Here is a 104,319-nt window from a genome sequence, read left to right as displayed (position 1 = left end):
TATATATATATATATATATATATATTAATTTTAGATTGTGTTATGGATTGCATTTTGCAAATTAGAGTTTCAAAAAATTATTTGCAAGTTTTGTTCATTTAAGAACTTTTTGTTAGATGGGATGTTTTTGATTGCTTAAAAAAATTGAAAGAACAACTACAAAACGATGAAATAAAAATTTTGGTGACGTTAGATATTGAATAAGGCTGAATTTGGTACAGGATTGCAAGCGTTTTGAATCAAGAGAGGCAAAAAGGTCATTTTAGATATTTCATAAAAAATTAACAGATACAATTAACAGTATTTAACAAAAAGACCTAATAGTTATATTTTGAAATTATAAGAAATATTTTAATTAGAGTTTTAAATTATAAGAACCAATGATTAATTTCACTAAAATTCAGGGATTCTATAATAATTCTTTTCATCATATAACTATTTTTTTAAAATCCAATCTAAAAAGAAAGACCACACAACCTATATAAAAAAAAATCCTAATCAGGTAACTCTAACACCAAATCAGACTCACAAAAACTATATAAATATTTTTTTCTTAGAGCATCGTTCATTTTCTCGCTGATTATCTTGTTTTTTCTTTTTTGTATGTGCAAAACTCTTTTTTTCATTTTATTAAGAAAAACAATAAAAATATAATAATAATAAAAAATTAGACACAAATGTAAAAGGATGTGGAATCTATGAGAAAATAACTATAAAAACATTATTGGACAAAAGTTAAAATAGCTTGATGAGAAAACTACAGAACTTTTCGTCTTTTCAATTTCATATAGGCTTAAGAACTAAGAGTCCAAAATCAATGTCCATCTAAATGCCTACTGAAACTCCTTTAATAAATGAAAAAACTCAACCGGCAAAGATTTTTTCTCTTATAAAAGTCAGACCGGCGAGACAATATCAAAACAAAAACAAAAAAATTATATTTACAATCAAACCAGACATAGAAAAGAGAAATCTATAATCGGGTGAGAGACAAAGGAAGCGTCTCCTGTCCAAGTCCAACGGTAAATAAAGGTTTGAAATTTTAAACTCAAAAAACTAAAAGTATGAAGAAAAAAAAATCGCTCTTCACGAGAGAGCCTTGATAGCCCTCGATGAACGCGGCCAGATCACACTAGAAAGGGAAGTCTCAAATTTGAAAATTCCTGATATATTATTTTAAGATATTTATTTTTATAATAAAAAAAGCAACCCACCTCTCATCATATAACCCAATAATTATCAGTTTAACTATTTTATCTCTTTTAAATAAATAGTTAAATTTTCACTGAATTTTAAATTTTTATCAATTTGATTTATTATAAATTTAAAAATATAAACATGCAGAACTTATATACACCCAAAACCATAGAGGGTTTCCTCTTTCATTGCTCAATTTCATAATGGTAAGAATTAAAAGATCAAGTATATCAATGGTAATTATAGGATTCTATCCCATCTATTAATTATCACAATTTACATCCAGTTCTAATTCTTTTGAGAGAACAGGCAATCAAATTAAATTTGTTTAAAAATGAACAATTCATTTGGTATGTTGAAACAAATAGATATATATTTTACGCTAAATAATTAAAAAAATATATTACAATCGGCAAAAAAAAAAAAAAAAAAAAAAACAATTTATAGCAATAGCACTTGATATGTCTCATCTTAGTTTCAACACCTGTGTCAAAAAGCAATTCTTTTTAGGAAGAGGTGAAAAAAAGAACTAATATAGTGATAATCATATGAAAAAAATAATTTTTTTTATCTCATAATTTTTATTATTTTATTTTTTTATATATATTAAGAGATAATTCTTTTATTAATTTTATAATTATATTATTTTAAAAATTATATATATATATATATATATATATAAACACCTATTGCCAAGTCGATCCCTCGATCAGCCCTAATTATTTGATCGGAGTGAAAAGTATTGGACTTAAAATCCACTGATTATCCCCAGTTTCTAGTGAACCAAATAGCCTAAGTCAATCTTGTAGTTGAATCTCCTTTCACACATAAAAAGTAGTAGAAAAAACAAGATCAGTAAATTCATAGAAAAAGTGCGCAGTGCAGAAACCCTATTCCTTTCATTTCATGATTCGTTTGAGTACATCAATTGAGCAAAGCATTACAACGAGCACAACAACTGCAAACAAAGTAGAAATAGCAACAGCATACCCCTCAACCCTAGAATTTCTCATGTTATTTATCTGCTCTTTAATGTCAGGCCACATCACATATGCAAGAAACCCATACCCTATTATCACAATCAGATTTAGAATCAGAGGACGCCTATTCTCCTCCTTCTTTATCTTGTCCCCCATCGTTCTCTCCGATTCGCTGCTCGAAAATAGAATCATCAACGCAAATCGAACGGAAATCAGCAAAACAGAGTTCAACGAAATCAGAAATATCAAGATTTATGGAGATTTTTGAGTAATGAAGGATCAATTTTATGAAATACTCAATATTTAAGCTCACCTATGGGAAGAATCGAAGAAATATAGTCAGAAGTCGCTCTCTCTTTTCAGCCTTCAACGGAATCGATCAACATGGAAGCTTCTTGCAGACTTCCGCTCCTCTACGCACCCTTTATTTATATAGGGGTTTTTATTCGGTCTTTACAATATAAATAAACTTATTTAATTCTAAAAAATATATTAAAATATTCTTCAATTTTAAATGTTTATTAATGAATAAAAAATTAATCTTTTATTAATTTTATTATTCATTTTATTCATTAAATGGCGTGAAAATTTTAAAATATAATATAAATTAATTAATTAGGAGATAAATTTATAAAATTAAGGGATTAATATTAAAATTTTTTTATATTATATGAATTAAATAATAAAAATTAATTTAACAATTAATTAATACTAAAGTTTTGAAATCTCAAAAATATTGTCATGCAATTTTAAAATTTGAGATTCACTCAAGTTTTTTTTATATCAAAGAGTGTATTTTCAAGTCCAATTATACCCTATAAAAAATATTTTCAAGTTTTTCTAACTTGCATATTCTCAAATTAATTTATACACTAAAATTATTTCAAAAGATTTTGTGGTATTAAATGACATTCAAGATTTATAAATAATTTTAGAGATTTTTTTAATGAAATTAAATAATAGTTAGTAATTTTTTTTATTAACTGGAATAATTTTATTGAAGTGTAACATTTCCTGATATTTGAATTTTAGCAAAACTCAATTTTAATTCATCAGATAATTGTAGTAAATTTACAATTATCATATTTCATGAAAAGGGTATCTTCATTCTTCATATTTCTAATAGGATAACTTATAAGTATATTTAATTTAAAAGTTATACTAGTAGCTTAGGCAAATGCATTTATTTCCCTCTTATCATTTTAATACTCCTTATTAATCTTCTGATAATTCCCCTTTTTGCAGGATGGTAGGGAAGAAAGATGATTCCTCTACCTTACCAAATATCAATACATGAAGCCCTAAACCATGCACCATCTCATCCATGCAAATGTACATCAGAGACCAAAATGTTCATGTCTACTTAATTAAAACCAGTTTTGTATGCATGCTGTTGTCTTGGGATCAGCATTTAGCTGAGGCACTAAAATGATGGTGTTCATCTTCTCCCCTCATCTTTCTTCTTATTTTTCTTTTTCTCTTAGGTCGCAATTCAAAGGGTTGAAAACCAGGAATCGAAACAAAAGATATCCATTGGCTCAGGTATTGATTTCGATTTGATCAAATCTAAATGTCAAATTTTATCCGAATTTTTTACTTCTTAAAATAAGTAAAAAATTCAGCTGACACAACTGAACTGCACTAGCTTTTTACTACTTGGGTCCAGTTTCAGTCAGATTTTAAGACGATTCTGATCAACTACGGGTTTAACTGGTCTACTTTAAGGCACGGGCTATTGGTGTCGCAACTCAGAAGCCCTAAACTAAATCACTAACTGGAACACTACAATAATAATAATTAACGTGAAACCCATTCCAACATCATGCCAAAAATGTTTGTTAATTCACAATTGTAGAGAATCAGTATGAGGGTGATGCTAAAGCCACAAGGCAATCTACAAGGAACACAACACAGCATGGAAAACAACACAGCAAGGAAAAAGGATAACATGTTAAAACGCTGCCTCAAATGTAAAAGAATAGGGAGTTCAGTGAACTCGTTCAGTCAGAGATACTTTGTTAATATTGAGAATAGGATTTATTCAGGTGGAACTCTGCTAAAAGGAAGAGCTCCCCTAGGATGAAAATCATAAAAATGATGGCGTCCAAACGAGGAAAATGTAGCATGTAAGAATGGTTCTCTCTTTGTTTAATGACTAAGAAGCTACAATTCGGCTTTGGTGGACTGTGTCTCGTCTCTCCCCATTGAGAAGAGCCAACGGAACAGTTGTGACAACTTACTGGTTTCAGGCTTCAGCTCTGGTTGTTCCAGCTTCTTAGCGCAGAGTGCGTTGTAGTCGTGCTTTAAGTGAGGAGCAACTATCATTTTCTGAAGAAACAAACAAAATGCATCTATACTGAGCATAAAAAAGTGATACTATTAAAACAATTCAATGACTATGAATAGGTATTCCATTTCTACCCCATTCCGTTCCATGAACCAAACAAGTCCTAAAGTTGGAAGAAGCTAATACCTTAAACTCTTCAAATGGACAGAAATCAGAATTATTGCAACCCTATTCACAAAAACACGCAACATTAATATGTAAAGAGGAATATATCAGAAATTAATAAAATAACAATCAGGTTAAACAAAAAAAAGCAATCAACCAAGTGGACCAGAAAAACATACCGGCATTGGAATGGGATGTTCATTGTGGAGTACTTGGATGAAGTACTTGCTTGATGGATTTGAAGGACAACTGTGCAAGACCAGAATGTTGTTGCCAGCAAAAGGCGCTACACTACTGCCCCACCAATTTCTACTGTGGGGAGGCCTTGGAGGAAGTTCCAAAGGCTGTTCCCTTTGTATTTGCTGGAATTCTGAAAGATTTCTTAGGTTACTACATAGGTATATAACCACGGATACGATTTTATATGTTGCACTGATACCGAGATACCGAGATGCGCATCATAACATGGGGATTCTACAGACAAATGCACTCACCTGATTGTTCAAGGAAAAGTCCAAGCAAACATGTAAAAGGAACCACAGTCTCTGCATGTGCAAACCTTAGTCTTGCCTTTTCATAACTTCCAGGTGCAAGTTGTTCTAAAAGAATAGAGTGCAGAAAAATTAACGCTTTAGATTAAGAGAACATTAGAAAGCAAAATTAACATTAATAGAGAAGGAAAAGGTTTATCATTGCTTTCCCCCTATCGCATTGCTAGCTACATAAAGACTTCCAATACTAGCTTTGCCTAATTCTTAGAAGACTTTTCACTACAAATGATCAAATCAATAACTAATCACATCCCTAATTATTGACAGTTGTGGAAGGTCAGTGTCAAACCAAGCCTGCTAGTTTCTGACCAATAGTTACTAAGACAAAATCAAATGGTTAAAGGAAAATCTAAAAATAACATAAATCATCATTTTCCTCATCCTCTATATTTACAAATCTTTATGAAAGTTCAAGGTTTCAAGCCTTCTCCATCCAGAAGGTGCAGAAGGAATCAGTTAAAAGGCAGGGGCAACATACAAGGGTGTCAAGGCATAAAAAAATAAATAAAAAATATTAAAAGAAAAAATACAGCTAATACTTTGATGACTTGTATAGTTGTATTACCTTCCTGTGCCTTAATAGCTTGCTCCATGGACTGAACAACATCTTCAAGCAGTGGGACTCCCATTCGATAGTTTATTGATTTACCATAACCCTTCAATATAAACACCTCCAAGTCATCTGTCCACTCCAGCAAAGCCACCTATGCGTTGAATGTTTTGCAAGTCAATATCCATACAAGAACGAAAACGAGTATAATTCTTTAACTTGAATTTTCTGAATAGTATTCTTGTCTTCCCTAATAAATTATCTATCACAAACTACCAAATATCTCATTTCTTTAAGCTCATCAACAATCATTTAACCTTTTTTTTTCCATCCAGTATAAAGCGCCAAAATTATGAAGGAATAAACTGATCATACTCAACAAAATTTCCTGATTTATTGGCATGCACAGCGTATTGATAGATTAGTCATCAGAATCATGCATATATAAGAAGAAAAATTAGTAAATCACAAATAAGTTATATCTGATTGACCTCAGAAGGACTGAAAAGACCACAGGCTTGATCTGTTATATCCAACAAGGATGCTTCCTGCCAAATTGAAAAGTCAAGGAGACAGTGATGAGTGAGAGAGAGAGAGGAAAAGTCCACTTAAAAGTCATAACTAAATTAATCAAATCTGAAAACTGCTAAAAGAAAGGAATTTGTTTTACGAAGACAACTGCTAAAAGGAAGGAATTTGTTTCATGATGAGAACCGCAAATATTGCAAAATCAGTAAATTAATCACCTGCTTACAGAGAAACCACAGAGAAGCAGTGTCCTGTCTTGTAAAATTAAGCTCAAAACGGCTCACTAGCGCAGCTGTAATTTCATCTAAAATGGGCTCCTTGAGCTTATTAACGGCTGGCTCTTGGCTCCCCCTAAAAGCCTGCAACCATAGGTAAGCATTTAAAAGAAATCAAATGACAAAAGATTCATGCACCAGGGATGTAAATTGCCAAATTCCCCAATCTTTCCCACTTCAATAACTTAAAAAATGATTGGAAAAAATAAGAAGTAAATCTCAAAAGCATCTGTTAAAGGAAGAACCACTGCAAAGCAACTTCCTGAATAAAAAGAAAGTGTATCCCTTAGAATTCAGAACTACATTGCCCATCATCCTATATTTAGAAATATAAAATAAGCATGCATATCTAGTACCAGAAGATCATTGTGGTCATTCATTAAAGTGTTCAAGCACCCAAATTAAATGAGAATTTTTAAAGCTCATCATCTTAGGATCTAACAATTGCGTATTTGAATCCAAACACATTCAACCATGACAACTAAAAAGCAAAACCACACCATACCTTGTAGTTTTCACAAGAATCATAAAACCTAAGCATTATATCACTTGCACGGCTTTCACTGCTGACTGCAAAAGCTCGATGATGCCCTGGTCCAAGGCTTCCCTTCTCACTCAATAGCCCCATCCCAAATGCCACAGCACTGGCTGATGCTCGAGGAACCTATCAAATTGGAGCAAAGGGGAACAAATACTCAAAAGAAATAAAGAAAGAAAAAAAAAAAGACAGGAAACAAGATGCAGTCAGAATTAATGGGATTGATGTCTCAGAACCAGAAATAAAGATAAGATACTAATTGGATGCCCAATCCACGAAGTCAAACTCTAAATTCCAAAACAACTCACAAGTGATACAGACTACAGAAAGTAAGTTGTGATATAAATCTAAACAGAGAATCAAACTGTAAGACATCATTTGACTAGAACTGAAACAAAAACACAACTTAAGATAGAGATCACCTGTGTAGCTTTTATTGGATACACATCAGGGTGATATTCCTCCTTGAACAAATCTGGAAATCTTTCTCTAATCCTGATTCCAAGATCATATAATTCATCTTCTCCCTTGCTAATCAATTCTCCACCTTTCAATTTCCCTTTCCAAGGAGATTTCCAACCCTGTAACCAGATCGGAACTTTCTGCAAAGATAAGTTCTGCTCCTTTGCATCTCTTATAAGTTCTCCCAAATGAGATGCCAACCGGTCCAGCTCTCTCATCCGTTTTTTTGTTGGGGAACGAGTTCCATGTCTCGCCTGAAAAGGCAAAAGCAGATTAGCACACATCTTTGTTTCAATTTTAATAGCATGGTATTAACTCTTATTCTGCAAGTGAATAGTCCAGCAAAACCAAGCACAAGTAACCACCGTGTCCCAACACGCAAACCAAGGTAATGAAGAGAAATCAAATAACCAATCATACAGAATGTGACAGTGATAATACAAATGGTAAGCAATAATATAACAGATCACATTATCTCTCAAGAAAAGTAAAAACATCAAGCAAGTTCAAACACTAAATTTGTTCACCATATAATGCTGCTAGGCTGCTACAGTAAATAAAATCAATTTGATAGTTCATATCCATCTGCTTCATGCGTAACGGCAGGTTAATAATTTAAGTACACGCACTAAAGCTCAGGATCAGGATCAACAGTATGATCTCTCAGTAATCAGTAACAAAAAGTGGGAGGATCAGCTAATTTAGCTAAAGTAATTCAGATAATGCACTCCTCCCCCCCTCCCAAATAATAATAATAATAATAATAATAATAATTAGTAGTAGTAGAAAAAGAAGATGGAAAGAAAGAAAATAACAATAATAATAATAGTAAAATAATAAAATCCAATCATCAAAATGAAAATGCTAATCAGTAAAGCTACATCAAGCAAACAGTTCTGCTTTTCCCCAACAATGACAACTTAGACACTGTAGGATTAATAGCTTTAAATGAAGAAAATAATGGTGTAAACAATCCAAACATCACAAAAAAGAAACAATTACCACTAAGTTTAAGTGGATAGGAGTGCACCCTTCATAAATACTAGACTGTTCAAAGGAACCATAACCCACATCTTTCGCAGCACCATATCTGCACCCATGAAAAAATATCAGCTTTAATTAAACAATAACACACTGTTTATCCTTCAAAGTTAACACCGACAATCCTCCATCTTCAAGCTAACATTAAAAAAAAAAAACAAAATAGAGTTCTGAAGCTAAACAATTCAATATAAGGGATCAAAATAAGCAGAAAATTCCAAAACAATAGTTTCAGCTTCTTTTCTTTCCCTTCTATATAACGAATCTACTTCGAGTTCCAAAAAATAAAAAATAAAAAAGCAAATTCAGATGAGCATCAATCGATTTAGAATCAGGGAAATCGAGACGTAACAATAAAACGCAAATCTTAGAGCCGAATTAGAGAGAGTGAGAGAGACCTGGTTACAGTGGAGAGGTGTTGACGGACATCAAAGGCTTGATCGGCTATAGAATGACTGAGTATTGAAAACCAGAAAAGGACCAAAGAAAGGACAGCCATGGACGTCTTCATTTTCTATCTCTAGCAAAAGAGGTATTCGCTCATTCGCTTTTCTCCATGTGCTCTCATAGGATCACTGCAACCTGCAACCTCCACGCCCTTCAAGAAGAAGATTCAAGTCCAGTTACGGTGGCTATAACGCTGCCGTTTTGTGTTGTGATCTTAAATATAGGAAAAATTAGTACGAAGAAATCTATTAATTGGTCCCAAATTTGAAAAATATATTATATTTTAAAAAATTTACTCATTAATTTTAATTATTAAATATTTTATTATTTAATTTTTATAATTTTAAAAAATTATTAATTAATTTTTTATATTTTTAAAAAATATATTAATTAATTTATTTGTATTAAAAATATTTTAAATTTTTTTTATAATATTTAATAAATAAAATTAATAAAAAATTTAATTAATAAATTTTTTAAAATGTTTGAATATTTTAAAATATTTTTTAAAATAAATTAATTAAATAGTAATTTTTTCATATATACTGGTGGACTCTATTTTAAAATTAAAATTGAAATAAAAAAATGTATGTGGATAGTTTCTTGTATAGTTCTTAGAATTTAATAAAATTAATAATTTATAGTGTATATTTTTTGAAAATAAATAATTTAGTCTCTAATTTTTTTATTTTATTAAAATTACAATTAGTCGGGGGTAAATTAAGAAAATCAATTTAAATTAAAAAAATTAAATTATTATAAATATTAAAAATATAAAGATTAAATTGTTATAAATTATTAAAATTAAAGGAATTAAATTTTATAAAAAATAAATTATAAAATATTAAATTATTATAATTTAATATTAAAAATTAAAGTATTTTTTATTAAATTAAAGAAATAAAGTTATTAATTTTATTAAATTTTTTATGGGAAACACGAGAATGGAACCCAACATGTTTCTTGATATCTTAATTATTGAAGTATACCAAATTTGGCAACTTTAATATTACGTTGATAAAAGTTTAATTCCATTCCATATTTATATTTTTATACTTATAAAAATTTATAATTGTTAGATATAAATTTTAAAAATTGGATAAATTGAAATACACATGCAATGAATGATATGTCCATTTGTCAAAATCATTGATGGCACTTTGTGATTTCTACGGTGTGAAGGTGATTCTGCTGCGGCTTCCTTTTCACATCGATAAGATTATAAAAAATTAAAATTATATATAATAATTAATATAAAATTATTAAATAATTTAAATTAAATATAAAATAAATTTAAAAATTATTTAAATCAATTTAATTAAATTATTTTAATCGATAATAATGGTCACATTTAATTTAACAGTGGTTAGTCCGTAATTATTTTTATATTAGTTAAAAAAATTATTTACTTTTTTAATTTCTAAATATCAATATTTTTAGCAAACCTTCCATATACTTGCTGCTTATTGCTAATTACCCAAAGTATTTTTTAGATTGTTATTATATTTTAAGTATTTAACATATTAATCTTAAATAATATTTGATATCGCCAATATGTTTTTTTTTAAATTTATTGTTAAGATTTTTTACTAAGTTAATTTTAGTTAAAATTAAAGAAAAATATAAATAAAATACCTAATCAATAAAAAAATTAGAATTTCATATTATTATATGAATTTTTTTATTTTAAATTATAAATTTTTTTATTATAAATTATTTATAGGAGTCAATATTTGTAAATTCAATTTAAAATTGAATTAAATCGAATAAATTGAAAATTAAAATTTTAAAAGTAATAAAAAGTAATTTCAATAAATTTTAAATGAAAATTGATTTAAATTAAATTAATTTAATTCTACTTGAATTAATTTAATTGATTAAAATTTTTATTTTTTATATTTTATTTTTAATATTTTAAAATTTAATTAAAATATTTTAATTTTTATTATAGTATAATTTTTTTATATTATTAAAAAATAATATAATATTACCATTAATTTAATTTTATTAACTTTTTTAATTAAAATAAAACTATTCAAAATAATTAATTTTTTAAAATAAATATTAAACTAAAAAATTAAATTAAAATTTTAAATTAATTCTTCGATCAATTTTTTAATTTGCATTGAATAATAGTAGTCAAAATAATATTAAAGGAAAACCGAGTGGATGAAAGAATTTTTCACTCTTTAGATATTCGAGAGCGTACGATGCCACAGAAATCTAATAAGAAACGATAGTACTCATTTTTAATTAATTAAATTAAACATATTTTTATTATCATTATGAAATTCAATTCACCTCTAAATTTATATATGAGAAAATTTATTATTTTTATTTAATATTATTTAAAAATTAAATAATTATTATTTATTAAAATATTTACAAGTAAATAAAATTTAGTTATTTAGAGATAAAATGATAAAAACATATTTTCCCTTTAAAAAGGTAATTTAAATAAAAGAATTTTTGTATTTTTAAAAATTTCATTTAAAAAATACAAATTATATATAATTATATAAAATTTTAATTTATTTTTTTAATTTAAAATTGATTATTCCTAATTTTGTATATGAAACCGGCACAAAACCTTTTTTTTTTTTTTTTGTTTTATCTTTTTACTATTTCATAGAGATGAACTTATTTTAAAATTGAACTCACTTAAAAGCATATGGATTAAACTATTTACAATATGAAAACTACATAAATAAATAAGTGCTTTTTATGAAAAATTTTAAAAAAATATATTGCTTTTTTTTATAAATAAATAAATAATGATATTGAGTCAGGCATTTTCGTATAATTTAAACTAATTTTAACGTTAAAGAATTGTCAATATACTTATTTCCCTCAAAAATAAATTAAAGACTGAATTCATACAATCAGAAATTAAAATCAATATACTAAAAAGTAAACCAAATTTCTGAATTAAGTAATAAAATTTTTTTCTCCCATTTTGAACTAAATTTTGCATGCTCTTACCTTTCGTGGTGGCCATTTTGCTGTTATGGGAATTGACATAAAGCAATCACAGGAATGTTGATGTTTTGCATTCAAAACTTGTGGGAAGAGCCAATGAAAGGTCAGTTAGCACAATTAATATCCAAATTGACATGTCCTTTGAATTGTAATATTGTTGTGGCCTTGAAGTATTTAAATGTCTAAATAAAGTAATAAACCATGTCTTTTCTTGTAGCCTGAAAGAGAAATCCAGCCAATAGCCCACCTCCCACATTTCCAGTGGGGCAGCCCAAGCTTCTGGTTCAAGTTTTCTCCTCAACAGAAGGACCAGAAATCAACTTCTGTCTCCCATGGGGTCCAACACACTTGCAATTAAATGTAAGGATCTTGTTTAGCATTTGATGCATTTGAATATCGAAGAACATACACATCTTGCTAGAACAACTTTGATAAATTCTTGAGGCATGCTTCAAACCCCAGAAGAGGATAAAGCTAAATCAGCCAATTCACTTGAAAGAGAAGCAAAACTAGAAAGCAGATTTTTTGGGGGCAAGGCAAGCCAGCCATGTCATAGATCTACTCATTTTCGGTGGAGGGTTTAGATTGGAATTCAAAACTAAGCATACACATAGGAGCTAAGTTAGAAGCAAGCTGATCTGCACATTGCAGCCAGTAGCAGACATCTTTTGCTAGAAAGAATAACTGTGCATCACTAAAGAAAGATCATATAAATACACCTACGGATTGACCAAGGATACTCTACTTGGTATCTATTTAAGCACAAAGAATACTACAAATTTTCTCTTTGCAACAAACATGAAGAGCATCACCTAGGAAGAATATAGTGGACCAAACAGGAGAACGCTACTGTATCCCTTGAAGTGCTCAATAGAAAGGACACGAACTGGAAATAAGAATTGTTTGGACTCTAGCTATATCTGATGATTAGATACCATGCCATGGTCCAGGGATAGGAACCACGAGCCCACCAGTGAGATCGACTCGTTAGTCCACTGAAGAATAGCTAATAATTCTGCATAATCATACAATGAATCAAGTAGCAATATGCCATTGTCAATGATTTTGTGGTTGCAAAAAAGGAACCATGAAAATTAGAAAGAAACGACATCCATATATTTCAACTATTTTTAAACAGGATCACCATTATCAAGAAAGAGGACTAATGTATTTTTAATTGTCTGTCATCTATCAACATCATCTAATATTCTGAGCTAAACCATAAAAAATCTCTCGACAAAGAACTACTAACGCAAAAAGATAGCATGGAATAACCTTCAAAATGGTAACTAAGCAGCAAATATGATTTCTCCATCACTATGCAACAACAGTCTCTTCCTCATGAAGAAGCATCTGGTTGAAGTGCCATACTCCTGGTGGTCCACCAAAGCAAATTTAGAAACAGAAAGACACAAGAAAAGCTCATATATACAAAGGATGAGAATTTGTCCAAGGATGAATGATTGATGATGAGAGAACTTTGTTAGAGAAAAATAGCAATGAAAGAAGTAGCTATGAAGCAAGAGTTTGGACTCATACCATGTCCTTTGCCCACTCTTCTCAGCTGAGCAACATATTCAGAAATCTTTTTGATGGCTTCCACCTGCAAAGGAAATGATCAAAATGCTAAGTTTGAATGTCAACAATATACCAGTGTAGGTAAATCTAAAAGATATACCTGCTCTGCTAAAAATTCGCTTTCAATGAAATCTGTCAACTGCACATCGTGGTTCTGCTCAGCAACCTGTTGGTCAAAGTTAGGATCACTGTGATACCATGGCTACGAAATCTATCCAACAAATTCAAAACATTTCTAAATACCAAGGAAGCTTGAGGGATGATCCCATTTCATAGGTCACTGTGTTGCTTTAACTAAAATTTATTATGAATTGAAAAATGCATCTACTTCAAAATTGAGCAACAACATCAAGTAGTAGAAATGTCTTACACTGTGTAACTTTAGAAGCTTCTCATTTGTTAATTTTTCCAGAGACAAAGCAAGCTCCATTGCTGAACCAAGAAAATTAACAAGTTAGTGCAAATTGAATAGATATACAGCACTTAACGAGATAACAAAGCAAAACTGTAAAGTAATGTACTGGTTCAAAATATTTGCATCAAAAACAAAACAAATCACAACAAATCATAAGCTTGGAGAGTCATAAATAATGTCTAAATGCATATGCAGTGGATTTGAAGTGATAACAAATTTTTGTCTAGACATTTCAAATTTCGAATCCATACTCAATAAAGTTTTTCCGGCATTTATTAACCCGAGTTAAATCTCATGACCCTAATGAATTAGAGAAAAGCCGTACAAAATCAAATTCAAATCCCTCCATCCACAACCAAGGAAAAATCACAGAAAATCATTCCACCTGAAATTCACAAAATCACACCATGGTCCAAGTACTAAGTAGCAAAACCAACAAAAGCCATTGATTGCAGAACACGTCTACAAAGAAAACATAAGGCCCTATGAATAAAAATTCAATCGTCCTGGTGTAGCTTTGCTTCATTAAGCTTAGAGAAAAAAAAATAAAAATCCAAACTCACCATACAATGCATCTCCCTTCTCCACATGATCAAACTCGGAAAGGGGCATCACTATAGACTGCAGCTTAACTTTCCCACCCCTTTTGTTCTGAAAGATTAAAAGACGATTAATGATTCATTTCTATTACGAAAATGTTGTAATTTCAAGTGCCTAAAGAGAAAAAGAAAGCAAACGTTGTATAAAAACTAGAAATATCAAAGGTTAAAAAGACCTGGTATTCCATCAATTTCTCAGCATGCTCTCTTTCTTCAAGACTCGACTCCTTGAAAAACCTATTGCATAAAGCCCACAAGTAAGTTTTTAAACCCAAAAACAAGAACAACAAAGAAAATTTGGAGAGAAATTTACTTGGCGAGGCCCTTTAGCGCAACATTGTCCCTGTCAAAGTAAGCAAACATGGCATGATACACGTAGGAGACATTATACTCCACGCTGCCATTACCAGAAAAAAGAAGAAGAAGAAATTCATTAGAAAGAAGTATAAGCAGCTATAAACAAATTGTATTCGAAATAACAACAGAAAATCACAAACGAAAGACGTATGAGATACAAAATCTACACGAAAACATCAGTTCAAACTCAGAAGCAGATGAAAAACACACAATACAAGCAAAACGAGAAACGAATACTCGATTTTCATCCCCGTAATAAACCCATCATTTTTTTTTTTTGACAAACACAAAACAAACAGGATCGAGGAGACCCAAAATTCGAACGCTCACTTGATCTGTTCATTAAGCGCGATTTCGCACTCATCAGAATACTTCTGTCTAGCAAGAGAAACTTGAGGGGCAGTGGGGACTAGATTGAGCTCTTTCTTAACTTCTTCAAAGGGCTCAAAAACAACACCAGTTAACGGCTTATCAGTTGCACCCTTTGACGCACAGACAACAAACCCAGTGGAAACTTTTCCACGAAGAATCGAAAGAGAAAGGGTATTAGGCGACGAAGAAACAGAGGAAAACAGAGGACCCAGATTGTCGCCATGGGCGCTCAACAAAGCGAAAGCAGGAGAAGCCTTGAGCAACATATTCCTATCGAATTCTAGATGGAAAAAAAAGGGTTTTGAGAATTTTTTTGATTTTGAAGACGACGAGAGGATTTGAAAATGGAAATGGAAGAAATGGGCATGAAGTGTGCTCTTCTCCTGTGTGAGTGTGAGAATGTGTGTGGAAGAAATAGAAGGGATGGAAGAGAAATGTTGGTCGATAGATTGGTTAGACACGTGGAGGGTGAAGATTGAGAGATGGAGGTGGAGCGCGTGGCTTGCTCGTGGCTTGTGTGGAGAGAATTATGGGGAGTGGACCACTTGGAGCCAAGAGGCAAATATAATTTTATTTTTGTTATTTTATTTAAAAGAAAATAATAATAAGTTTTCACTTTCATTTTTTCTAAATGGAAGGGAAGGGGTATTTTTAAAAGTATGTATTAATTATATTTTTCACTTTAAGAAATTTAAATGATAAAGTTGTGATTTTATATTTATTTTAAAATAATTTAAATTTAATAGTATGAGAATTACTTTTAAATTCTGAAGTTTTAAAAAATAAAGTCTCAATCAAAATTAAATAAAGAGGAAAGGAAAATCAATCATTCATTTTCCCTTTTAAAATTCTGAAGAAAAAGTCAATAAACTTAATTATATATGCTAAATTTTGTTACATGGGGCCTTATTCACGGGATGATTAGTTGAAAAAATTAATGGGGTAGACAAGATATTTAATGAAGGTTTTTATTTTTATTTTTTTTTTTTTAAAATAGGGAGTGGGGAGTCGAACCTTTAACCTCACAAGGACCAAACTAAATCTCGGAGTGCATATTTAATGAAGGTTTATCAGTATGAAATTTATTTTATATATATATATAATTTTTCGAAGAGTCGGAGGGAAATCGAAACGTCGTTATCAGAAGAGAAGAAGATTCAAAATTTAAATGATTTTTTTAAAAATTTATATGCTTTTATTTTTTCAAAAAATAAAAAATTTATAAATTTTAAAAAATAAATTCTTTCATTCTACATAATAGATTTAATAAAAAATAATTAAATAAAATTAAATTTTTATAAAAATTTTGATTTTAAATAAGAGATTAGTGAAATTTTATAATGATATTTTTTAAGAGATATTCCTAATTATAAATATAAGAATTATTAGAAAATAAAAACCTAAAAATTAAAAAAGCTAAAAAAAAAAGATTGTTATTAGTGAAAATACTTATTGTAGCTATTAAAAAAATTTTACAAAATTATCCCAAAAAATAAAACCAACATGTAATAATTCAAATTAAATCTCTATGCAAGAAGACAATTTAATATAATAAAACAAATTCAATCATTATGCTGAAAATTACTAATTAGGATTAAAAAATTTCTTATTTTTTCAGAAATTAAATTTAGTTTTTGATAAAAAAAAATACACATCATGATTTTATAAATATGTTTTTTCAAAACAGGAATAGAATTACAAAATTAATAAATTGATTAATTTTTTTAACAAATGAATAAGTCATTTATTTGTATAAATATATGCCTTTCTAAAATATAAATTAACTAAAGTCCCTCCATCATAAGATTGCCTTTCTAACGGACATCCACCCAAAGGAAAAGGGCCTTTTGCACTTCTTGAAACAATAAGCAAGCTCAAGGTTCTTAAACTCTTAAGCTGGTTGGGCCTTTGGACCTAAACCTAGCCATTTCTTTTTGCCTCTCGATTCTCAAATCATTAAAAAGACCTTTTGTATAGAAATTTTCAATGGTGGGATGGGATACATCTTTTGATATATGGTGAAAAGTTTTTAAAAAGAATTTCAAACTTTTCAACTTTCATAATGCCATTAGTTAAAATTTTAATTTGATTCGATCAAATAATCAAATGTGATGGTGACATTAGAAGTATTTTATAACGTAAAATATGAATCATAACATTGAGATTATCAACATTTTAATTAAAAAAATAAATAAAATGCCTGAATTTTCTTTTAAGGACAATATGAAGATGATAGAAAAGAAAACCATGCATATCGAAAATGGAACTTTGATTACCATGCACGAAGCTCATTTAATGCAAAATGCATGGGAGAGATAGCTCATATATATTTTTATCTTAGATTAAGGTGGTGAACTGAAGATGTCTGTTTTTTCCTTTTAATTTATTTTGGTCTCAAACTTTTAAAAATTCCCACAATCGAAACAACCTTCTTTCTCTCTCAGTACCTTTGGTCCAACTCCATCTCATCTCCCTAGAGCTTAGGGTTTTGAAATCCATATATTTCTTAATTAATTATACGTCTAATCTTCTGGGGAACTTGGCATTGCAATTTGGGATGGGAATTCCATGTCATAGACAGAAGTAGGAGGTGGCCAAAGGAATCATGAATCATCCTATAAAGAACAAATTCAATGGTCAATATCTTGAAGAATTAATTAAATAATTAAAATGGGTTTTGTAAATCATTTAGTATAATTAAGAGAGACCAACATACAACGAAAGCAGAGCTGTTTTATTTTGGAAGACAAGAAAAGAAGCTTGGAATCATGTGAGCATCATTAAATGCATGTAACCAAAATTTAATTAGTACTACTTAGGGTTTTACAACTCTTTCAAACTCTCCTCTCTAGAAACTCATTTTTAATAATACCCTACACCTTCTCTAGAAACTTATCATATGGCCATGATTTTCCATCTCTCTCTCTAAATATAAAATCATGGGTCATGTGAGGATGAGTCCAAATTAATTAAGACCTAGCTAGCTAGCTAGCTAACTTCATTTTTTCTGCCAATTTAGATTCTTTTCTCATTATAAAACTGCTATAAAGGACTCTTGTTTTAGTACAAATTTTCATGTGGAGGCGGAGGTGACTCTTCTTGCCAGAAGGTATTTCCATGGCAGCTAAGCTTGGGTTGTACTTGTAAAATGGCAATGATGATATTCTTATGAGGATGCAAAGTTTCTTATTACAAGTATTCTTAATTATTAAGATATAATATAATTTTGATAATTGATCTGAGATCCATAGAATGAGTGAGTAAATTTAGCCTAAATAGTTTAGGTATTTCTCTTTTATTCCTCTTTGTTCTCTAATAACGCATAACTGTAATTTTATTATAATATTATCTGTCGCTCATTTAATTTTTTTTTTGGCGCTTGTACTGGTAGGGTCGTGGCATAATTGAATTTGCTCTCTTACTCCCATCACTGAGTCCCTATGATTTCGAGCTCCGATCAACTCGGCCTGTTCGATTGTGAATCGGGTTGCACACTAATAGGTCAGTTTGTGTAACGAGTCTAATGGGTTTTGAATCTGACTCTTATTAAAAAACTCAACTATGGCCGAGTGCCAATAATCCGGCGGTCATCAACAATTTGTACAATAAACTACTTAATATTATACATCTCTTACAAGTGTATCTTAATTTTCTTCGCAAGAAATAATTAAGTTCATAAGGGTAAATGCTTGAGTTTTATTCGTCAATAAAGTTTTTGGTATTTATTCAATTAAAATATTAGTATTTAAAAATTAAATAAGCAAAATTATGAAAAAATATTTGTTTATAATATTTAATTAATCATTATAAGAAATATAAGATAATTATTAATTATTAAAATAACTATCTTATTCATGTTTGGTTTTCCAAGGGGAATATAATCAAAGGGGAATTGGAGTTTCCAATATATGTTATTATTTAAACATAATTTTGAAAGAATATATATATCGACATATTTTGAAAAATGAAACAAATGAAATTTAAATATGAACACATGGGAGGATAAATTATAATATCATATTTATAAATACTCGTATGATTCAAAATAATTTGAAATTCATTTTATTTTATTCAAAATTCAAAAAATATAAACTAAAATCAAGTTTATTGATTAAGGCTCTTGAACGTTTTTTTTTTACAAGTTAATGAATTGTCTCATAAAAATACTTATTTATTTAAAATTGTTTACTATTAAATTTATTATCTTAAATTTAAAATTAACTAAAATTATTAATAAATAAATTTATTCATGATGTATTTGATATTTAATTTAATAAAATATAATTTCATTTAATTTATTAATTTGTAAATGACTCAATCTAAATCTATTTACATTCAATTCGAACTTAAAAAAGTCATTTAATTTAAATTTTAAAAAATTTTAAATAATTAAATAATCATAAGCTCTTCAAATTTAACTTAATTCATTACTACATGATAGGATTTAGACAATAATATATTTACATTTTGCACCCATTATGAAATTATTAACTTAATACGGTTAGAACAATAATTTATCAATAGTTTAAAACTGTTATAAATAGAATTTATATTATATAATAAAATTATAATTTTAATTGTATATTTTATCCGTTGCAAAAAATAATTAAATTAATATTTTATACGTAAGATAGAACCAGATGTAATAGTTTTTAAATTATTATTATTAATTTATAATTACAATAAAATTTATTTTTATATAATAATTTGATTCATCTTCATTTGTATTAATGCCATGGGGAAGAATGACTATTGATACAAAGTGATGTGGGTTATATGGACAGAGGAATTGTGAGGTCAATACATGCATGTTCACTTCTATTTATACAAATTAAAAATTTTTTTCTTAAATTATAAGAATCTATAATTTTGTAATTGAATACATAAATAATATTATTTAATAAAGTGTGATGCTGCCACAGTAACCTAGCCGTGACAGATAAACTTCCAAAATAGAATGGTCTTAACAAATTGTACTCGTTTTATTGGGAATTAATCCAAGTTGTGTTTTCCATGGATAGTGATTGAACAAGACTTTCTATAACTCATCACGAGACTAGTATTTGTGGTCGCCAACTAACAATAATTTCCCAATAAAAATTATAGATATTTAGCAAGAAGTTGACACCAACTTAATTTTATATTCCCAATTTCCTATTAACTTCTCATTAACTTTCTTCATACTTTGTATCTAAACAATAAACAACTAATCATAATGAAAATGGTATAATTTTATCTAATTCAAACAATAACTATGTACCGTTAATTCCTTTTAATAAGTTTATTTGACGTGAATGTGAATATGAATTATTTCGATATGTATGTGATGTTTGACGAATTTCTGATATTCAGATCATAATCGAGTTCTTATATAAAAATTTAGAGTCTATCGTGCAAACTATTTCATCATCACACAACTCAGATTACATCTGAGTAGGCCGGGCAGACCGAAATCCAAACTTATCAAAAAAGGATTCAATTCTCTAACTTGATAGGTTAATGGGGAACAAACCCAGCTATACTATAACCTTATTAATACGAGTCTCGGACGGGAATTAAATGACCGCCTGACGATGGTGAGAAAGCGGATATGTCCATTCGTACGACTCTGTATGATAGTGATAAATGTCACTGTAATAGAATGACTGTTATGTGTGATCATAGAATAAGGGAAAAATGGATAAAAAAGGAAAACGTGAACTATTTAAATCAAATTCACTTGCACATACTAAAATTCTATTTTTCTTTTTAAATCTCATATCATCCTAATGTATTGGATACCAAATGATTCATACAAGATAACAATAAGAACTAAAATTTAATCCTATATCTAAGTATTTAAAATATTGATATATGATTGAGTATTACATTATCAATTTAATTAACAATTTTTTAATTAAATAAGTGAATCTATTATAAATTCATTCTTATATAAAAGTGATTCATTTACTCTTATATATATATATATATATATATATATTCACATATAAATAAATAATATTACATGAAAGAGGATGTCATATTGCTATAAAATAAGGATGTTATTACCAAAAGAACCCATAATTTACTTGAATTATATATATCAATCTCATTATAAATATTTAATTTAAAATTCGTACGTAGTTGGACAAGAAAGAGCTTATAATAAGTTATATCTTATCAAGAATTAGAATATTTTGATTATTAATTAATTAATGTGGGTCTTTAAGTAATTAAGCAAAAATTTTGAAAGAGATGAAGAGGGATTTATTTTGTGTGTGAGGTTTCACGTGAATGTCTGTGTGTGTATATATATAAATACTCTAACAAACATTCACGTAGAACCTCCTCTCTTGGGAGTTTGGCTAACTAGGGTTCCACATATATATATGTATATACAATTATCATCTAGGGTTTACAACCTTATAAATCCAAACCCTAATTTCTTTCTTTTTGTTTTTCTTTTTTCCTTTTTATGTTATTTTCAACTTCAGAATTATAAGATGCAAAGAGACAAAACAGAACGTGGAAACCTTACCTTTACACAATCTTTGGCGGCGGTCAACCGGAGCCGTCGGTTCCTATTTGGTGTCTCCTTCTTCTCACAGGGGCTAGGGCTCTTTCTCTTCTTTATTATTATTATTTAAGGGCAATGATTATACTAAATGGTCCTTTACATAAACTTACAAAAATTATCTTACAATAAGATGAACATATAAAACTTGAAAGATTTGCTTTAGAAGGACAAATCTTGTCTTTTGTGACCATGGCTATTCCCTTGTTCTAGGGTTTTTTTTCTTTTTTTTTTTTATGTTCAAGATTTTTCTTTTTCTAGGGTTAAGTACTATGCTTTTGTAAAAGACTTTTTTTTTTTTTTTTTTTAAACTTTTGTAAAAGGTTTGATTTCAAGTAAATTGTTCGTCTGCGAAAGCTAGTTTAGTTGGTAAAAGGCATTAAGTTAGCCCTGTATGACTAGGATTCAATTTTTATCACCTCCCCTACTGTGATGTAAAAATATAATGCGAAAAAACTCTCTTTATTAAAAATTAATTTAATATGTTTTATTTATATTGAAAAAAATTAATTTAATAGGACAAATTAATGGGACCATTGAATACGCCAAAAGCTAATTCACATCAATAAACTTCAAACTATTATGCCTATTTGGTAACTAATGTAGATTATAGAGGCAAAAAAGTAATAAAGCCAGATTTTTTTGGGGGGTTTTTAAGTAATAAAGCAAGATTTTAATGCAAAGGATTTGAAAATAAAAAATAGATTCTCTTTCTATAGTAAATTATACAAAAAAACAGGACATGACAATAAAATAAAATAAAATAAAATAGATTAGAAGTATGCTTTGTTTAATTACTAAAATGGCCAAAAGGGTTCTTTATAATTGCTAATCAGTCATTAGCTTGATCTCTAAGACTCTAACGTGCTGCCTGCCAGTGCCACACGACTTTTTTTTTTCTTCGGATTGTGCAAGTACTACACTTTCTCATGTAATCTCATATGTGTGCATATGATCATTAATATTAAAATAAATAATTACCAAGTCAATTATTTTAATCATTAACTTCCCTCAACATTGTGTTCATATGATCTATTGTACACGTTCATTGCCATTATTATAAATATACACTCTTCTCATCTCATTCTCTCCCAAGTCTTCTACTCTTCTTCATATTCTCCGACTACTTTTCCTTCCTCTCCTTCCTTCTCCTCTCAGAGATCTTAAAAATCTTGCATACCCAAAACAGAAAATGGGTGGAAATTCTCCTTGTGCTTCCTGCAAGTTACTTCGACGTCGCTGCGCTAAGGACTGCATTTTTGCTCCTTACTTCCCCTCTGATGATCCTCACAAGTTTGCCATTGTCCACAAGGTTTTTGGTGCTAGTAATGTCAGCAAAATGTTGCAGGTATCTCCTCTCTTTCTCCTTCTTGATATATCCAAACTATACGCATAACATGTTCTGTATACATATATATGTGGGTGCACGCGCTTGTACGCACGTGTAGTCGAAGGCTTTCAATGGGATATTAAGCATTTGTTCTTTTTGGTCAAGCAGGAGCTACCAATTCATCAAAGGGCAGATGCAGTAAGCAGTTTAGTGTATGAAGCAAATGCAAGGGTGAGAGACCCAGTTTATGGATGTGTAGGAGCCATATCATATTTGCAAAACCAGGTTTCTCAGCTTCAAATGCAGCTGGCTGTAGCTCAAGCTGAGATTCTATGCATTCAGATGCAGAATGAGCCAGTAGTCATGATGCCTACCCCACAGATGGATGATCTAGATGATGCCAAGTCATCTTCATCTTTTGTTTTCCAAAATAATCATCCTCAGTATCTTAATTTTGCCTCTTCTAGCAATGTAATTCATGACTCTCTTAAGAGAGAGAGCATTTTTGGTGACATTATTTCTTAAGTAATATAATTTTTTTTTCTCTTGTCTCATTAATTAGTAATTACCATATACATGGATTTTAATATTTTGCTGGGTATTATATTATAATAGTAATAATAGGGTGTGGCTTAGAAAAATGGCGGTCAACTCTAGCATGTGAGAAGTGGAGTAAACTTTAATCTTCTTTTAATTAAGTAATTAATTAAGGCAGTCGGTGGCTTTCTCAAACAATCTCAGACATAAATTCTTTTTAACTAATTATTTACAGTGATATACAATACACAAGTTTCTTTTTTAAAGAAAAATCAAGGATATATATATATAAAGCTAGAGAAGAATTTGCAAAAACTACTTGAGTTCTGCAATTGGAGTGATTTTCTGAGCTTGAGGTATTAAAATTTGAATTCTTACTTTAGATTAGTGATATTATAGTAATTTTCGAGTTATGAGATTTTAAATTTAAATTTTAATAGTAACTCAAGTGAATAAAAAGAAAATAATGTGTTGAATTTTATATCGGTTTGAAATAGGAGTAATGTATCCGCCTGAAATACTCTTCTCTTTTAAGTTAGTTTTTGAATAAATTAATTGTTGAATCTCCCATAAATATGTTACGGGTGAATATGTTATATCGGTTTGAAATATAACCTTAAGTACTTTCCTTCTTGAGCTAACTTTTGGATGATTTTTTTTTTCAAAATAAATGATGTCAAATAAAGGATTAAAGTGAAACTGAGGTAATGATTATTATTTTTTGATTAAACACTTTGAGAGTGCACAAGTCTTTTTAGTAGTTATATGAACAGGGAGTAGATTTGTAATTATTAGAAGGTAAGAAAAAGTCTTATTTCCCTTCTTTTACTAATTCAAATCTTGTAATTAGTTTTAGAATTGAACAAAAAGCTAAAATTCCAATCTTAAAAATTGAAATTCTCAACATTCAAATGCAGCCAATGTGTCTTGGAAAATATCTCATTAGTAGATATCTAAGCATGTATTTTTTATTTTAATTTATTCAATTTCAATTAATAACATAACATATACAAACGATTTAATATTTAAATATAAAAATTCACAATTCTACATTAGATTTACGCCAGATAAGTTCATTAAAAAATAAAATATTTTTTCCCAAATTCTAAAAGATTTCATATGCAGAATTCGAACTCAATATTTCTAATTTAAAAGAAAATTACCAGTTTTTCGCGAATTTTTATTTAAGATTTGTAATTATTATACATTTTTTTATAAATCCATCTCTCTTTACAATTATATGTATATTTCTGTGTGAAAATAATATTTTATACAATGAAAAAAGAAAAAACAAAGGCAACAACTGACTAAAAAGATTCCTTGTTGGATTTGTTTATTTTAATTTGGAAGCATTTTTCTAAGTCAAGCTTCTATGCATATATTTTTTTATTATGCCTATAAAATTCACCTCTTTTTGTAGCATTGAATCCTATGGTTAAATAAATTATTGAAGAAGTAGCTTCTTGTCAAATTTGTATGATCAGTTCAAAGTTTCTACTGAGATTTCATTTCTGTCTTCATCTTTTGGCTTTCAACACATGTGCCACTACTACCATAACGTTATATTAACAGCTGCTATAAAATTATTATTTTAATATTATTAAAATAATAATTTTATAAAAATTTAAAATTTTTATAAAAAAAATTAATTTTTTTATATATAATGTTATATTTTAATGAATTACTTATTTTATATTTAATAAAATTATATTTTTAGTCATAGTTTTTTATTGGAAAAACGTAATTAAACGCTTAAAATTTAGCATCCTTTATTTAGGGTTACATACAAAATATACCATTCAAATCATCCATCTGCAATGGAACAAGAGGGTACTTCTGCAAAATTGTTATCACTTCAAAAAGGATACCGCAGCAAAATTGTGGTTATTGGGGTACTAAGTTGAATTAAGCTATTTGGAATGTTGCACTACCAAAGGGAAAGGAATAAGAGTAAAGAGACAAAGTTGAATTAAGCTATTTGGTATATTTTACATGATGATTATTTCTTTTTATTTTGCTCTGATTAATTCTCAAACTCAAAATCTCATAACTTTAAAATCTAAAAGAAGAAAAAAAAGCACTTTGTCATTTGAATTGTTAAAAATATTCAGAAAAATACCACAAATAACTTTTTGTTCAGCTGTTGCTATTGGCTGGTGGATCCAAAGGAGATATCTGGATTGTATGCATCATCTGTGAAAAATAAATCTCATCAATCACACAGGCTTTCTCGTATTGAAGTAAAGTGCCAACCCACAGAAAAAAGGGGGGCAAATTATAAATTTAGCGAAATTCAAGGGAGGGAAGAATAGAAGAAAGATGAAAAAATAACTATAAGATGGAATGATAATTGAAAACCAAACCAACTTTGCTTTTGCTTGCATTATCCTCTGGCCCTCAACAATCAACAGGGAGAAACAGACATAAGGGAGCAGCTGCCTTTGTCTTGTTATGCAACTTTCTGATTAATCTCTCTGTTTTTTTCTTGCTTATTTTCAACTTTGCTTTTAATATTTCTATATCCACCACATGAGTTACATGTATGAATCCTAATTATGTCAAGAATCTATCTGTATTTGGCAAGCGTGTAGTCGCTTTCAATCATTAAGTTTCAGAAATGTGATAATGCGCTAGCAATAAGAACAGTCAAGTATGTGCTAGATTATTCATCCACATTCAACTTGCATTCACATTACAACATTACTGATGATTTCTTTCAGCAATAAGAAGGTTCACTATTATCCATTAGTGCTAAGTAAAGAAGGTGGCAACAAGTTTGAAATGGAATCGAGTGTAGCACCTTCTATCTTTTCTATAATCCTTCTGGTTACTAACATTTTTGGATTACAAATGCTCTATTCTTGGTTACGCAATGTATGATGGGTCCTAGCAAGAATGGCTATGTGATGCTCTCAGAAGTCGAATGATTTCTCTAGATTCCCAACCCGTAATTTCTACCGAGGGAAATGTGACTCTTCTACGTGGGAATATTGTGCTTTAGTGCTTGCATATGTAAAGAATAAAGATTATGGCAGCATTTCCTACAGAGCTCACCAATTTTTCTAGTTGCAAAATGTGTTTATAATTACATCAACAATATCAAAATTTCAAAAATGATAGGCAAGAAAATCATTTTTTCTTGCCCTGCTTTACAGTGCAAGAAGATAAAGCACATTTGGTTCCATTCAGGAGTTCAGTAACAATTCCCTAAGTCATCTTTTGAGGCATATTAGCAGATAATAATTTATTGTCAAGGTACAGAACTTGCCAGATACAAGCAATGCTATCAGCAATTTCTCAAGAAAGAATAAATTCAAAGAATATAAGCAATGAGATTTACTGACCTTCAATATCGAGTTGAAAATATGGAGAATCATCCAGCTTTTGGCAAGCCCCATCAAAGTCACATGCTTGGATAATGAATTTGAGACTATAAGTATAAGAAGGTACAGAAAGATCAGAAACATAAAAAGCTGTAACTTGTGTCACTCCAAGATAATTGTAGGCGCCTTTTACTCTTCCGCCTGGGTTTTCTTCAACTTGTTTGGTCAGTTTCAGCACGTAGATATTGTACTTTGGAAACATGAAATCACTTCCATCTTTCAATTTCCAAATGATCTTTGCGCTAACTCTTTTGGATCCCTGAGAATCGGAGGTAAGTTTGATATTTTGACCTTCAACCAGCCATAAACTGGATGGAGGCATATAAGAGTTCCCTTTGGAATTTTTAATTGCAATGTGACCAAGCACTGAAAAAAACTTTGTAGGATCACCGTCTACTTTGTGCTCTGATCTCAGTTCACCATTCTCAGGCTTCAGCTTGTAGCATACAGCATGAATCTCTGTTAATATGTGTTCCTTCATTTCAATTTGACCCTCATACACAATCCATCCTGGATCAATTTCAGGTTTTCTAATTGGATGTGCCATAATCACTTTACTGAATTTGCTGGAGAATTTGTTCATATCCCATGATGCAATAAGTATTGATGTCCTCCCATTGGTGGTAGAAAAGAAATGAAGAGAGAGTCCCAGTTGCGAATCCCCATCTGATTTCACCTGCATTATTACAGGCGTCACAGTTGAACTACATTGAAGAAGAACGAGAAATAGAGAGTGAGATATGTTACATAATCACTTATCATTTACTGTTCTAGTAAACATGTGTTCACAGGTGGAACAAGCTCTAATTTTCAGTTCCTATAAACAGAGAAAGACTCCTCTTATAAGCATGACTAGCTTTATATTCGAAAGCTCCATTTAGCTGGTGACATTCAAGGACATGAATAATGGTATACCAGAGAAACACATTATACCTGTGACATATAACCTTATTCCATGGTTTTCTAACCCACTCTTGTTTCTATAGCAACTGTAAGTTCATTTTGTTTTTCCCTGGTGTGGACAAATTGCAATTAGCTAAACAGAAAGTTGCAAGTATTTAGGAAGGCCAGTGCTAAGTTGGATACTTTCAAATTCAAATTAACATGCCTATAACATCCATGATCTGAAATTTGTAAGATGACAATTGAATTCATTAAGAGGTGGATGATACAAAATGGGTGTATTGCCATCATATACTGGTATATATAAATTAGGTGTTCTGTATCTACTTCAGACCACAAAAGAAGTAGCTTACAGAATATGTAAGGTGGAGAGGTTGATTGCCCAGAGGTAGCTCTGCCGAAAAGAGCCTGGTAGTGAAGACAGCACTATCGTCAAGGAATCCTTTAAACGTGATGCTTCCTCCCCCAGTATAAGATGCTTCTTTGACGCTACCATTTGCAAATAAATGATTAAATCAGTGCAAATAAAAAGTGCAGTATCAATGCTATTTTGGCTACATATTCTATAGCAGCATATTAGATCCATAATGTCGATACATACTAACAGAATTCGAATATCAACATTTGAAACCTTACTCAACAAGCACTTGAATATTTTCAGGAGTTGGATCATCAACGAACTCGAGGAAAGGCTGCCAAAGAGATGGAAGTAAAAAGATAAGCAGGCAATTTGATGATTTGAGCACTCCAAGGAAGCATATTACCTTACATTTCGGTTAACATTTTACTCAATTATGTCTCTCCATCAGACACATGGTAAAGGAGAAAAAATATGAGGCATAAACATAAAAAGCTAAAATTCATAGGATGCAACTTGGAAGGATAGCTACATGGATGTCACAATACATTATTGAATGTAGCATTGTTACAAATTGCAAGCTGTAATTCAAAACTTCAGTCACCAATGTACATCTGTTTCATACCTCCTTGCTAATTTTTTTCATAATATAAAATAATATGATAATAACGGCCATGTAGTTTCCCTGCGAATGCATTAAAGCCTCCTATGCATTTAGAACTAGAGTAGGAACTAGGAATACAAATTCTGATTTCGTAATAATAAGAGGATTATACGGAGCATGCTAATAAGGTTAACTTCTCAACAAGCACAAAATATATACAAAACAAACTTCCATGGATTCACTTTTGAACGATAGGGATATCTCCAGAAAATAGTAATTTCGAAATCACAGAGAACTGCATTGTGAAAAGGCATCAGAAAGGGGTTTTTTTTTTCCTTCTCTTCTTCCACAATAGAAAACTAGCTAGAGCCCATAAGTTACAAAAATAGGAAAAGAAAACATAGAAGTAAATGTAGAAAAATGACAGTTCTTTTGGTGAAAACCTGAAACCCTTGGCAAGACATGTTGTTCCAAGAAGCTTCTGTTACTTGTTGTCCCTCAACTGAAATATGATATCCATGACCCTGAAGAACATCAAATCTGCTCAGTAATTGTACTGATACATGCAGGAAGCATAAGGACAAGTGGACAACTCAGCTACTTTCCTACAGCCTCCAATTATTTGACTGTTATCTACTTTTGACAATTTAAAAGGAAAAAAAAAAACTATCTTAAACTCCAATGGAGTAAACCAACTGTTGCTTAAATTAAGATCTGATAAGTGATTAGGTTCAAAGATTTAGGGAAAAAAAATCAAGTCTTGCTTTGACCAGATAAGTTCTCTCCAATCAGTCCAATGTAGCCTTGTAGGAAATAAAAAAGAGAGAGAAAATATTTATTATTTTCAATCAAAATAAATAAAAAAAAATCAAGAACAAACCTTTAAAATGAAGAAGAAAACATGATAAACCCAGAAAATTAAAAATAAACATGACACGTTCTCTAGAATTTTCCTCCATAAATAAAAAAGTACACATTCTCTAGAATATTCTTCCACAAATCCAAATGTAGAAGCAGCAGTGGATGGCAACGGCAGTGACATAAAGAAATTCTTGGTTGTTTGTCCTCTCAGGCTCTCACACGCTCACATCTCCAAATCGCCCCTCAAGCTCACATCTTGATAATCCTGCCTTATAATTCACTAGCCTTTGATTTGCCTTTATGCCTGCTTCACTTTCATCTTCATCCCCTCTCCAGATGTAGCATCACCTTGACGGTAGCTTAATCAATGGGTACTGGCTGTAGTGGCTAAAGGGTTTCAAACTTTGAATCACCAAACAGGTTTGCGCATCAGAAGTCTCCTTCTCATGCTCCACCGATCTTGCAGCCGAAGGAATTTGTAGCTCCTATCCAATGAAAATGGACGAGTGATGGCTTCTTTGATGAGCACTTCTGATATTTCTAGCTATGCTTGTGGATATGTTGTGATGAGTAGTTGTGTGTAAAAATCAGTTTTCATTTGCAAATTACATTCTCATTTCTTTGTTATTATGAGATTGTTTGTGTAGTTGCAGATTTGACTAGTTGCAAGTTGCAATTAGGGATTGAAATTGAGTTGAATTTTTTCTGGGTTTGTTATTGATGGTTTGATTGTGTGCAGTTGCCTACTGTTCTTATTTTAGTTGCAAACCACCTTCTTCAAATTTGGTAGATGTTCACGTTTTGTTCTTTTTTTTTTGGGTTGTCATGTTCTATTCTTAGTTTTCTTCTAGATTTTTTAATTTTGATTAAAAATAATGAATAATTTTAAGTATTTCAAAATATCAAAAATTAACATTCTAGTATTAAAAATAAGAGAATCTTTTTTTTTCAAAAATTGAGTAAATTTGGACATTTAGAGAAAGTTATGGGTAAATTGGGCCAATAACATAATTTTATGCAAAATTGGATATTACTGTAAAGTTTAGGGGAAAAAATAAGAATTAATCTGCACTATAAATATTCGGTTGATGTTATAGTCACAATTTCACATGAATTATAATTGAAATTCATATATTGGTCAGTCTCAGATATCAAATTGGTGAGGTCACTTGAAAACAGAAAAAATTTATTGGAAGAAACTAAATACCAACACCAGCTTTTTCTCACAGAAGGATAGTAGCCAACAAATAACATAAATTTCTTCCGCTAAGTTTGAAAGATGAATTCAAGAAAGCTTCTATAAGTTCTTTGGGAAAAGTGTAGCAAACTGGAAATACATCTCTTCATTTATCCATGTTGATTTCTGATACCTGATCAAAATTTGAATAAAATGGTAGTGTTTTGGGATAATTGTTAGCTATTCCCCATGATTTTTCTACAAGTGTCCACCAACTGCAAAAAATGAAGTACACGGCAAGAAAACTCAGTGAAGAAAACTCTCCAACTTTTATGGTACTACAGAAACCAAAAACAAAATCCACAAATAAGTACAATTCAAAACTTTGAAAGAAAATTGTCAAGTCTTTAAGCTTAACTGAAAAAGCTTTTACAAGTCAAGAAGGGAATTAACACTTCAAGGATTTTTAACGAATATATAGATAACCTAAAAGGCTTTTAATCTTAGTGCCACAGAGAAAAAAATGTGAAGTCATATAATTAGAAATCTTGGAAACAACATTATCACATCTGCAATAAATTATGCTTTGTTTACAGCCTCTTTATAACATAATTGACCATATCTCACAGAGACGGTGGTTCTACAGAGAGTAGGGGTACAGAGCATCTAGAAAGGGCACCTAGCCAAACAAAGCAGTAATTATAGCTGCTCTCCTATTCTATGGTAATGCAACCAAATCAGAGGCTGTCTCAAAACAATGAGCAGTAGAAAATTACAACAGTATCTGTTAATATTGAAAAAGGCATTGCCATTGAAGCAAAGGGAAACTTATGATATCCATGTAATAATAAAAAGTGACAGCTGAATTACCGATTTTGAGCAGTCTGAAAATCCGGCGGTTGTTTAGTCTGGTAGACCCACCCAGGAGCAAAGATGGCAGCTGACACATTATCATTCTTTAGCACCTCAAGTGCAACATTTGTCTGATGTCCAAACAGTTACTACAATTATTAAAAGGAGAAGGAAGAAAAGTTGTTCCATTGCTAGCATTTGAATATATGAATGTAACAAAGGTAAACAGTAAACTTTATCCATAATTTGGCACAAGAAGTGCTTAAATCAACAACAAAATGTCATGTCCCTAATGAGAAAGTACTTCTCGGTTATGAACTTCAAATATATTATTATTGTACAATATCATTGCTCACATCATTGCACAATATATTATGGTACAACAACAACAAAATGTCATGTCCCCTATTCATTACTCATAGCATTGTACAATATATTATTGCCATAATTGCTGTTGAAACAAAGGAATGAAGGCAAATTTGGCCCATGAACTATCTAGTGATGTTCAAGACTAAGTCAATCCAAAATTATAATTTGGGTAAACAAGTCTTCTAAATATGATGGTAAAAGGAGCCTTGAAGGTGATTGTGATGCAGGACCAATTGGCAACATTAATGCTTTCAAACTAAATTGGACATCACACAATAGTTAATGGCTATTTCGGCCTTTATTTTGTTCAAATATATGACACTAATGGTTCAACACAATAAAGAAGTGGTAATTTTGTCTTTATAGTGCATAGCAAGACCCTTGTCACCAGGGACCATATAGAATGAAAACTATTACCATTTATCACTGTAATTGTCAAAAGGTTGTGTACAAACTCCAAAAATACCATTAGTAAGCAGAATAAATTCCCATTGAAATGCCGAGGGTGTCACCAACTGTTTCAAAGGAAGATAAATGATACCAGGTCCCAGTGACCCCAATTGGTTGGGCTACACAGTATCCAAGGGAGGATGAAATAAATATTCTCACATAGCAGCCATCTTGAATTATGCCCTTCTCTGCATGTAGCATTCAACACCAACAGATGATCCTCAAGAATTTCTCAGCAACTGCCAGGTGGTTGCTTTACAAGGTGATTCAAAACGACCAGGGATTAGGAGAATGTTCAAAGAGTTCCCACTTCTGAGGGCTCGAAAAAAAATCAGGTTCTGCTGGAAAATCCGATGAAGGTCCTACTAGAAGCCTAATTTAAAGCCTCACCCTCGGCACTACTAAACACAGACAAAAAGTCATAGTACCCAGAAGAAATGAAGGAAGCACTATCCAGACAGCCCATGCAAGTGTAACACGACTAACACTACAGATCACACCCATTTCAGGAAATAACTATGTTTCAATTCCAAATTTCTATGTGCTAAAAAGTTTCGTGTCTTATAAGTTCTAATGTTTACGCCACTATAACACTCCTAATGCATATCGTTAAGTAACATATTTCCCCCAATTCTTCAGTGAGCAAACATAGATATGATGCCTGATGCAGTTTAGTTTGCCCCAAACGCAGAAATTACTTCTCAAGTGATGACCAGATTTTTGTTTCTTTATAAGAAGACATCATGAGCACTAGCATGCATCCTTTTGGGGGGTGGGCAGAGGCAAATTTGTGTTCAAAATTCTGATCAGGGTGATGAAAATCAACATGGACCTATTGATATAGAGCTTACAAGGTCACAACAATAAAGGTTAACAAAGCAAATATGTTTTTTTCTTTTTGGGTTTTGTGGGGGGTGGGGAGGGAGAGGTTATGCATGACAAATTTGTGCGCAAAATTGCGATCATGGTGACGAAAACTAACCAATACATATATAGCTCATAAGCTACAACAATAAAGACTAACAACCAAACATGACGCAAGAGACACATACATGCCATTGTCCACCGCCATAAGTATTCCTTCCAAATACATCTATTCCCATGTAGACATCAAACTTTCTGTCACCAGCAACAGCAGCTGAAAGTTTTGGATAGTTTTTCTGAACATAAATTTAATAGACTGGCTTATCTGAAGAAAAAAATCAACTTTTACATGGAAGAAAATTAAGAAAAAGAGAAGCCAGTACCTTCCATGTGTAGTTTAAAAATATGCCATCACATCTATCAAAGAAAGGTTTGTTTTTTTCATTTAGTTGGTCTTGCCACTTAAGCTTTCCATCTATTGTAATAGCATCATACCTACAAAGTGATAGTAATCGTGACAGTAATTATTCCAATATAATCTCAGTATGCAAAATTGTGGTACTTCAGACACTCACCAAATTACTAAAGATCCAGGCGATGAGCTATGCATAGTCTGGGTTAGATGATGGACAAATTCCTTTAGATTAGGAATTTGCTCAACTTCCAAATTAATCTCCATATTTATCTACAAAAAAAGGTGATTCCTTAAGCATGTGCAATAGATACCATACTTGCATAAACCACAGAAATAGAAAGAACACATCTCACATCCCTTTCCATGGATTTAAATCGCGGTTGTGGCTGAGTTCATGGTCACAGTCACAACATAAATAGGCCTGTAACGGCCCTAACGTAATAGTAACGGTCTATCGCTACATAAATTTTAAAAAAAAATTGCAAATCTCATGAAATGAAGAGATGTTTAAATATATGAGTAATAAACATTAATACATCAAATAAAGACATTCAATCCATCATCGTCAGACATCTTCCACAACAATTAATTTATAGCTAAAAATAACAAAATGGATAATAAAGATAGTAAAGAATAATTCTTCATACTCTAAATTTGACAAAAAAAAATTGGCATCCGACATTAATTTTCTTTAATAAATAAGTAGAAAATGCCAAAAACAAAGATAAATAACTCAAATTTTATAAGGTAAGATGCGTAGAATTAAAAAGATAGTTGATGATTTAAGCTTAAGAGAAAAGAAGCAAGACATTTATAGATAAAAATAGTTAGCTTTTGATGGAGATTTAAGAAAAGTGAGATACAAAAGTATAGAACTTCCCAATCTATATGAAACAAAATGAGTTGTTGCCCTATATGGCCTAGAAAAAGTTTAGGTAATAGACCATTACCATTATTTAATGGTAAATAGTCGCATGTAATATAATGGTCATAACGGCCATTACAAGAATAAAAATTTCTCATTTAAAGGAATAACAGTAAAGGGAGGGTTAAAAACCAATATTTAACATGTCCCTTCCACTTTTCCTCGGGAAAAGCTTGCAAGAGGCAGCCAGCCATAAATACTTATTCTATCATTTCTTCTTTTGCAATTATCAGTGTCAGAATTCAAAGGAAGTGAAACATTAATGTTGTCAAAGAAGGAAAAAAAAATAAAGTACTCAGTACCAATTGCCATTATTACCTTCTACAAAAGAATTTTTCTTTTTATTTAAATACATCTTCTTCTTCTTTCTTTCCTGTTATTATCTTAGCCATCTAATTGCTAAACATAAAGCATAATGCCACAAAAGCATACATGCAGCCAAAACCCGTTTAGCTTGGACTAGTCTTAATTGAGGGAATTTTCTTAGTCTGTTACTTTAATCTCTCTTTCCTCAGGGGTGTTTTCAAGTGGTTTGATTATTAAAAATTCAACAACAAATACCATAAAGAGTGCAATAGTTTATTAATATTTGTGCACTACATGTGCATGATTGTGAAAATTATCTAAAAATTGCATTGTGAAATGAATTATCAGTGTCCTAGAAATGACACTCTCACTATTCAAGATAAGTCATTCAAAATGAAATTCCCATAAAACTTATTGAAGCACTTCTCAAATGTAAACTCAGACTAGAAGTATTAGGACGTAAGATTAGCAAAACTACATACCAGCCAGCCATCAAAGCCCAAAGCAACAGCAAGCTCAGCCAAACGCTCAGCATACTTCCAAGCAGACTCCTCTGTTTCAAGCAATTTATTGCAAATACGCCTCCCTTCATCCCACTCTGTGAGAAAAGTCCCCAACACCTTACACCCATTGGTACCAGAAATGTATACATTAGATTCCTTCAATCAGAACCTAAACCGCCAGTAGCAAAAATTTCTGTTTTCCACATATAACTGCCACAATTTCCTCAAGAATTGCTCAATAATTCAAAAGCCAAACTCAAATTAAAACATTTAAACAACTACCTTAACGCCATGTCTGTGAGCTGTATTAGTCCAGCAAGGAGGAGGCAAGCTAACCAAATCATGGGAAAAGTACACAAAAACATCAATCAAATACCAATGCCAAATGGCGTAAGCTTCAGGATTGGACCCACCCTGAACCCACTTATCATCCCCATAACCTCCTTTCATATCATGGCAAACAAGGAGTTTACGCCTGTTGGGCAAAGAAAGAGCTGAGCTTGGAAGAGAAACAGAGGATTTGTTAAATGGGTAGTGAAAAGAATCAAAGTAAGCTCGAGAATCGAGCTCTTCCAAGGTCTTGATTGGGTAAGAGACAGGAACGGAAGGCTCTGATGGGTCAAACTCAGTAGGATCACCGGCGGAGGACTGTTGCTGGGTATCATTGGATTGGATCAAGGCGAGAACCGGGAAGCAATATTGGATTATCTTTAACATTAGTGTGAGGAAGTTGTAGAGAGAGAGCAAGATTTGACGGTTGATGTAGGTTCGAAGAAGAGCTATGAGCATTTGTTCGTTTCATTGAATCATAGGATATCAAAACAGACGGTGAATGAATTCTCCGCCCAGTTTCAGTTTGGCCTCCAAATTAAGGAATTAAATTTATTATTTAGTCTCGGTCAAAATTTTACTAGTTTATTCTCCATTTTAAAAAATAAATTAAAATATCTTTAAAATTTTTAAGAATTTTTTTTAAAAGCGAAAATTTTTAAAAATTTTATTAATCTGTTTTTTTTTTAATTTTAATTATTTAATGTTTTAACATTCGATTTTTATAATAAAAAAAAAGTTTTTGTTCATCAATTTTATAAAAATATTAATTAATTAATTTTTAATATTAAAAATATTAAAATTAAAAAATATAATATGAAATCTCTCACGTTTATATACACTTATTATGTTAATTTTTTTTATTATTAATTATATTTTAATTTTTTTAATTATATTACAAATTTTCATAAACTAAAAACATTATGCAAAGTAATTTTATCAAAACTTAATATTGTAATAAAGAGCAAGTGAGATCGATAATAATATTTTTACAATTCATAGAAGACATTTAATTTATATAACTTTATATGAGAATAATTTCATCATTATTAAATTAAATATTTATATATAAATTCATATCTTCATATTTATTAATTAATTATGTATAAATCTTGATATAAAATATTAAATTTAGTGATTATTAAATTATTCAGATATTTTATGTATTTATAATTATTATAATTTGTATCGATTCAAAGTTTTTAAAAAGTTTTGATTTAAATATATGTTTTTCAATGAGTTAATACTTTTCCATTTTATAATTTTTATTTATTTTATTTTTTTACACATATTAAAAATATAATTTTTTTATTAACTTTTTAATTATATCAATTTTAAAAATATTAAATTTTATTAAATATTAAAAAATATTTTAAAAAATTTATTAAAAATAAGATAAAATTAATTAGAATTATAATAATTAATTTATATATTAACTATATATAAAAAAATAGATAATAATTTTAAAATAATTTAAAAAATAACAAAAATTATAAGATAACTAATACTTTTTATTGCTTAGTAGTTAAAAATGTATTTGGTTTAATTTGTGCAAATTAATTTATAAGCTATTTAAAATTTTATAAACATTTAAAATATTAACTAATCACATATTTAATTATAATATTTACAAGTAGCTAACACATAATTAATATATTTAATAATAATTAGTTTATAAATATATTTATTATTAATATTTTACTAAAAAACTTTTATTGTACTTTAAACTATGAAAACGGCTACCGCAAACACATACTGATTTATAAAATTGAATTAATGCTCCAAATTCAATGATGAATTGGGAAGTGGGCTCTATTAAGGTCAAGATTTGGTTGGTTGAATAAATTGAAAAATGAATTTTAGAAATTTATTGAAACTGATTAAATTAGATTAGCGTAAAAACGAATCTGATTTCAACATTGCTAAAAATGAACTAAACTAAAATAATCAAAACTTGTTTAAAATTCAAAATCAAAAGAAAATAAAATTAAACTCAAATTTCCAATTGATTTGATTATAGTTTGAACTGAATAATGGTGACCCCAGGCTCCACACGTAGTTGAAAATTCAACCTTTTAGCCTTTGTCATCCTTGATCACCTTCCTCCTCCTTTCTTGGTGAAGAAAAATCATCGAAGTCAATATGAGGTCTTCGCACTCTCTTCTCGTATATATGTTCCTTAAGATGTCAACTGGGCTTTCAACATTCAAGAGGTTGCAAAACCAGTTTGCTTTTGTCTAGAGATCTCCTACTACTTTGGTACGTTTGCTTAACAATTCCAGTACTTGTATTTTGCTTGATTAATTACATTTAGGATTGGATCATGCAGAGAATTCATTTCATTTATCTTTTAGATCTCGAAAACTTCAAAATAAGGTATATTAGAAACAAAATTTTCCATTTATAATCGTGGCTTTTAGTGATACATGTCTTTTTAGTTGGAATTTGGAAATGGGCATTTGAAGGAAATGATTGATTGGAAAAATTCTGTTCAGGCTACTAATCGTACCTATTCTCTTGCTGCAATTATGTTGAACTAGCTAGTCACCCATGTCTTGGTGGAGAAGATCATCAGGAGAGGCTACAGAAAGGGAGAGATCATTCGTGGTTAATGGAGGGTTGTTGCAGGAGAAGCTAATTGCTTTGAATGATGGTAGATATAATCCCTTCCGCAGCTTCTCTATTGAAGAGCTTAGGACAGCAACAAACAACTACGATCGGAGTCGCATGTTTAGGAGCGATGGCTTTGGTAATTGGTACAAAGGTTGCATAGAAAATCGAGTTGTTTCTGTTTACCGTAGACGCAGCGGACACTACGGCGGCATTGATGAGGTTGTGAATGATATTGCAGTAGCAGCACAAGTGGGTGATCATAAAAATGTTTTAAAGTTAATAGGTTGTTGCCTGGAGAGCCCAGTTCCAATTTCAGTGTATGAATATTTGGAGAATGCAAAGATTTCAGATCAGATAGCAATTTCTGGTGAAAAAACTGGACATCTTCATGTGACATGGAAAAGCAGGTTAAAGATTGCCAGGGAGATTGCTTATGCAGTTGCATATCTTCACACTGCATTTCCTAGGCCTATTGTCCATAGACATATACATCCCTCTAGTATATTCTTAGATGAGCATAATAATGCCAAATTGTTCGATTTCTCATTATCCATTTCCATCCATGAGAATGAAACATTAATGACAGAGAGAATATCTGGGACTTTTGGCTATATGAGCCCCGAATATGAAATGCATGGTGAGGTAACAGAGAAAATTGATGTATACAGCTTTGGCGCACTTCTTCTTCTGTTTCTAACAGGTCGACATCCTCGTGAATTGATAAATGTTGAGATATATCCTGATCCTCAAATAAAGAGTTTCGTAAAACATTATGCTGTATGTCACAGCATGGATGAAATCATGGACCACAGGTTTCTGGCTGAGGAGGGAGGGATTAATGAGCGACAACAAGGGAAAACTGTGATGGAACTAGTCCTCAAATGCCTAGAGACGGCTAAAGAACAAAGACCGACAATGGTAGAAGTTACAAAACAACTTATACAGATTGAGAGGTTTGTCAACTGTTTCCTTAATATTGCCAGGACTTTCTTGCGTAGTTCCTTTTCAAGAAACATTGATGACATTAAAACAACTTTTTTATTTAGTTATTTTTATTTTTGGGTTTATTGGATGAGACATTCTTTTACCTTGTGCTGCATTTCTGTCTATCCAATCATTCATTCAGTTGTTTGGTGTACAGGGCCTTAACAACAGTTGGAGAAGAAGACATGTCAGGGAAGATGTTCATGGAAGAGTTTATTGCGTCATGTGATCCTCATCTCAGAGTTTCTCTCATTAGTTTCTCTGCTGAAGAGATTCGAAAGGCTACAGATGACTATAATCCTACGCACATTTTGGGCTGCAATAAACTTGGAATATGGTACAAAGGTCATATGGGCAACCTAATTATCTCTGTCTGTAAAATTTGTAAAGTGAATTGGCATGAGCATGTGAAGAATGAATTTAGAATTGCCATTCAGTTGAGTGCTCGTAAGCATGTGTTGAAGCTGTTAGGATACTGCCTTGAGACCCAAGTTCCAACTTTAGCGTATGAATCTGCAGAAGCACTCCCCCAATATTTTCATACCGAGCAGTCCATGCCTTTGCGGAGGAGTTTAAGAATTGCAAGGAAAATAGCCAAGGAAGTTGCATATTTGCACACTGCTTTCCCTCTACCGTTGATCCATGGGAACATAGCATTTGCAAATGTTTTCTTGGACAAGAATGAAGTTCCAAAACTTTGCAATTTCTCTCAATCCATATCAATCCACCAAGGTGAAACACTCACAGTGGATCTTGTTGATGCTACAAACAGATATATGCCTCCGGAATATTTAAAAGGAGGTGTACTAACAGAGAAAGTTGACGTATACAGCTTTGGTATGCTTTTAGTTCAGATTTTAGTGGAGAGGACATGGCCTTATTATTATCATTATGACAACTCCATTGCAAATATAAACGAACATGAAGTTTTGGACTATGTAATGAAATACAGGAGAGGAGAAGATCTTGGTGAGCAGAAACTGGAAGCCGTGGTAAAGTTAGCTTATAGATGCAAGGCTGTTGAGAAGGATGAAAGGCCAACAATGACAGAAGTTGCAAGAGAACTCAAACAGTTATGATATGGACCAACTAGCTTTCAACTATTCGGCAGATTTGAACCGAACCTAATAATTTTTACTGTCGATATCTAATAGAGATTCGGAAAAGAAATTTCGAGACGCAAGACTTTTAAAAATGTGACAAAAGTCGTAAACCTGTCACAAAATTCGATATGAAAATTCGATATGAAAATTCTATCATTTAGTGGTCAATTTTATATTTTAATTATTTTTTTGAATATTTTCATAATTTTACTTATTAAAATTTTATTTTTATTATAAATAGCCTCATTTAACTATTTAAAATTCAAATTTTCTTTGAGAAATTTCAATAAGATTTTTAGTTTTCTAACCTATCTTTTTTCTTATTTTGTCTTAACCAAATAATATTGATTAAAACTGCTGACGGAATCTAAATAGTCCTATATTAAGTTAGAGGTTGTTGATTGCTGCTAACCGATAGTTAATAGTGTGTTTGATGTGTAAAATAAATGATAAGGGTATGTATGGATTTATTTTTTAATGATATATATATATATATATATATATATATATATATATATATATATATATATATATATATATATATATATATATATATATATATATATATATAATTATTAATTTATTATATAATATATAATAATTAAAATATAATTTTGAAAATACATTTTTTTATGGACATAAGTATTATTTGTCCTATGATAAATATTATGATTAATTTAATTATTGTTTATAATATTTTTATACTTATTTAATGTGTTTTATATTTTAAAATAATTTATTGATATAAACTTTTAATTTTTTTTATAAAAATTATAATTTTAAAATGTGTAATATAGTTTAAATGAAAAGTAAAATTGAATCGGGTTGTATATCAGCTCCAATTAAGCAAAGGGGAAGAGATTTCTTAAAGATTTGAAAATTTCTTTTTAGTTCATGTTCATAGTGGACAAAGAGAGTGTATGAAGCAATCAAACAAGCATCAAGCTCCAAAACGTTACAATTTCACAAAATCTCTTGCATTTACATTTTCACACTACTATAGTTTAAAACCCATAAAATCATGCCCAGTACAACTAAAGACATCAACAGCAACCAACTTAAACCTCTTTCTTTGGTATAGATTTGTGCATCTATTTTGCCAAATCTTCGTAGCATGTCGACGATCACATATCTCGTACGTTCTCGAAGAGGACGATCATACATGAAGTCCCCCCACATTCTAGGTGTCTGCATGCAGATAAACAATCCCAAGTCTTGACAAGCTTTTCTAGTAAAACAAAAAAATCATCAAAATTGCACAAAAAAATGGAATAATATTATACCCCATAATGCTTGCTGTTTATGTACAATCTTCTCCCCGGATTTGCACCAGTCCTTGATGAGGCCATCTCTTCATAATTGCAGATGGGAATGGTGACCTGATGAGATGCTGTTGCCATAGCATGGAGGTCAGTTTGGGCGCAGGGAAATACTTGCATGGACCCCCAGACCAAGACACAAACAAGCGAGTCTTTCGTGAAAAAAAAAAAAAAAAAAAAAAAAAAAAAAAAAAAAAAAAAAAAAAAAAAAAAAAACAAGATGGTATCCATTTATCTCTGGATCCATGGTGTATTGGGTCCTCCTAGAATTGTCCAGTCATGGTGTTAGCAAACAAAGTGTCTCATCTCAAGGTTTTTGAATTTTTTTTCCAATTTGGCTCCCCCATATTTGATTTTTTATTTTTTATAGACGTGTTCTTTTTCTTTTATTTGCAATTTGATTTCCTTTTTTAATTTTTTTTTATCTCATTAAAATTAAATGTCACCATCCAAGTTGGTTAAGGGTTGCTTACCTTCAACATCCAATTGATAATAAGGAGAGTCATCAAGTTTCTGGCAAGCCCCATCAACTCCACACACTTGTACAATGAACTTGAGACTGGTAATGTTTGAAGGAATGGCAAGATCATAAACATAGAAAGCTTCAACATATGCTACTCCAATATACTCCTGAATATCTTCAACTCTTCCACCTGAATTTCCAGTAGCAGTTTTCGCCAGCTTCTCAACATAAATATTGTACTTGGAAGATTGAAACTTGCTTCCATCCTTTAACTTCCAAGTGATTTTAACACTAAGTTTCTTCGAACCCTGCGAACCTGAACTCAACTTAATATACTGACCCTCAACTAGCCATGAACTAGATGGAGGAAAAACCGGATTTTCTTTTGAAGTCTTGATTGTGATATGACCAAGCACTGCAAAATACTCTGATGAAACCTGAGCTGATGTATCGTTATTGATGTTGTGCTGACTTCCTCCGCAGGTTTGATCATCGGGTATGGATCCACAAAATAGGAGAACACCGGGTGGTTTGTTGTTGATAACCTCTTCGGTAGTCAAGTCAATAGATGATTTATAGAAAACCTCTGATTCATCTGACTTGTGTTCTAATCTTAGCTTGCGAATTTCAGGTTTGGGCCTGTAACATACAGCATGGATTTCTGTCAAAGTGTATCCATTCATTTGAATGCTACTCTCCTGTATGACCCATCCTGGAGCCATTTCTTGTGTGTTAACCATATGAGGTACTATCACTTTGCTGAACTTGTTTGATAATTGGTTAGCTTCCCATGGTGCAATGAGGACTAATGTTCTTTCATCCAGGTTGGAAGAGAACTGAAGAGATAGGCCAAGCATAGAGCCTACATCTGATTTTACCTGCATTATAATACTATTGCGTTTTAGGGTTTAGAGGGCTTATTTTAGCAGCGGTTATGAAACTATTGTTTTAATATTATTAAAACGACAATTTGGCAATAATGTAAAATTATTACGTAGAAAGTTCATTTTTTTACTATATAATAATACACTTTAATAAAAAAATTTATTTTATATTTAAAAAAATTATAATTTTTGCTATACTTTTTCATTTATTACTAAGAAGATAAATGAATCGTTGTCTTATACTCAATAATAAAAGTAAATATAGCAGATCGTAAACTATTGTTATTGATTTATGAATATATTTAAAGTATATAAAATAATAATTTACTATCAGTGTATGCCTTAGATCTATTTTTATAGTAGTCCAAGTACAGGTGTTTATGTAAGGCTGTGACTTATCATTGCTACAGTTATCTCCAAATTGGGAGGTTTCAATTTTGAACTCTAGTTGAAGCCTAATCAATGAAAGAAACAAAAAAGAAAAGAAAAGAAAAAGGAGCAGCTTACAGAATATGTCAAGTGGAGAGGCAATTCACCCAGAAGCAGATTTCCCTGAAATAGTCTTGCTGTAAAATCATTGTTGTCTTTCAGAGTTCCTTTAAATGTGATGTTTACTCCTCCGCTATAAGATTCTTCCTTAAAGCTACAATTTGCAGACATATCATACATGTTTGATTCAGACAATTGTATTCCTCCCATAAAACTATGATACAGAAATTTAGTATTCTACAAAACTGAAATATCAAGGTTTATCAAACTGGAAATGGCTTTGTATTATTGTATAGAATGCCATACTTCAAATGAACAGAAGATTCATATCACAGCTACACTTACTCGACAAGAACTTGAATGGAATCTGGAGTTGGATTGTCTTTATATTCAAGGAAAGGCTGCCACAAGCACAAATTCTAATAAAAGAAAGAAGATGGTCTTGAAAATTTGGCTAATTATGGCATGCTAACTGAAAACAAGGAAAGCAAACTTTTGCCTGCATTATCATCAAAATGCACACAAGTTGACAGGCGAAAAATTAATTCAACATGATGACAGGTCTAATTTGAGCAAACCTGAAAGCCTTGGGAAGATATATTATTCCAAGGAGAATTTGAGACTTGAACTCCTTCAACTGAAATATGATATCCACGACCCTGAATAACAAAATTTGAGCATCCTCTAATAACAATTTATAATTTTTTCATATATATGATAATTTTTTTAAAGTAGAATAAGAAAGTAAAGAGAATAGTTTCCACCTGATCAAAGTTTGAGTAGAATGGAAGTGAATTAGGATAAAATTTTACTACTCCCCATGATTTTTTAACAAGGCTCCACCATCTGCAGACATTGAAGCAAACGATGAAGTTCCACTAACAATTGATTTAACATTTATAGAACACTGCTTAAACAATGAAAATTTCTATAATGATCTGGGAAAGATGAATAGTTTTGATAATGAGTACTGAACAAGTTGAGTTTAACTAGCTTCTGTCTGAAGAAGTATAATGTATCTTACTAAAAAATTTTGCAGAAAGAGAGAAATGCATTACTTATTTTGAGCAGTTTGGAAATCAGGTGGTTGCTTGGTCTCATAGACCCATCCAGGGGCAAATAACACAGCTGATACATCATCTTTCTTACACACGTCGAGTGCAGTGTTCGTCTGGAGTTCAAATAATCATTGAAGAACAGATGTAATTTTATTTTTGAAAACTATATTCTAAACAGGATAAATGTAATAAAATCATATTATAGATAAGATATTTAATGTATCACTAACATTCCATTGTCCACCACCATAAGTGCCTCTTCCAAATACATCTATTCCCATGTAGACATCAAATTTTCTATCACCAGCAACAGCTGCCGAGAGTTTCGGATAGTCTTCCTGCAGGGAGAACAAGAGAATTTATATGCCAGAAGAATGAAACCATGAAATCAATTTTCATATGGGAGAAGAAAAAAAAAGAATAGAATATAATACCTCCCACCCATAGTTTGCAAATATCCCATCACAGATATCAAAGAAAGGTTTATTCTTTTCATTCAGCTGATTTTGATATAAGAGTTCTCCTGTGATTGTGACACTGTCATACCTGCAGATTACGACGATAAAAAAAAGTTAAAACTAAAGAGGGAGAAATACTATCAGGTCCCTAAATTTTTAGACAATTCGCTAATTCATCCTCATTTCAAAAACACTCAATTAAAACGTCCATATATTTTACAAAATTAAACTTTTTAGTCGTTCTATAAAAAGAATGTTGATTAACTTATTTCAGTGTTGGGTAGGGTGACTAAATAGTATGGATATTTAAAATTACAGTAACTAAATAATATAAATAATTCAAGACAACTAATGTTTTTTTTTTAATAGAATGACTAAAAAGTTGGATTTTTCACAATATATAGTGATGACATAATCGAGTGATTTTGAAATAAGGATGAATTATTCAATTTAAGTTAGGAACTTGATAGTAATTTAGCCAACTAAAGATGGTTTATCAAGATGAATGCACTAAGGTAACTAAATCATGTATTGTTGAATGTTTGAGAAGACTCTTGAGGCACTCACCATATTACCAGAGATCCAGGCACCGAGGAGTGCATAATCTGAGTTAGATGGCTGACAAATTCTTTCAAATTAGGAATCTGTGCTGCATCTAAGCTAACCTCTATATTCATCTGGAGTAGCAGTTAGAAATCCAGGTCAATCATAGAATATGAATGCAATTAGCAGAGTCTTACTAACATAATTTAGAAGGAAATGGTTCCTTTGAAACCAACTCATTTCCACTCTTAATCCCCTTGTTTAGAATGAAAGATTTCACAAGAATTTAATTCAATTCGTTTCTTTTCTATTTCATTCTTAAAGAATATGAAATCATGTATGATTTTGTGAGAATCCATTTGAATTTTTTTCTTGCTAAATGAATCATGCCAAATGGAGGGAATATGTTCATAATCACTCAATATTCTGATATCTCTGAGATTGAAATGCTTGCATTATTCATAAATTATATACCAGCCATCCATCAAAGCCCAAAACAGCAGCAAGTTCTGCCAACCTCTCAGCATACAATTGAGCAGATTCTTTAGTTGCAAGCAATTTATTACAAGTCTCTATCCCATCAGATCCTTCTGTGATGAAAGTTCCCAACACCTTGAGATTCCAATGGCACAAACAAAAATGTCAAAAGGATTGAACTTTAAAATCATTTTGTAGATTTCCTTTTTTTATATATCTAATGCTAATTAGTCTCTATAAAAACTCATTCCATCTTTTCTCTTTTGGTTCTTGGAAAATTCATGAAGGCGAGGGGAATGCCGGATTTGAACCTAATGGCAAAAAAATATAGTGCTCACACGTAATTTCAAATTAAAAAAAAAATTATCTAAAGCATGGTGGGTGGGATCTATATATTAATACGAAATTCTATTTTTCTATTGGTTGGGCGTACAAATCAATTTGTACATCTGAATGCAAGAATTTTTCGGCAGAAAGATATACATAAAAATACCTTAACCCCATGTCTATGAGCTGTGTTAGTCCAGCAAGGAGGAGGCAACGTGACCAAATTATGAGAAAAGTAGACGAAAATATCAATCAAATACCAATGCCAAATTGCATAAGCACTCTCATTATTCCCTCCTTGGACCCATTTATCATCCACATAACCACCTTGCATATCATGGCACACAAGAATTCTAGGCCTGTTATCCAAAACAGAGCTTTTAAGAGGAACAGAGGACTTGTTAAAAGGGTAGTGAAAAGACTTGAAGTAAGCTCGAGACTCGAGTTCCTCAAGGGTTTTCAAGGGGTAAGAGATGGGAATAGAGGGCTGTAATGGATCAAATGGAGGAGGGTCCATTGCAGATGATATCATGAGAAATAAACAAATGGGTTATAACCTGTGGAAATTACAAGGGGATATATATATATAAGGAGAGAAGTAGCTGTGAACATTGATAATAGTGATTCTACTATGGCAGTTTGATAGTGAAATTGGAAGATGAGACAAAGGTGAATGCTGTTTTTGTCTGCATATTTGTTTTGGTCTGTTTGGTTATCTGCAATGAATGTTCAGTGAGAAACACCAACAAACAGATGATAAACTTGGAAAATCCTAAGGTTTAATTTTCTTGTCATCACCCAGATTGCAAGGCAGAGACTTTTAAGAGAACTCTCTTGGAGTCAAAAGTGTTGTTGGGACATTAATTGCTTATTTTTGGCCCAATTCTTGAATGGTAGTTTTTATCAATCACTATCTTACTGACTATTCTTGTAAGAGGATACAAATTTTCTTGTTATATTAATTGTTGACTTGACACTAAGTGCAGATTCTTGGCTTTTGCTGCGAGTGTTTAAGACTCAAGACTTATAGACTTGCAGAGTTCTTTATTATAAAGACTTGGACCTTTATGCACTATGGAGATTGATTTGATCATGAATTATGATCAAGGCTGTTAACAGTGAGTACAGAAAATATAGATTTGAGGCGTGTGAGTAAGAACATTTTCTTTCGGAAATTAATCGCCTTCGTCATGGTTGTTGTAGGGTTACGAGCAATATTCCTTCCATACAACAAAACCTTGAGAATTACAGACAACAATATATGTGATTTCTCAGAAGAAAAATCGAGTTGAGAAGAGAGGGAAGAAAAGAAAGAAAGGCTATTAATTATTTTGAAGAGACTGTATCAGTTGGAAACTGTTGGCTGAGACCTGTCCAGACAGATGTGTCTGAAAAACTGTAACATTTCATGGAATTTCATCTAAAAAAGGAATAGCATGGAATAAAAATCTGGAACTCAAACCTGTCATGCTAGAAGCAAACAGGAATTCAAAGTTCTCTACACTGCCTTCCAAAATTTCTCAGCTATAAATTTTCTCAAGTTTTAGAGAATCTATCTTCTACTCAAAATCCAGATTACTTCAAGTGTTTCAACTCCATCTTTCACTTCTGAAAGCTTCAATTTCAGGTCCTGGCAGAAATCCAAGCTCGCCAGTTCACAAAATGCATTGAATAATAGCATAGGCATTCCAATCAAATTTCAATAGATAATTTAACATTATGATAATTGAGCACTAGGGTTCATTGTATTTGATGGTTTCAGGATATACTGTTGGCAAGCAAATGAAATTTCAATATATCCACTCCATGAAGGTGTGGTCATCAGAGAAAGATAATAAATTGGTTTGATTATGACTATGATACTTTTTGTTCATCATTAAGGTTATTGTTTTATGCATCATGAACTTAAATCAGGATGGGTTGGTTTATCCTGACCCTCTAAATTACTACTTCCAAAACCATGTTAACCTGAGAAACAACCCAGGATCACCCTGCCATCATTGCCAGAGATTTAGTAGTATATAATCAGATTTGTAACATATTGGGATGTGAAATTTAATAAGCAGTTTTATATATTAGATACTGGGGAATCTATTTATATAAATAATCAATTTAATATGAATTATATATTTCATAACAATTTTATACTATTTCTTTATATATTTTTATTTAAAAATTAGAATATTAATTTTCTTTTAGAAATATTTTTTAAAATAAAAATTATATAAATTATTATTTAAAATATCTAAAATTTAAAGGATTTAAATATCAGCTTGTAATAGTGAGATTTAGGACGAGTTTTTAAATAGTTAAAATGAATTTTAATGAATTTAGAACAAATTTCTTCTTATACGCAGAAACTCCACATAAGCTTCCTCCTGGCCGACAAAATTGGATTCTGTCGGGTCGAGCCTGCGACTGGGTTAGACGGGTCGAAAAGAAGCGACGATAAGTTTCGAAACTAAAATTCAGTGGTCAGTTTCCAACGACGTGTCGTTCACATCCAAAAAACGTAAACGACATTAATCTGCTCCCCCTTCTCTTCTTTTATCAGAAAGCCAAGGGAGCAACGCTTTGCAAACTGCTTCTCGACATGATGCGCACGTTAGCAGCTCAGCTCAACACTGTAATCGATTTTTATCTTCTTAATTTAGTTTGATTCTCAAAATTTTGTTTCTTTTTTCTATTTGATTTTATTGTAATTTTCTTTATCAATCTGCAGTATCTGTCCCGAAGCAAATGGCCAAATGCTCAATCTCGCAATTTCTCAGTTTTCAACAGAAGCAGAGGTCTCTCTTTCTTTCTCTCGCTTCTTTTGGTTCAGTTTCTCGCTTTGGTTTTCTGTAGTAGTAATTGGAAAACTTTCAGATGAGCTCTCCATTGAAGAGGAAGCTGAAAGGAAGATTGGATGGTTACTGAAATTCTTCTTTGCTGGGACTGCTACTTTTGTTGCATACCAGTTCTTTCCATACATGGGTAACCTTAATTGAATGCGTCTGAGACAATCTTGGATTGGATTCTCTTCTGATTTTTTATTTAAAAAATAATTGAATAACTGAACCTTTTTTTCCTACTTGTTTGGATTAAGGCTCAGTTGTTGTTGTTCTCAGGAGATAATTTGGTGCAGCAATCAATTACGCTCTTGCAAGTCAAGGATCCCTTCTTTAAAAGAACTGGTGCTTCTAGATTAGCCCGTTTTGCGGTTGATGGTAAAGCAGCTTAATTTTCATTTTTAAGCATAAGCTTATATGAGTTATCCATTTTTACTGCCTTTTTCTAATGGGTTTTGTTGAGGTTTTCTGGTATTCTTCTTTTAAAACAAATAATATTTTCTAATGCATTTGGTTTCTGCTTATAGAATTATGCTGTTGGTTTGATTCTGTATCTTTGTCTAATCAAATTGTCTAAGCCTTCTGTTTCTTCCAATGCCATGTTTTTTTTTAAATTGATATATAATTATGTAAACATATTATTGGATAGTGAGATTGGCATTTCATGGTAGGCTATGTATCCTCTTGTTTCCCAGATGAAAGAAGGAAGAAAATTCTGGAGTTGGGTGGGGCGCAGGAGTTGGTAAACATGTTGGAGAATGCTAAAGAAGACAACACTCGGATAGCAGCTCTAAAAGCTCTTGTTGCACTTTCACACTCAGGTTAAGTGTTTATCTCTGAATTATGTGGTTTATTTTTATCATTTATCATGAGTTGTATTGTAGTAGGTCAGGAAACCATATCCATTTGGCATTCACAAATTGACTGATAAGTGAGACTTGAAAATGCAAGATCTTCCTTATGATCACATTGACTCTTGAGTCTTGATTCATTATTTTTGGAACTTGACATTGTTTAGATGTGGATGTCTACATCATTATGGCACCAGATGAATATAACTTCAGAAATTATATTGTGATGAATCAGTTAAAATTGAGAATGAGAGAAAAATGAGTATTTTATTGATTGGAGCTTTGCCTATATATACATATTTGGAGAAACTGAAATCTAACTAACAAAATTATTTCTGTGTTGCTCTGGAACCTTCTGGAGTCTCCTGGAGTGTGTTATATTTACACATGAAACAGCGTCGTTTTGATTCTTTCCTTTACGGCGTCGTTTTGCTTTTGGAATTGAACCCATCGTTTGCTCTCTTGCAGTGTTGTTTGGCTCTGATATATAATATCTCTTCATATTGGAATACTAGTTTTCCAATGCTTAAGTTTGAGTGCATCATATTTCTTAATCTCAAACTCCAGGAGGCCATATGTTCTCAATAAGGTTCTAATTTTAAAATAATTTAGCTGTAACTTTATATGTTTATCTACTTATTCACTTGGAGCAACTTCTATAAGTTCATAATACATCAAAACCAATGCCAAGAAGTTGCCAGAATTTTGTTTTCCATTTTGGTTGCTTAATGTAAATTCTGGAATTGCAGATGAGGCTGTTGGAGCATTGCACCATGCTGGGGCTATTTCAATCATTAAGTCTACCCCAGATTCTTTGGAGGAATCAGAAATAAATAATTACAAATCCGGCCTGCTAAAGAGATTCCAAGACCTGAGATATGGTAGTTGATATTATGTGGTTAAGGTATAATCCTTATGATTATAATCTGGTAGTAGGGACAGATCAAGGAGTCATGTTAGCATGTTATGATGATCTCTATTTCACAAAGAGAGGTTTTTGACCATTGTAATAAAAACAAGTTCAAATTTTGCTTTATGCAATTGGCTTCTTTCTCCGAAGAAGTTCTCTTTTATTTTTCCTTTCATTTGTTACCTAATTTTTTTGGTTAAATGGAGGGACTTACATCACGAAGAACCACTGCTTAATAGTATCTTAGTACTTGGAAGATCTTTTTTTCTTTAAAAAAGGATCCTTCTGGCAATTGGTTGGCTAAGAGCTTGAAATCCTCAAGGATATGCTACTTGTATGCCTGATCTGGTGCAATGAACCATGAGGCTTTATATATCAAGAACCTTTGGACTTGCATGGAAAAGGTGCTTATATATTCTAAAATCCCAAACATTTCAACACATTATCCATTTTTCTCCTGGAGCACTGTGCTTTCCTTTTACGTTCACATATTCAATGACATAGTTTATGACCTTGATGATCTGCCATGTAAATGGTGCTAAACATACATCCGCCACTTTCACTTCTTTTGTGTGGACTGTTGCTTATGCGAGCCCATGTGTCTCGTTTGTACATCAGGATTGGAGTGGGAGAGGTGTAAGCACCAGCTACTATAATAGAATTCTATCAGGAATAAAAATGTGCATAGTTGCCTTATTCAGGCCAGTTATATATAAAAAGGCATATGGTTGGAGTTGTAGGCACTTCCATAAATCTTCAAATCTATTGTAGCTCTTAAAGTAAATTAATTTTAGATTAGAATCCTTATTGTTTTAGCTTCAATTTTCAAGATAGCTCTCTCTCTCTCTCTTTCTACCTTTTTTCCCCTCAGAATCTTCTTATTATGTATTTATTTAGTTTTCTGTTCGTTACAACAGTTATCATGTTCTCTGAAATGTTTGATTTTTTCTTTTCTTAAATTGACTTAGTTTTTGTGATGAACTTCTTCAACTGATCATATATATGCACAAAGGTCCGTATGGATATGATTTTCCAGAGCAAAAAATGAATAATTCGATTTATAATTCATAATCTTCATTGATGTTGAGAAATTAGGTTCATATCTTCGATTATGTGTTTTTCTGTGATCACTTTCTAATCTCATCTAGGTTTTCTCTCGTCTTTATGTTCAATGGCTCAATTTTTGTGCTGTATTAATCTGCTTCCAGAAGCTATGTCATAGATGTTTATCTTACCGACCTTTGATTTGTATAATTGAGTTCCCACTGTTGGGTCAAATGAAGGAAAATATGACTGCCGTCTTATTTATTTCAAAAATGAAGGCAGATATTCAAAGAGGTGTATTAAGCTTCATGTTTATCTAAATATTCTATATATGCAGGGCTCTTAGAAATCTATTGATGTGCAATAATAATAATAAAATGATCCAGTCTTTATACTCGGTCTATATTCAAACAAGGAGAATGAAATTTCTCTTGGCTGACCTCAGTTGGTTATTTGTTTTATTTGTGATGTCTGACCTTGGTGCCTTGTTATCTTTGCCAATCCAAAGAACTCAATTTCCTGGAAAAATACACATGGCCCTGGACTGTACCTATTTAAGTTACTCACATGTTTGCAAGAGGTTACATACCTAGGATCTGCAGAGTCCGAAGGACAACCAAATCAGTGAAAACTTAAGAATCATCTTGCAATATTGTACACTGATCTACTGTTTTTAGAGTTTCTGGTGCATTTTTTGATGGAAACTTCTGAGGTAGCAGATGGAGTACCTATTGTCAGTGTTGTAGGGTATGGCTTCTGTGTCCCTTATCCTGTAGAGTTAATCATCAAGAAGAAATCTCGTGGGCTCTTTGGTACACGCTTTGAAGTACTGGATGCTAGTGGCAATCTCTTCCTTCAAGTTGATGGCTTCTATCGAAACTTCCAGAAGAAAAGAATGATGCGTGATCCTGCTGGTTTTCCTATCCTCACAATGCGTGAAAAGGTGGATTCTGTCTTTTATAACTTGATGAAGCAGTATGAGTAATTGATTGAACACTTAGTGCATGTGCTTGATTTCATTCAATCTGTACAAGATAGGGAAAAAAAACTTGATTTCTTGTTTGGTGTTTGCAAAGGTACTTACGATCAGGGAACGTTGGTTAGTTCATCGAGGAGAAAGTTCAGAAACGAATGATCTCCTCTTCACGGTGCAGCGATCTCATGCTTTACAGATGAAAACAAGGCTTGATGTCTTTTTAGCAAGCAGCACCAATGGAGATATCAGCAACTTTCAGGTTGTTGGTTGCTATTCTTCTCAGTCTTGTAAAGTTTATAAAGGTGATACTTTGGTTGCAGAGGTAACTTCCATTTCCCCACACCTTGGTTTTATGAAAAGTATGATAAAAATCAAAGGCACTTTTTTTTTCTATTCTTATATTTTTTCAAGAAATGAATGCTAGTGTGAAATTTTGAAGCTAGAATGCGAGTCTGAAAATATTTCTCCACAGGTGAATCACAAATTTACCTGGGGAAGTTTCTTGGATGGTAGAGAAAAGTTCAGGCTGCAAGTTTATCCAGGAGTAGATTATGCCTTCATTGTGACATTGGTTATTATTTTCAGTGAAATTGACATGTAACATTGTTTATCATTCTTTTAAAGTCCATTTTATATATGTTTACCAGACACCTCTATTATAATGTTTCTTGGAATATTATCATATTTGTTCTTTTTTATCAGGCGTATTTATTACGGGACATTAGAAAACTCATTATTTAATTTTTTTAATTTTAAAATTAATTAGTTATATTTAAATCGTTAAATATTTTATTATTTAATTTTTATAATATAAAAAAATTATTAAATATTTTTTAATTTTATAAAAATATTTATTTATTTTATATTGAAAGTATTTTGAATTTTTTCATAATATTTAATTATTAAAATTAATAAAAATATTAATTAATAGATTTTTTTTTTTAATTTAGGAACTAAAACCGCAAAATTAGTTACGGGGGAATTGCGTTGCTGGTCAGATTCTGGCACATTTCTGCTGCCAACCAGTGACCTTGGCACCATTTTCACCGCTTCTTTTCCTCTCCCAGGTGGTGGAAAACCTAAATCTACCCAGAAATCTCCATCATCGATTATAATTTTTCAAATAACCACGGACAATCCTCATGCTGGATACGTGATCCGACGGATTCAACTGCAAATGATTGGAAACCACTACGAAGCCTAATCAATGAGGCTCCCTAACACTTGTGGATGATTGGTTTTGGTTTCGGCTGCAATACATTAGTTTTTCTTATCAGTGGCAAATGCCAGCTGAGGTGGGGTACTGGACTCATCTTCAAGCTGTGCTCTTTTTCGTTGTTTGTCCAATTTGGGGTGGTAGCATTCAAGGACTAGAGTGCTTAAACGAATTAAGAGGTGAAATTTCTGTATTAAATCTTGGGTTTGTGACAGGCAAAGAATAAGCTAAGAAGCAAACTTGCTGCAGAAAAGTAAAGTAGAGGGACAGCAATTTACATGGAGTTCAGGAAGGTATCTCTTTCTAGAAAGCTGCAATTTTAATGTTGAGAAGTGTTGGAAGGCCTCCAGTCTCACCTGGGGATAAAAATCCTTGATGATTCAAAACTACGAGGGTGATAATTTCTCATCATGGCTATTGATGATGAAAATCCCTTGTGATGGTCACTATTTGGCTTTCAGCAATTTGTTGGTGCTGAGAGATTGAACTAGTTTCCGTAAACAAATGATGAGTGTGGATTACTATTAGGAATGTATAAAATTTCTGACCAAGCTGCTGAGGGGGTTACTGAAACATCTGGACAGATTGCTGGTCTCTTTTTTTTTTTCTTTATAAAGGAAATTTTTCATTTATGTATGGAGGAAAAACTTGGCATGACACGCTATAAAACCCATATTTACAACAAAAACTCCCCAGTCCTTAGCCTATACTTACACAGCAACATATTTCACATATGATAGTGAGAGAGTACATTGTTGTTTGCATGGCCATCAGGTCTTGGGTTCAGGCATGGAAGAATTTAAAATTATTGTTTCTCGGTTCATGGGTCGTGCTAATTTTTTTCTTTTGTTCATTTCTTAAAAAGGATTCCTGGAAAATATTGAAATTTTGATCAATTGAGGCATATTTTGTTTATTATCCCTAGATACCAACTGAGTTGGAATGCTTAAATTGTGTGGAAACGTTGCCATTATTTGTTGGTGGTGATCCAGATGGAGGCAGGAACATTCAAGAAATAGAATACTTAAAGGTAAACAAGAAGCTGAGAAAGACAATATATATTTATATACTCTGCCATCATGCTGATGTTACATTTGTAGTAAATTATAGAGACTAACTTTATGACAAATGCAGATGGGTGGTGTCCAGCTGGGGCACAATTTTGATATTCTATTAATCCATCTTAATCTTTGTCCCTATATACAAATTCATCATAGAGATTCCTACAAGGTGATTACTAAAAAATTAATTTCCTCACAAGCAAGTTGATACTGAAAGTAGTTTTCTTACTAAAGACAAAATTATTTTTAATTGAGGATTTTAATCTTGTTCGAATATTCCCTCCAATATTCTCTCATATACACAAGGCAGAAGCATCATAATTTAGTTTCCCAAATTTTCTGATAGACATTTCTTAGCAGCAAGAAAGAAAAGGAGATATGGCTGACATTGTCCTGAGTTTTGTAGTCGAGGGGACACTAGCCAGGGTTGTTTCCCTTATCACTGAAGAGATCATCCTTCAGTGGAATCTCAAGGAGGACCTGAAAAGGCTTCAGGAGTCGCTAGCCATGATTCATGATGTCCTACAAGATGCAGAAGAGCAACAGGTGACTCAGAAAGCTGTGAAACGTTGGCTGAAAAAGCTCAGAGATGTAGCCTATGATGCTGAAGATGTGATTGATGAGTTTGCTTATGAGATTCTTCGGCGAAAGGTGGAGATCCAGGACCAACCAGGGAATGAGGTACGCAGCTTCTTTTCATTTTCTAAAGGTACTCAGTATGTAAAGAAGGCTGCATTTCATGTTAAAATGTCCCATAAGGTGAAGAATATAAACGAGTCATTGGATAAAATAAAAAAGGAAGCAGCTGAATTTGGACTCAAAGTTATAACTGTGGATAGGTTGCCTCAAATAAGTCTGGACCGAGTGACAGACTCCTACCTTGATAACTCCCAAGTTGTGGGAAGGGAAGATGATGTGTCTAAAATTGTGAACTTACTGACCACCTCTTGCAATCAGCCTCTCACTGTAGTTCCTATAGTGGGCATGGCTGGTCTTGGAAAGACAACTGTGGCAAAACTGGTATGTAAAGCAGCAAAGGAGAAGAAACTTTATGATGTGACTATGTGGGTCTGTGTTTCTGATAATTTTGATGAGCAGAGAATTTTAGGAGAAATGTTACAAACTCTTGACAAAAACACAGGTGGAATGACCAACAAGGATGCAATACTTAAACATCTGGAGAAAGAGCTGGAAATGAAAAGATTTCTGCTCATACTTGATGATGTCTGGAATGAGGAATCTGAGAAATGGGAGAGTTTGAAGAGTCGTTTGTTAACAATTTGTGGGAGCAAAGGAAACGCCATTGTTGTTACCACTCGTAGTGAGCTGGTGGCATCAATAGTAGAGACTTCTCTCCACTGCAGACATAAAATAAGAGAACTATTGAATGATGAATGCTGGTTCATTATCAAAGAACGAGTCTTTGGAAGTGGGGGAGCATCAATACCCTCTGATTTGGAGGCTATTGGAAGGGAGATTGCCGAAAGATGCAGAGGTGTGCCACTAGCTGCAAGAGTCTTAGGTGGGACAATGCGTATTAAAAGGGACAAAAAAGATTGGTTGTCAATTCAAGAAAGCAAGGTTTGGGAGGTATCAGGATATAATGACAGGATTTTGCCTATATTGAAACTAAGTTTTGATCACTTGCCTTCATCTTTGAAGGCATGTTTTGCGTACTGTTCAATTTTTCCTAAAGATTTTTGTATTGAGAAGGAGCAATTAGTCCAGCTTTGGATGGCTGAAGGATTTTTGGGGACCTCGAGTGAAAGTTCATTGATGGAAGCTATTGGTAACAAGTATTTTAACGACTTGCTTGTCAATTCATTCTTCCAAGATGTGGAAAGGAATGTGTATGAAAGAATAAGAAGTTGTAAGATGCATGACCTTGTACACGATCTTGCTCTCTCTGTTTCAAATGAAACAATGGCTCTGGAGGCTTGTTCAAATCTAGATGATATGTCACAAATTCGTCGGTTGAATCTTATTTGTGGAGGGAAACCAGCACCAGCATTGCCAAAGGGTGGTTCAGGAAAACTGAGATCTTTCTTTGCAAAGGATGTTTTGCTCTACGATGAATCTTGGAAGTTCAAAAGGTTGCGGACACTAAACTTGGTTGGTTCTGGTATTAGAGAGTTGCCATTTTCAATTGGCAAGTTAAAACATTTGAGATACCTTGATGTCTCATGGACTGAAATTGCAGCATTCCCTGATTCCATCACCAAGCTTTACAATTTGATGACACTTAGACTAATTGTATGTACATCACTTAAAAAGCTTCCTGAAAATATTAAAAACTTGATCAGTTTGAGGCACATTGACTTTTCTTATGGTGTCCAGATGCCAGCTAATGTGGGATGCTTAACTAGTTTGCAAACGTTGCCATTATTTGTCCTCGGACCAGACAGGGGCGGTGCCATTCAAGAACTAGAATGCTTAAATGAATTAAGAGGGAATTTGGCAATCATCAATCTTGAGCATGTCAAAGACAAACAAGAAGCTGAAAAAGCAAACCTGCAAGAAAAAAAAGGATTGGTTGCATTGCGATTGACATGGAGCTCAAGTAGAGAGGACAATTATAATGATGAGGGTGTCTTGGAAGGCCTTCAGCCTCATTCAAACATAGAAAGCCTGGAGATTGAGAGTTATGGTGGAGAAAAATTCCCATCATGGCTGTTGATGAACATTTCTACTCACAGTAATTCTTTGCATCTGAATAATTTGGTGAGGCTGGAATTGAAATTCTGCGAGAACTGTGAACAAATCCCGAAACTTGGACTTCTTCCTCATCTTAAAATCCTGATGATAGCCAGGTTGGTCAATGTAAAGCGCATCAGTAATGAGTTCTACTACAGCAATGGCAGTGAAATAGCCAACGATGCATGCAGACTTTTTCCTGTCTTAAAAGAATTTTCTCTAGCTTTTATGAATGGCCTAGTTGAATGGATGGTACCGGATGTGGTCAGAGAAGGCTGCACAATTGCATTTCCTTGTCTTGGAAGTTTGACCATTAGATGGTGTCATCAGTTGACAAGCCTACCAATAAGCTACCTTTCATCGCTCACAAAACTGAAGATCAATGGCTGCGGTGGACTGAGTTATTTATGTGATGTACTTCATGCCTTCACTTCTCTTGAAGAATTATCATTATTAGATTGTCACAAGTTGGTGTCCATTCCAAGCATTCAGGGCCTCACATCTCTTAAAAATCTAGAAATTGTTGCGTGTTATAACATAGTATCTCTTCCAAGTGGGCTACAATCCTGCACTTCTCTGGAGAAATTGACTATAACAAGCTGCTCAAAGCTAATGTCAATTCATAAAGACTTGCAGGAACTGCGATCTCTTGTTTATTTGTACATATCAAATTGTCCAAGTTTGGCTAGCTCTCCTCCAGACGACTGCTTAAGCTTCCTCACTCAATTGAAGCAACTAACAATTGGCTCTGAAGAATTGAAGGCTTTCCCTGGTCTAGAATCAATCAAAGAATCCCTGGAAGAGTTAGTGCTGATATGCGGGAAGAAGGAACTCAAGTCTCTGCCAAGCCAACTTCAGAACCTCACTGCACTGAAGGCATTGCAGATTGTCAATTTCACCGCAGTGGAAGCTTTTCCAGAGTGGTTGGGAAATCTTAAATCTCTTGAAAAGCTGGAAATTGGGGGATGTGAGAACCTGATGTATCTACCCACAACAATGCAAGATCTCTGCAAATTAAAGAGGCTGAAAATTTATGGCTGTCCCTTGCTTCAGGAAAGGTGCGCCAAGAAGGGTGGGTCTGAGTGGCCCAAGATTTCTCATATACCAGAAATCATTATCAGTCAATTCAGATGATGGGTAAGGTTACAATTTCTAAAAAACTCGGTCTATCTCTTCATGTACTTCTTTCTTATCCTTACAAATACACTAATTTGCATATCTTTTAGGATTAAAGGTTGTGAGAAATGAAGCTGAGGAAGAAGCTAAATGCATGAAATCTAAACCTTGGTAAGCTTAGTCTGCTTGGTTCTTCTCGTCTCCTAGATTGCTTGTTGGGGTCAGTGATTTGAGCCTGTTTGCGGGTTAATCTTAAGCTTGCTTATAAAATGGATTTAGCCTCTGTTTGTTTCCCAGAAATATTTTTCAGGAAAATATTTTTACCATTTTCTAACATTTCGCACTTAGAAAATTGGTACAGCTGAACTAGGATCACTACAACTGAACTAAAGGTACTCTTTGAGCCCTGATGACAACTTCATTATAAATCATTTAAAACTAAGTTATTCTGATGTACTTAGTACCAAGGAAGAGACAATTAAGGGGTGACTTGCAAAAGAAAAAGGGAAAAAAGGAGGTAATGATAATACAGAAATCACTCCTGGAATTCTGCTTCTGAGATTCTAACTCTGATATGATAACATGATTTGTGGTCTTTGATGATGGAAACTGATTTTTGGTAACAAATATGTCGTTTCCATTCTGGCTTCCTTACTAAACTGTGGAGATAATCTGTTGGTTTAATTTTCTTTGAAACAAAATTTCAGGTATTCATTGAAGCTTGGAAGGAAGATTGAGCAACAATGAAGGAGGAAACGTTGAGGGCTCCAATCTTAAGCATGGAGGCTTGAGTCCTGACACTTTAGCCAGAACAGAAAGGGGCAGAAGCGCGGATCCTGAATCTATTGCGTATGCTCAATTTCTTACTTCCTAGTTAGTTTACATTATCACATTGTGTGTACGTGTTCTTTTTAATAGAGTTAAGGAAGTAGGGGATCAATTTTGGATATACCAGCTAAGTAATATGCTTTTAGTTATCGGACCAAGCTGAACATTCTGTCTTATTAGTTGAAAGCTTAGGGTGTGAATTGTGAAATGTGTATGCTGGATTGGGAATTTTTTTTCTTTTGAACTGCTGGGATTTGAGATTATGTAGATGATGATGATTTATAAGTCATGAATGGATTTGTTTCAAGGTGATGAACTTGAAATGGTACTACATTCTAATAATTTGTTTATTGAATTTTGAAGGAATTTGAATCCATATCACCATGTGATGAATCCAGATCCAGATCCAGATCCATGCTTTATTTGAAAAACGAAAAACAAAGAGATGCCAACGTTCTTAGCATTTAACTGCTGCATGCTATAGAAGTTTTTTGTTCAAAACAGTTATAAGGTTACAGGACAAAAAGGTAGAGAATAAAAACGTTGTAACACTGCACTTGAATATTGGCTAGCCATTTTCAGAATCAATCCTAGATAGAATTCAAAACAATCAAATTTGTTACGAATCAAACCGCCGAATCCGACCCAGGAAACTTAGAAACAAACTGAAGCAGCCATTTATGTTTATTGCGAGGAGGCTTTGCCTTTCGTCAACCACCAGCTCTGAAAATTGGGGCAAGATCCCAAGAGAATCGCTGTCATCCTCACAATAAAAGCTCAAGGAAAACAACAAAAATCCACAATGGCACCAGAGACTTCAAGCTTCATATCTACGGACAAATTAAATGACTCGAGATTCACTTGAGTTCTAAGCCATAATCACTATGTAAGAGAGATGCCTGAAGAGTTATTCTTAATTTTAAAAGAGTGATCCAGTGAAGTTACTATGAATTTCTTATAGCTTTATGATATTAAAAGCAACGGCAGATAAAAATAATTTAATTAATTGATAGTTATTCTATTTATTTGATATTTAATAATAAAATAATAAATATTTTAATTTTATTAATTGTGAGTATTACGTTAATTTACATCACTTGAAAATTCATTATCAAGCACCAAATAATTCCTCACCGTTAACTTGGGGTCAGGTTCGTGAAAGGGAAACCAGGTCCGAATCATTGCACCTTATTTCCAGGCCAATAAAGCCCCGGACGCGGATTTTTGGAATCAATTTTGGCTGGGCTCGTTGTTGGGCTGAACCATCCAGCAGTCAGGCCTAGCAGATGAAGCCAATTAAGCGACTTTCTTTGGAATCTATGCTCGCTCGCTTCCTTTTCATTTCCACTTCCAAATCCCATTAATGCTCGGCATCGTTGAGCTAGCAGCTCCTACGCAATTTTTTTTCTTCTCTTTGATACGGCATGCTACAGCCAACAATGAATAGATAAAACGGAAAGCAAAGTGGGAACATCAAAACTCATTTGAATTGGTAAAAAATGACAGTAGGAATCATTTCTTGGATACTCTCTGTAGCGATTCTACACCAAATTGGGTCTCCAAAGCCAGTGGCTGCAGTCTGTCAACTCAGTTTTGTTGACGGGCAGAAGCTTTTCAACTTCAGTTTAACGTCTCCTCTCACGAAATTCCCTCATGGTGTAATCAGCGAAGATGGGTATTCTCTCTTTCTCTGTTTCTGGATCTGGGTATTTCTCATTTGATTCTGTTATTACGTTCTTGTAATGTTTTCTGCGTTGCTTCATTGAATTTCCTTTACATTGATATAGACCATCGACTATTATTCTATACTCTTTTGCTTATTTAGTTTATTACTAACAAACAATGACAATTGGATATTTGCTAATCAAGGAGGCAATTAGGTGGAACCGTTTTTTAATATTTGCTTTAGCGTTTTAGTATTTGAATGCAACTTGTAAGTGTCAAAGGCATTAGTGGCCTTTTTTACTTGTATTACTATTTGGCAAGTGATACTAGTAGTGCTATCGACCTGTTAGTTTTGTTTTGTAATTAACTGAAATCTACTTAGGTTGGGTATTGATTGAAAACTTTTGTATTAAACATTGAAAAACCATTTGGAGAAAGTGGTTTCTTAAGCACATTAATCCAAGATGAAGTCTTTGGAGAATGGCATCTGTAGCATTAAGTTGGTAGTTGTGTCATTTAGGTCGAATCCTTAGTGATATCCTCATTTTTTATGTTGTAGGTTTTATAAGGTGGCAGTAAATGAATCCGTGCTTTGGTTTCAGGTTGGCTTTATCAGGTTACGCTTTATTTCTTTATTTTCCATGTCATGTTTGTAATTATTTTAAGCAGTTTTATGTTATGTTTGAGAGAAGAAAAAAGAGTCCGAATTGGATTGCATTTGAAAATGTTATATTATCTTCATGTATGACAATTGGCTGTTAAGCTGTAAGCAAGCTAGATTTTCATATTGCAATTCAACTCTTTTAGTCAGCCAAAGAAAGAAAGAAAAGTAATGCCAATGATATTGTTATATGTGTGATATGAAAGCCACATAACTATTTATTTTTACTTGTTATTTTTCTTAATAATAATCTTTTAGTTGTCATTATGCACTTGTTGCCAAATACTTTTAGTTGTTGAATTTATCTTATTTGACTCTGTGGACCAGCTATGCAATGGAATGGTTTTTAATCACGATCAGCCTAGATGTGTCGGCTGCCTGGTAAAATGCTTCTTCTCTTTGGAAAAAAAAAATGCTTCTCTGGATATATCTGAATTCTGAAGTTATTCTCTGTTTTAAATTGGTAGACCATGAACTCAGCAAATCATGCATTATATAGGATTCTCACATAATTTTACCTTCCTATCATGTACTATTACTTTCCTATTCATTCATTTTTTTCTTATCTCAGTCATAAGACTGAAGCTCTATCTGAATGGTTGTATCTATCCAACTTGAACTATAGCATTTTCATGTGGAATGTTATCTAGATGCCATGTGGGAGATACTCTCTAAGTAGAACCTTGTCTAGTTGTTCTATTTGACTGTTAAAATATTTCATATTTTCATGGAATTGGTTGCCAAACTTTAATATTTTGATAACATAAAATGTAAAACTTTTTGTGTTGTACCTATTTATGGGGCACCATATGGGAGAAGCAACAAAATGTCAACAATTATTTCCTGCCAAACCTATTTTGGAACACCAATAACTATACTCAACTGCATATGCTGGTTATTATAAAGTAAATGTTTTCTTCAGACCTTACATTTACTAGGTTTTCTGTGGACTTAACCCTCTTTTTGTTTTTGTAGGATTGTGGGGGGCCATCACGTTGTGGCATGAAATGTAGTGCACTTGTGGCAAACAACATAGAAGGTAAGCAGTGGTGCAAAAATGCATGTCTTTGAGGCATTTGCTGTTGTGCACTTTGATTTTTGAGATATCTTAATGTACATGGAGATTTTCTTTGTTTTTTTTCCTTTTGTTTAGGAGTGTCCATGTTTCAAGTAGTTGTGGAATCCAATAAACACTGATTTCTGGAATATTTGATTGCTGAACTCTGTTTATCCTTTTTATTATGTCATAAATTCTACCTAAGTGATAAGGCTTGAATTTTTTGTTGCTAATTTTCAGATTAATATTCCTAATTTAAGCTCTTGGGTGTAACAAGTATACCTTATATATTTGCATTGTACGCTTCTAGTACTTTTATAATAAACCAAAGAGCATAATATTATTCTTGTGCTGTTGGAATGGTTAGAATGTCACTAAAATTTTTTCCCTAGTCATATATGTCAGTCACAAAGATAAATGACCCTCACTGTCCAAAGTTTTCCTGTAACACTCAAGTTGATCTTCCTGCATTTCATCCCTCAAATATATATATTAAAAAAAGCTTCCTTTTTTTTATCTGCAGAAAGGAAATATTTTTGGTCTCTTTTATGTAGGTGGACTGGATGTATTGTTTAATCTGTATGCATAATGGAGAACATGAGTCCCACTGCTTAAAAGAAAAAATTTCAGAGTTATTCTTATATGGGAGTCACTGTATCAGCATTATCTTTTGTACCTATCAGAGTATGATTGTCACTGTATCATTGTTTAAATGTTATAGTAATTTACCAAACTATGAAGGATTGACCTTTCATGGGACGTCATTTTCATAGTTGTTCATAGTTGATTCCTGTGTAACAATCTGGTCCTTAATTTTTACAAATTTCACAATAAAAGAAAATCTCTTGTATGACCTAATAGAAAGCTACTCAAGGAACATGGAAAATGCTTTTTTCCTAGTGTGGCAACAGATTTGGCTTCATTGTCCAGGGAACCTTGGGGAAGGTAGGAAGTGTTTAGAAGAAATTTTTCTTTAACACAGCCTGACCCTCAAGGATATCAGATTTCCTAGATTCATATACTGTATAAATTAAACAAAAAAGAGCTCAAGTATGGACTTTGGAATTAGGAATATTGGTTTGGCAGGTTAGTTTGGAGAGTTTCCCTTGTGCATTTTAATTAGATCTATGTTACATTTGCAGGTTATGATGTATGCACTACTATTGGACACTTCTCAAGTACTGTCACTGGCATCATTGGTAAGATATTTATTTTCTTTAAATATTTTGAATAAGAATTTTGTACCTTTTGTTCGTATGTGGGCCAATCATTTATTTTGGTCAAGGACATGATGCTTTCCAGCTTGTGAGAGTGATTCATTCAACCCTTCAATATGAATATGCTTGCAGTCACTAATATTTTCTTTATGATCATCAAATCTTCAGATGAGCAGAATCCTCAAAAGGGTGTCATTGTTAAGATGTCAAATAATGTGAAGACGTCCTCTGGCTCTGAGAATTGTTCGCTCTCTGTATCTGTCATTTGCAATTCAAATGGTGCTCAAGTGAGAAAATTTCCCCCTTTCTCCTGCCTATTCTAATACATTAATTTTTTCTAAAGCTGGTAGTACCTTGTTTATTTCCTGACAATGTTATCACTCTGTTTTGCAGGGGCCACATTCACTGAAGAAATTAGGGGTCTGCGATTATGTAAGTCTCTGAAATTCATTTTAAACTTAAATGCTCAGTGTTCTGTAAAGTATTTTACAAGCTCTAAGTTGCTAAACATAGCAGCAAGCTATATGTGCTCCACAGTTTGAGTTCACATGTTTAAGCATACAACAGACCCCTTTTAACTTACAATACATATTATTTCCAAGCCTATTAAAAAGTATCAACTTCCTCGCAATTACTTATGTATTTGAGAATCATTTTGTGTTTTTGCATGTCTATGAGATATCAGGTGTTGACTATTCATAGAATCTAACCACCTAATCCTAACTTCATGTGATAATCCTTTTACTTCTCATCTTGTGCTTTCTTTTAATAAACTTAAGGACATGGGTTATAGTTTTCTGCTTGATTCTACGTTTATTGACACAGGTTTGATTCCTCCTGTTACTTCATTAGCAAGCTTTGCTTGCTTAGGATGGCATTGTGGAAATTAGTGATTTCTTGCATCATATATTTTGGTATTATTTAGTTTGAAGTTAGAAATAAAATAAATAAATAAATAATAAAAAGACTCCAGCCCGATTTCTTTGGCTTAAATGTCCTCATTGATAATTTGTATGCTTCTATGGAAAAAAAAATCTCAACCCATTCCATATTATTCTGTGTTATGCATGTGTTGTGTCCTTTAAGGGCGTTACTTTTTCGTCGTGAATTGTGATGTATAATGCCTTGCAATTGATGAACCAGGTTGTTTTTTTCCAGGTAGCAAGTACAGTTGTGAATTTTCTAGTTTTATGATCATGAATATAGTTTTCAGTTTGTAACTCAATTCTGTTCCAGTCAACTGCTCTTTGGACATTTAAAAAATTAGTAGATGCATAGGATTTGACTTGCATTTGAATTTTTCAAGTTTGTAACATTTTTACTGTAACAGTCTGCAGTACTGCAACATCCTTCTGGTTGTGCCGTAGTTGTATCTGTTCATGGGAAAGGATGGGGCTGGTTTGGCACCTTGTTAATCATGTAAGGATTTCAATTCTTTCTTTCTTTTTTTTTTTCCTTCATGAATAGTTTGATCTTGTTAAACTATCAGTAGACTTGACATCATATTAATAGACAGATTGTTTTGTTTTTCAGTATCTTATGCCTTTTTGGAGGGTATATGTTGGTTGGTGCAGTTTATCGATACTTCTTCCTTGGGATTCGTGGGTTAGATGTATGCATCTCTCATTCTGTTTCCTTATTGTTTGAATTATTTTGTCTGCCAAGTGCCAGTGACACTCGATCTTGCCTAGAATCATCTCTGATTAATAATGCAATTTATTTTTCACTCATCTCTATATTAACCTCATGGTTCAGATCTGTGTAATGTAGGCATAAATAGTCAAGTCTCCTTGACCTATTATTTTGTAACGGGAGTGAAAAAAAAAATTATCATGCTGTTTCAAGTCCTGTGGAAATCCAAATGAGAGTATTTCGAATATGTAGAATGCTGATATTCTGTGCTCAGCCAACTATTGAGACATATAACACTGTGCAAGAGCAATTTGGTGACTTTTGCATTTCAGTAGCTTCTAGCATTAATAGCCGGTTTGATGCAAATGACACATCTAAACATGATATTTATGGGCACATAAACAATAGAAAATTGCTAAGGTCTATAACAAGGATGCTTGATCAATTGGCTTTCTGGCCTGAAGGGACAAAAATATTTCAGATTTAAATAAATTTCCTACCTAACCTTCTTGTTTCTCAAATATGTTTCATTGCATTACCAACTTCTATTATTTGGAATTACAAACTTAGACGTGTATTTAAAACAATCATATGTGCCTTGGTCAATTTACTTCCTTTTCTTATATTATTATTCAAATAAACACAAGCAGTTTAGAAATGTGTGAGTAGCATTATATGTGTATCTTTACAAAAAGTTAAGTGCATATACAATTTATCAGCAGTGTTTTGGCTTCTGTTGTAAGTTGCAAACTTGTAATTTTAACTGATTCTGTTTTCCTCTTAATATCAGATAATTCCAAACTTGGATTTTTGGGCCAGATTGCCTCAGAGAATACAGGTACTAATTTTATGTATTTGCTTTCTCATTAAATTTTTCCTGTTGCTTCTGTAGTGTGAAGCATGCTATGAAAATTTTCCTGACTACATCTGGCATTATTTGGGGGATTGAAATAATTGACTAAGGAATATCTAATTTGTGTCGATCTAATATTTGAATGCAAAGTAATAGTCCCACAGAAGTTAATTTCCATTAAGGTTTCTGAACATTGACAGAGTTGGAAGAAAATTTGAAATTCTTAATCTAGTTACAACTCAAATTTAGAACGAGAGAAGCCAATGGAGTGTTCTATAAATAAATTTGCTGAAACTACAATAATCAAATTAGTTTATAACTTTACTTGTAATAGACATGTTTGGTATAACATCTGAAAAAAACAACATTTTTGAACTTAGGGATGTATTGACTTTATCTCCTTGCAGAGTTATTGTGCGGCTCTGGTGCGGAAATTTAGAGGGCCAACAGAAGGTTATCGGAGTTCATATTCTCCGGTCAATTTTTAGCTATTACAATTCAGTTTCACATTTAGTAGTAGATCAGTTGAGACGTCTGGAGTGCCAATGATTGATGATGGTCTATGGTGGCCATCTCACTGAAGTAGACTTCAAAACTCCTTTGCAGAAATGCTCTACCCTTTTGTTGACGTGTATGCTAGTGCCACCATATCCCATTTTTATTTCTTCCCCATGATTTCTTTCTTCAGCTATATTCATTTGATTGTAATCTCTCTAGTGGCTACGCATATGTTCTATTTCTGCTCTATTGACATTTTTTTAGCTGTCAGGCGAGTTTTTGAATGTACATTATCTTTTATTACTGTTTCTTTGTCACATTCACATGCACACATTGTGGCATCTGCCTTAACTTCAGTTATACCGTTGAAATTTTCATTGATTGTCTAGAATGTGAAGAGATATAAGCTGCTGTAATTGCCCTTGCATTACGTAGGCCCCGATAATCCACCCTTAATCAATTGGGTCTAGCTCTGCTCCATTTTTGCTCTGAACTTCAAATTTTCTTGCTTTAATCCCAATCCCTCGGATAATTGAACTTCGTGTAAACTTTATCAGGTTCTTTTATTTTTTATTGATGAATGTCTTTGCACAGTAGAAAACTTGTAGAAGTTTTTGGAGGTTGTTTATGGTTGATGTTTGTATGCGAGTATGAATGAAACTGATGTAAACAGGGCCAGACCCTAATTTTGCTTGTCGTCTGTCCGCCGTGGTTGGACAGAGATGGTGAACTGAAATTGATTTCTGCACATTCATGCCTATTGCAGATGTACTTAGCTTTGTTCTGCCATGTGAAGGCTAGATAACGGAGCATAAAATATTGCTAGAAACGTTTAGTTAACTTCTATTAGAACGACTAGTATCACTGCGGTGCGGCGGGCGAAAGCCGACTGCTGGATGGACATATTTTGATTTCGTCCTTTTCAATGTCATCATTTGATTTGATGGTGGTGGAGCATAGTTGATGTGAGTGGTTAAAAAACTTAACCAAAACTGCCAGATTTTACATAACAGTAGTTTTGAAAGGCTTTAACTTCAATAGTGTGATCATGATTGTAGTGTCCAAAATTCAAGTAGTGTTTGAGGTGGATATTGGATTTTGTGATGATTGAATGATGCCCTCTTCTAAGTGATATGAACAAAGCTTAATAGAAATTGTCATTATTGAAAGACTGAAAAAAATCAAAGAAATAATGGCAGAACAGTTTTGCTTATTATTGGAAATTTGGAAATTTTGTCATTTATCATACTTCAAGACAAATAAACATTTCAAAATTTTAAATCTTGGGCTGCATTCGTTTGTGAAAAATAACTTGAATGTGTAAAATGTTTTTGCAAGAAAAATGTTTTAAAAAAATTACTTATTGCAATGTTAAAAAAAAAATGAAGAATGTTGATTAATTTATATATATATAAAATTTTTAATAGTGTTATTTTTCAAGTGTCGCGAACTAAAAAAATACAAAAAATATTTTCTGTTGAACAAATAAAACTTTAATCATTTAGAAAAAACAGAAAATGCAAATTGGTACAAATCTCAATAATAATCTTTAGTAGTAATATTCTCAAATATTTAAAAATTATATTGAATCAAAATTAATTTGAATCAGATCATTTTTTTTTCATTTTTTTTAATTGGATCAAAACTGTTTTTCAATTATAGATTAAATCAAAACCAATATTAAAATTGAGATCAGAATGGTCTAATTTTCAATTCCCAAATTGAAATGAACAAGTCCGATTAAAAATCAAACCTGCCCAAAATTGGCATTTGGTGGCCACGAAGCATTCTATTTCTTCATTTTTTTTTCCCTTGCTTATACTATATGATATTTTCTAACACCTTCTTAGGTTTCATGTAAATTTTAAAAAAATATATTTTATATATTTTATGACATTTGAAATAATCAGAAATCTAATTAAAAATTTTTTTTTCAAAAAAGAACTTAATTTTTTAAAAAGCAAGTGATTTTCCTAACTTTGGAAATTTTATTAAAACAAAAACTTTCTATACATAAATTTAACAGTGTACTTTATTTTCTTTAACATTACAATAAAAATCCATTAATACCTTTTTTTAATATTGTAACTAAATTTTAAAAAATAAATGGCCAACTGATAAAGTCTTACGTTTGTTATTTTGTATTTTATTCAAAACATTTAAATTTTAAATAAATTACTTTAAATTTTGCATTTGGAACTAATTTTTAAAATTAAAATTAAAAATAAACAACTCAATTATTAATTTTAGAGTCTACACTTTTAATAGTGGTAAATTTATTTTTCAATAATAATTATAAATATATTATACCATATATATTATTTAATCTAAAATAGCGATATATAAAATAATTAAAAATAATATATTTATTATAAAATTTTTATAATTATTACTCTAAAATAAAATTTATGTACTATTGAAATTTTAGATCGTATATTTAATAGTTAAATTGCTATTATTTTTAAAATTAAATATATCAATTAATTATAATTAAATATGAAGTAATATTATTTTTATTTATAAAATTATTATATATTTAAAAAAATAAAATATTACATTTAACATTTGAATTTTTATATTTTAATATTTAAAAATTAATTAAAATTATATGGAGCTAATTATTGTAAAATTTAAATATTTAAGTTAAAATATAAAATAACATAAATTTAAGAGCTTTTCAATTAAATGGCCAAAATAAATTATTATATAAAAAATATTTTTTATAAAAATAATTTTTCACAAAAAATAATTTTATATATAATTTATTTCTTACAATAAATCAACAACAAATAAATGAGAAAAGTATTAAATTTGTCCCTTAATTATATATAAAAGAATAAGAATATCAAATTTTATCTTTTAATTTAAAACTATCATTAAATATTAAATATATTCTAAATAAATTAAAGAGAACGTAACTTATACTCTTAAATCTTCATAAATGATAGTATTATTTTAATTTTTTAATAACAATTAAAAAATAAATTTGGATAAAAAAATAAAATTAAATATTTTTATCATTCATTATATAATTTAAGAGTTATTTAAAATTTTAGACAACAAGAAATTGAAGGGACATCCAAATAACAAATTTTTTAGTACTTGTTTTCCTTGGTAGGTCTTCAATGAATAAAAAAAAAAGGGGGGGGAGGAAATTACCAACTTCCAACCACTTGAAACTGAAATATCACCAAATTCTCACCTGCACCTTTAATACTATTAAATAATTTTATGTACCCATTTCCCTCACCTTCTCTCATCAAATAATTAAGAATTACTCTTTTTTGTATAAAATAATAATAAAAAAGACACCTTTAACTTAGAAGTAAGAGCAACTCATAACTTCCCTTGAAATCAAGCACTAAGCACTACCCTTGCTTATCAACCATCTTTCTCAATCGGCTAAAGCTTTTCAAGACTTTTATTGCTTATAATGGTGTAAATCATTTTATTTTTAAAATGTATTGGTTCAATTAAATTTAATTGCGTCTATTAAGGTTGAGCATTTAGTCTATTCGATTCAAAATCAAATCAAATTGAATAAATTGAAAAATTAAAATTTTGGTATTTATAAAAATCAAACCGAACTGATTTTAATAAAAAATTGAATTAAATCAAACCGATTTGATTCAATTTGATTCAGTTTGAATTTTTAATAATTTTTTTTATTTTTTATACTTTACTTCTAATATTTTAAAATTTAATTAAAATATTTTAACATTAATAATCTCTCTATATTATTAAAAATAATATACTATTATCACTAATCGATTTGATTTAATTTTTTAATTTTTTTATTAAAATCGAATCGAACTGAAATAATAAAAAATTTTAAAATTAAAAATTAAATCAAACAGAAATAAATAAAAAATCAAATTAAAATTTTAAATTAATTTATTCAGTCAATTTTTTCGATTTAAATTAAATACGGATTCAACCGTATAAAAATTTAATAATATATTTCTTTTCAAATTTTAAAAATATTTCATTCTTAAAATTCAATATGTATAGAAACTCATAATATATCATCTCTATCACTTAACGGTAAAAGTATCGTTTTAAATATATTAATTTAAATTTAAAATAATATATTTAAATTATATAAACTCCAATGCCTACACAGCTCAAATTCTTTTTCAGTATCTGAATTTTTTCCCAAAAAACAAAAAACAGTTTTGAAACGTCGTTCCAAGCTGGTTATGCCTCGAATTTAACCAAAGAGAAAACTTTTTTAAAAAAAAAAAAAAAAACTATAATTGATGTTATTAGTAATGAAGATTATTTTGAATTAATAATTTAAATTTGTATTAAATCTGAGAAATTATACAATATTTTGAGAGCACATAAAAATAGTGCGCTCTCTCAGAAAACACGAGTTCTCAGTAAAAATGTATGAAAAATGATATATATGTCTAAGGGTATTAAATAATTTATGGTGAAAAATTAAATAAATAAATAATTAATTAAATTATCTACGTTTGTATGAACTATTTATCGTAATTTTAAAGAATTTTTTTTATTTATGTTTTTGAATGGAATGAGAGCATTTTATAATTTTATGAAGGGATATCATTAGTGGGTAGAAATTAATTCTCACAGTCATTAAGCTAAACAATTTCAAGAGAATACCAAAAAATTAAAGGATAAGAAATTTAAAAATAAAATTAAAAAAAAAGTTAATTAGGAAATTCAAAGTTTGCTTTTGTATTTTTTTTTTTTTTTTGCTTTTTTCACCTCATAACATTCTTTATTACTCTATTTTAAAAAAAACATACTTTATTACTTAATGCATTTAATTTTATTTATCTTCAAAAAAAAGTAATATTATCCTGTAATAATAACTAATACTCCAAATAATTCTTTTTTATTAAATTTGATAATCATAAATTCAAAGGTTTAGCTTGGTAGAAAGTGCATCCTGTAGCCTTGAAAGGTCTAAGGTTCAACTCCCCCAACCCCTATTTTAAAAAAAAAAACAATATATAAAAATAGATTTTTATTTAATTTTTTTATAAAAATGTTCACTTTGAATATATAATAAATTCGGTACAGATAAATCTTTTAGACCATCTAACAATTATAAATACGAACATTTATTAAAATATAATCACATAATTCTATTTTATAATGAAATGACAATAGCAAATAATTTAAATTTAATTATTATTATGTCGCATCAATTATTCTATTTTTTAATATATCAGAATTTATGATTAACTTCCTCAATCTATACTTATTATATAAACACTTTGCAATTAAATCCTTAATCAAAACACTTATTTTTTTACTAATTATGTGCATTAATTTGACATTTGACAAATATCAATAAAATCACTCACTATATATAAAATTTGCAAAATCACCAATTTTGTTTGAGTCAATTCTAAGTTAAATTTAGAGACTCTTGTGCATTAAAGATCAGGATAAAAAATAAAAAAAAAGAAGTATAAGTTTAGATATTATTTAAAAAAGTTTATAAAAACTATTTTTTATTTTGTGTTTTTATTTAAGACATCAAATTTATTTTTTTAAAAATCAATTACTTTTTAACTAATTTAAAAATATGTTTTTATTGCTAGCTTAACGGCACTCTTTAAGGATACTTTAGTAGTTTTAGACTATTTATTTGTAAAAAATAATTTGTAATTAGAAAATATTTTTCATGAAAATATTTTTTTATAAAATATTTTTTATATATTTATATATCTTAATAAGATTTAATAAGAATTTTAAAATGTAAATACCTTTACCCAATTTAAATTTAAATTTAAATTCTTGTATCCCAATTTTTTTATTAAAAAAATGTATAAATTTGGAGAACATGTATACAAATGGAGAGAGATCAAAGGGTTATGTATAGAAAACATCCAAGTCAGATTAATTCAAATCCTATAATTACTAAACATAATAAGATGTAGACAAATAAGTACTACAAACAAACTCCACCGCAACAATAAGCAAAATGAAGTCTCCTTCTTCTTCTTCTTCCTCTGTCTTCATCAGAAAACCTCGTCTCTCTCCATATCTCTTCACTCTTCTAATCTTCATTGTCTTCGTTTCTATTCTCTACGGAGAAGACTTCATCTGCCTTCTCGGCCGACTCGACCCCAACTCCGGCACCCTCGTAACAAAATCCGGTAAGTAAAACTTCGCAGTTCCGGCGACGATTTTGAGTAATTTTGTTTAGAGAGCTTAGTTTTTCATGTTCATTGTGTTTGGGGATAGAGAAGAAGTGGGAGGAGCTACCTTTCGCCATTGGGAAGACACCAGAAGGGTGTGACGTGTTCAGTGGGAGATGGGTGAGGGACGAGTCAACTCACCCGCTTTATGAGGAATGGGAGTGTCCGTATATTCAGCCGCAATTGACTTGTCAAGAGCATGGGAGGCCTGAGAAGGAGTATCAGAAATGGAGATGGCAACCCCATGGATGTGATCTTCCAAGGTCTGTTTTCTTCTCTCTGCTTAATCTCTCTGTTATTATTTTTTTTAAATCTTTATTCTTTTTTTCTTTTAATAATGGGATTTATAATTTTCATGGAAATTGATACAAAACATATGAATTTATTGTTGACACATGTGTTACTGGGGGGTAGTTGGGGGCCAGTTCAGAGACTTGAGAAATGGAATCTTTACACGTGGGATGGGATGATACTGTTCTGTTCTCCATCTTCACTTCCAATGTATTTGGGAATTTTTCATCTTTCACTCTTGAGTTTTATATTTCTGAGTTTGGGTTTTGTGATTTCTCCAACTTTTTTACTGGGATTACAGATTAAATGAGATTCGAATTTCGGTCAACTAAATTATTAAGACTTTCATCGGCAATAATCTTTTTAAAGTGGTATTTAATATTTTAATAAATCAAAATAAAATATTTAATATTAAAAATAATTACCCCAAACCCTAAACATATTTTGTGGGCTTGCTAAGAATCTTTACTGGTTAGTGTCATTATAATAATATTATAATACAGCTCATTGAGTGTTTAACTAATGCATCTTTTTATATAAAATAATCTTTTTTATAGATCTAAGCAGTTTGGTGTTAATTTTATTTGTGGGCTTGAGCCTTATTTTCAATTTCCTTTTAGTTGGGCCTTAGTCCCAAGTCAATTTTCTTAGGCTAAATTAAATTTATTGTTTGCATATGACATTTATAATCTTTATCACAAATTAATTGCAGTTTCAATGCCACATTGATGCTTGAGACTCTAAGAGGAAAAAGAATGATGTTTGTTGGGGATTCCTTGAACCGAGGCCAGTATTCTTCTATGGTCTGTCTTCTCCATAGACTCATCCCTGAACATGCCAAATCCATGGAAACTTTCGATTCTCTTACAGTCTTCACTGCCAAGGTAATCAAATTTCCTCTTTACGGCTGTGAAACCTTGAGTTCGAGTTTCAGTTGAAGTCAATTATATCAACATTTTTGAAGTTCTTGTGTTTGTAGGAGTACAATGCCACAATAGAGTTCTACTGGGCACCATTTCTTCTTGAATCAAATTCAGACAATGCTGTAATCCATAGAATATCTGATAGGATTGTGAGAAAAGGTTCAATCAACAAACATGGCAAAAATTGGAAAGGAGTTGATATTTTAGTCTTCAATACTTATCTATGGTGGATGACTGGCCACAAGATGAAAATCTTGTAACTCTTCTTTCCCTTCATCTATCAAACTAATGTATTTATACCCTTTTCAATAAAGTTCTAATGATGGTTTCCGTTTTCTAGGCAAGGTTCTTTCGACAATGAAGTGAAAGATATCATAGAGTTATCGACAGAGGATGCTTATCGAATGGCGATGAGAAGCATGTTGAGATGGGTGAGAAAGAATATGAACCCTAGCAAAACTAGGGTTTTCTTCACCAGCATGTCACCTTCTCATGGAAAGTAAGTAGGCTTACAAATTCTTGATTTCTCCTTTCGTTTTTGTCCCTTTTTGTAAGCTATATAATAAGAGGTAGCTTTCGCTCTTTCTTATAGTCTCTCATTTTACCCTGTTGATGTTTTCTTAGGAGCATAGATTGGGGAGGGGAACCGGGTCTCAGTTGTTACAATGAAACAACTTTGATTGATAATCCGACCTATTGGAGTTCTGATTGCCAGAAGAGTATAATGGAAGTAATCAGAGAAGTGTTCAGAAAATCGAAATTCCCTATTTCATTTTTGAACATTACTCAATTGTCAAGTTATAGAAAAGATGCACACACATCAATCTATAAGAAGCAATGGAACCCATTGACTCCTGAGCAGATAGCTAATCCTGTTAGCTATGCAGATTGTGTTCATTGGTGTTTACCTGGCCTTCAAGATACTTGGAATGAGCTTCTATTTGCCAAGCTTTTTTATCCTTAGTAAATATATGATTATACTCGCAATTCAAAAATGGTGAATTAGGGTTTTTTCTTTTTAAAAAAATCCCTCTTTTGAAATGTGGGGTTTAATTGTTGGGGTTGATTGAAGATAGGTTTGAATTCGTTAGAGATGATGTTGTTGTGGAGCTTGGAAGGATTATGAAGGAGAGCGAAAAGAAAGTGAACGAGAAAGAGAGGAGAAAAAAAAAAAAAAAAGGAAGAAGATTATTGTGTACAATAAAAATATTAAATTTTAATTTTAATTTACATTTTATATATTTGAATTAAAATAATTAAAATGTTTTTAATAGTATTTAGAATGAATAATTTTTTTAATATTCTTTTAACACTTTTTTTATAAAAAAAATAATTTTCGTGTTCAATTATTAGAATTGTTTACTGATTATAGATGAGAATTAGATTAATAAGCTTAGTGAGATAAGGCTCTGTTCATGGAAAATATTTTTTATGAAAATATTTTCATATTTTTTAATTGTAATTGAAACACTCAAAAAATTTAATAAATAAAAATATTTTTTTAGTAAAAAAATAAATCATTTTAAATAATATTATATTTTTTACTGTTCATATTTTTATTAAAATTTATATATATAAATTTATTAATAAATTTTATTTCTTAATTAAAATTAATTTCAAAAGTTGCACTTAATTTGTGCAGCTAATTGCTCTTAATTCTGATTACGAGTCAGTTTCAAGCATTCAGGTTATTGACCAGTCAAACTGTTCTCATAATAAATAAAAATAATATTCTGACTGTTTTAATATTTTTATAATTTTTTGAATAGGAGATGGATTAATGAGACAGAATCTAAAATTCTGATTATTTGCAAAAATAATTTATATATAAAATATATTATTTTACGAAAATTACTTTTGAATGAAGTTTTTCAGCAGAATGTAATTATCTACAAATATTAATTTTTCCTACCATATGAATGAAATTTAAACTCAAAAAATTATTATTTGCTGCTTGAAGTAAAAAATTCTGAAAGAATTTTATTCAATCAATTTTTTTATTTAAGAGATAAAATTTCAGTTTTTTTATAAAAAAAAAAAATCATTTTTAAAATAGTAAAAAATTATATTTTATTTTATAAAAATTAAAGTAATTTCTTATGAATCATTCCTGACAAGTTATGGGTCGAGCATGTTGAGGATGAAGAAACCTTAATTTTTTTGTGTTGGTTAATTAAAATTAATCATGTGGATACTTAGAAATAGGTGAGCATTTTGATCAATTTAATTTTTAAATCGAATTGAACTGAATTGATCTAATTTAATTTGATTTGATTAATTTAAAATTTTAATAAATTTTTTATTTTTTATATTTTAAAATTTAATTGAAATATTTTAATTTTAATATGATCTAATTACTTTATTAGTTCGTTTTGATTTTTTTTAATTTTTTTTAATTAAAACTGAATTAAATAAAAATAATTGAAATTTTTGAAATTAAAAATTCAATTTAATTGAAAATAAATAAAAAATACAACCGAATTTTTAAATTCAATTAATTTTTTTTAATCTAAACGAAATACGGCTATCCTTTGAGTGAATTTGATGTGCACAATCAATGTGGGGGAAATTAAATGAAAATCCTATCCTTGGCAACTTGCAAAGCCACTTGCTGATCTAGCTTTGCTCTTTCTCTTCCAAAGCAACACATGGTACATTCAGAAAGGAATATAAAAAGGAGCAAAAAGCAACAACTTGCCTAATAAATTTTCAATTCAATTTCCATTATTAATTAAGCCAATTTGCTGATCCATCACCTTTCGATTAATTTTTCTAATTATTTTTTTTAATGGGAATTTCTATTGTTCAAGTAAATTTAATTGGTTGTGAAAAATAAATTAAATATTATGAAACTTTTATGTTCTATACTATAAATTATTTATTTTTGTAAAAAAATATTTATTAATAAATTTGATTTTTTAAATAAATAAATATTTTTTAGCTAATTAATAGGATGCACTCCAAGGCTTAGCCTGGTGGAAAGTGCATCCTATAGCCTTCAAGGTCTAAGGTTTGACTCCCCCAACCCCTATTTCAAAAAAAAATATATATATTTTTTAGCTAATTAATGTTGTAAATTTTTTTTGAATTAACAATATTATTATTATTTAGAAACAATTTTTTATTTTATTATCTACAAAAATATATTATTATCTTTATATATTATATTTCTTCATCACTAATTTTATTAATTTAATAATTTTTTATAAAATAATTTCTTAACAAAAATACATATCATTATTTGTAAATGTATAAAATTAAAACACACAAATGTTAAAAGATTTAAATTTTTAAAGAAAAGTTTACAAAAGTATTATTATTTTGAAATATTTTTATTTAAATTTATTATAAAAAATTTTTAATTTTTTATTATATATAATAATATATTTTAATAAAAAATTATTTTATATTTAATAGAATTATAATTTTAACTGTTTTTTTTATTTGTTGTGAAAATATAATTAAATTGCTGTTTTAATGCAGAAATAAATGTAACGAAATTTAAGTTATAATTAAAATAAAAATATATAATATAACAATTAAGCGATCATTTATCTTAAACTTTATAGTAGTGTGTTACTATAGAATAGCAGAATTATTAAATTATCACCCAAAGGGTAGACTAAGAATTGAAAAAGAACCTTACTCCTGCAGATATATAAATTTCTTAATTAATTAATTAATCACCAAGAACCTTGCTCCTACAACTATATATATTATTTTAATTGCCAACTAGTTAGTTTAGATGATCACAATTTTTTTTATAACCCCAAAAAATAAAAATTTAGTTGATCACGACTAGCTACGTTTAATAATCTTTTGCATCCTTTTGTCGTCAAGAATAGCTAATTTACATTATTTTTACTAACATACCTTTCACCAATATTATTATATTATTAAATTATTTTTCTATAAATATTAAATACCGATATAATAGATATCTAAATATAAATTATTAGAAAATTATCTATAATTCGGAATGGATGAAAAAAAAACAAAGAAGAGAAACAGAAAAGAAAAATAAAAAGAAAAAGGGAAAGATCAAGGACAAAGGTGGAGCATAAATAAAACATAAAATATAAACTAAAATTGTATGCTAATTTGGAAACAATGTTGAAGGAAAATTAACAAAGTTGACAAGATTAAAAATATATATTATAAACACCTTCAAGAGCCAATTTCATAATTCGGGATTGGCAATCCATGATCCATGATCAGATCCAAACCCGAATCAAAAACAAAAATAATTATGAAAAAATCAAGATGATGATGATGATGATTGAGTATTCTTGGCCATGTTCTCAGCAATCTGAGCCAAAGATTCCAAGTTGCATCTTACAATTGTATCGACAAAAACACATGTATCTTCCTTAGTATTTCCTGTAGGAATATCAACAACGTACGATTCTATAACAACCGTACCATTTCCGCCTGAAGAAGAGTGGAGGGTGGTCACCGACCGGTAATTATTTAGCCGGTGGTTTCCGCCGATCACGCTAAAGCTCAAGACATGACGTTCATCATCAAGAATTTCAAGTCTTTCAGTGCTCGACTCAGCAGGAAGTCCAGACACCACATGAACCTGTCGGAGAGTTCCTACATCTCCATCTCCGTTGATAAGATGGCAGCTCTTAACAAAGTGTTTATAAGCTTGAGGGTTATCAAAACGGCGAACCACCGACCAGACAGTGGAGACAGGTGCATTGATTGTCTTGACGACGGCGGAGCAACACTGGTTTGGTCCCATGGTACGAGAATGGAAGCAAGAAACGTAGTCAGGAACCGAAGAAGTAGGAACCCGCCAAGAGTTGATGGTGGTTTGAGGCTGCTTGTGGCAAGGCAAAGCTGTGGTTCTTTGGAGTTGCAGGGAAGCTGCAGCAGGCATAATTAATTTGAAGGGTGAGTTCTTTTTGGTTGGTTTCTTGAGGATTGTGTTGAGGTTAAGATCAAGAATCATGCACAAGAGATGGTAAGATATATAAACAAGAGAGAAAGAGAAGGAAAAGGAAGGAAAGTTTCAATTTCAATTTCCCCTTTTATGTCCACTTGGATTAATTTGAAATTTTTATGGAGATTTAAGAGATCAGAGAGAGAGAGAGAGAAAGATAGAGAATTTTGGGGTGGTGAGATTATCAAATGCATCATATACAAGCAAGTGGATCCTCAACTTGCAAGTTGGTTTGGACTTAGTTTAGGTAATTATCCCATTATTCAATTAAAAACCACAAGAATGCCATTTTTATTTATTTATTTAAAAAATTATTAATTAATCTATATATCATGAATAAATCAATTGGTTTCTCACTTTAAAAAAATATATTTATAAATTTTAAAAAATTATTAATTAGTCTTTTAATTAATTTTAATGGTTATATATTTTATTATTATATTTTAAAAAAATTCATTATTAAATTTCTAGAAATTTATAAAAAGTTTATTAATTAATTTTTTATAAAAATATTTTATATATTTCTTTATATTTAATCGATAAAATTAATTAAAAAAAAACTAGTAAGTAGAACTTTTTAATATATTAAAAAAGTTTTAATATATTTTTTAAAATATAAAAATTAATTAATGAATTTATTTTCAAACAATTTTTTGTGCATATGTCATTTTCAAAGGTTTGCCAACTTCCCAATCACATGCTTGTATTTTTGTGTATGGAAATTAAGGAATCAACATCTCTTGGTAGTTGTAGCCCAACAAAATTAAAGGGTATTTTTCAATCTATTTGCTTCTTTTGTAAATGTAGATGGGATTATATTATAATTAATTATATACATAATCACTAAAAAAATTAAAAATATACATTTTATACTTAATTTTCCTTTTCCTAATTTAGGTTAATTTTCTTCTTTCTAACTTCACAAAATTGAAGGTTTTTGTAGCTTAAAGGAATAAGATGTTTCTAGTTTGTTTTGCTCTTTTTTTATTATTAAATTCTTAATTTTTATAATTTTTTTATTACAGTGAAAAACGATATTAATTAAAAATGGCAATAGTTAAAAATAAAAATAAATCCCACAAATTCTTTAAAGCTCTTTGGTAAGTAGACTCTGAAATCTGTGTGCTATTGCTAATAATTAATTCTTCTCCAAGCGTGCACTGTAAATAACTATACTTTAATTTACAGCTAACCACACATTATTAGTAAAAATATATAACCACTACTTTAATTTAAAATAAAAACTAATTAATAAATTTTTCATAAAATAAAAATTAAATAATAAATTTCTCTAATTTTAAATTATTATTTTAATAATATTAAGATAATAATTTTATAAACATTATTAAAACACTGTTGCTTAATGACATGCTAAAATGAGAAAAATACTTTGTTTAGATTTAAATCACTAATACAGATAAATAAATTTTATATCCATACATTTTGATGGTCTAATGCATGAACCATGACTTTTGAATTTTGGGTTGTTTTTTATTTTAATTGGAATGGATTAATGTACTTGAGATTATGCTTTAAATCCAAATCTTAATAAATAAAATAAGATTCTTTTTATTTGCCAATTGTAATTAAATAAAAATAATGAATATTTTATTAAGGGTTAAATTTGTTTTCTTCTTCCTGAAAGAAAGAAAAAGAATTCAAAATCTTATAAGTTAATTTGCGTATTCAATTATGCAGCCACCCTGATGAATAATTATAATTGCAATTGCAAGTAGAAAGAAGCTAATTCTATGGGCTACAAAGCATATGCAGTAATCCTTCTTTTTATTTATTTATTTAATAATTTTATATTTTTCTCACTTTAATTAATACTTTATTTATTTTGATAATTTTTTTTAGTTAGCTTAAAAGATAGTTTGTAATTTTAGTCAATGTCTGCTACATTTGGAGAACTTTGAAAATGTAATGGTCCAATATATGGTCAGATAACATCCCTCTACCAAACAATTAATTTCAATAATTATATATAAAAATTAAATTAAATAATTAATTATTATAATATTATTTTTTAAAAAATATAAATTTGAATGGAAAGTTCATATGGTTTCAGCAGGGAGGAATGAAAAATTTTCTTAATTAATGCACAACTATATAGATATAAATACATAATCATGATGGTCGTCACCCATGACAAGAATTCATTGAATTATAGCATTCAATTCTCTTCTCAAAGTTAATTTAAATTCAATGTAAGTTGCCTATTGGTGGAATTCAAAAGCTAGCTAGCGAACATTTCTCCCTTATTTAATACCCAAAGAATATTAATTTAATTTTAATTAAATTAAAATTACAAAAAAATTAATTGATTGTATTTTATTAATTTTCAAATTTAAGAAAAATTATGGATAACTAACATAAATGTCTTTGAATATCAAATTTCTGTATCAAAATACATTTAGGTTTAGGTTTTGTTATTAGACATATTAGTTTTTTCATGCATTTTCAAAATATATTTCGTTAAAATTTCGTAAAATAAACTAATTGATCATTAGGTTTTGACATTGTTAATTCTTTCATTTTTTTATTTTTTAAAATATCCATCTCCTACAAAGGGTATTTGATTCTTTTTTTAGTATCAACAATTGAATGATTGATCTATTCAATGAACTCAAAAAATTAGGAACATTTTAATTGGTTTTGAAATATAGGATTTCATGTATTCATCAGAAGCATTCTTTTAAAATAAAATTATAGTATTTAAATTATTTTACAAAAATTAAAATATTAATATAATAACTCATATGTTTTGACGTAATTTCTAAAAATAACTAGTAGAACTAGTCCAATCAATAAAAAATAAAAATTTTATCCATTGAAATTTATATTCTTTTAATTTAATTTTTCAAATGAAATTATTTATATAAATATATTATACATCAAAGGTGTATTCTATTTAATATAAATCCTCATCCCTAATTTAATTGGTTGAATCTCTAACTGAAAGGTAAAATTATTGATTTTGGCAATATAGCCATGCTCAGCCTGCACTTACTTAAAAGACTATTCTATGCAATTTTATTATTTTTAATCACTTTATTTTTTATATAAATTAAGAAATGATATTATAGTTAAAGAAACAAACTTTTTCTATCAACTTTTCCATTATATTTATTTTTAATATAAAATGATAAAATTAAATTTTAATGAAATTATATGCTGTTTGAATTATGTTTTCTAAATAATTAATAAGAAATTATATTAAAAATAAAATAAAATAAAATAAGAATATAATAATCCATTTGCATATAAACGAAGAAAGATATATATATATATATATATATATATATATATATATATATATATATATATATATATATTCTTAAAAAGCATGTTTAATGAATATTTGACTTATTAAACATATTTTCAAACAAAATCTAGAAATTATTTGCGTGGAAATTTATAGTAAATTAACAGATAACATGTGATGTTAGGTGGTAAGTAATGAAAATTGATGTTGAAATATGGCTGTCCCTACTACCTAGGCCTTCAATTTCATTGCTTTCATTCAAAACAACCTTAAACTTATGAAATAACATAATAATAATATATATATATATTTTAAAAATTATAGAAAAAAAATACGCCAAATTCAGAATAGTAATTTTTATCACTAATTTTATCTATTTTTAACCAATTAAAAAAATTAAATATAAATTTGTTATATTATTAATATTATAAAAATATCACATATATTACTAATTACATTATAAAATTTATTTGAAATTTTATAAATTGACTATGAAAATAATTTTATTTTATAAAATTTAAGTATTGTTATAAATAAATTGAATTATTTCTGATTTTTTTATAAATTATGAATAATATAGTTAATTTTCATATCAATAGGTTGTAGCTTTTAATTTATGTATTTAGAGTGTAAATATATATTTACTTTTATAATATAAAAACTTATTTCAATTTAGCAGAGATTCTAGACACATTTACTCAAATCTACTACTAATATTGAGAGTATAAATTCTTATTTAGTTTTTATTGATAGATATATTTTTAATTTTATATGTATTTACTTGTAGAGGTATTATTATTTTTTAAAAAAAGTTATATTACAATATAAATATTTTTCGTAAAAAAATAAATTTCAAGATTATCTAATGAACTTATTAAAAAAACATAGAATTGAGGTTGATTTATACATTTTTTTTTTGTAGTATATTACTAAAGAAATATTTTTCCATTTTCAGAATAAAAAAAATCTTTAACAATATAATCATAAATATGCTGATATAACTGATTATCATTTTTAATTAATGATATTAAATTCATATTTATGATGATAAAATTTTGAATTAATAGAAACTAAAAAATAATTTTAATAATATTAAAATTAATTAAGGATGTTAAACCTTATCTACAATAATTTGATATGTTCAAAATTTATTTAGCTTTTTTTTATAATTTATTCAAGTCTAATTAAAATTAAATTTAAAAATTTATATATATCTTATAAGAATTTAATTTAATTTAATTATTATTATTATTATAAACTTTATTAAAAGACAATGTATTCAATAAATATAGTAGACAACTTGCTTATTCACCAATCTATATGCTCTGTCAACAATATCATGTTTTTCAAAGTATTATATTATTTTTTATGCAAGTAGCTAATTTATACTTTCTTTTGTACTTTATTTCTAATTAAAAAAATTTTGTACTTTTCTATTGGGGGAAAAAACTCATTAATTATCCTATCTCAAAATTTGAAGAAACTTCCACTTACTTTCTTGCATTTGCTTTAAAACCCTAGAAAGTTGATAATTCAATAACTTCATGCAACAAGTGGATGCTTTTTAATATTTTCATGATCAACTTTAATCAGATCTCTCTCTTTCCCCAAGTTGGGGGCATTACCAACTACTCAGCTCCTACAACTTTTGACATTATTATTCCATGAATAATTTATTACTTTTAAGTTTCAGAAATTTACTAATAATTTTAAAAAAATATATTAAAATATTTTTTAAATATTAAAAAATTATTGATTAGTTATGTGTTAATTTTACTCATTAAACATTTTATTATTTAATTTTTATAATATAAAAAATATTTTCAATTTAAAAAAATATAAATTAATTAATCTTTTTATTTAAAATTTTTTCAACAATTAAAATTAATAAAAAAATTAAAAATAAAATTTTAAAATATTTTTTAAAATTAAGAAGTTAATTAATTAATAAATTTATTTATATTATAAAAACTAAATAATAATTTTACAATTTTACTATATACCTTTTATGTTTTCAATTTCCTTCTATCCATTCATGCATTCCCACCAACTTCCATCAACTGTATCTTGTTTTAATGAAACAAGTCTTCATATAAATGAGACCATTGAGATCCCAACTGCCTTCCCCACAATTTGTTGTTAGCTTTAAACCCTTGTTTTCCTTTTATTTTATAAAAAATAATTTCCATATTTTTAATGTTTAAAATATTTTTTTAAAAAACTCTGAATGAAAGATTTTTTTAATTAAAAATATTTTTTTAAAAAGTATTTATCTTTTTTCTATTTTCAAAAGATGAATTTATCTTTTAAATTTTAAAAAATTTATTAAAATAATTAAACTTTCAAATTCTTAGCATTCAATCAAATACTGAAAATAATTTATAAAATATTCTATGTCTGTGTTATTTTTTGTAAATAAATAAAATCTTAATTTCTTTTGAGGTTCCATCTTCCTTTTGCTCCTTTATATATAACCATTAACCAGAACAGTTGCTTCCTTGTTTCCAGTTGTGGATGTGAATTATTGGCAAATAGTTGTATTTAGATGTGAAGCATGGGCTGCATATCTGTTAATTTTGTTATACCCATGATTTAACTGCAAAAACTAATAAAAAAAACTAGTTAATATTTTAATATATTTTTGAAAATTTAAATACTATAATAATTAAATAATAAATTTTTTTATTAAAATTAATAATTTTTTTACATATAAATTTAAATATTTTTTTATTTTTTTAACATTACAATTAAATAACAAGACATATTTTTTGATGGAAAATATTTTCCATACAAACAATTTGAGATTAAGCATCAAATCCCACAAAGCCACTAGACATTTAAAAAAAAGGTGTTTTGCCTTTAGAACCAAAAATTCAGCTAAATTAACCTTCTCCATACAAGAAACTATTGGGAGTGGGGAAAAGCCAACTACTACTTTATATTATTCATTGCTAGCTTGGCATGGGTGGTTTGTTCATGCAGAAACTTCTCCGAAAAAAATTTTTTTTTTTAAATAAAATTAATTTTTTTAATTTCTTTTCCAACAAGTAGGTGATTATACATGCTTTGAAAGTCCCAAAAGATTTATGCAATTGGTGTATGAGATTCCTGCTTTCAAACCCTAGCCCATTGTTTTGTTTTGGGTATCCATCAACATTGTTAATCTCTCTATCTAAAACAGATGTATTCTTGGTGGTAAATGCCTTCTTGACAATCTTTATGAAATAAAAAAATCAAAATTCTCAAAGAAGTTGTATGTGCCCCTCCTATTGATACACACATTTTTGTGCTGCCTCTATTAGTTTCTAGCTCATTGGCTTGCTTTAAATAAATTATTAAAAAAAAATTCCAATCATATATTTTAAAATTAACAATAGTAAGATTATTAAAAAAAAATTAAAAAAAATATTCATTTGAATTTGTGAAATTGCATACAAACTTCCTTAAAAAGTTCCAAAACATGTGAAATTCATAATACTCACCATCTTGTCGCCCAAAGCATCAAATCTACCTCTTGATTTTAATATCAGAAAAAGAAGAAGGACAAATAGACTTTGCACTCATAATAAAAAAACTTAGATTCAAAACAAGTTATATGTGAAAAATATTTTCATAGTTAATATTTTCTATAGAAAATATTATCCAAGAATGCAACTTATTTTTCACGATACAATAAATTTATATAAAAAGTTTAATCATGTTAATAAGATTTTCAAAATTTAAAAATTAATTTTTATCTTAAAAAAATCATTTCCCTTGAACATAAATTAATTTTTTCTTTAATTAAAAAATATTTTCTGTTAATGTATGAAAAATATTTTCTATAAAATAAGAAGATTCCGCCACAATTATTTACTCGCTAAAAAAAATTAATGAATAAAAAATACTTTTCTATAAAAATAAAATAGTTATTTTAACAGTATTGTATATAAATTTAGTAATACAATTTATTTTTTAAATTATAATAAAAGAATGAAAAATAAAATATTTTTCCTAGAAAATATTTTATATCATAAACCAGTTATTTTTGTTTATTTTCCGTAGACAAATGGAAACAAACGAAGGCTTAGCCGTAGAGAGCAGATGAATTCCATAATAAGATTAGTTGGACTTCTTTTATCTACTCATGGGCTTATTAGCCCTTTGGATAACATAATGGAGCTACCTCTCCCTCATCACATTGATTTTCCATCTAAACTTCAGCAGGGTTTAAAATTTAGATTACCAATTTCAAACTGGGGAATCTCACTTGCCTATCCTACAACCTTGAACCATAATTGGATTTGAACCTGAAATCCAAATCTAGGAAGTCTTAACCATTAGCAAGATCTCATACCGACAACTATCCTAGTATTTTCCAAACCTGCAGTTAGATTTCTTAGTTCCATTAGCATAGTAATAGCATTAACAACTACATTATCAAAAGATAAATGTTTGAATAACTCATAAGCTAATCCATTACAGTCTACAAGGAAATGCCACTTAGCCTAATAGTTTGTTTAGCAATAGAAGGGTGAAGATTTCGAACGAACGAGAGAAAGGAATATGGAGAGGCACTCGAAAATGAAATCGGAAAACCATGTATTTTACATTTGAAGGTATAATCTCATTGGCTTGTAACCAGCAAACGTGACAGTTTATGATATAGACATATTTGAGAAACACAATTTGAACAAGTTTTTTCTTACTTAAGTTGACAAATTATGATGAACAACATCTAAGGAGCATTGAGAAAGAAAGATAAAATATGGAGAAATAAAGCAGTTTGTTCACCTAGATTAAAGTTCTTATTTTCCTGAGAAGGAAATTTCTATGACAACTGAAGATATCTTACTCCAAAGATTATGGCTTGGTTCAGCACTCTGTTGCGCTGTTTAGCTAGGCTGCTGCAATTATTAAAATCTTCCCATGTTCAGCAAGCCGAAGCTCTTTTATGTTCAGCAAGCCGAAGCTCTTTTATGTCCTGCAAAACAAAAAAGAAATGAAAATCAAATATAAACTAGGAAAAATGCAAAGATAGAAGAGAATTATAAGAAAACAGCACAGCTCCTTACGCTTCACGTTATTATAGCAAAGCTAGGCTCTTTTCATCCTGTCGAAGCCTTCTCGTTCTTCATTATCATATGGAATGACTTAACACGGTCTTCCTCCACCATCTCTCTTAAGACATCATCTTCAATCTTCTCCGCCTGCCAGCGAGAAGGATCCTCCACGAATGCTTCACTAAATATCATACTAGACACCCATTCTTTCCATGTTGTTCTCCTATACTTGTCTTCTTCAAGAGTACCGGTTGCCAGCAGCTGATACACGAAGACCACCTTTTGTTGACCTGGCCGGAAGGCCCTTGCAATAGCCTGCTTTGTCTTGGAAGGATTCCACTCTGAGTCCAATAGAATCACCCTCGAAGCTGCTGTCAAGCTAATGCCTTCGGCACAAGCTGTAATTGATGCAAGAAGTATCCTTGAAGGACCACCAGGTTCCTCAAACTTATCTATCACTCTTCCTCTTTCAAAAAGCTCTAGATCCCCTGTCAGGACCATAATTTCTCTACCCTTCTGCCACCTAAAGACATTCTCAAACAATTCAACAAATAAATTAATAGGTGCAATGTTGTGGCAAAAGATCAGAACCTTCTCCTTCTTGACTACACGATACACGAGATTCAAGACAAACATCACTTTGGATGCCTTTTTGAAATCAAACTTCAACTTCTCAAGCTGCATTAATTCAACCCAAGTAAAAAATTTGTTAACACAATTAGAAGTTTTGACCAACCAAGGATGAATCGATGCAAGTGTTATCAAAAGCTCTAATTCCAGTGGATATCCATTGTATGTAGCCATAATCTTGTGGAGCTTCACCAACATGTCATGTTGTATATCGGTGGAATTCATCAATATGGTGTATAACTGTAAACCAGGAAGTCCATCAGCAGCTCCACCTTCATATACGTCAATAAATCCACTCGTGATGTTCCTAAGCATATTTATACCCTGCATTCTTTCTTCACTCACATTCGAATCAATCTTCCTTGCGATGTTATCTAAGAAGAATTTCCTTGCTCTGGATTCTAACAAATGGCGTGCTTTCTCCTCTCCTTTCTTTTTTCTCTTGAACTTCGGGTCTAACTCCTTCAAAACTTCTCTTATGAACTTTGGTCTGGCCAGGCAAAGGGTATTGAAATATTCACAGAAATTATTCTGAAACAAAGTACCTGAAAGCAATATCCTGAGATCTGTTTGGACTTTCATCAAAACCTTCCTTAACCTTGATTTTGTACTCCTGGGATTGTGCCCTTCATCTAGTACTAAGAGTCCAGGACTTTCACGCAACACTTTTGCCATATATTTTCTGTGAGCAAACTTCGAGTTGTCCCGCATTAATGTCAGAAACGAGGTATAGCCCATGACCAGAACACTTGGTTGTGCATGCCACTTTTGAATTTTCTCCAAGCAATCTAAAACATGCATAACATCTTGACTAGGTTTCGGACCTCCTCGAAATGTCACTACATTCTGCCTAAAGACTCTGTATGTTCTGCGCCCATGAATTAGATGGACAGGGATAGGAATTTGCCACTTAATAAATTCCTTATACCAAGTATAAAGTGTTGTTTTTGGAGCAAGGACTAAAGGTCGTTTTCCGGGAAACAGCTTCATGTAACTAGATAGGAATGCAATAATGAGAAAAGTTTTTCCAGCTCCGGGAGTATGAGAAACAACGCAACCACCTATTTTCTTGGATCTCTTCTCAATATGCGCTGGAATTAAAGACCCAGCAATATTTTTCCACAAGAACTCAAAAGCTTTTTTCTGGTGAATGTGTAATTTCATTCTAAGATCAGGTATTAAGGCCCATACATTATCATTCTCTTCTGACAAAGAAATTTCTTCATTGGAAATGGAATTGCTGAAAAGATCTAAGCCAAGATCTTCACATGGATTCAGCTCTGAATCTTCTTCGTTGAATGGCTTATTTTCTGCAGTCCAGCCTACATGTTCAACCTAGAGAGGATAAAAAAAGAAAATCAATCAGGTAGTTGCTTGAAGGTTAGATACTGCGTAGTATAATATTTGAGGTTGAATTCAAAAAATAAGGAATCTTTCTCCAAAAAGGTCTCCAATAACAGTCGTTGTCAAAGCCATATACAAAGAAAATTTTGTGAAAGCTACAAATACATGTTCTGCTGGATTCTTAGTAGAATAGCAATCATTGAAAATAAGAGTTGTGTTTCTCCCATGCTTAGCCAGTAAGTGTGGCAAAACAAGAAAAACAAATGGGGCCAAGAGGGAAAGATGGTAAAAGTACTTTGTTCATATGTTCAACTTACAAATGGCGTAGAAAAGTATCTTATTTCAGTGCTCACGAAGCCACATATAAGACAATAAATCCCAATTTCTTCATCCATTTTGAATTCATGCCGGCAATATTCAGTTGATTTTTGCATGGTCTCAGCGGGAGCTCGAACCTGAGAATCCATAGACCAAGCTGAATTAGATATAAAGAAGGGAAGTGCTATACAAATGGATGTACCTCAGATAAAAAAGAATGAGTACCGAAAAATCTAACAAATTATACCTCATGCTCTTCAAGAAGATAAGCTGATGCCAAAGATAGTTCCATTTCTCTCCACAACATTTCAGTTTCAGAGTCTTCTTCCTCATCTTCAGTTGTTGATGGTTCTGTTCTCTCACTTTGGACAGGACGACTTCTTGCTTTAAATTCTTCCCACTGGTCGACGATATGTGGTTCCTCCTTTGACATGATTGTTGAATCAATATTCTTCATGTAAGATTTGATCAGTTTACTGTATGCACCTGCACTTAAGGTTGTCCTCTTATAAGTCAGTGGCTCACCAGGTTCATTCCTCCTTGAAGGGATAGGACGGTACCTCCCATACTGAACTTTGTGGATAGGTGGTCTTCCTTTCCGTCTTCTTTCAAACGCCATATCATCTATTTCAAAAGAACTCTTCCTTCTCATGGCAGAGGAACCTTTTGTGCTGTAATAACCCAATGAGATGTTGTTGGTTTCTCGTGAATATTTTTCAAGAGTCATGGCAGTGGAATGGATTTGTTCAAAGGCTACCAGATCACTCTCACTGGGCACAGGAACAATAGCAAGTTCAGTTTGATGTTCTCTTTGCTTATCCATACTAGATTTAGCCTCTCTCGGTTTAGTCTTAAATCTGGAAATAGGAATGTCCTCCAGAGGTTCTACTCCAGAAAAAGCTCCACTTTCTCCCTCAGTTTGCTTTGCAGACGCACGTGCATGTGGACCAAACACAAATGATAATGGCAAGAACATTTCATCTTCCTTCACTTTTTCTTGCTTGTATGGCATGGTTCGAACCCACCCAACATCGTCCTCAGGAGAAACATCACAACCAAGGAAACGATCAGGTTTGATGTTTCGACGCTTGGATCGCCGCAAGTTCATAACATTATAAGTAGATGACGGTTCATCTAAATCAACTTCACCCACCTCAGGAGCACAAGAAGGCTCACTAGCATCATCAGGAGCAAATTGGAGCACAACCGGTGTTAAAATATTGTTATCTACTTTGAAATTTACAGAATTCAGGTAATTGTTAGATTTTATTGAGCCGCAGTCATCTTCACAAACCAAAATTTGATAGACAATTTTGTTTTGAACTGTTCTCACATCAAATGCTATATCCTTCATAACAGATGTCACAACTAGCCAACTAATGTCAGAGCAAAACTTCCCTATAAACAATTTAGTTCTTTGCACACAAGAGCAGTCTTCAGAGGAATCCCAACGGTAGAACTGATCTTCACAAGGATTTTTGTCAAGCTTTTGAAGGATGCAAATTTTGTCTATTCCTACTACTTCAATATCTTTGCAGAGTGTTCCTTTCTCCGATCCAAGAGGACCTTGGTTAACATAGCGTTTAACAAAAAACTGGCACTGACATCGATATTCATGAGGCCTCCTTTCTATAGAATTTATTTTCGCATCAGTCCACACCTGTGCAATAAAGGGTATTCCATTGAAGCATGCGTTTCAGAAGGTAGACAACTAAATGTTCTTATTAAATGCATGACATATCCATTAGGCAAGATATTTCTGTTTAAGCATGTCTAAATCCGAAAATTATGCATTGTGGTAAGATCATTTGATGAGTAAGAAAATGAAATAAAGCGCTATCAGTCATCCATTCAACAATGACAAAGTTTTGAATTGAGAAGCACCAGGACAAGGTATTAATGAGACCAAAGTGTTTTTACCTCTGAATTTCCTCCGGTTTGAGGAGGTAGAAGCACACAAACATCAATACCAGGCCTCAAAAAGCAGGTGCAATCAGTAATCTTTGCTTGCCTTGATTTTATACGAATGTTTGAAACAGGACCCTTATCTTCAATTAAATGATAATTACCGGCATAATGAAAGATCATAACCCCATCTCTAATCTCTATGAGCTCCACATGCTCCCAATTGCCACAGTAGAAGGCCTCAAAAGCTGTGAGATAGAAGCAGTGAGATCAAATTAGAACAATTTCAATAACAGAATATCATACAGCATGCTTGGAAAATGTTTCAGGCGTTCCAAAACCATACAAAAATGAGACTATTCACCTTTTTAACAAACTAAAATCAGTCTATCCCTTATAACCAAAGGCACCAGAAGTGGCTTGTGTGCAGTTTCCTACTAGTAAAACAACAATAGACCATTTGAAAATTCAAGATTGCATAGATTAATGCTTAGTATCAATCAGCAATATACGACGATTGATCTTGCTCAACCAATCCTTGACCTCATCGAACATCATTGAACTCTAGACAATTGCCAAACACCATTTTTTCTATAAGACTTCAAATTGCCAACTTTTCAGCAATATTGAACTCAAAGTGCATTTTATCAGCACTGATAGACTTTGCAGTCTTAAAGACTAGCAAAACAACGCCTAAAACTTTTCTTTCAACAAAGATTCCACACACAGAACTACACATGCATATGAGCACATGTGATCTCACTTCGAACAAAATCATATAAAGGAAAAAAAAGTGGGGAGGAGACTATGCTTACGATGTGTATTAAATGGATGCTTGGATTCATGTAAGCGCTTTCTCTTCATTCTTGACTATCTAGCAGGTTCAGAAATAATGGATATATCTGGACAATCACCACTGCACTGACTGCACAATTAGAGACATTTTCAATTTTGAGTCATGGCAATCCAAACACAAAGTTCTGTTCTTTTTTCATATATTTTTTTCCGAAGAGCAGATCCTGCTAATGATCGTACAAGAACAACAAAAGAAAGTGGATTTTCTTTATTGTCTTCATCATTTTCAGGAATGACTAGTCCCAGAAAATATTCCAACAGAAAAATTCCACATTTCAATACTCCAACATTATTATATGCATAAAACAAACAATGCAGCTGGTATGGACTCACTTTTTACCCTCTGATTTTTCTTTCTTCCACCAACCAAACAAGGGAAGAAAAAAATAAAAAAGGAAATGCGATTTTCATAATCAATAATGATGTGATCCTCCAATATAGATCCTTAGAACAGGTAAAGAAAATGACTTTCAGTGCTAACCATAGACCATGATTAGTAGTTTAACTTTGAGAAAACATCCTATATATATTTTTTTTTATTTTTACCCAAATGAGAAATGAAATCATTGATTGCTAAAAGATTGAGAGTTCACATCCCATTATGAATAGCTGTTAAAGCACTAAATTTCACATGCAAATCAAACATCATTAGATTGTTTCTTGAAAAAAGGAGAAAAAAATCTCACCTTCATAGACCCACCAGAAAGCCAACACTGATCAAACCATAACAGCACAATAAAAATATATCAAAACTGAAAAACTCAAAAGAATCAACCGAATAGATTACCTCAGTTCTTATCAAAGAAAGGAAACCACAAGAAAATGTCTTGTAAAAGCCCAAGAAATGAATCCCATAAAAGGAAAAACCAGCAAAAAATGGGAAAAAAAAAGTATCAAAGCAAATTTACCTGAAAACAACTTCTGGGTGTTTTACAAAAAGCAGAATTCATGTGAGTCTGATGAAAAAAGAGGCCAATTCCGGCAAGATTACCACCGAGAAAGAAGCTTACTGAGGAGTTGAATGTAGCAGAAGACCTGGAGAAATGAGCACGCACTCAAACAGAGAAAAAGTGAGAGAGAAAGTAAGAAACAGACAGCAGAGCGGAGAATTCTATAAGTGGTCTGAGAATCTCGGGGTTCGAGCTGTTGCATGAGTTAAGAGTAAAATTCATGGGCACTGTTGTTTGGTTTGGTCACTACTGCTGCTTTTCTAGTCTCACAGGTCACAGTTAAGGGCAATAAGTGTAAATAAGTTGAGATGGTAAGGGTAGATTAGGAATAATATTTTATTATCAATGGCTGTGATTATGTTTCTACTCTCACGTTGTGCGGTCGTAAACAAAACAAGCAGAGTGATGATAATTTCAAATATTAAACTTTTTAAATTAAATTATTTCCTAATTAGCAATCTCAAACAAATTGTTTTCTGAAAGAATCTCAAACAAATTTTAATATTTTGACTCTTTGTGCTTTGAGTCAATAAAAAATATATTTATTCACAAATTATTTTTTATTTTTTTTCAAAAATTTATTAAAATATTTTAAATGTTTATTTTGCTTGATATTTTCACTTTTAATACTTAAAAGGAAAAGCAAAATACCATTATAGACATTTTTTTAATATAGAGAAAATAGCAAAACTTTAAAAATTAAATTAGTTACATATTTAAAAATATGACTAATTTAATATACTTAAAAATAAATAAAAATATTTTAATAAATTTTTTAAAATATAAAAATGAAATTATTATTAGCTTGCAGAGCTGATTGATGACTCATGTTTGTCGTGATGAAACTGCTGAAGCAATGTAACAGTTACTGCGTCACTCCAAAGAGTCTACAAATTCATGATTTTGTCACGTTATATAAAGATTTGCTACAATAGATTTTGTTCATTACCCACTTTTCGTTTAAATAGATTTTGGATTTCCAGTCTTTTTTATTTTAAATTACTGTTAATATTTTTTTTTAAAAATATATGAGTAAAAAATGTATTTTAACAATTTTAAAAAAATGTAAATAGTTATACCGTTATAACGAACATTTAAATTTATTTGCGCCAAAAAATCATTATAGAAGATTAAGAAAATTAGGTGATTTAATTTTTTTTTATTGTTTTAATAAAGTTAATAAAAATGTAAATTAAATAGATAAATAGGTGGATTTTCAAAATAAAATTGAAATTTTAATAAGTAAAAAATTGATGTAAAATTTAAAAATATCTCAATCCATTGTAACTATATCTGTATTTACCTAATTCAGTATTTATTCATCTTATTACCTAACTATATCTGCATTAAAACTTTTACTTTATTTCAATAATCATAACAATTAATATTATTTTAAAATTTTCAAAATAACAGATAATATGAAAAATTCCCTGATGGGGATGGAACAAGCCGAGTTTCTTGCATGATTATTTATTTTAATTTATTAATATAAAATACACATTTATTTATGAAAAAATAAATTATATAGTTAATTGAACCGAGAGATATCAGTTTCAACACCCAATTTCCTATTTCCAATATCAAAAAAAAAAATTTAATATATATATATATTAGTATGAAATGGATTAAGGGGTGGATAAAAGAAATAAAACTGCTCCTCATCTCAGTCTCATAAAAGAAGTAACAGTATACTAATCTTGTAATACTGCGAGCTAGGGTGAGCATTCGATTAGTTCGATTCAAAATCGAACTGAATCGAATAAATTAAAAATTAAAATTTTAGTATTTATAAAAATCGAACCGAACTGATTTTGATCAGAAACCAAATTGAATCGAATCGGTCTGATTCGATTCGATTCGGTTCGGTTTGATCGGTTTCGAATTTTAATAATTTTTTTTTATTTTTTACATTTTATTTTTAGTATTTTAAAATTTAATTAAAATATTTTAATTTTAATATAATTTAATTTCTTTATATTATTGAAAAAATATATTATTATTACTAATCGGTTCAGTTCGGTTTTTTCAATTTTTTTCTGATTAAAATCGAACCGAACCGAAATCACCGAAATTTTTAAAATTAAAAACCGAACCGAACTGAAATATATAAAAAACCGAACCAAAATTTTAAATCAATTCAATTCAGTCAATTTTTTCGATTTAAACCGAATACTGCTCGGCCCTACGGCGAGCATCTTAAAAGTGTCGAACCCAACCTTAAAAAACCATTAGCTCACATACGCACCACCAAAAAATAAAACAGCAACATTAACAATCAGCCACGTACACATAAAAAAATTACTATTTAATCTATATAATACATAAAATTTACTAATTACTTTTTTAATATTAAAAAAAATATATTAAAATATTTTTAATATTTTAAAAAAATCTATTAGTAGATCTTTTCACTAATCTTTCATTAAATATTTTATTATTTAATATTTATAATTTTAAAAAATTTATTAGATGATTTTTCATATTTTTAAAAAATTTATTAATTAATCTTTTCGTATCTTGAATATTTTAGTTTTTTTATAATAGTTAACGATTAAAATGAATAGAGGACTAACTATTACACTTTTTAAAATGTTAAAATATTTTAATATATTTTTTAAAATTGAGAGATCAGTAAATGAATTTATCTATACTATAAAAATTAAATAATAATTTCCATAACACTTCTTCGGATGTAAGAGTCCTAGACACTTAAATTCGTACTTTAATTTTCATTAATATTTGATAAGTGAAGAAGCTCATGTTTGGCACTCACAATCAATTTAAATGCTAAAGTTATTTGTAATATTGATTTTTTACGAGTGTAACATTACACTTGTTATAGCTTTTTTTTTTTTTAAATGTTAGAGTTTATTAAATATGATAGTCTATTATTAAAGTTGCATCATAAAAAATTCTAAAAATATAATTTCATATGTTACCAAAAAAAATTAATACCTCGGATGGAGCATGTTCTTGAAGCTGAACATTAAAATCTCGGATTAAGGATTGTTGTACGACGTAATCTGTAGGCATTTGATTTTCATGGAAAGGGACAACCATGAAAGGAACATGTCTATCTTCAGCAAGGTTGCAGACAAAGTTGTGCATGGTCTTGAATGGAGCAACCATACTAAAAGGTTGTATTGTAACATCACCAGGTGTGTTGATGGAGTAATTCATAAAAGCATGCATAATCCTAGACGACGAGGATGAAATGTTATGTCCTAAATCCTTGTCGTCATCCTTGTAAGGCTCCAAAATTGGAGCAGTTCGACCAACAAGCTCAATAACATGGATCACATATGCACACAAAGTGCTCATGGGTTTTTTCTGGTTGGCTGCTTCTAGTAAAGTGAGCATTCCAGGGACATTATCTTCATTATAAATGCATGTAATAGAACGTAACTCATATTCGTGTGGGGTTGATTGGAGTGCTCTTGTCCATTTTAGTTCAGACGGCGCCAATTGATAATCTGAGATCCAGAAAAATAGGGTTTTACAAGGATTCTGTAAAACTGGAAAAAGTTTAGGTCTAGAGGAGAACATTTCTCCTTTTATATGTTTCCTTTTATCCGCTAGTGACGTGTAACAGAATGTGTGTCATTGGGCCACCTGTTCCTGTCACATTGATATGGACGTACGAGGAAATCAGATTGCTACCCCATGCGTAACGGCCTCCAATTCTCTCAGATGCGCGTGCGGATGGGCCCATCAGGCGAGTGGGCTGGTCGCCTTCCTTCCTCTGGGCTAGGCTGAAAGATGGGATTAGAGCTGGGCTTAGAGAGGATTTGATCGCCAGACCATAAAGGCTGGGCCAGCTTGATTGTGGAGTCGGAATAGAGCCCGGTCTCAAGGCTGAGCGGGCTGGCAGGCTGGGCCTGGATCATAAGGGAGACTTGAGGGCCTATAAGTAATGGGCTGATATCATGGGCTTGCCCCAGACCGGAGTGGAGAAATCCAGCGGTCATCAATTGCCCCTTTACCTTCTCATCAGTTATTGTCTGGCTGATGAGGGGGTAAATACCGAGAGTAATAATGACCGCGCAGCCTAAATGACAAGTCTACTCAGAACATCTCCTCGTCTCATCACTGTTTCCAATTTCAAATTCTTTCTGTCTTCTCGAAACCTTTGCTCTCTTCTGTCTTCTGCGCGATTTGCCTACATCGTCCTTCTGCCCCAGCCACTTTCAAGGTACGCTCTTCTCTTTGTCCTTCCATGGATAGCCCAAAACTTTCCGACATTCTTAGAGTAGAGTCTAATGTCACTCCGTCTGTCCTAAAAAATTTCTTCTCTAGGGAGTATTTAGATACCCCTCTCTTTCGTATTCGGGCCCCCTACCCGAATGAGAGGATCGTTCTTCCTGATCCTCCTCCCTCCGACCTAATCGATCCCTAAAAGGATCTTAGCCTGGTCTTTTTCGCTAAATAAAGGGAGTTTGGCTTAACCTTCCCCTTTTCTCCTTTCTTTACCGAGGTCTTCCGGTACTTCAGGATAACCCCTCGAATGCTAGTTCCCAATTCCATTCTGTTCATGTCCTCCTTTGAATCTGTATGTCTGAGCTGGGGGTTCACACCCACGGTGCATTTGTTTGTTTCTTTCTTCCGATTAGTTAGAGCAATTCAGGGTTTTTATTATTTTTCCCCTCGAGGGGGGGCTTTCAATCTTTTCGGGTCATAAAGACTCAATAAAGGGCTGGATGGAGGGCTTTGTAGTAGTGGAGCTCAAGAAGGAGTCCGGGCTCATCTGGGACCTAGAACTCTCCTAGGAGAATGTTTCACTGAACTGCAATGACCTGCCCCAGCTCAGCCTTACTGAGCAGGTCGGGTATCTTCGACTGACTTCTGTTGAAAGGAAGTATGACGTCGAGAAATGTATATTTGTGTCTAATCTTCGTGATATTAGAGATGCGGGTACTTTACTATACTTAGCTGTGTCTTTCTGCCTTTGTGATCTGCGTGGCAGGTTATCTTACTTTGTATTGATTTTGGACTTTTGCAGCTTCCAACGTGAAGATGGACCAGATCAAGCCCCCGAAGAACCTTATACTGTCTCATGAGAGCATGAACACGGCTCTGGACGTTCTCCAGGCTGGGCGATCGGTGAAAGAGGCTACCCAGGAGGTGGCTAGGACTATTTCTGCCAGGACGGTTAGTAAGCCTCTTGCTCCACCCTCCTCCCGAGCTCCCAAACCGAGTACCCGGGGAGCCAGGTCTGCCAGGTCGAGCTCGGCTATTCAGCCCCCTCGAGCTTCCCAGTCCCAATGAACTTCCACTGAGGGAGCGAAGAAAGCTCCAAAAGACACCGCTATGTCATCCGCGGGCGCCGAGCTAGCGAGAGCATACTCAACCTTGCCTCCAACAGACGCCGCCAGGTCATCCACGGGTGCCGAGCTGGAGAGAGTGGACTCAACTTTGCCTTCTGGGGAGGCCCCTGAGGGGAGAATCGAGACCCCCGTAACTGAAGAGACGGCTCTCGGAGGCGAAGCGAGGGTCATCCTTGTGGATGAGGATGTAGGGGAAGCTGCTGGTGAGGATGCTCTGGTTATTAGGGATATCCTCGCGAAGGCTGCCGAGACTAAGACGGCTGAGGATGCTCTTCCCCAAAAGGAATCCTCAAGTGTCCCTGAAGAGGTTTCTGGGAGGATGGCGAGCAAGCGTCCTCTCCACTCTGACGCTCCTGCCCCCGCTCCTAAGAAGTTTCGAGCTCCCAGACGCCCGGACCCTGCTTTGCCCCCACTCGAGAAGAAGAAGAACTCGGTGGTGCCCTTGCTGTCTGCTTTTAACAATGACATCTTGAATGCGGAGGACATCACCCATCAGTCCCCGGCGAGCATGGTCGCTGAGATTATTCGGGAACGAATGTTTGGTGGGATCACGGCAGCTTCGGATCCTCACCTGCTGGCTAGCTCTACTCAAGAGCAGGTGGCCTTCCGAGCTCGGTCCAGAGAGGACCTCGGGAATACTGCTAGGGAGCTGCTCTTGATGATGAGTCACGCTCGTTCCTTTTCTGTTTCTAATTTGTTTCTGCCTTTCCTCACCTTTTGGCTTTATTCGTCTTCCCTTCTACTAGGTCACAGGCATATTCATGGAGAGGCGCACCTTGAGGAGAACTTATCCACGACCAGCGATGCCCGGGGCAATCTCGCCGCTGTCCAGGAAGACTACAGGTCCCTTCAGTTTGATTTGCACACGGCCTTAGAGGCCCGTAAGAAGGCTGAGGGGGAGACAGCTGAGGCGCAAAAGCATGCCCAGTCCCTGGAAGCGGAGTTATCTCACGCCCGGAGGGTTCTCAAGGAATCTGACGATAGGGCAGCTGCAGTAGAGGTCCGTTGTGAGGAAGTTCTGAAGCAGCTGTCCTCCACAGTGGATGCTCTGCATGAGAGGGACGAGGATGTGAGCCAGAAGGGGGAGGTCCAGTGCCAGCATGAGCAGCTGAAGGTAAAATTTGATGTTGTGCTGGCTCAAAAGAGTGAAGCCGTAGCTCGGGTTGTGGTCCTAAAGCAGGAGTTGAGCAAGCAAGCTGATAGTGTTAAGGGCTTGACTTTGGCGGCAGAGGAGTCCAAACTTCAGAATCAGCAACTCTGCCAACAAGTCAAATCCCTGGAGACGAGGTGCTCAGCCTTGCTTGAAAAGGTCAAATTGGCTGAGGATAGGGTCCAGCTGGAGGTCGAGAAGCGTCTAAGGGAGTATAAGGAGTCCCCCGAGCTGAAGAAGGAGATCCAGCAGGCCGGTGAAGCTTATCTCTAGGATTACAAGAAGTCTTTGGAGCTAAAAGCCGAGGTAGCTAAGGCCTGCAAGAGGCGACTTGTGGAATATAAAGCTTCTAATGAGATGAAAACGGCTGTATGGAATAAAGGCTTTCGCATGTTCATCTCCGGCTTCAACCGAGGTTTTTGGGAGGCCAGACAGGCTCCTTCCACTCCGCTAGCGAAGCTCCGAGCTGCTGATGTGGACTCTGATGGCGAGGACATTCTCTATGGAGAGGATGACCTGCCCTTGCCTAAGGGAACTTCTCACACTTCAGCTGGGCCCTCTGATAAGGACACTGAGCTAGGAGAAGAGGATGAAAGGGCTGCCGAAGATATCGGGCCTCCGGGGCTGGAGATTGTACCTTATACGGGTGATGGGAGATCTGAGCAAGAGGACGCCAGACCTCCCACAAGCAATAACGCAGATGCTAGTGTAGAGAATAGCGATGTAGATAGTGAGATACCTAGAAATGTAAGTCCTTTGAGGACAATCTTTCCTCCAATAATCTTAGATGATTAGATTGTGAATTTCCCTTCTCCTTTAATGAAATTTTATTTTTGTTTATTTTGCTTGTTTTTCTCTTTTTACCTTCAAGCTCATCAGAACTAAAATTCTATCAATTGACTGAACTTTTGGCTTATAACTTTATCTATTTCGCTAAGGCATTCTTATCCGTAAGCTCTTTCTGAGCTGAACTAGCCGCACCCATGAGCTCTGTTTTTAACAGTAGGCTGAACTTTTGACCTACGAGTTTTTATGATTCTTGTAAGGACATCCTTATTTTTCTCTTATTACTTCGTTATTATGAGCTCGGGCATACAGCTTTTGCTTAATAACAATAAGTTAGATCATGTACCTTTAAAGGTGATGAGCAGGGCTGGCCTTTTTGCTTTTAGTTTTGATTTGCTGGACTGAAGCTGGGGTCTCATCTATTCACACCATTGGATTTCTCCTCGGGTTGCCCCTTTACCTCCTCAACATTTATTACATGAGTGGTGAGGGGGTAAATCCCTAGACTTTATTTGTAACTGCGCTGCTCCATTTTGGACCATTTTACCTTTCTTTCTAGTTATGAGCTCGGATATCTGGTCCCTCTGGAAGTGACCCTTTGTCAGTGGATGCGGTTTGGGCTGTGTGCTCCAGTGGGATGGAGAGTTCAGCTCTTTTTTTTTTCTTTTTTTCTTTTTTTCTTTTTTTCAGGGTCATTTTTGTTAAGTGCTTGCGAGTTAATCCGAGCTGTGGGCAGGGTCTCTTACTTTTGTCGTGAGTCCATCCATTCAGCGGATTAAGGAGCTCGGATTTTTGTTCTTTGCATAAGCTTTTGCGCTACCTGTGTGACGGGCTCAGGAGTTCGGAATGAAGTCAATACTTAATTTCTTGCTTTCTTGACGAGCCTTATACGGCTGTGTTTTTGCTCCAGGAGATCTTACGGGATCCTGGCCGTTTTTGCTCCAGGAGATCTTACGGGATCCTGGCCATTTTTACTCCGGGGAGATCTTGGTGATCCCGCCGGCCGTTTTTGCTCCAGGAGATCTTACGGGATCCTGGCCGTTTTTGCTCCAGGAGATCTTACGGGATCCTAGCCATTTTTGCTCCGGGGAGATCTTGGTGATCCCGCCGGCTGTTTTTGCTCCAGGAGATCTTACGGGATCCTGGCCGTTTTTGCTCCGGGGAGATCTTGGTGATCCCGCCGGCCGTTTTTGCTCCAGGAGATCTTACGGGATCCTGGTCTTCTACCTCCAGGAGGTCTCTATGTCTCAAGGAGGTCTTCTGATATCTGTTCTTTTCTTTTTCTGAAAGGGTTAATACTCACAATAATAGAGATAATCATTGCATTATTATAAGATGGTGCTATGTCATTTATTCATATTTTCATAGTACAAGAATTTTCTTTTCACAAATATTCGAAGGAAAGTACCTCTTCTGCTTCACTAGCTTATTCAACCTTTTGTTCCTCCAACGATCATGTTGATGGTTCCACTGGACCCATTATTCACTGGCCCTGCTCCCATTCTCTTGAGTGTCTGCACTGCTGGGTTCGGTGGAGGCCTATGTCCTTCCAGTTTCTTTATAAAGTTCTTGAGGTGTCCTCTTTTTATCAGCCTCTCGATCTCTGTGATCCACTGGAAGCAGTTATTGGTGTCGTGGCCGTGCGTGCGATGGTACTGACAATATTTGTCAGGATCTCGCTGGTTTGCTTCCGTTTTCATAGGCCTGGGCCATTGGAGGAACTCCTTGTCCTGGACGGCCATGAGCACTTCGGCTCTAGAGGCATTGAGTGGGGTCGGTTTCTCTGGAACCAACGGAGGGAGTGGCCTCTGTTCAGAGACCCGAGGAGGGAGAGGTCTTTGGTCCCTTCGCTCCCAGGGTTGTCTGTACGGCTCATACCTCTTTCCATGCTTTTTCTCGTGCCTCTCCAGCCTCCCTTCCTCCGGTGCTTTCCCCTTATCTGTTGCTCCCCTGGCGAACCTGCTTGTCACCAAGGCATCATCCTACCTTATGTATTTTTCAGCCCGCTTCATCAGCTCGGCCAGTGAGGTCGAAGGCTTCCTGCTCAATGAGCCAAAGAACTCGGCCGAGGCCGTCCCTTTCTGTATGGCTTCTACCGCCCTTCCCTCATCGACGTATTCCCTGAGCAATTCGTCTCTCCTCTGCCTGATCGTCTCCAGGTAACTCGTCTTCCTATCTGCGGGCACCCTGGTGATAGACCGGCTGATTAAGCGAGTGGCCAGATCTCCAAAGCTGCTGATACTTCCGGCCTCAAGGCTATTGAACTACGTCCGTGCTGGCCCCGAGAGCGTTGTTAGGAATACCTTGCACATCAAGGCATCTGAAAGAGTTTGCAGCTCCATGAAAGTCTTATAGTTCAAGACGTGCTCACGGGGGTTCCCAGCTCCATCGTACGCGGCCATAGGCGGCATCATGAACTTCTTGGGAACGGTCTCCTGCTGCACCCACTTCGAGAAGGGCGAAGAGGTGGGCAAGAGAATTTAGTTCTGATCCTTCACTCCCAGCTCGGCCAAGAGCTGCTCTCTCATCTTCTGCAG

At 31.8% G+C, this 104,319-nt stretch overlaps 13 protein-coding genes and 1 long non-coding RNA gene across 31 annotated transcripts; 7 read left to right on the top strand and 7 right to left on the bottom strand.

The window, feature by feature from the left end:
• Positions 1-2,077: 2,077 nt before the first annotated feature.
• On the bottom strand, positions 2,078-2,706 carry LOC110625103. The gene is made up of 2 exons (XR_002489519.2): positions 2,491-2,706; positions 2,078-2,349 (listed from the first exon to the last, which is right to left on the bottom strand). It is a non-coding gene; the product is annotated as an uncharacterized LOC110625103 (long non-coding RNA).
• A 1,401-nt stretch (positions 2,707-4,107) lies between these two features.
• Positions 4,108-9,203, bottom strand: LOC110624810 (multiple inositol polyphosphate phosphatase 1). Its single transcript, XM_021770143.2, has 11 exons — positions 8,973-9,203; positions 8,536-8,623; positions 7,494-7,787; positions 7,039-7,197; positions 6,477-6,617; positions 6,222-6,278; positions 5,746-5,884; positions 5,124-5,228; positions 4,809-4,999; positions 4,651-4,692; positions 4,108-4,505 (listed from the first exon to the last, which is right to left on the bottom strand). The coding sequence occupies exons 1-11, from the start codon at positions 9,083-9,085 to the stop codon at positions 4,341-4,343; spliced, it is 1,494 nt and encodes a 497-aa protein (XP_021625835.1). The 5' UTR covers positions 9,086-9,203; the 3' UTR covers positions 4,108-4,340.
• A 2,721-nt stretch (positions 9,204-11,924) lies between these two features.
• Positions 11,925-15,724, bottom strand: LOC110624811 (ferritin-3, chloroplastic). Of its 3 annotated transcripts, none has more exons than XM_043961076.1 (9): positions 15,280-15,724; positions 14,906-14,989; positions 14,769-14,829; positions 14,557-14,644; positions 13,949-14,010; positions 13,679-13,744; positions 13,540-13,603; positions 13,276-13,373; positions 11,925-12,347 (listed from the first exon to the last, which is right to left on the bottom strand). In XM_043961076.1, the coding sequence occupies exons 1-8, from the start codon at positions 15,585-15,587 to the stop codon at positions 13,318-13,320; spliced, it is 789 nt and encodes a 262-aa protein (XP_043817011.1). In that variant the 5' UTR covers positions 15,588-15,724; the 3' UTR covers positions 11,925-12,347; positions 13,276-13,317. The 3 variants fall into 3 exon arrangements, with proteins under 3 accessions (XP_043817011.1, XP_043817010.1, XP_021625836.1); XM_043961075.1 differs by lacking the exon at positions 11,925-12,347 and adding an exon at positions 12,673-13,015; XM_021770144.1 differs by lacking the exon at positions 11,925-12,347 and having other exon boundaries at positions 13,095-13,373.
• A 7,221-nt stretch (positions 15,725-22,945) lies between these two features.
• On the top strand, positions 22,946-23,758 carry LOC110624812 (LOB domain-containing protein 12). Its single transcript, XM_021770145.2, has 2 exons — positions 22,946-23,222; positions 23,373-23,758. The coding sequence occupies exons 1-2, from the start codon at positions 23,067-23,069 to the stop codon at positions 23,727-23,729; spliced, it is 513 nt and encodes a 170-aa protein (XP_021625837.1). The 5' UTR covers positions 22,946-23,066; the 3' UTR covers positions 23,730-23,758.
• Positions 23,759-25,801: 2,043 nt separating this feature from the next.
• LOC110624809 (cytosolic endo-beta-N-acetylglucosaminidase 1) lies at positions 25,802-36,572 on the bottom strand. Of its 2 annotated transcripts, XM_021770141.2 has the most exons (12): positions 35,994-36,572; positions 35,691-35,828; positions 34,138-34,247; positions 33,946-34,057; positions 33,751-33,858; positions 31,898-32,010; positions 31,221-31,302; positions 29,433-29,513; positions 28,664-28,719; positions 28,381-28,516; positions 27,086-27,800; positions 25,802-25,934 (listed from the first exon to the last, which is right to left on the bottom strand). In XM_021770141.2, the coding sequence occupies exons 1-12, from the start codon at positions 36,498-36,500 to the stop codon at positions 25,888-25,890; spliced, it is 2,205 nt and encodes a 734-aa protein (XP_021625833.1). In that variant the 5' UTR covers positions 36,501-36,572; the 3' UTR covers positions 25,802-25,887. The 2 variants fall into 2 exon arrangements, with proteins under 2 accessions (XP_021625833.1, XP_021625834.1); XM_021770142.2 differs by lacking the exon at positions 33,751-33,858.
• A 1,520-nt stretch (positions 36,573-38,092) lies between these two features.
• On the top strand, positions 38,093-40,985 carry LOC110624045 (serine/threonine-protein kinase ZRK1). Of its 4 annotated transcripts, none has more exons than XM_021769103.2 (3): positions 38,093-38,300; positions 38,586-39,607; positions 39,796-40,985. In XM_021769103.2, the coding sequence occupies exons 2-3, from the start codon at positions 38,592-38,594 to the stop codon at positions 40,715-40,717; spliced, it is 1,938 nt and encodes a 645-aa protein (XP_021624795.1). In that variant the 5' UTR covers positions 38,093-38,300; positions 38,586-38,591; the 3' UTR covers positions 40,718-40,985. The 4 variants fall into 4 exon arrangements, with proteins under 4 accessions (XP_021624795.1, XP_021624793.1, XP_021624791.1 ...); XM_021769101.2 differs by having other exon boundaries at positions 38,582-39,607; XM_021769099.2 differs by having other exon boundaries at positions 38,537-39,607; positions 39,796-40,984.
• Positions 40,986-41,577: 592 nt separating this feature from the next.
• LOC110624701 (cytosolic endo-beta-N-acetylglucosaminidase 1) lies at positions 41,578-47,530 on the bottom strand. Of its 2 annotated transcripts, none has more exons than XM_043961156.1 (13): positions 46,926-47,530; positions 46,430-46,567; positions 45,980-46,089; positions 45,389-45,500; positions 45,185-45,292; positions 44,955-45,067; positions 44,661-44,742; positions 44,475-44,555; positions 44,242-44,315; positions 43,915-44,050; positions 42,534-43,401; positions 42,025-42,131; positions 41,578-41,929 (listed from the first exon to the last, which is right to left on the bottom strand). In XM_043961156.1, exons 1-13 carry the CDS (start codon positions 47,289-47,291, stop codon positions 41,723-41,725), a joined length of 2,502 nt encoding a protein of 833 aa, XP_043817091.1. In that variant the 5' UTR covers positions 47,292-47,530; the 3' UTR covers positions 41,578-41,722. The 2 variants fall into 2 exon arrangements, with proteins under 2 accessions (XP_043817091.1, XP_043817092.1); XM_043961157.1 differs by having other exon boundaries at positions 44,242-44,297.
• Positions 47,531-49,189: 1,659 nt separating this feature from the next.
• Positions 49,190-51,520, top strand: LOC110624703. The gene is made up of 6 exons (XM_021769964.2): positions 49,190-49,385; positions 49,482-49,548; positions 49,628-49,735; positions 49,870-49,968; positions 50,286-50,411; positions 51,191-51,520. The coding sequence occupies exons 1-6, from the start codon at positions 49,353-49,355 to the stop codon at positions 51,328-51,330; spliced, it is 573 nt and encodes a 190-aa protein (XP_021625656.1). The 5' UTR covers positions 49,190-49,352; the 3' UTR covers positions 51,331-51,520.
• Positions 51,521-51,672: 152 nt separating this feature from the next.
• LOC110624702 (protein LURP-one-related 14) lies at positions 51,673-54,471 on the top strand. 2 transcript variants are annotated; one of them, XM_021769963.2, is made up of 3 exons: positions 51,673-53,338; positions 53,472-53,693; positions 54,322-54,471. In XM_021769963.2, exons 1-3 carry the CDS (start codon positions 53,093-53,095, stop codon positions 54,340-54,342), a joined length of 489 nt encoding a protein of 162 aa, XP_021625655.1. In that variant the 5' UTR covers positions 51,673-53,092; the 3' UTR covers positions 54,343-54,471. The 2 variants fall into 2 exon arrangements, with proteins under 2 accessions (XP_021625655.1, XP_043817093.1); XM_043961158.1 differs by lacking the exon at positions 54,322-54,471 and adding an exon at positions 53,844-54,067.
• On the top strand, positions 54,426-61,573 carry LOC110624700 (putative disease resistance protein RGA4). Of its 7 annotated transcripts, XM_043961155.1 has the most exons (5): positions 54,610-59,479; positions 59,569-59,629; positions 60,166-60,307; positions 60,650-61,172; positions 61,438-61,573. In XM_043961155.1, the coding sequence occupies exon 1, from the start codon at positions 56,027-56,029 to the stop codon at positions 59,474-59,476; it is 3,450 nt and encodes a 1,149-aa protein (XP_043817090.1). In that variant the 5' UTR covers positions 54,610-56,026; the 3' UTR covers positions 59,477-59,479; positions 59,569-59,629; positions 60,166-60,307; positions 60,650-61,172; positions 61,438-61,573. The 7 variants fall into 7 exon arrangements, with proteins under 7 accessions (XP_043817089.1, XP_043817090.1, XP_021625648.1 ...); XM_043961154.1 differs by lacking the exons at positions 60,650-61,172; positions 61,438-61,573 and having other exon boundaries at positions 54,426-54,880; positions 55,513-59,479; positions 60,166-60,598; XM_021769956.2 differs by lacking the exon at positions 61,438-61,573 and having other exon boundaries at positions 60,650-61,225.
• A 46-nt stretch (positions 61,574-61,619) lies between these two features.
• Positions 61,620-68,246, top strand: LOC110624080. The gene is made up of 11 exons (XM_021769155.2): positions 61,620-61,961; positions 62,511-62,553; positions 62,940-62,993; positions 63,588-63,651; positions 64,812-64,868; positions 65,055-65,173; positions 65,280-65,318; positions 66,217-66,305; positions 66,420-66,498; positions 67,309-67,356; positions 67,779-68,246. Exons 1-11 carry the CDS (start codon positions 61,786-61,788, stop codon positions 67,857-67,859), a joined length of 849 nt encoding a protein of 282 aa, XP_021624847.1. The 5' UTR covers positions 61,620-61,785; the 3' UTR covers positions 67,860-68,246.
• Positions 68,247-73,737: 5,491 nt separating this feature from the next.
• On the top strand, positions 73,738-76,417 carry LOC110624460 (protein trichome birefringence-like 33). Its single transcript, XM_021769623.2, has 6 exons — positions 73,738-74,006; positions 74,095-74,311; positions 75,052-75,223; positions 75,319-75,518; positions 75,603-75,761; positions 75,887-76,417. The coding sequence occupies exons 1-6, from the start codon at positions 73,832-73,834 to the stop codon at positions 76,224-76,226; spliced, it is 1,263 nt and encodes a 420-aa protein (XP_021625315.1). The 5' UTR covers positions 73,738-73,831; the 3' UTR covers positions 76,227-76,417.
• Positions 76,418-79,316: 2,899 nt separating this feature from the next.
• Positions 79,317-80,364, bottom strand: LOC110624563 (abscisic acid receptor PYL4). Its single transcript, XM_021769760.2, has one exon. The coding sequence runs from the start codon at positions 80,217-80,219 to the stop codon at positions 79,521-79,523; it is 699 nt and encodes a 232-aa protein (XP_021625452.1). The 5' UTR covers positions 80,220-80,364; the 3' UTR covers positions 79,317-79,520.
• Positions 80,365-88,038: 7,674 nt separating this feature from the next.
• Positions 88,039-94,752, bottom strand: LOC110624930 (SNF2 domain-containing protein CLASSY 1). 4 transcript variants are annotated; one of them, XM_021770398.2, is made up of 8 exons: positions 94,481-94,752; positions 94,259-94,324; positions 93,533-93,642; positions 92,733-92,965; positions 91,060-92,472; positions 90,812-90,949; positions 88,533-90,485; positions 88,039-88,441 (listed from the first exon to the last, which is right to left on the bottom strand). In XM_021770398.2, exons 3-7 carry the CDS (start codon positions 93,579-93,581, stop codon positions 88,566-88,568), a joined length of 3,753 nt encoding a protein of 1,250 aa, XP_021626090.1. In that variant the 5' UTR covers positions 93,582-93,642; positions 94,259-94,324; positions 94,481-94,752; the 3' UTR covers positions 88,039-88,441; positions 88,533-88,565. The 4 variants fall into 4 exon arrangements, with proteins under 4 accessions (XP_021626090.1, XP_021626091.1, XP_021626092.1 ...); XM_021770399.2 differs by having other exon boundaries at positions 94,259-94,285; XM_021770400.2 differs by lacking the exon at positions 94,259-94,324 and having other exon boundaries at positions 88,039-88,415; positions 88,532-90,485.
• Between the last annotated feature and the right edge of the window lie 9,567 nt (positions 94,753-104,319).

The sequence above is a fragment of the Manihot esculenta genome, chromosome 10, assembly GCF_001659605.2.
Source record: "Manihot esculenta cultivar AM560-2 chromosome 10, M.esculenta_v8, whole genome shotgun sequence".
Lineage (NCBI taxonomy): Eukaryota > Viridiplantae > Streptophyta > Magnoliopsida > Malpighiales > Euphorbiaceae > Manihot > Manihot esculenta.
Note: the sequence above shows the minus strand (reverse complement) of the source record. Positions and strands in the feature narration are given on the sequence as shown.

Excerpts from the sequence above, each read along its gene's own strand:
- LOC110624810 (XM_021770143.2), bottom strand. The coding sequence starts at position 9,085 with ATGAAGACGTCCATGGCTGTCCTTTCTTTGGTCCTTTTCTGGTTTTCA. Across the intron at positions 5,000-5,123 it reads ACTTTTCCTTGAACAATCAG|AATTCCAGCAAATACAAAGG; the intron begins GTGAGTGCATTT and ends GAAATCTTTCAG. Across the intron at positions 4,693-4,808 it reads AACATCCCATTCCAATGCCG|GGTTGCAATAATTCTGATTT; the intron begins GTATGTTTTTCT and ends TTTTGTGAATAG.
- LOC110624811 (XM_043961076.1), bottom strand. The coding sequence starts at position 15,587 with ATGTTGCTCAAGGCTTCTCCTGCTTTCGCTTTGTTGAGCGCCCATGGC. Across the intron at positions 14,011-14,556 it reads GAAGGGAGATGCATTGTATG|CAATGGAGCTTGCTTTGTCT; the intron begins GTGAGTTTGGAT and ends TTCTTGGTTCAG. Across the intron at positions 13,604-13,678 it reads GCGAATTTTTAGCAGAGCAG|GTGGAAGCCATCAAAAAGAT; the intron begins GTATATCTTTTA and ends TTTCCTTTGCAG.
- LOC110624812 (XM_021770145.2), top strand. The coding sequence starts at position 23,067 with ATGGGTGGAAATTCTCCTTGTGCTTCCTGCAAGTTACTTCGACGTCGC. Across the intron at positions 23,223-23,372 it reads ATGTCAGCAAAATGTTGCAG|GAGCTACCAATTCATCAAAG; the intron begins GTATCTCCTCTC and ends TTGGTCAAGCAG.
- LOC110624809 (XM_021770141.2), bottom strand. The coding sequence starts at position 36,500 with ATGCTCATAGCTCTTCTTCGAACCTACATCAACCGTCAAATCTTGCTC. Across the intron at positions 29,514-31,220 it reads TTTATTCAAATTTTGATCAG|GGTCATGGATATCATATTTC; the intron begins GTATCAGAAATC and ends GATGTTCTTCAG. Across the intron at positions 27,801-28,380 it reads CTCTCCACCTTACATATTCT|GTGAAATCAGATGGGGATTC; the intron begins GTAAGCTACTTC and ends GTAATAATGCAG.
- LOC110624045 (XM_021769103.2), top strand. The coding sequence starts at position 38,592 with ATGTCTTGGTGGAGAAGATCATCAGGAGAGGCTACAGAAAGGGAGAGA. Across the intron at positions 39,608-39,795 it reads CAACTTATACAGATTGAGAG|GGCCTTAACAACAGTTGGAG; the intron begins GTTTGTCAACTG and ends TTTGGTGTACAG.
- LOC110624701 (XM_043961156.1), bottom strand. The coding sequence starts at position 47,291 with ATGATATCATCTGCAATGGACCCTCCTCCATTTGATCCATTACAGCCC. Across the intron at positions 45,501-45,979 it reads CCTGGATCTCTGGTAATATG|GTATGACAGTGTCACAATCA; the intron begins GTGAGTGCCTCA and ends CGTAATCTGCAG. Across the intron at positions 43,402-43,914 it reads CTCTCCACTTGACATATTCT|GTAAAATCAGATGTAGGCTC; the intron begins GTAAGCTGCTCC and ends ATTATAATGCAG.
- LOC110624703 (XM_021769964.2), top strand. The coding sequence starts at position 49,353 with ATGATGCGCACGTTAGCAGCTCAGCTCAACACT. Across the intron at positions 49,736-49,869 it reads CCAGTTCTTTCCATACATGG|GAGATAATTTGGTGCAGCAA; the intron begins GTAACCTTAATT and ends TGTTGTTCTCAG. Across the intron at positions 50,412-51,190 it reads TGTTGCACTTTCACACTCAG|ATGAGGCTGTTGGAGCATTG; the intron begins GTTAAGTGTTTA and ends CTGGAATTGCAG.
- LOC110624702 (XM_043961158.1), top strand. The coding sequence starts at position 53,093 with ATGGAAACTTCTGAGGTAGCAGATGGAGTACCTATTGTCAGTGTTGTA. Across the intron at positions 53,339-53,471 it reads TCCTCACAATGCGTGAAAAG|GTACTTACGATCAGGGAACG; the intron begins GTGGATTCTGTC and ends GTGTTTGCAAAG. Across the intron at positions 53,694-53,843 it reads GTGATACTTTGGTTGCAGAG|GTGAATCACAAATTTACCTG; the intron begins GTAACTTCCATT and ends ATTTCTCCACAG.
- LOC110624700 (XM_043961155.1), top strand. The coding sequence starts at position 56,027 with ATGGCTGACATTGTCCTGAGTTTTGTAGTCGAGGGGACACTAGCCAGG.
- LOC110624080 (XM_021769155.2), top strand. The coding sequence starts at position 61,786 with ATGACAGTAGGAATCATTTCTTGGATACTCTCTGTAGCGATTCTACAC. Across the intron at positions 65,174-65,279 it reads GCAATTCAAATGGTGCTCAA|GGGCCACATTCACTGAAGAA; the intron begins GTGAGAAAATTT and ends TCTGTTTTGCAG. Across the intron at positions 67,357-67,778 it reads GATTGCCTCAGAGAATACAG|AGTTATTGTGCGGCTCTGGT; the intron begins GTACTAATTTTA and ends ATCTCCTTGCAG.
- LOC110624460 (XM_021769623.2), top strand. The coding sequence starts at position 73,832 with ATGAAGTCTCCTTCTTCTTCTTCTTCCTCTGTCTTCATCAGAAAACCT. Across the intron at positions 74,007-74,094 it reads CACCCTCGTAACAAAATCCG|AGAAGAAGTGGGAGGAGCTA; the intron begins GTAAGTAAAACT and ends GTTTGGGGATAG. Across the intron at positions 74,312-75,051 it reads CATGGATGTGATCTTCCAAG|TTTCAATGCCACATTGATGC; the intron begins GTCTGTTTTCTT and ends AATTAATTGCAG.
- LOC110624563 (XM_021769760.2), bottom strand. The coding sequence starts at position 80,219 with ATGATTCTTGATCTTAACCTCAACACAATCCTCAAGAAACCAACCAAA.
- LOC110624930 (XM_021770398.2), bottom strand. The coding sequence starts at position 93,581 with ATGAAGAGAAAGCGCTTACATGAATCCAAGCATCCATTTAATACACAT. Across the intron at positions 92,966-93,532 it reads GCATCCATTTAATACACATC|CTTTTGAGGCCTTCTACTGT; the intron begins GTAAGCATAGTC and ends TCTATCTCACAG. Across the intron at positions 92,473-92,732 it reads AAACCGGAGGAAATTCAGAG|GTGTGGACTGATGCGAAAAT; the intron begins GTAAAAACACTT and ends TTTATTGCACAG.